Source organism: Copadichromis virginalis, linkage group LG7 (assembly GCF_057382275.1).
Source record: "Copadichromis virginalis isolate Kocher_CV1m ecotype Utaka linkage group LG7, C_Virginalis_male_GT1.1, whole genome shotgun sequence".
Taxonomy (NCBI): Eukaryota; Metazoa; Chordata; class Actinopteri; order Cichliformes; family Cichlidae; genus Copadichromis; species Copadichromis virginalis.
Window position 1 is genome coordinate 60,068,362 of NC_140624.1, and position 144,179 is coordinate 60,212,540.

The 144,179-nt window shown below is 39.8% G+C and overlaps 6 protein-coding genes and 1 pseudogene across 16 annotated transcripts; 3 read left to right on the forward strand and 4 right to left on the reverse strand.

Moving 5' to 3' along the window:
- Window positions 1-8,276: 8,276 nt before the first annotated feature.
- Window positions 8,277-9,196, forward strand: pnx (posterior neuron-specific homeobox). The gene is given in 3 exon segments (XM_085465256.1): window positions 8,277-8,329; window positions 8,331-8,506; window positions 8,598-9,196. Coding segments are annotated over 3 exon segments (684 nt in total). The 3' UTR covers window positions 9,053-9,196.
- Window positions 9,197-21,404: 12,208 nt separating this feature from the next.
- On the forward strand, window positions 21,405-45,430 carry aebp1a (AE binding protein 1a). 2 transcript variants are annotated; one of them, XM_085464533.1, is made up of 21 exons: window positions 21,405-22,059; window positions 29,604-29,852; window positions 31,531-31,590; window positions 31,996-32,070; window positions 33,748-33,822; window positions 33,945-34,004; window positions 34,114-34,173; window positions 35,028-35,105; window positions 35,331-35,440; window positions 36,741-36,880; window positions 36,979-37,063; window positions 37,160-37,304; window positions 39,446-39,525; window positions 39,668-39,791; window positions 40,101-40,297; window positions 41,007-41,180; window positions 41,302-41,427; window positions 41,518-41,764; window positions 42,263-42,402; window positions 43,964-44,063; window positions 44,160-45,430. In XM_085464533.1, the coding sequence occupies exons 1-21, from the start codon at window positions 21,813-21,815 to the stop codon at window positions 44,726-44,728; spliced, it is 3,141 nt and encodes a 1,046-aa protein (XP_085320659.1). In that variant the 5' UTR covers window positions 21,405-21,812; the 3' UTR covers window positions 44,729-45,430. The 2 variants fall into 2 exon arrangements, with proteins under 2 accessions (XP_085320659.1, XP_085320660.1); XM_085464534.1 differs by having other exon boundaries at window positions 33,751-33,822.
- Window positions 45,431-46,650: 1,220 nt separating this feature from the next.
- On the reverse strand, window positions 46,651-64,036 carry ddx56 (DEAD (Asp-Glu-Ala-Asp) box helicase 56). 3 transcript variants are annotated; one of them, XM_085464537.1, is made up of 15 exons: window positions 63,965-64,036; window positions 62,328-62,449; window positions 60,321-60,482; window positions 59,902-60,056; window positions 58,962-59,132; window positions 58,317-58,407; window positions 57,263-57,504; window positions 56,075-56,215; window positions 55,077-55,190; window positions 54,901-54,995; window positions 54,182-54,255; window positions 52,879-52,968; window positions 52,684-52,789; window positions 48,406-48,506; window positions 46,651-46,911 (listed from the first exon to the last, which is right to left on the reverse strand). In XM_085464537.1, the coding sequence occupies exons 2-15, from the start codon at window positions 62,382-62,384 to the stop codon at window positions 46,828-46,830; spliced, it is 1,683 nt and encodes a 560-aa protein (XP_085320663.1). In that variant the 5' UTR covers window positions 62,385-62,449; window positions 63,965-64,036; the 3' UTR covers window positions 46,651-46,827. The 3 variants fall into 3 exon arrangements, with proteins under 3 accessions (XP_085320663.1, XP_085320662.1, XP_085320661.1); XM_085464536.1 differs by lacking the exon at window positions 63,965-64,036 and adding an exon at window positions 63,494-63,684; XM_085464535.1 differs by lacking the exon at window positions 63,965-64,036 and adding an exon at window positions 62,732-63,684.
- Window positions 63,415-76,680, forward strand: LOC146706387 (dual specificity protein phosphatase 26-like). Of its 2 annotated transcripts, none has more exons than XM_085464539.1 (4): window positions 63,415-63,466; window positions 64,423-64,606; window positions 65,007-65,218; window positions 68,252-76,680. In XM_085464539.1, the coding sequence occupies exons 1-4, from the start codon at window positions 63,436-63,438 to the stop codon at window positions 68,455-68,457; spliced, it is 633 nt and encodes a 210-aa protein (XP_085320665.1). In that variant the 5' UTR covers window positions 63,415-63,435; the 3' UTR covers window positions 68,458-76,680. The 2 variants fall into 2 exon arrangements, with proteins under 2 accessions (XP_085320665.1, XP_085320666.1); XM_085464540.1 differs by lacking the exon at window positions 63,415-63,466 and adding an exon at window positions 64,059-64,122.
- Window positions 76,681-80,614: 3,934 nt separating this feature from the next.
- Window positions 80,615-83,113, reverse strand: LOC146706388 (peptidyl-prolyl cis-trans isomerase-like). The gene is made up of 5 exons (XM_085464541.1): window positions 82,923-83,113; window positions 82,113-82,143; window positions 81,401-81,489; window positions 81,136-81,308; window positions 80,615-81,041 (listed from the first exon to the last, which is right to left on the reverse strand). Exons 1-5 carry the CDS (start codon window positions 82,989-82,991, stop codon window positions 80,906-80,908), a joined length of 498 nt encoding a protein of 165 aa, XP_085320667.1. The 5' UTR covers window positions 82,992-83,113; the 3' UTR covers window positions 80,615-80,905.
- Window positions 83,114-87,407: 4,294 nt separating this feature from the next.
- Window positions 87,408-119,482, reverse strand: LOC146706389 (zinc finger MIZ domain-containing protein 2-like). 7 transcript variants are annotated; one of them, XM_085464542.1, is made up of 20 exons: window positions 119,243-119,482; window positions 112,541-112,616; window positions 110,581-110,698; window positions 109,393-109,595; window positions 106,733-106,901; window positions 105,048-105,266; window positions 104,264-104,476; window positions 99,329-99,412; window positions 97,882-98,059; window positions 97,231-97,372; window positions 96,806-96,884; window positions 96,196-96,327; window positions 95,956-96,061; window positions 94,661-94,818; window positions 94,503-94,570; window positions 94,343-94,411; window positions 92,831-93,072; window positions 90,341-90,462; window positions 88,165-88,374; window positions 87,408-87,862 (listed from the first exon to the last, which is right to left on the reverse strand). In XM_085464542.1, the coding sequence occupies exons 2-20, from the start codon at window positions 112,582-112,584 to the stop codon at window positions 87,755-87,757; spliced, it is 2,664 nt and encodes an 887-aa protein (XP_085320668.1). In that variant the 5' UTR covers window positions 112,585-112,616; window positions 119,243-119,482; the 3' UTR covers window positions 87,408-87,754. The 7 variants fall into 7 exon arrangements, with proteins under 7 accessions (XP_085320668.1, XP_085320670.1, XP_085320669.1 ...); XM_085464544.1 differs by lacking the exon at window positions 119,243-119,482 and adding an exon at window positions 119,194-119,214; XM_085464543.1 differs by lacking the exon at window positions 119,243-119,482 and adding an exon at window positions 118,843-119,151.
- A 13,042-nt stretch (window positions 119,483-132,524) lies between these two features.
- The window catches only part of LOC146706390 (E3 ISG15--protein ligase HERC5-like), a 17,243-nt pseudogene continuing 5,588 nt past the window's right edge, over window positions 132,525-144,179 (reverse strand).

A 144,179-nucleotide genomic window follows, 5' to 3' on the forward strand; every position in this document is an offset into this window, starting at 1 on the left:
CACACACAGACACAAACATCCATTCCCACCCTCATGCTCTCATATGCACTCACTCCACACTCAACCAACGTGGAGACAGACATAAAGAGACGCTGTACACACAATCACACTCCCCAAGCGTACTCTACATTGCAGATTCTCACTGAAGGCATCAACACTATGAATGAATGCATATGGAATTATATAGTAAAGAAAAACGTTTGAAATAACTCAAAGCATGTTTTATATTTTAGATTCTTCAAAATAGATTGCTTGATTACTGCCCACACCTGGCATTCTCTCAATGAGCTGCATGAGGTAGATACTTGAAGGAGTTCCCAGAGATGCTCAGCCCTTGTTGGCCCTTTTGCCTTTACTCTGTGGTCCATCTCATCCCAAACCATCTTAATTGGGTTTAGATCAGTTGATTGTGGAGGCCAGGCCATCTAGCACAGCATTACTCTCCTTCTTGGTCAAACTGGTTCAACTAAACACAAACTGGATGGGATGGCATGTCAATGCAGGATGCTGTGGTAGCTATACTGGTTCAGTGTCCCTTCACAATGTCACCAGCAAAGCATCCACACATATGTTTCTTTGGATTTTGAGTGTTCCTTGTGCTCACAGACTTGTTTTTCTCAGCAAAATTAACCAAAAATTCGGAATTGGCTTATTCCCAATCGACTGGCAACAAAGATGACATTACCTAGGGTGACCATATTTAGACTTCCAAAAAAGAGGCCACTCGGCCCAGTCTTGAAGAACTTTAATAATACTGTTTGTTTAAAGAAAATTTTAACATACTTAAACGATGTTCTCTGTGCGGTTAACTCATTCACTGCCATTGACGTCTATAGCCGTCAATGGCAGTGAATGAGTCAATGGGTTTAACTCATTCACTGCCAATGGCTGGCAGTGAATGAGTTAATGAATGGTGAAATAAAAAATATCATATAAGCTTTTACAAGTCAACAAGTGCAAAAAAAGAGGATGGTTGGTCACCCTACATTACCCTGTGGAAGAACGAATGGAGGAAGCAAAAGTGACGAGATAGGGAATGAGGTCAACAGGTGAGGTGGAGCCCAGCTGATGGTTGGGGATGAGGCCCGCAATGGCATTGAAGGAGGAAACTATCTGGAGCCTGCCACTGGAACTGAAGGTGGAGACCCTCTGGTGGCCTGGCTGGGGACCAGTGACAGTGACTAGAACCCACCAGTGGTTTAACAGGAGAGTGGGGCTGACTGAGAAGACTCACAGGATATTCTGGGAAGGCAAAAAAAAAAAAAAAAAAAAAAAAAAAAAAAACATAACCCCAAACCCACACAACACAGGGTGGTCTGGAGATGCCAGAGGCTGGGGCTGCTTGTAGAGCATACAGCCAACCCTTCTGGAGGCAAGGACTGCAGCTGTTCTGGCTCAGGATTCACCGGTCTTGGTCTCGAGACCACTTTTACGTGGTCTTGGTCTTGTCTTGGTCTCGACGGACTTTGATCTCGGTCTTGTCTTGGAATTGCTGTCTCAGATCGACATAGTGGTCGGGAGATTTGGAGTAAACAGTATCCATGACACACAACGTAACGTTCGATAATGTGTCATGCACAAAAGCATCAGCTCTAAGAGCCGTGCTTAGAGAGTGCTTTGTAGTGAATCCGAAGAGTCGACTCCCACTGAGCGAGAGCCAGCTCCTCACTTAATTTCCTTTCGCTGCTCAACTCTCACACAGTGGCTCAGCTATGCTCCAATCACTCCATATTTTGGCCAATCACATGCAAGGATATTGGATAATATCATTATGTGAAAAACGGAGAGGATGAGAGATGCGACAGTCAAGTGGAGCGTGCGTCTGTCTCCTCGGTAAGTGAGTGAAACAGTAGACAGCGGTGAGGAGGGCTGTGAGAGTGCATCGCAAAAACACATAAATATGCCTGACACCCGTAAACGAAGCAGCATCTGGCTGTAGTTTAAAGACTTTTTTATCTCAGTCTCGTCTCGACTTTGTCTTGGTCTTGACTCGGTCTGTCTTGCTCTTGGTCTCGATACCCTCTGGTCTTGGTATTGTCTTGGGCTTGGTTTAGGCGGTCTTGACTACAAGTCTAATATACACAGGAGGGTGGTAGGGCAAGTAAAGACCGCTTGGGAGAACAAGACACAGCAGGAACAAATTAGGCATAATGAGACATTGGAAGAAAAACTGAACATAATATATGCAAGAAAAGGAACCATCAAAATAAAACAGGAAGCATAAACACTTAAACAGATACTGACACCTAGACAAAAAGTAAATAAACAAGGATGAAACACAGAGAGAGAACAGGAGTGGAACAAATGTAAGGTAATTTATGACTAAACTAGAAACAAAATAATACAATGGGGAATTAATAGGGAGCAGAGTAGAGCAAATGTATAAGAAATTTATAAGCACAACTGACAAACACAAGGAACCCAAAGCATAATTAATGCTAAGCTCAAAACCATTGCTGTTAGGGCTCTGTGTGCGGAGGGATGGAGAGGAGGATCCAAATGTAGGACTCGAACACTGAATTGAAACTCAAAAACCTCAGCTTTATTGCTGGTGAGAAAGCAAAACACGAACTGACACTGAATCACTGGAAACTGAAACACACAAGCAAGTCTGAGGGTACAACGCAACACTGAGCAAAGGCAAACACAGGGCTTATATACACAGGGGAGTAATCAGAGAATGGAAAACAGGAGGGAGACACAACTGGGAGAGATTAGGGCTAACAAGACAGGGGGAGTGAAGTTAGACATACTGACATAAGATGTAAACCTTCAAAATAAAACAGGAAACAATACACAAAGATGCAGACTAAGAAACACGGACTTTACATGGGCAGAACTAAACCTAAACCAGAATAAGCTGGAACATACTAAACATCATCGTCATCATCATCATCATCATCATCATCATCATCATCATCATCATCATCGCCTGACAATAGATCAAGAAAATAAACAAAAATACAAAATCAAACCAAAACATGAAAACCCAAAATGCTGGGTCAGAACTGACCCAGAACCGTGACAATTGCATGCCAGGAGCTTGAACATAGCTCAGAACTAAAGGCATGAAAAAACACCAAAAGAAACCGGTTCAGGTATAATGAAATAAAGACCCATAAACCCAAAGAAATGGCACCACAAACATGCTATTTGCAAATTCCAACTGTTTTTCTAATTTTATTGTTAATGCATTTACAACAAGTGTCACAGAGGAGTCCACAATTAATCACTGGTTATAGAATGTTTTTGTATTTAATTTCAGAGATGCATTTTCAAGACAAATCTCAAAGGATCAAAAGGGGGGGGGGGGGGGGGGGGATTTTCCAACAAGAGGTAGAGGTCAGCATTTCCCTGATAACAAAAAATGTGTTAATAATAATGGATTGGATTTATATAGCGCTTTTCAAGGCACCCAAAGCGCTTTACAATGCCACTATTCATTCACTCTCACATTCACACACTGGTGGAGGCAAGCTACGGTGGTAGCCACAGCTGCCCTGGGGCAGACTGACAGAAGCGAGGCTGCCATATCGCGCCATTGGCCCCTCTGGCCAACACCAGTAGGAAGTAGGGTAAAGTGTCTTGTCCAAGGACACAACGACCAGGACAGAGAGCCCGGGGATCGAACCGGTGACAGATGCGCTTCCCAACCCCCTGAGCCACGGTCGCCCCCAACTGTTAATGAACTGTCGTCTGTGGAGACAATGAGGTTCCATTGAGACAAAAACTGATATTCTCTGGGGAATGTCAATTAACGTACATGCTGTGGGCACAGCTCCCTCTAAGACATTTGGGCCCTCATGCAGACCTTGTGGAGAAATCATGCACATGAATAGCCAGCTGGAGGTCATTTTTGTGGCAGTGTATGTTCTGTACCTCTAGACACAAAAGAACAGATACTAGTGCTGCAGCTTAGCTGATACCATTTACAGCTCTGTTGAGCTCTCCTTGTTAGCCTGTCACTAGCAAATTCTTGAGACTGTGCTGAGAGACACAGCAAGCCTTCTTCCTATGGCATTGCATGAATGCGTCATCCTGGACTACCTGTGCAACCTAAAATGGGCTGTATGTACTGTAATCAAAACTAGAGAAAAATCAGAAGGAATAAAGAGAGAGAAATGGTCTTTGGCCACTTTTCTTTTGGTGTAGGCAACTGTTTCCTTCTATTTCGCTGTGAATCTGAGCACTACCTGTTGTCAACTATATCTGGACTGAAACACAGTTTTTCTGTCTACAACTGGCCAACCTTCTTGAGGTGTCTGCAACAAAAAGTGGACCTGCCTTTCAGTGTGAGTTAAGGTTAAGGTACCAATTGGTTTAATTCATTCTGTTTTGTTTATAAAGATTCTTGGCACAGAACACTTTGATTTGTAAAACAAATTATTCAAAATTGCACATAATTTTTGTCATCAACATTTTTACAACAACTTTGTCACCAAGAATGTTGAAATAGGGGCAATTGTTCTCTTTTGTGGTCTAAATGTATTTTAATTGTTGAAAGTGGACATGAAACACCACATGTAAGGCTAATTTACAACACGAACACCTCCTCTAAAAAACTGCCATAGATTTAACACCATCCGTGAAGCTGGATTTAAGACATAACTGTTTACAGATTAAGTTTTTAGAACATGTTTGGCACCATTTTCTGTTTGTACAGAATGTGATATCACTGGGTTGGTTGGTTGGTTGGTTGCTGTAATCAACTTACATTAGTTAGTATTAGCTATAGTGACATATAACTTAGTGGGGGAAAAAGGAAAACTAGACTGTTTTCAACAGAATGTTAATATATACAGTAAGGAAAACAAATTGTGGGTAATCCTCAGAATAACAGAGGGCTTGTGCTGGTTGCCCATGACAATTAACCATTCTACTTTGTTGCTGTTTGTCATAAATGTAAATGCTGAAAAAAGGGGCTGTTGCTGCAAAACTGACCTGACCCCATCCATTCATCTAAAGAACCCGAGGAGACATTACAGAGGTCACATATGTTGCTTCTTTTTATATTTCCAGCAGAAAACATACTTTTCATTTCATTGTAACACACCATTTGTGGGTTCATGAGAGGATGAATGCGTGAGTTGAGGGCTGCTAGTGATCAAAATTTCATAGAAAGGAAACATTTTTGTATATAAAAATGTAGCAAAGAATATAAAAAAACAAACAAATCAATTTAATTAATACTCGCTGATGTCTTGTTAGCTGCAGTTTTTTTAAAGTAGCTTTTCTATCAGCAGATGGACTGTTTCATTCAAAAAGCACACACATGTTGATAACAATTTCTCTCTACTTTTGTTTTTCTCTTCTTCATTTTTTGTTTATAAAGACAACACTAGAGGTTCACACAATGTTTCCTCTTGAATAGGGATGCAACGATACCAATTTTTTCAAACCGATACGATACCGATACTTGGATCTGAGTACTTGCCGATACAGAGTACAGAAAAACGATACTTCTACCACACACACACACACTCACGCACATAAATACAATTAATTGGAAGACAGGTTTTATTATATTCCCTGCCGATAAAAAAATAAAATCTTAATAAAAATGACCACAAAAAAATTTCAAGTGAAAAATAAGCACTTCTGTTAAATGATTGCAGAGTCTCCACATTGTAATTTTACAAAATATCACTGAACTATTGGCACTGTCTTGAGCTTTCAGAATAATAAATAAACACTTTTGTTTGGAATAAAATAAATACAAATTAGGTTTGAGAATAGAATAAACTTTTAAATTATTGCAGTGTCCATATTGTAAACAAACAAACAAAATAACGAAAGTATTTGGCATTGACGAACAAACTCCTCATCAGTCTACTGTGCCGTTAAACCAAAGACTGACATACTGCTTGTCTTTACCTCTTCAGAAAGTTTTGGCACCATTATCTCCCTGATGTATGGGCAGTTGGGAATTTCATATCGCAGCTCGAGTATGCTGAGAAGACAATGCAATTCTATATTTTCCACGACCGGCATTGGCTGGTCATCCAGAGCGATAAAACCTGAGTTAAATTTGGCTGTTCCGGTCCACACTGCTGACATTTTGTTTAGTCTAGCTACAGCAGCCTCCAGTTTCTCTTTTTTATCTGGAGTCGCCAGTCTCACTCGCCTAACCCTGTGCCTGTTTAGCGCGGAATGTCCCCCTAGTGGCCAATCTAAAAAACTACAACAGAAATGACAAGCCACCCTCTGATTAATGAAATAAGTTGGTATCGGTTCATGGTATCGGTTAACTTTTACGAGTATGAGTACACACACATTTTACAGTATCGGCCCCGATACCCGATACCAGTATCGGTATCGGTGCATCCCTACTCTTGAACACTGGGACAGAGTAGCAGCTCATGCTTGACATGGATAGCAAAACCTTTGCACGTCGCTTGTGAGTCACCAAGCCACAGTTTGAATACCTCCTTACAAAGCTGCAGGAGAAGAGATTACAAAAAGAACCCAGTTAAGAGCTGTCGCAAGAGTTCCTGTGACAAAGAAGGTGTTGATGTTCCTGTGGTACATGGCCAACCAAAATAGCTTCTGGGAGATCTTAGACAAGTTTGATATGTCATAGTCATCAACACGCAGTAGCATATTAAAAGTACTGAGCACCATGTGTACACAGGGCCAGTACCTTTATCTCCTGGCCAAACAGCTGTGAGAAAGTCATATCCGCTGCTGCTGCTGTCCATCTCTTGGTGTCTCAGCTGTGTGACAGATGCAGTTGATGATTGCCAATAAGGGTGCAGAGGCCACACATATGTAGAAGAGACTACATAAACAGAAAGTCCATCTACTCCACTGTATATGAAAGAGGGTGGTTCATTGATTTCTTGTTTGGTCTTCCGCCAAGGAGACTCCTTGATGTATCCTTCAGTCGTGAGGTCCTCCAACTTCTATGCTATGTGACCAATCACACTCTCCTCTCTCCTTGTAGAAAATAAAAGCTTTGAAATGATAAACGCTGTCTGCCTTGGGTGTGCATATGAGTCTTAATCATGTATTGGCCTTAATGGCATGACATATCAGAAATAGTGTGAGTAACATTTGTTGGTTTTTTTTAAGGTAATTGTTTGCATTTGTTTGCATAAACAAGATTTCTGTTCAAGTAAACATAATTTAAGAAATTATATGTTGCAGGAACTTTCATTAGATGTTTAAAATAGTAAGTGATTAGTCTTTATTAAGTCAAGAGTACATCAAAGTTAATATTTTAAGTCTGATGGTACAGTTAAACATGAGTGCCTTGAGTATCTTAAACAACACCAAAAAAGTGCACTGGTAGTACAATATAAATTTTTTAAGGTGATCAATTACTGACATTTGCGTTTAAGGTTAACTTCTTTCTATTTGTACATACAATATATCTAGTTAATTTGAATAACTAAGTGTAGAAATATAGTTAGGAAAGGCACAAGAGCGTTTTGATAATGAAGATAAGCCATTTTTTACACTCAGCATCATGTGCATATATTGATATTTAGGGTTACCTGTTTAGTGAAGTCATCAACAGTTTAGTCAGTTCAGTTTAAAAAATGCTGAATTCTTTCTGTTTTGTGAGTAACTCACAAGATAGATAGATAGATAGATAGATAGATAGATAGATAGATAGATAGATAGATAGATAGATAGATAGATAGATAGATAGATAGATAGATAGATAGATAGATATAACATTAGATTTTTTTAAGATTTAATAAGCATTTTAACACCAAATACCGGTACATAAAATAATTAACAGAAAGAGTGATGGAAAACTTATCTATCTTCACATCTTAACAGTCTTTCTAACGAGAGGGGCTGCACACGATCAGTCTGCGATGATCCGATGGCTGTCATAAAGTTGTCTGTGCCTTCTAATTAAACCCACAAGCTAATAAAACATAAGCTCTAAAAGACAAATGGCACCCTGAAAAGTGGAATACAAGGAAGGAAAAGGCTGAAACTTTCCCTGTGATGACTCAATAAATTAGCATAACAACCACCATGTACGTGTCCTAACAGCGGAAAATCCCCTATTTGCAAACAATAACTTGCCAAGCAACGATAAGGAACACGAGCTGAAAGAAAGAAGGCACATTTTAACCGGATCCGGAGCAATAAATAACTGCCCCACCACACCACACCACACCACACCACACCCCCCCAACCCTGGGGCCTCACATTTACATTTTGAAGTACCCGAGGGTCCCACAGATCGTCCTCACATGGAGGGCGCTGGGTGCAATTGTTTCTGGAAGACGCATTGCTTCATTTGGGTATCTTTTTGAATGACATGTAAATTTCAAAGCGCCCCGGTGGTGTTCGAAGAGGTAGTACATATAAGCACAGACACCAACACTGATTACTTGTGCCCTTAGCGGACCACTGCAAGCTGAAATGCAGCCAGCTGAAGCCAAATTGCCGCTCATCCACAAAACATCGTTTTCCGTGGAAGATATTTTGGACCCAACGAAGTTTACAGGGGAAAAAATACGTAATGGGGACACAGGAGCTCCGGGTGAGAATAAAACTCTCTGAGGCCTGAGAATTTAACTTTAAATGTAAAAATGTATTCACAAGTGAAATAATAATTTATCATTCTCTTTCAGGAAGTCATACTTCCAGAAATAAATCCAGAAAGCTACACAATCGCACCTCAAGTGAAAACAACAGCCCTATGGCCAGAGCGCTGTGTGCTACGCAGCTTCAGAGCTCGGAAGAAAAAAGCTGTCGGGTCCGTACCGCATTCACCCTGGAGCAACTGCAGGTTCTGGAGCAAAGCTTTCAGAAGTGCCACTACCTGTCGGTGCTGGAGCGACACACCATCGCCTCAGCCATGCGCTTGTCCGAGACTCAGGTAAAGATCTGGTTTCAAAACAGGCGCACAAAGTGGAAGAAAGAGCGTCTGCAGGCGAAGGAGGGCGAAGATGAAAAATACGGTCTGTCCTCCCATCCTGCGCTCTGCTCTTCTCTGTACTACAGTTCTCTTTTCCGCCAGCAGCACCCTCCGCTCCAGCTGTTTGCATCACTGCCCCTGGTGCACATCTGTCATTATTACACATAAGGCGTAAAATACGCACGGAGTGACTGAATATTGGACCAGAATGTCGCCCACCGGCATCTTCAGAAAAAAATTACATTGCAAAAATATTGCAGTGTTATCAAATTGTTGTAAAAGTTATACAAATGGAATGTATTTAGAAATGAAAATGGGTTAAATGTTTAAAGTTCTCTAATGTAATTATAATTTATTCCGATAGACAAATTTGTAAAAGCTTATTTTTTTCAAATTACTTTTCATTTGTTACCCAGATAGTTTCGTTTTCTTCATTACACAGTGCTAGTAAAGGCGGTAGGTTTATATTTAGATTTGAATCAAAACAAACTATCAAAAAAATTAATCCTGAATTGTTGAATTTTGTTTGAATTCAGACTGTTGGATTCAAAACTGGTTAGCAGTTGCTTTTTAAAACAATTCTGTGCTACAATTTGGATGCATTGGGGGATTTTGAAGTTCTAAGATTTATCATGTTCAGGGTGCAACTGTGCAGGGACATTTATGGAACGTTGAAAATCAGTTGGCACAAGACCCAGTAAGAACTATACTGTAACTTTAACAAGTGACAGCACTCTTCTCAGAAGAAAGAGATGGGCCCATGTTTTCCAGCCATGTTATAGGTATGTTAACATGTTTTCTGGCTGGCTATCCAGCATTAAGCCACTGATTAATACAAGTAAAAGAGACCTATTAGTTTACCCCTGAGCCTTCACTCTGAACTGCTGGACGGTCACTTGCTTCTATCTAATTTCACTTTCACTCTGTGCCAGCTATATAAGGTATACAAATAAATAAGCACTATTTTTACTGTGCTCTACTGTTTATTGTGTCTTTTTTGCATTCTTATTTGTTCTTTGGTATTAATGTCTCATGTTACTCAATTATTTCAAACTAACAGTAAATTTACTATGCTACACATGGCAGATACTTCCAAAACATTTTTATTTCTCATGGACAGTTTAAAGAAACACTTTTTTACAGCTTAAACCACATTTCATAGAAAAACTTTATTTGCAAGTGTTTGCTATAGACTTACTAAGCGCTAATGTGCATGTAGATTTATTGTTTTTCGTCTTATCACACTCACTTCAAAATGACCTCAAATAGCTAAAACTTAAGAATACAATAAATCTCTGACTTTATTGTCCTCATGATTTGTATATTCCAACTTTTTGTTGCTCCTTGTCTACATTGTAAAACCACTTACAAAAACATACACCTGTGTCTCCTCTGTCTCAGAAGCATTTTAGGAAATGAGAAATGTCCATGAAATTAAATGTCCAATAAGATGGAAGATATTTTTGGGGTCTCAAGAAAGAGAAAGGAGGCACAAAACTGAAAAATGAGAGAAGCCCAGCCTCTGACATTAGATAAATGGACAAACAACTTGTCTTGGAATCAATATGCTTTTACAGTAGTTTTCTATTTCCTGAGATTATGGGAGATCTGATATCTCTTATTACAATTGTAATAAGAACAATCACACCATATTGGCCAGTCTGTAGGCAAACTATTACGTTATTAAAGATTCATACCAACACTGTATAACAAATCCCTGAACTCCATAGATAAAGAATAAAAACTAGCAGACATTAATTAGTCATTAGAAGTCAACATACTTTTATTTTTAAAATGTAAACCTTGAATGCTATATTGTATTATTTGTCTTAATGAAAGTAGACAAGTGATGTATGTCTAACAGTGATTTTATTTTGTTCAGTTACAGGACATTAGTGCAGAAACCAACATGGTGTCATCGGAGTCTGAGAACTTGAAAAAAGAATGTGGAGGGAGTGGAAACTGTAAATCTCCCATACAGTATATCCATTTATATTAGGGCAACAAGTGGACCCAAATAAAGCAAAAGTGATGCAGAAAATCTAGTTCATGCATTTATTACTATTTATTACTACTTGATGTTCGTGAGTGGGAGGGACAGAGGGACAAGTTCAAAGATGAACCAATGGACCTCCTTTACTACCAACAATGGGGAAAAAACTGAGTGAGAAGACATTAGGGTTGCCAACTATCCTGTTTTAGCCGGGGTATCTCGTATAATGAGCAAAATTGGTTCGTCCCTTATTCTACATTAAACCTCCCGTATATTGATATTACCGCCAATGCCACTTTCTGACCAACAGATGACACTCTTCGAAATACCAAATCTGATTTGACAGGAATTGTATCAGATTAGTTTTTGTGTACAGGCACACAGATATGAAGAGTAATGCGTAATTCATCAAAATAAGGTGCCATTTGATCTGCGTAGCATATTAAACTGGGTAACTGAAGCCTGTATTTACAATATTTCATGTTTAAAAAAACAATATCTTTTGTTTTTTGGTTATTTTTCAAAGGAAAACCCCATGTAATTTATGTTATATTTATCTTTCTTTATTGTTTTAGATGAGGTATTGACATTTTTGTTATAAGAATATGAACTTACAGTGCATACACTATGCTCAGTTGACTGTGCATTGTGCTTCTGGCCCTTCAGAGTGTCCCTTAATTTATAGTTAAAAAGTTGGCAACCCTAGAAGACACTGCTGGAACCTGAACTGTCTGTCAAATATCTGAGCTAAAGCTAATGTCACAGCAGCACGCTAATCAATGTATTTATGCTGGATAGCTAGTTAGCTAACACCATTACTGATAGCCATAATGCTCATTCATTCTTTTTTATTTTTGCTGCTGCACAGGGGTGTAATTTCCAGGGGGTTTAGGGGGGTTATTACCCCCCAAATAATCAGACCCAACCAAAATAACCCCCCCAACAAAATTATGAATTATCTTGCATAAATAGGCTGTTGATTTTCTTTACTCATTTCAAGTATTACCAGCAAAATAGTTGCATGTTTAATCATCTGGGAATTTACCCAGATTTATTTATTTATTTAGACAGAGATCTTGACCTCCCCAGTGTTCAGCACAAAGTTACGCCAGTGCTGCTGCACCTACTGAGGAAGGAGCGATTTGTGGTGTCTTTCTGATCAAGTTATCAATCAAGGTGATCAAGTTAAACCCAGTTCCTAACTATGAACATATCCAACCAGGCCCAAATATGAATGAGAAGAATCCATCTGCTTTAATCTTTTTTCATTTTGCTTACACACACACACACACACACACACACACACACACACACACACACACACACACACACACACACTTCAACACATCTGTATGCAATTTAACACATGCTCTTATACTCAATCGTCACGGACTCCTGAATTTGCCAATAAGTTAAACCATTATGGGAAAAGAAACCGTATTTAGTTTAAATAAATCGTATGGTTGACTTAGAAAAACTAAAATACATAAAGGGAGTAACTCAGTGAGAAAAAACGAATTTTGTTTGAAGCTACATATGCAACTTATACATAATTCTGACAGTTTTTAACAATATAACAACAGATTTTCCAATTTCAGAATATTAAATCAATACCTCTTAGTGCAACCTTTCAGGGAAAGACATTTGGAATCCAATTCATCAATGAGGCACTGGAATAATGGAAGCAAATAAAAGAGACAAAAGGAGAAAGAGGAAACATTTGTTCCACATGCATGCATGCACATGGTTCTGATTAGGGCAACGATTATGCAGTTTGTAGAAATCTAATCCATGTGGTGTGCATGATATAACACAACTTGACTGTCTGAAAGGTTTTGAAATAATAAAATGTAACCATGAGAATTGTCTCATTTTGCCTTCACACTAAAGGTATGTTTTGTAAATTAATGCATTTAAAAACTGTTTCTAGCCTTTCAAAATTAACTAACGCTATCAAAATAATATAACGAAACAACCGCTTTGACTTTAGTCAAAAACATCAGTTTGGTGTTAAAGAGATATCAAACAAAGTTGAACTAGGGCTGTACTTTAGTGTAATATACCAATTCATACCACAAAATGGTGTCGTGATGGTGTAATGTAATGGTGTAAATTTGTTTCAACCACACAATGCATTTAGAATAAATTCTTATTTAGACATGTGTGCTGCCAAGAGCCAAAGCTTGTTTAGGAAATTAAAATAAGGCTAAAAAGAAGTTGAAAAGGTTAAAAATAGCAGTAGTCTTCACTGCTCTATAAATGTTTTTGATTTCCTTGAGAGCTGGAGGTGTGCAGGAGATTCTCCGCCACTCTGGGATGGAGCTGAAGCGTTTCGATTTCCTGATCGAACCACCTGTTATTCAGCAACCTAATCAGCCACAGTACAAAGGGACTAGCCATCCAGACCTTGCCAGATTATCAGCATACTCAGTGTCTTAAACAGACTAGCTTTTATACTCTTCTCTTGCAAACTTGTCCTGTGCATACTAACGAAATATTGCCTTGTCTTCAGTTTGTGCCCTGTCAGTCTCCAGAGCCGTTTCTTCACATGAACTCACCAATATACAAAGGAACATTTATGGTCTGGAAATTCTAAAGTACACAATTAGTTTTCTGTCAAAAGTGGTGCACGAGAAAAAACATAATTTGAGCAAATCATTTAATTTCAGAGGCGTTCACCGGTGCAGCAGGAATTACCTCCAAGCACAGATAGTTACCCATGAGAGTATGAAACTGCAGAAAAATCAGGAGCACAAGAATCCAAATCAAAGCACACGAGTCCAACACCTGCCACTCCACCTGTTTAGGGGGCCTGTTAGACAACAAGGCATGACTTAGGGGCTTAGGCAGCAGGGACAACGCTGATCGGGAGGTTGGCAGTAAAGCAAAGACAGAGCAGTTTGGAGGTCAACCGGGAGGCTGACGATGAAGACTGAGCAGTTCTGGAGGTCAACCAGGAGGTCAACAGTGAAAAGCAGATCTGAAGGCCGGCGACGGAGATCCTCAGGTGGCGTGGCAGGTGGCCAACGTCAGTGGCAACTGAGAGGGAGACCTTCATTAGGCTTGGAAGGAGGCAGGAGAAGGAGGCTCTCTGGCTCAAGCAGAGTAGGACCAGATAGAGGAGCGCAGATCTCTGGCTCAGGTGGTACAGGAAGAGACGGTAGAGCAGAGACCTCTAGCTCTGCCTAGCAGGACTAGGTTCAAGACCAGGGGGTGCATATGATGGTTGGACACCAACTATCTGAGGAACTGGTATGGATGCATGGACCGGAGGTGCCCTAGATGCTCCAGGAACTGTTGCAAGCTGTTGCATGAAATGACTTTAAATGTTTTAAAAAGAACAGTCATGGTTAATGAACACCACAAAGCATGCTTTGTGCATCTGTGTATCTGCCTTGAAAACTGTGATTTTTTTGTATTATTTATCTATTTATTTTTGGCTACATAAACACATATTTATCTGCAAATTGCTCTACTTGTTAGATTTGGATCTCTGAATTTTCTTCTAGTGAATAAAGTTCAAATTGAAGCACTGGAGGACATTCTGTGCATTTTACACACATGTACAAATACTGCAAATAGAGAACAGGACTTCCCAGCCTGTTCTCATCCCCAGAGTGTCAGTAAGTTCCATTTTGTCGAAACTGCTGCTGGCTTCAAGCATCACTCTGTGGTTTTTCCCAGTCATTCATGTCTCCATGATGCTTATCTTTTTGTCGGTATCAGGTTAGTGTGTCTTAGTCGCGACCTCAATATTAGTTATGTTTCCTGTTCTATTGTTATAGTCTCTTGTCTCATGTGCATTAGGTTCAATTTTACTTTCCTTGTCTCATTATTCCTGATTTGTTCCCAATTGTTTCCTCTCCCATCATTACCCACTGTGTATTTATTTTCCAAGTCTCTGTATGTTCTTTGTTATGTCCTCCCTCTTCCTGTGTGCTCCATATTTTTCATGTTACCTTAGTGGTTTCCTAATAAATAAGTTCCTGGTTCCTGTCTAGTCCAAGTTTGCTTATATTTTGTATTTTTTTTTTCATGTGAGTTCACCAATAAAGCTGCTGTTTAGTTTGAATCCTGCTATCCATGTCTTGCTTTTGAGTCCAAAACCTGTCTGCCTGCACAAAGCACTTTATGACAGATTCGGAGACTAGCTAACTGAGTAAAGTATGGTATCATCTGTAAAGGTGCACTTTAGCTGTAAATATATTCTTTCCTATAGTAGTAATGAAAATGGAAAATAAACCAGAGGCTAAAATCAAGCCTTGGGGGATCACTCTTAAAATCTTCAGGAAACTTGCCTTAACCCTCTCATGCATGAATTATGACAACCTCAGTCAATATTTCTTAAGTATTTTTATTCATCTCTGAAAAGATGAATAAAAAAATCCTGACATAAAAAATAATAATGTATATTTTATTGATCCCTGTGGGGAAATTACTCTCTCTGCATTTGACCCATTCACTCAGTGAAGCAATGGGCAGCCATTAAGCAGGCGCACCGGGAAGCAGTGTTTACGGACCGTACCTTGCTCAGGGGTACCTCAGGGTAACCTTTCAGTGGATTCGAACCCCCGATCTTCCGATCATGGGGCGACCACTCCACCTAAACGACCAGTGGGTGGCAGAGTATGGAGTGACATATGGATATGGAGTATGGTATGGAGTGTGGTTTATGTGCAAGTACACCATCAACACTGACACAAATACAAAAAAAACAGCCTTTGAATAGCTATCCACTGTAGTGACCACTATGCGTGAAAGAGTTAAATCCATCTGTACTGTGCAGAATCAAATGTCTTGGATAGATCAACAAACACGTTACAATGCTGCGTCCTGCCCAAGGCATTAATAATAGAATCTGTTACAGGCATAGCTGCTGTTATGGTATTATGACCTGACATGAAGCCAAACTGAGTTTAACTTAAGATATTGTTATCAACAAAGTGTTAATGCAGTTGTAAGTTCATTCTTTGGAAATTTTGCTATATACACAGTGGCTTGCAAAAGTATTCGGCCCCCTTGAACTTTTCCACATTTTGTCACATTACAGCCACAAACATGAATCAATTTTATTGGAATTCCACGTGAAAGACCAACACAAAGTGGTGTACACGTGAGAAGTGGAACGAAAATCATACATGATTCCAAACATTTTTTACAAATAAATAACTGAAAAGTGGGGTGTGCGTAACTACTCAGCCCCCTGAGTAAATACTTTGTAGAACCACCTTTTGCTGCAATTACAGCTGCCAGTCTTTTAGGGTCTGTCTCTACCAGCTTTGCACATCTAGAGACTGAAATATTTGCCCATTCTTCTTTGCAAAACAGCTCCAGCTCAGTCAGATTAGATGGACAGCGTTTGTGAACAGCAGCTTTCAGATCTTGCCACAGATTCGATTGGATTTAGATCTGGACTTTGACTGGGCCATTCTAACACATGGATATGTTTTGTTTTAAACCATTCCATTGTTGCCCTGGCTTTATGTTCAGGGTCGTTGTCCTGCTGGAAGGTGAACCTCCACCCCAGTCTCAAGTCTTTTGCAGACTCCAAGAGGTTTTCTTCCAAGATTGCCCTGTATTTGGCTCCATCCATCTTCCCATCAACTTTGACCAGCTTCCCTGTCCCTGCTGAAGAGAAGCACCCCCAGAGCATGATGCTGCCACACCATATTTGACAGTGGTGTGTTCAGAGTGATGTGCAGTGTTAGTTTTCCGCCACACATAGTGTTTTGCATTTTGGTCTCATCTGACCAGAGCACTTTCTTCCACATGTTTGCTGTGTCCCCCACATGGCTTGTGGCAAACTGCAAATGGGACTTCTTATGGTTTTCTGTTAACAATGGCCGTCTTCTTGCCACTCTTCCATAAAGGCCAACTTTGTGCAGTGCACGACTAATAGTTGTCCTATGGACAGATTCCTCCACCTGAGCTGTAGATCTCTGCAGCTCGTCCAGAGTCACCATGGGCCTCTTGGCTGCATTTCTGATCAGCGCTCTCCTTGTTCGGCCTGTGAGTTTAGGTGGACGGCCTTGTCTTGGTAGGTTTACAGTTGTGCCATACTCCTTCCATTTCTGAATGATCGCTTGAACAGTGCTCCGTGGGATGTTCAAGGCTTGGGAAATCTTTTTGTAGCCTAAGCCTGCTTTAAATTTCTCAATAACTTTATCCCTGACCTGTCTGGTGTGTTCTTTGGACTTCATGGTGTTGTTGCTCCCAATTTTCTCTTAGACAACCTCTGAGGCCGTCACAGAGCAGCTGTATTTGTACTGACATTAGATTACACACAGGTGCACTCTATTTAGTCATTAGCACTCATCAGGCAATGTCTATGGGCAACTGACTGCACTCTGACCAAAGGGGTCTGAATAATTACTCACACCCCACTTTGCAGTTATTTATTTGTAAAAGATGTTTGGAATCATGTATGATTTTTGTTCCACTTCTCACGTGTACACCACTTTGTGTTGGTCTTTCACGTGGAATTCCAATAAAATTGATTCATGTTTGTGGCTGTAATGTGACAAAATGTGGGAAAGTTCAAGGGGGCCGAATACTTTTGCAAGTCACTGTATGTTCAGTTTTTGAGAGGCTTATGTTTCTAGTTCTTGGTTCATTTTTTGCTTTCATGTCTGTTCCCTTTCTCATGTCCAGTTTGCTTTGTCCTTTTATCTCCCCAGTTCCCTGTGTCTGTCACGGACCCGGGTCCAGGGACTCGGGGTCCGTGAGCAGTGTGGACTATTATTATTATTATTTGAGGGTTGTGTCTTCTGCACTGCTGCTGTCCTGTGTTCCTTGTTTGTGTACTGGCAGGTGTGTATGGGTGTGTGCGTGTGTGTGAGAGTGCGGTCGTGACAGACACTTTCAGGCCTGGTGGGTGTGGCCCTGCCAGCTGACCGGTCACACCCAAGAATCTCCACACACACCTGGTGCCGATCAAGCCTCGGCCACAAAACAGTGTGGCTGAGAGCTCCTCGACGCTGGATTGTTGAGTGACTTCCTGTCAGTCTCAGTAATATGTGCAAGGTTAGTGCCAGTTTGCCGGTATGCTAAGTACTCACGGCTGCCTTTGTATGCGTGTTTTCCCAGGAGGAATTGTGGGAAAGGAAGCAGCACACGTGTTATTCTGATAGGCTCCCATCTTGTGTGTATTATTTCAGTTTTGCTTCCCTTTCCTCATTAGTCAGGTTCTGTTCACCTGTGTTCTCCAGGTGTGTCCACTTTGCCCATATCTCCTCTCGTGTGTATATTGTCTTTTTTCCTCCTGTTCTTTGTTATGTTGTCCCCTCTTGCTGTGTGTTCCCGTGTCTCCCATGTTTCCCTTCTAGCTTCCAAATTTTCTAGTTCCCTATTTTTCAGTACCTAATTTCTAGTTCCTAGTTTTTCCCTTGTGTAAGTTTTGGTGTTTTGTATATCTTTGAGAGTATCTAAGTAACAGCAATAAAGCTGCCTCTCTTAGTTATTCTGAGTCCTACCATTGGGTCCTACACTGCCTATCACAGCCGTACACTACCCTTACACTACTCAGATTCCTTTTCTTCTTCTTTTTTAAACACGAGTAATAGACTTAGTAATAAAATTAGCTGCAAGCTTTAAAAGATAGAGGTTTAGATTATCAGGCCCAGCTGAGTTCTTTGGATCAATGACTTTCCAAGTTTTGCTGTAATAGAACTAGGCATGGTGATAAATGGGCTAGTTAAAGGAGCTGTACAAGATGTAAAACAAGATGTTTCCAAAATTCTGGAAAAGAATTGTTGTGGTTTTCTGAAATAGCTCTTAAGTACTATTATCACAGCCGCAGAGGCTGATCTGGGAAAGTGTGCCCAAAGCAGATGCAAGTGAGGAGACAACAGGTAGATTTTTAATGAAGCTTTATTTACTAAGCCAGCAGGTAGCAGTGTGAATTTGGGAAACAAGTTATGAATTGAAATGTGATGTGGGGAAAGCCGTGGCTCGCAAAATGAGAGTGGAGGTCACTGAAACAGAGGGAGAGAGACGTCAGAGGAATACTGTGAGAGGTGCCAGGGAACTAATACATTTTAACTTTCCAGGCTTACTTGCTCGCAGGTGGAGTGTGATGTGAGGGAGAGGCAGAGAGGTCCGGGTGAGTTTCCAGAAGGGCAGTGCCGAGTTACACAAGTCCACCCTGATTGATCCAGTGGTTCTAGGTAGTTGTGGCAGGAGGACAAAGAGATGGAGCAAAACAAATGTTTAAGCAGTGTGAACAGCATCCAGCCAGGTGAGTGAGTTTACTAATGACACAAGGAGATATGTGATAAGCATAAGCAAGAATTGGCTTTGAAATGCAACAACTTGGTGAAGCACTAATGTGGTTAGCAGACAATTTGGCAAAGACCGATTGTGAGTGCTGGGCTTAAATAGTGTCGGTGGATCATCATCAGATGTGAACTGCAAGTGCACTTGATAAGAACTCCACCTGGAGGTGGAGTCGTTGACACTGGAAAAACTGCACAACCACTTACCCAGACCATGGCAACAATTGTAATTTGTTTTTTTTTTGTAAGTTAACATTGTATATTTATTTCTTAGAAGACTTTCTATAAGAAGTCTAATCAGCAGGGGAATTTGCAGACTGTAGAGAACATTATTTTGCCTGTAATATCAGTCAGCTTGAACAGGTAGGTGGTGGGCCAGTGATGGTCTGGGGAGGTACATCCATGGAGGGATGCACAGATATCTACAGACTAGCCAATAACATCCTGACTCCCATTAGGTATCAGAAGAAAATCCTTGGACCCATGATAATGCTTGGCCTCATGTGAGTATGCAGGCAGGTCCTGGTTGACAAAGGAATCATACCACTGGCTGGCTCCCATGCTCACCTGACCTAAATCCTGTAGAACATCTCTGGGACATTATGTTCTAGTCCAGCGGTCACCAACCTTTTTTGCGCCACAGACCAGTTTATGCCTGACAATATTTTCACGGACTGGGCTTTAAGGTGTCGCGGATAAATACAACAAAATAAAACTAGTACCGGTACCAAAAAAAAAGAAGATTTATTCATAACACACGTAAAGACCCAGTTAACGATAAAAACGATAACAAAATAACGCTGAAAATCGATAAAAACCCTGAAAACCATTTCACACCTGAGCCTCAACTCTCGCGGCCCGACACCAAGCGACTCACGGACCAGTACCGGTCCGAAGCCCGGGGGTTGGGGACCGCTGTTCTAGTCCATTTGACACTACTAGGTTGCATCATACACTGGCCAAAAGCTCAGTGATGATCTGGGGGGGAGATCTCCCAGGACAGTGTAAGGAGGCTGGAAAGAAAGCGACTGGACTCCTTTCAAAGCTCCTTAGACTACCGTGACCAGGATGACTAAAAACCTACAGACATTTCAGAGGACACCATGCGTTGTCTCATTTTTGACCTTGGGGTCGAGCAATTCTTTCAGAAACCAAATCCGGTTAGCAGTAATTGGCACCGCATCCTATGCTTAAATTGGAAGAACTATATTAGCAAATATGTACATTAATATCAGGAGAAGTATATTTTGTCATTTATTGACAAATTTTGATTTTATATATTTACTAAAATAGTGTTTTTTGATATGTTGCCTCAGTAAAACATTGTGCAGTTAGTCTACTTTTCTTACTGTTAAAGCAGTGTTTCTAAACTTTGGTCCTTGTGGCTGTTTGTTTTAGCTTTTCATTGTGTTTCCCTGCTCCAAAACATTTGATTCAAATTAAGACCTTGTTATCAGATGGCTGTAACATTTGATACCCTTTTGATTATTCAAATAAGGTGTGTTGAAACAGAGATTAGGAGATTAGGGTTGCATCTTGATATAAGTAGGCAAAAAATAATAATTACACTAACTTTCAGGAAATGTGCAAAAGATCGTTTTATGGGAGGAAAGAATGTTATAGTCAGTTATAGTCATTCCTTCAGTAAGGACTGTGGACTCGATAAGAGTGACCCCAGAATCATGTTTGAACCAGGAGATCAGGGGTCACTTAAGGGTCACACATATGAGATGTATGTGGGCAAGCAAATTTGTGTGTATTGAAATGATGACATGTGTGCATTTCTTTGTGGGTGTGTCAGAGGAAAGAGCTTTATGAAGGAACATGTATGGTACCATGATGCAATTGTATTCCTAGTCAAAGTCAAATTTTGGAAATGTGATTTTCACCTCTGTTTCATAAAGTAAAACACATAATAGTAGCTTTCAGGCATCTTGTTGTTCATAGAGGTGACAGATGAAAATGAATTAGACTGAACTTAATTGCAAACTTGAAAAAATACTTTTTTCTAGAATTTTGAGCTGCAGTTTGTTTTGAATCACTTTGAGTTTATAAACTCCTGATATTTAATATCACTGGGTTTAGTATATTTTTATTCCCCTTGTCACTCTGAAAACAAATGCAAAGCACTTCTTTCTGACAATCCTCCTGCCTCCCCATAGGAATGTCACATGTGGCAGATGCTCCTCCCCTCTGCTCAGAAGTTGAGGGGAAAAAGGGGGTGAAGGGCCATGAAGGAGAAATGTGATTGAGTATGTGGGAGAGGAGTTAGAGGAGGAGAAAGCTGGGAGGTGTGTTGCTCTGCTGCTGCTGGTTAAATCTACTCCAAATAGATGCAGTTTCCTCAGTCCCGCACGGTCAGGAGACTGCTTTGAAACTTTCAGTATTCAAGTTTTCTTCCTGTGTCCATGCTGACTCTCCACCAGGGAGGAGGAGACGCTCTTGTCCTCCCTCAGCTCATCCATTTGTTCTCTGCAGAACCGTACCCTTTCATGTTTCCTTAAAGACCTCAAATTCTGGTGACCCAAGATAGACGACTCCCTGCATCTGCAAGTCAGATGTTTCTCACTGTGAGTTATTTCTACAGCTAAAAATTTGGGGCTGTTCCTGGAATACGTCTGGTGTGTTTCATCCGAGTTAGTACTGTGCCGTCATTGAAAAAATGAAGGCTGAGGTGCTGATATTGTGGGTCGGCTTGACTTTGTGCTGCACCCTGATCTGCGGTCGAGAAGATGTAAAGGAGAACAAATTCGCTGGAGTTCAGGTGAGAGAACCTCAAACACTGACCAAGAATAGGAGACAAGCAGAAGAAGTGGATGCTGAAATGTTAGACAAGCTGACTGAAGTGGTGGAAGACGAAAAGACAAAATCAAAGAAGAAAAAGAAAACACCTGAGGAGATTGAAGCAGGTATGTAAAAGCCCCTAAATACAGGCACTCAAAGAACAACATTCACTTTAAACTATGACTGAATGGATACAATATACAAGATTATTCTTGACCTTTCCTTGCCTCTATGTTTGAGTTTCCAATCAAAGCTTGCAGCCAAAACACTCAGGATAAACAGACAGGAAAGGCTGCAATCAGCCTTTGAGGAAGGAACATTTAGTTTGGTTTACCTATACTTTCTTTATAAGCTAGGGAATTTGGATGAAAATATCTCTGTGACTAAGGAATGATGGGGCAGAAACTTGCAGTGATTCAGTTGGTGGTCTGACATTTTCTTGGCAGTGTGACCGCAATGTTGCTTACATGACCTAATTTTTCTGCCAGGATTACATAGTTAAACATCAGTGTGTTTTGTTCAGCATAATTATCAGAAAATCAACCTTTAATGTGAGAATGGCATGTCTGTTTAAATTATATCTATAAGAAAGACACATCTGCGAAAAACACAAAGCATGACAAACTGCAGAAAAATTTCCACTATGATTTTCCACAAGTGAGCAGGCAGGATTTATGAGAGGACCCATTTTCAGTAGCATAGATACATGTTAACTTTCTGCTGCATGAAGCAAAACCACAAGCACAGCAGCAGAGTTGTTTTTTCATGTGTGGCTGATTTAGGTTAGATAAAAGGCCAACTAACCCAGAAATCCAAAGTGATTTTTCATTTCTCGAATTTTGTTTGACTTGAGACAGCTGTGCCGAGCATGCACATCTGTATCAGCTGTGATTGACAGTAAAACCTCAACATTCACTCCCAGTTTTTAAGTGAATTGCTCAAGAGAATTTCAGATGCAACTAAGAATGGAGACACTGCTACCATTTTTTTATTTGAGGTGGTGGGGGAGGGCTGACTTTATTTCACAGTTTAGCAGTGAAGAGTAGACAGGAAGGAGGAGGCGAGAGCAAAGGAAGAGACACAGCAAAAGCCTGCAGGTTGGACTCAAACCTGGGCTAACGCATTTCGGCATTAAGAACAAAAACCAAACGAAACACCCAAGCACAGGAATTAGGAAGACTAAAGAATTTAAATAGGCTTCACCAGGGTACAGAAACTATACACTACTAGGACATGAAGCTAAAACACATTGGGGGCTAGGAGACACTATGGCAAGGAGACCAGATGTTCTGACAAAGACAAAGGGGAAGACGGCAACTATAAGTACTCTAAGGGGTGATTGGGGCAGAGAGGATATGCTTGGGAACTGAACTTAATTAGAAAAACAAGACATGTGGGAAGTAAAGGTAAACACTAAGTGCAAGAGACTAATGACTAACAAGGTAAAACACAAAGTAAAGACATAGACAGCAGATTCTAACATGCAAACTTGAAAACAGGATAAAAGAAAAGTATGAGAGGTATCAAAACTGAAAACCCAATGATTTAAATCTCAGCTGTAACAAAAGAATTCAAAAGCTATACTAAAAGTAAGCAGACCTAAGAATAGACTGAATTGTGTAAAGTATTTGCTCACCTATTCAAATCCCTGAATTCAGGTGTTCAGATCACTTCTATAACCTCGGGTGTATATAATCAAGCACCTAGACAGGCAAGGCTGCTTTTACAAACATTTCTAAAAGAATCTCTCACAAGTTCTGAGGAGCTCAGTGAATTCCACAGTCAACTTTTAGTGGTATTATAACAAAAGTGAAGTGATTGGGAAAGACAGCAACTCAGCCACGAAATGGTTGGCCACATAAAATCACAGAACAGAGTCAAGAGATGCTGAGGCTTGTAGTACATGGAGAACACCAACTTTCTGTAATGTCAGTCACTACAAACCTCCAAATTCCATGTAGCCCTCAGATGTGCTCAGGAACAGTGCAAATAGAGCTTCATGGGATGGATTTTTATGGCTAAGTAGCTGTATCTGAGCTTTGCATTACCAAGCACAATACAAAGCATCAGATGTTTGGCCATCTGGCAATCTGACAGGGATGTTTGGGTATGATGGTTGGCACGAGAACTATACCTGTCTGACTGTATTATCCCACAGCACAGTGCACAGAGGTCACCAACTTTCTGTAGTGTCAATCACTATAGATCCCCAAACGCCATTTGGCCTTCAGATGAGCTCAAAAACAGTGTGTAGAGAGCTTCATGGAATAGCTTACCATAGCTGAGCAGCTGCATCCAACCCTTACATCACCAAGCCCAAAGAAAAGCATTGGATGTAGTAGTATAAAGCACACCACCACTGGAAACTAGAGTAGTGGACATGTGTTTTCCATCTGGCAAGCCGATGAATGAGTCTGGATTTGGTAGTTTCTGGGAGACAGTACTTGTCTGTCTGAAGTGTGCTAAATGTAAAGTTGGGTGAAGGGGGCATTCTGGTGTGGTGTTGTAATTGTGGTGTTGTATTATGTAATTGTGCAGTAATGATGTATAGTAATTATGTTTGGCCTCTTAGTTCCAGTGAAACAAACTCTTAATGTTTCACCATACACTCAAGTCCATATGTGTGTGCAGACAGATGAGCAAATATGCTATATAGCATGTAAAGATAATTAAACAACTAAGGCCTAAAAGTGAAATAGTACAAAACTCAAAATACTACAACAAACGAATCCAAAATTCAAACAGTGAAATTAACAGCTGGTGCCCTAGAATGAGACAACTCCCAAAACACAAATGCTTTTACAAAAGGCCCCCCCCCCCCCCCCTTTTTTTTTTTTTTTTTCACTGTTTCATTAGTTTTGCGTTTGCCTAGGATCAGAGTCACTACTGGTTGTATAAAACAACACCTTAGCCCTACAGAGGGGGCAGAGGAGCCCCATTTCTTCCAGGAGGTCCCATTAATAAATCCCATTGCTAGAACTGCCTCTGAGTACAGTCAACAAGAACATGGAAGGTTATTGCAGGAGACAGGCATTTACTCTAGGAGAGCTGGACAGTGCAATATACGATCCTTAAGCCATTAGGAGGACCAGTAACTGGTCCTTTGTGCAAGGAGGAACAGAATGTGCACTGCCAAAGTGTGAGCTTCAGGCTGTAATAGACTCATCAATGGTGTGATGTTGTGCACAGTCATTCATGACCAAAGTTATTGTGGCTACCTTCACAGTATCAAACCCAAACCAGCCACCCTACAAGGAACAGTGGTACCTAATCACTACATAAAACCAAAAGACAAAAAAATACATGCTAAACATAACTCCCGAACTAAGCTCAAACAAAACAAAAGTATATAAAACAAATAAGTAGTTCATCCTTTATGCTTAGGAGATACATAGACAGTGAGGGAATTAGATTATTTACAAAATACACCAATAGGGGACGAGATAAGATAAGATAAAGATTTATCTGTTGTCGCTACATTACAATTTTTTTAAATTGCGTAAAACTGCAGACAAAAACAGGAAATTTTCTGTCTTCTAATTCTGTAAATATTACTTGGAAGAGGTCTTTATTTTGATTAAAGGCTGGTAATACTTTAAAATACAGTTAAAATTCTAAAATGCATGTTCTCCTTCATGTTTTCCAAAGCTGTCCAGTGGGCCAGACAGGAGTTTTTGCCATATGGATTCTGGCCTCCTTGTTCAATCAACCAGGGCTGTAAGAAATGTGTCTGGGAAAAATTTGGGACTGAATCTGAACTGCCTTTGGAATTAAGGTTGTACCAGGTGACACTTTCAGAGAGACTGTAAACACAAAAAAAGATTTAAACTACAAGAGAGAGGAGAGAGTTTGGACACAAGTTCATAACATGCAATAGTGGCATGCACATGTAGAAATCACTGTAGATGTAAAACAAAGGACAAACAGACAGCAACAACAGAAACTGTCTGACTCTCAATATAGTGGAGGCACTGATGGTGGGAAAATGTTTTTACAGGGATCAAAAATTGGTGGCCATGTTGTCTGAGGGTGAGTAATGGGTTGGCTGTTTGTAAGTACTAATGGAACTTCAGGAAACATGTCTAGCCGCAGAAAAAAGCCACCCTGTGTGTCGGTGTTGGAGTCTGATGATGCTTATGTAATGAGAGAAAATTAGACACTCAGCCTTGATGTCGCTTTAAAATCCTCTCATCAAAAGACTTTATGTACCTCAACTTCAAAACATCCATTTTATACCTTCAAGTTTATAAGCAGTTTGTCATCAGAAACTTTAGAGGGTGGAACTCAACACTTCTGCATGATAGAGGTGCAGTAAAGATCAACATAGTTTGAGTCTGGTGGTTCCGACATCATCCTAGCCATCAAGTTACACAACATGTTGTGCTTAGAAGTGAACATAATTTTTTGTTTCGAATTAATGCACCCATCTTCCCTAAAAAAATTCATGAAATTAAAAAAAATATTTATCAGAAAATATGTTGCCAGTTTGGCTTAACATAAGGACTCAGCATGAAGCTCTACACAAGTTATATTCAAATAGACATCTACTAACACCTCAAACACTCACTGATTAACATGCTACTTCTAATTATAACTATTACTACTATAACTATTTGTTCTCACCAATTTAATTTAAAATACTTCAAATTCGAATAAGTTATCACTTTAGGTTAAGTTGATAAAAAATAACAACACTTTTAATAAACATTCAGAATTCATATTTAGCAAACAGGTATTTTATTGTTAGCACTGAAAATATTGTTTACTAATTATTTGTAATGTAATTTATTTTACTTTGTCTTCATTTTGTGTTGTACAAAATGATAACTTTAGAAACCTCACCCACAAGGGGCTGCTTGAGTGTTTTTCATTGTGCAAGGTAAACATTGTGTATGGCTGTGTTTTAAACCACGCCGTGTTCTCTTCCCGGCCAAGTAGTTCTGGTGTTTAAACCACTGAAACTACTACTTCATTTTTGTTCTAATGAAATAGTTCAAACAACAATAGACAATAAGTCAAACAGGAAATGAATTGGATCTATATATTGCAAAAAGATTTTCTAATATTAGTTCCTTTGTCATTTGATTCGCATACACACCTCTTCTCGTAACCTGAGGTCATCGAATAAAAACCTTTTAGTGGTCCCACATACTCGTTTCAGAACTCGAGGGGACCGATCTTTCCAAGCTGTTGCATCCAGACTGTGGAATGCACTTCCTCTATTTCTACAGTGTCTAGACTCGGTTGAGACATTCAAAAAGCAGCTAAAGACATTTTTATTTCAAAAAGCTTGTAATTAGACTAGGGTTTTTAATGATGTATTTATGACTGTATTGTGTTCTTGTTACCTCTCTTGTGAAGCACTTTGTGACCTCTGTCTGTGAGAAGTGCTATATAAATAGACTTTTATTTACTAACTTTACATTTACTCTTTCTACTGTCTCTCGATTCCTCTGCAGAGTGCATTTATGTATCTGTTCTGTTGTGCACACTGAACAGTGGTAACTTTCAGAGGAACATGTAACAGACAATGTTTTTAGCCCCCAGCCAAGGCCTCAGGTCTGAGTGCTTTTTTTTTTAAATCTTATCTCCAGCCCTAAGAAACTAATGAGCTCAACAGATTCTGTTTCCGAACTAGCCCAGGATTATGTAACAACCTACCCCTGTCCACAGATATGTAAAAGCTCTCATGTTGTGTTTGTTTGAGTTTTAGCTTGAACATGTTTTACTGTTTTACTAGGAGACAGTTAAAATAAAATGATCTTTGCTGTCAACTAATATGAGCAGACTATAAAGTCAAACTAAAGAGAATCATTAGCAAATAAAAATTCACTAAACACTATAAACAATAAAATTGTGCAGAAGAAGTAGCATCACTGCTTTATGTCTCTTTGCTGCATGCAAAGTAGCCTACATGTAAGGATATATATATATATATATATATGTGTGTGTGTATATATGTGTGTGTATATATGTGTGTGTGTATATATATGTATGTATGTATATGTATGTATGTATGTATGTGTATATATATGTATATATATGTATGTATGTATGTATGTATGTATGTATGTATGTATGTATGTATATATATATATATATATATGTATATATGTATGTATGTGTGTATGTGTATGTATATATATGTGTGTATGTGTGTGTATGTATATATGTATATGTATATGTATATATGTATATGTATATGTATATATGTATATGTATATATATATATGTATATATGTATATGTGTATATGTGTATGTGTGTTGTTATGGTTCAAAAATATTGGAGATGGACACCAGAGGAAAAACCCACAATAACAACACTGGTCCATATGAGGTATCGGCTCGGACGGCGACAGCGGTCCAACTGAAGGGGGAGAGGAGCTTGCGATTGGCGATTTTCGCGCCATTTCTGCGCGGTGTATGCTCGGTGGTGGGCTAGCAGATGTAGAGGCTATAGCTCGCACAACTCGCCATGCAAATGATTTGCCTTACCATGAAGTGCAATGTGCTTTGTCTGACGCAGTCCGTGAAAAGTACCCAACCCCTAATACAGGAGCCATACCTAAAATTATTATAGGACGGCAGCCCAGAAGTCTGCTAAGAAGCACATAGCCCGGGGGTTACGCCCCCTCCTGGCCGTGGACGCGCGGTCTTGACCTGTCGGCGAACAGGGGTAGTTCAGTTTTGGTTTAACTGTGGGGTACAGGGCATCCCGGACGAGCCCCCAAAATGTTATGGTTCAAAAATATTGGAGATGGACACCAGAGGAAAAACCCACAATAACAACACTGGTCCGGTCGGGTTGAGTCAAACGATGATTTAATGATCACACACGTGGGAGATGGACACTGTATGCAGACAGTCTCAGATCTCATCTCAAAAAACACATTTCCATAGTTTTATGAAATCAGGGTATTAGAACGCCCCCTCATGCGTAGTGACAGGTGTAATACAATCAATGTTGACAATTTTATTTAACACAAAGAATAACATTGTCTCCTTCCCGAGGGCAGACGCTAACTGCCCCCCTTCTCCTGGAACCGTCTGTACCCTGCTGAGACACAACATGGCAACTACAAGGACTCTTTCATTTATTAAGACCATCAGTGTGTATTGCTCTAAATCAAGTATATAATATTAAATGGATATTGCTGGATCAGCTACTTCTACTTAAAACATATTAAAACATGACTAAGCACAAAATCACCAAGAATGACATCTTATAAGTGCTGTGTAAGCGCGTGCGGCCTTCCAAGCTCAAAGCCTTTGCCCTCCATAGATCAGCCAGACTCGCGCTGGCTGTAGCTTTTAACCTTTAATTACCTTGAGCACAACTCTAGAATGAGCAACAAACTGCAATGTGTATGGAATAATCATGGTTACATCTGCAATGGAAAATCATGTTATTATTCTGATACCTGTAAGAAAGATCAAATTAAAGTTATCACCATCACTGTAATGCAAAGAATAATATAAGATCAAAAACTTCAATTTATGCTTAATGCAAAGCTGGTTATATACTTCTAAGGAACTAATAATGACATATTAAAATATTAAATGATAATGAGAAAAACATCCCCTCCTTATTCTACAGTGTATATATATATATATATATATATATATATATATATGTTTGAAAAATAATGTTAACTCATCTCTCTGAAGCCAGGGCAAAGAAGGCAGCAGAGAGGGAGGCCAAAGCAAAGAAGCAGAAAGCCCCCAAACCCACCAAAAAACCCAAACCCCCCAAACCCACGAAGAAGCCCAAACCACCGAAACCCACGAAGAAGCCAAAGGTGCCCAAACCCACTAAGAAACCAAAGACGACGACCACAGTGCAGCCAGACATCAAGCAGCCTTATCCAGACAAGGAAGAGGAGAAGAAACTGCTGATTAAGCTGGGCTTGGACACATGTATGTACATTTCAAAAGTAAAAAAAGGAAATTAAAAATGTAACATCACATGTAATGGTGTTTCTTTTTTTTTTTTTTTCCCCCAGTTACTGTTAAATATTATACAATTTAGCCATCCATCTATCCATCTTCTTTGGCTTTATCCGGGGCCGGGTCGCGGGGGCAGCAGCCTAAGCAGAGAAGCCCAGACCTCCCTCTCCCCAGCCACCTCCTCCAGCTTATCTGGGGGAACACGAAGGCATTCCCAGGCCAGCCGAGAGATATAATCTCTCCAGCATGTCCTGGGTCTGCCCCGGGGCCTCCTCCTGGTGGGACATGCCCGGAACATCTCACCCAGGAGGCGCCCAGGGGGCATCCTTGTCAGATGCCCGAACCACCTCAGCTGGCTCCTTTCGATGTGGAGGAGCAGGGGCTCTACTCTGAGCCCCTCCCGGATGGCTGAACTTCTCACCCTGTCTCTAAGGGAGAGGCCAGCCACCCTTCGGAGGAAGCTCATTTCCGCCGCTTGTATCCGCGATCTCGTTCTTTCGGTCACTACACACAGCTCGTGGCCATAGGTGAGGGTAGGGACGTCGATCTCCGGCTCCCTTCTCCCATCACTTGCGAACAAGAACTCCTCCACTTGGGGCAGGAACTCATCCCCAACCCTGAGTGGGCACTCCTCCCTTTTCCGGCTGAGAACCACGACCTCAGATTTGGAGGTGCTGATCCTCATTCCTGCTGCTTCACCCTCGGCTGCGAACCGTTCCAGTGTGAGCAGGAGGCCATCAGCCGATGAAGCCAACAGAACCATATCATCCGTGAAAAGCAGAGATGAGATTCTGAGGCCACCGAAGTGAAAGCCCTCCGCCACTTGGCTGCGCCTAGAAATCCTGTCCATAAAAATTATGAACAGAATCGGTATACAATTTATATTTTACAATATTTATATTTAATATAATACTGAGGCGTTTCAAAGGCCTGCAGAGACATAATCTCTCTATTCAATTCAATTCAATTTTATTTATATAGCGCCAAATCACATCAAATGTCACCTCAACTCTAGTGTACATTAGGCCAACCTCATTCCAGAGGCACTCAGGAGGCATCAGATGTCCAAACCACTTTACCTAGATCTTTTCAGTGTAGAGGAGTGGTAGGTCTGCTGAGTCCATCCCAAATGAATGAACTTCTCATCCTATTCCTAAATGATCCCAGCCACCTTTTGAGGAAAACTCATTTCCATTGTAATCTCATTCTTTCAGTCATTACCCAAACGTAGTTATCATAGGTGGCCATACATGGAACGTATATCAACTGGTAAATTGTCAGCTTCGCATTTGTCCTGATCTCTATTTAACACAATAGACCAGTGGTGGCTCATCAATAGGGATGCTAGGGCACCCCACAGTGAAAAAACAAAATATATATATATGTATAGATAATTGTGTTTTTAAAGGTCTGCAAATAATTAATTAAATTCTTCTTTAAGAATATGGCAGTGAATGATGTTGCAGATCATCTATAATAACTGTACATAACAAATTACTTATTATGTGCATTTTAAGTACCTGTTATGAATATCAGTGGTTTTAGGTCCATAAAAGTTTATAGTGGAGCAAGTTCTTTACTTGGGACTTCCACTGGAGATTATTTGTTAAGATTGCAGCTTTTTAACCCTTTATTTTTGTGTTTGTAGCGATTCAACCTGTGACCCCAAAGGAGCGTAGGGGGGAAGAGCCTGTTGAGCCAGACCTGGGTAAGACTTTCACAGGTTATGAACTGGTCCTACGATTTTAAAACCTTCACCTGTTTAAGTACTTGAAGTAAAAGCCTGATTAAAACGTTTACACTAATACATATATTGAGTTTTAAAATTTCTTATACAGTAAATTGATCTCTAATTGTGGTCAGAAGTTAACATACAATCTTTTTTTTGTATGGATGACTTGCCAAAGACCTGTATTATTTGTAACACAAGTCAATTATATTAGTTAGACACACAGTTCTAATATAGTGGACATCTTGGCACTAGTTTTCAACTGCCTGATCAGAAGCAACTGGCGCTGGATAACTTATGTAAGAAACTCTTACATAAGCTGCCCTATTACTTGAAGTTAGAATTATATTACTAATAGTCTTCCTCTTTGTCTTTTCTATACAGATGACATGTTCAAGAAGCCAACATTTCCAACAAAAACCCACAGTGAGCTTGATGTTGACTACTGGCATCCCAGACGTATGTTCCATTAATATTATCTCACTGAGAGTCAGAACTTTCAACCAACCCTTGTATGACAAAGCTTACAAGGTCCAGTGAGAATACAATGACTGTCAAGATGAAAGATTTTAAAAAATGGCAGCAAAGGTTTTTGTCACAAATGAATTATTCAATCAAAAATGAACCCTTATCATAGATTATAAAAAAAATGGCTACAGAAGTGTTAAGTTGTTTTGTTTATTTGAGCTTCTGGATAGGGACCAACTGCAGACTATATACAAATAGACAAAGGATGGCTGTGGTTGTAACCTTTCTGACATCACACATTCATTGACATCTCAGTATTTATATTTTGGCCTGAGCCGTGTTGTTTTGCAGAACTAGAAGTGACCATATTTGGACATGAGGTAGAAGGTGCATCCATAAACAGCACTACTTCAATGCACAGACAGGTACCTGCTTATTAACCTGATAATTAGCAAAGTAGCATAAATAGTGCATAAAATACAGGTACAGCAAGCCATATTATTTGATACTTAATGCCATTAAAATATTCTGAAAAGTTCAATGAATCAAATTACCAGAGGAAAGGCCTAACAGACAACTGTCAGCTACAGCTACCTGTATTAGCACACTTAACAAAGCCCCATAATTCTAACTTTGAGTTTAAAAAAACCAAATGGGTGAGTTTTTTTTTTTTTTAATTACCCGTACTACAATTGTTGTGAAGGAGGAAACTATCATAGATAGTTTTGTTTGTTTTGGGTTATTTTACAATGTGACTATAGATAGCCATCAATAAAAAAATTTTTATATCAGTATATAATGATATATTATAATTAAAAAGAGCACTACCCCCCGTAGAGCAAGGTCTATGCTAAAATGTTGATGCTTTATGATGTTTTTATTACAATATGACTGCATCAGCCAATTATGGCATCATTGTGATGTTGCAGGGCATTGTATTGTATTGTGTTGTACAGCTCTATCAGGGCTGAACAAGGACAACAAAACTGGGCGCCTGGGATTTTTGGTCCAGGCAGCCCACAATGATCAGTCAAAACAGCCTAGACGGTTCATTAAATTACTTTAGTTCATTAAAGTAATGACAATGGTGAGAGGTACTATCATCCCACCGAAAACAGATTATGGGTTCAAAGGTTAGGTTAATTTGTAATTCTAAATTGGCTATAGATGTGAATATGTCAACAAATGGTTGTGGTCTATGTTTAGCTCTGCAACAGACTTGTGACATGTCCTCTTGCTCTATGAGAGCTGGGATAGGCACCAGCTATCCAAATGAGCAAGAGAATGGATGGATGGAATATAAAACACAGTTTATTTTTAGGTCCAGGTGATAATGGATGAATTCATGCGATTGCCTCTCTTGACTGAACCACATTTAAGATATATTTCAAGTTCAGATATAATAAAGAATGGGCGTTTGAGAATTTAAAAGAAGGGAACTAACCCACAAAAGTTGATTCTGAATGATGCTCAATCAGTCCTTTGCATGACTGAGCATGCATCAAGACAACTTAGAGTTAAGTTCAAATCCATTCTGGTGGGAGTTTTTCTCCATTAATATTTCCACAGTAACATGGAACTTTTGTTCTGATTAAGATGTTTTCATTCGTTTTAAAGTTTTTATCATCCTCCAGCTAAAACAATAATGTCTGATTGCTATGTTCATAGCAGATGAGGTGCCTGGCAGATATCCTGATACGAAGAAAGATGTCACAACTCCTGAGGTCATCATGTACATACCAGGTATACAATGTCATACAGTGTAGGGCTGTGTTAATGGCAATGTGTCATTTTTAAAAAAAATTTATTTGGTGATGCAGAAACAAAAAACTCCAACTGAAATCAGATCTTTGCATCTCTTTCAGAGGAATCCACCACCGTTCCATATATTGGAGCCTGGTATGAAGAATATGACTACACTGATTGTACGTCTGCTTGCCACAAATAACTAATGAAGTGTAATATATAACATACACTGCAGCTCTTCATCATGACATTAAGATAATTTTTTACTTTTTGATTCCCTGACAACAGTGGCAGCTAAAAAACAAGAAGAAGAGGAGGAGAGAGCTCTAAAAGAAAAGGCCGAAAAAGGTTTATATTTATTGTTTGTTTTTTTACATTGATAAACATCAAAACTTTAACATCATCATGTTGTAAACCTTTACCACAAACCCCAGAAGAATATTAAAATTATACATTTCTCTTTCACTCTGTTTACATGTTCAATAGTAACAATACTTCATCACGGCCTTCTGTTTTTGTTTTTTAATTAAGAAACGAAAAAATAAAAAGTATAAAACCTGCCTCATGATAAAATATGGAAATAGTATTAGAACAACTCCATCAAAACTGATACAAGTAACCGTCCACTTCATTGTACAACAGAGCAAATTAAAACATTTACTCTAAACTGTTTAAAGATTAAGCTAGAGGATATGCTCCGTTTTTGAAGTGTTTTTAAATGACTTACATCTTGCTGGTTTTGCTCTTTTTATTTGAAATCTTGGCAGAAAAAAATGTAGCGTGACACTATTATTCTTACGCCATCAGTGGTCTGTTTTTAATGAGAAAATAAATAATGAACTAGAATTCCAACAGCTGCCACAGTATCCTGTTGTGCATAGTTATGTAAAGCTCTGGGACTATTTAGGAGATATTATGGTGATATCAAAACATGCAGAAGAGGGTGACTGAAAGGATCAGTTTGATAACAGAGTTTTTCAGAACAATTTCCTGTAAAATCCAATGAAATGTGGAGGAAATTTACTCCTGATTACAAACTTAAATGCCCTGTATTTTAAAGTAAAAACAAATAATGGAACACAAGTGGAAATCAAGGTGCATATTATGAGCACATGTGGAAATAGTTTGTGTGGTGGCAGTGGTGGGCTTGAGAGCAAGTCCCTTTTTCTGACATTTACTATTTTTTTATTAATCTCTGAAAGCCGAAAGACTGAGGAAAAAGTGGGAGGAGGAGGAAGAGGAGAGACGTAAGCAGATCTCAATGCCAGCTGAACCAAAAAGTAAGAGAGTCTCTCTGTTTTGTTCACTTGTTTTTTAGTTTTAAACATTCACAGTAAAGACAGAGATTAATATAATATTAATAATAATGATAAGATCTGTAAAAAAACAAAACAATCAGCCTTATATTGAACTACATTTCTTTTACACTGTGTGTCTTTTTTAGTGTCTCTCAGCAACATTTGTTACACAGATTTTGTTGGTGTGTGCTCTGATTTCCCTCCCAGAATGTCCTCCTCTGGGCTTGGAGTCTCACCGGGTAGAAGATGACCAGCTGTTAGCTTCCTCTCAGTCTCATCATGGGTTCTCAGCTCAGAGGGGGCGCCTTAACATGCAGGTATACTCTAAATTCAGAACTTCCTTATCCGTATTAACCCACAACTGATATTCAGAAAAATCAACACAAAGTGCACTGGCCTTCACACAAAGGACCAAGAACCTTTCAGATGAAAATTGGTAGAAAATTACAAGTTACAGTGATTTTAGTTACTGTCCTACCGTCATAAATAGACATGATATGTAGCTACTGTGTTTATGGCAGCTGTATTGAAGCACAAGAGTCAACCACTGACTAAAGCACTGTGGGGAATTTTTCATTACTTGGGATTGGGGAATGACATGCTTTTGGAGTTAGCTTTAAGCTGTCTTTAGAGGAACCCAATTTTCCAGCCCTGGAGATTTCCGCTTGTTATCCCGATGCCGCAACAGAGTGCAACACAAAGGATAATTTCATTTTGGTGTAATTACCTTTAGGCAGCATGGTGGTGCAGTGGTAAAGATGGTTGCCTTACAGCAAAAAGGTTAGGAGTTTGACTCCACCATCTGACTGGGGTTTTTCTGTGTGGAGTGTGCATGTTCTCCTGTGGTTGCATGTGTTCTCTCCAGGTACTCCAGCTTCCTCCCACATTTTTAAAACACACAGTTAGTTGGGTTAGGTTAACTGAGGATTCTAAAATGCCCATAGATGTGAGTGGTTGTCTGTCACTCTGTGTTAGCTCTCCGAAAGACTGGCGACCTCTCCAGGGTGTACCCTGCTTCTTGCTCTGTGGTGGCTATGATAATCTCCAGCACCCCCCATGACCTTGATAAGGACAATGGATGGATGTTAATTTCATTTAATGAAACTATCTGTGTCATCCTAACTCTCCACTAATGCTGCACAGATTCGGAGAAACAAAGAGTGCACAAAACTGCATGATGCTTTCAGTTAAAACAAAACAACAACAAAAACATTCTTTTGTGAATCATCATGTTTTTATTCTCAGGACTAACAGAAAAAGCGTGCAAAATAATACATAAAAGGTGCACACTGGGACTAATTTAACTCCCCCATAAAGATGGTATTTGATGACCTCACCCTTAATTAAGAATTTTTGCACCTCAGTATAAGTCAATAAAGACAACCATTAGAATAGTTTCCAGGTTTTTCCAAAGGTAGCTGCATGGACAGAGACAACCCTCAAAAACTTCCAATGTGCACTGAACCATTTTGTCCTATGAGAGGCCCTGAAATATGACAGAAGCCTCTCAGTTGAGAAAAGAGCTTCAATGATTACTCCTCGTAGGCTTTCAAGAGTTATTCCATCATTTTATCAGGAAAACAATGTATTTTCAGCTCTCTGTGTGGTTGTGTACAGGGCTCTGACAATGATGAAGACCTGTATGGTGGTGCATGGTGTGCAGAGTCAGAGGAGCGAGAACACTGGTTTCAAGTTGATGCCCGCCGAGAGGTGGAGTTTACTGGGGTCATCACCCAGGGAAGAAACTCTGAGCTACAGTGAGTCCTACTCCATCTCCACATAATAAAACCTTGCACAAGTGCTGCTGTGTTTCATTAAAGTCAGTACTCAGTAATTTCTTTTGTTTTGATCCTAGTGAGGATTTTGTGTCGTCCTACTTTGTGGCCTTCAGCAACGACAGCAGAGACTGGACTTTACTACACGATGGCTACGCTGAATGGGTGATTGAGCCACAACTAATTATGAAAATGTTTTCGTAACAGTGAATTACACCTTTACACCTTCTCATTTCCTTCTCCTGTGATTCTCTCCTGCAGTTGTTCTATGGCAATGTGGATAAGGAAACACCAGTGATGAGTCAGTTTGCTACACCAGTGGTGGCACGTTACATCCGTATTCTGCCTCAGAGCTGGAATGGCAGCCTATGTCTCAGAGCCGAGATCCTAGCTTGTCAGCTACCCAGTTAGTATTTTTTTAAATAGTAATATTTTAAATTAAAATGTCAGACAAAACAAAGATTTAGTATGCATTAACTTGGATTCTATTACTGTCAAGTCAAATTTGCTGTGTGGCAGGCAGGAGGAAAGACCCAAATGAAGGACTCACAGACTGAATGATAAACTTAAAGCTCAGCTTTATTTGCTAGAAAATTTTTTCTAGAAAGTAAAACTAGGAAACATGAACTAGGAAAACTAAACCAGAAACAAGCAACGAGAACATGAGGTAGAAACACAACACGAAGGGATTGTGTACGACCCAACAGAAAGAGGGGAAGACTGAGGATTAAAATACTCATCGGAGTAATCAGGGAACGGGAGATAGGAGAAACGCACAGCTGGAACTAATTAGGTAGGACTAAACTAAACATACTAACAAAGCACACAAGACTATCAAAGTAAAACAGAAAATAAGACAAGCATGCACAGACATGGAGTCAGAGACACGAGCTTAACACTACGACAGAGGGAACATAGAGATGAGGGACCAGGACAGGCACAGAGGCATGGACTAGACACTGAACAGAGGGAGCACGAAATCTAGACCTAAGAACTAAACTATTAACAACAATTCCACTGAAACATATGATAATAATAATCAAAATAGCACAACTAGTGAATCAGAACATAAACCATAATAAAGAATAATACCAAAACACAAAAAACTTGAAATGCTGGGTCAAAATGACCAAGAACCGTGACAATTATGGCTTGTTTTTACTGCTAATCCTCAAGGGTCAAATACTTTTCCCCCTGTCACAGGATGTAATATCTCAATAAATAAATAACTAAATCTTTGATTCTTTAAAGAGCTTTTTAACTTTTTATCTACTTTTAGTAGCTGTGTGAAAATTAATGTTTGAGGGTATATTTATGCAGAAATACATCAGTCTTAACATGTTCACAGACTTTTCACTTCATTTGTAGAAACTTGAAGTTTTCCAACCTTATGAGTCATGTTTTCTTCATTCCATAATACAGTATGTCACCTCATACTGGAAGGGGGGAAACAAGAAAAAAATTGTTCTTTTGCCAAAGTAAGAGTGGAAATACACAAAAGTCTGTTTCAGAATCATAGCATGAACCTCCTAACCGTGGTCCTTAAGTGTGCTACATAAGTGCAAGATAACTGCTTGTATTGCCACTAGCTTTAGGAAAGACACAACAATAACATCTACTCAGCAGCAGCTGAACGTTTTGACTGCAAAATATTGGTACTTACTCATAAGCTTGTATTTTAAATAGAAATATTAGGGTTTTTACTGTGTTATCTATCTGACAACTGAGGTTTAGGTTACTTTGAAGATCAAAATTTAAACATGTAGGTAAGTCAAAATAAGAGGGTTTGCTGTGGATTACTTCATGGGGTATGAATTTAAAACCATCAAAAGCTTCAGAATGCAACAAAATACCTCAGCCATTACGGGTGTTTTTATCAAGATGCGCTGTACAGCAGGCAGGTTTTGGACCTAGTATCCAGGATTCGAGAGGCAAAATGGGTAAAACTAAAACCCTAAAAAACATATATATGAACATACCGAAAGTAACCAAAACTCAAAACCCTGGGTTCTAAAACCAGGGGTCCTAACTGTGATGGAATTTTCTGTTAATAAAGCAACACAATCAGCTGTGGCCAAGCTTTTTTAATTACTGCATGCAGCAGAGCTAACACACATCAAACATCACAGCTCCACAGTCATGAGAGCTCTGTCACTGGGACGTCTCAGCCTCTCTTTTATACATTCACACACAACTCCTGCATTGCTACAGTTATAACAGCTTCCTGTCTCAACCCCCGCTGTTGCTGGGCAGGGATTTTCTAACTAATTCTACAGTGAATTTCTAACCACATAAAACGTAATGTGAGAATAAACTAGAAATGATCTAAAACAGTGTTTTAATTCCCAATGATTACTTGTGCCAACACTAGACCTGTTAAACATTTTTGTTTATAAGCATATTAGGTACCCTTAAATAAATTAAATAAATTATAAATGCATAACAAATACTTAAAGTGGAGTAGTGTACTTGAAACTGAAATTAAAAACTTCTGCTTAGTAAAATATCTCCTTCCCACTCTGCTAATCTCTTTGCCAACTTTTTCAGGAAGCCACCACAGTGAGAATGAGGTCAACCCATCCGATGACCTGGACTTCAGACACCACAACTACAAGGAGATGAGACAGGTCTGTTTCTCACTTGGGACACTATCAGTCTACTCCACAATGCAACATTTCAACCTTGCCTCTCTAGCAGTATGCCAAAACCTACAAAAGCAATAATGTTGCAGCAACCATCCATAAATGTGTTTTTCCTTCACTCTTCTAGATGATGAAGGTAATAAATGAGGAATGTCCCAACATCACCAGGATCTACAACATTGGAAAAAGCTCCCAGGGCCTGAAAATGTATGCCATGGAAATCTCCGATAACCCCGGGGAGCATGAGCCTGGTAGAGAGATCTATAATATTTTTACTTAAGTGTAATTCTCTCAGCTGAAGCTCATCTTAGAATTGCATAATTTACACAGATTATGGTTCACCGTGAGACACAGATCTGAGTGTCATTACACTTGTTGCTGGCAAAGTAATATTTTGTTTTTTTGACTTGTAGACATTGCATGATGTCTGTCATTTAATGTACATGTATAACGCTTTGCATCTTTACAGAGCAATGTAAATAGGTTTTACCACATTCAAGTGGCTCTTAGTCCAGAAAATAAATTTGTTAGTTGCGTTAATATGTTGTCTTTTTGTTTAGGTGAACCAGAATTTCGTTACACAGCTGGCCTCCATGGTAACGAGGCACTTGGACGAGAGCTCCTCCTGCTGCTTATGCAGTTTCTATGTAAAGAATACAATGATGACAACCCAAGAGTCCGTCGCCTGGTGGATGGTGTTAGAATACACTTGGTGCCCTCACTGAACCCGGATGCTTACGAGCTGGCCTACGAGATGGTACAATCAAAGGCTTCAAACTTTGTTTAGTGGCACATACCGCAAACAATATGGAGAAAAGTGAAGCAATTGTGGAAGTGCCTTAAACCTACAAACTTTAATGTTCAACAAGGTTGTAAAAAAGGTCGAGCAGTCTGTGGAGAACAACCCTCGGTTCCATCAACTCATAGCTTATAGATACCATTTTTAGTGCAGAAGGACAATAAAATAGGTAACATTGTAAGTCAGGCCTTACTTCTTACTGACAAGTCACTACCATATGAATATCTAATATCTGCCAGTTTCATTGCTAAAAACATGCTAAAGGCTTAAAAATCCTAAGCTCAAGGTTTCATCAACAAGATTTCCCAAACCAGTATGATACATGATGATGCCTGTGTCCGCCTTTCAAAGTAACAGTGGCTGTAAACATCTTTTTGTTTACAGAGCCATAATCAGTATGAAATTTTTGATCCAAATTTAGTATCTCATACCAGAATTTCTAATTTCTTAAATTAGTTACATTAGTTTAGAATACAGTTTTTAATGTTTTTTTTAATTAAGTTGTTTTCTACAAATCTTGCATTTATAAAAGGAATTTTGTTGCTTCGTCTCATGTCTGAGCCTACTTGTCTTCACCACAACTGACAGATTTTTCAAAACACTGTAGAAAAATTATTCAGAGATCCCAGAGAGCATGAATGACCTAACACCATCCTCACTCCTGCAGGGATCAGAGATGGGAAACTGGGCCCTGGGCCACTGGACTGAAGAAGGTTATGACATCTTCCAGAATTTCCCAGATCTAAACAGCATCTTGTGGGGAGCTGAAGACAGAGGCTGGGTGCCTCGTATAGTGCCTAATCATCACATCCCCCTTCCAGAAAACTTTTTGAATGGCTCTGTGAGTTTGTTTACCGTCCTTTGGGATTTTGTGTGTGTGTGTGTGTGTGTGTGTGTGTGTGTGTGTGTGTGTGTGTGTTTTAATTTACTACAAATTTATTAGCAATCTTTATCTCTTTTAGCTTGCAGTTGAGACAAAAGCTGTAATTACCTGGATGGAGCGCAACCCTTTTGTTCTGGGAGCTAATTTGCAAGGAGGCGAAAAACTGGTCACATATCCTTTTGACATGCAGCGCCCACCAATTTCTGTATGGCTCTTTTACTAAGAACACCTAACAAAAGCACTCTTTGGCAGCTGTACACTTGTATAATAACTCTATGCTGTCTTAATGTTTAAGCTAACTGACAACCGTCGTTGGAGAAATAATGCAGAAATGAACGAGGACACCTGGGCTCGCATTCAGCGCCAGAATGAGGGTGCTCTGAGGGAGACTCCAGACGACGCCATGTTTCGGTGGTTGGCAATGTCATATGCCCACAGCCATCTAACCATGACAGAGACCTACCGAGGTTCCTGCCATGGAGATGATATCACTGGAGGACAGGGGATCACTAACAGAGCCACCTGGAAGCCAGTGGTGGGAAGTAAGTGTTAACATGACACAGCAAAAAGGTCGTAAATGAAAAATATTTCAGTCAAGACCATTAAGGGGTCTTTCTGTCTCAAATCATCACCTTAGAGCATCTCCTGATCGACCATCTCCTGTTTGCATGAAAAGTTTATGGTCCAAAGTTTGACCATTTATAATTTTACAATATTGCTGGAAAATGTACATTTTTTATGTGTCTTTCCTAATTTCTTACCATCATTGTGATGGTAAGAAAAACCAGTGAAAATGCCATGTCAAATGTCTTTATTAATATGACAATCATTATAAATGTTTAGGGTTGTTTATTAAAATTTTTATGCAAATCAGAAACAGTCAACCAGAATTCTATCACAAGATTTATCCTTAAATATCAAGGTTATCAAAAGGCTATTTTTCTGTTTCTCCAAAAATGGACAAATAAAATCATCTAAATAGCCAGATGATATTACAACTGAAGGAGAATATTTCCTCTAAAACACAATCTCCTCCACAGGTATGAATGACTTCAGCTACCTGCACACAAACTGCTTCGAGCTCTCCATCTTCTTGGGCTGTGATAAGTTTCCCCATGAGAGTGAATTGCCTCTTGAGTGGGAGAACAACCGTGAGGCTTTGTTGTCCTTTATTGAACAAGTGAGAATTTTATTTCATTATATTTACACTCAACAAAAATATAAACGCAACACCTTTGTTTTTGATCCCATTCCCCATGGGATGGACGTAGAGACCTAAAATTCATTCCAGATACACAATATAACCATCCCTCCCAAACAGTGGTCACAAATCAGTCCAAATGTGTGGTAGTGGGCACATCTGCTATATTGAGATAATCCATCCCACCTCACAGGTGTGCCACATCAGGATGCTGATCTGACATCATGAGTAGTGCACAGGTGTACCTCAGACTGCCCACAACAAAAGGCCACCCTGGAATGTGCAGTTTTTTGCGCTATTGGGGGTCTGGGGACCCAGAACCGGTCAGTATCTGGTGTGACCACCATTTGCCTCATGCAGTGCAACACATTGTCGCATGGAGTCTATCAGATTGTCAATTGTGGCCTGTGGAATGTTGGTCCACTCCACTTCAATGGCTGTGCGAGGTTGTTGGATATTCGTGGGAACTGGTACACGCTGTCGTATACGCCGGTCAAGCACATCCCGAACATGCTCAATGGGTGACATGTCCGGTGAGTATGCTGGCCATGCAAGAACTGGGACATTCTCAGCTGCCCTCTGCCCTGAACAATGTGAACCATGATTCATCCGTCAAGCGCACACCTCTCCAACGTGCCAGATGCCATCGGATGTGAGCATTTGCCCACACAAGTCTGTTACGGCGACGAGCTGGAGTCAGGTCAAGACCCCGATGAGGACAACGGGCATGCAGTTGAGCGTCCCTGAGACGGTTTCTGACAGTTTGTGCAGAAATTGTTTGGTTGTGCAAACCAATTGTTCCAGCAGCTGTCTGGGTGGCTGGTCGCAGACGATCTTGGAGGTGAACCTGCTGGATGTGGAGGTCCTGGGCTGGTGTGGTTACACGAGGTCTGCGGTTGTGAGGCCGGTTGGATGTGCTGCCATATTCTCTGAAACGCCAGTGGAGACGGCTTATGGTTGAGAAATGAACATTCAAAGCACGGGCGACAGATCTGGTTGACATTCCTGCTGTCAGCATGCCAATTGCACGCTCCCTCATTGCTTGTGGCATCTGTGGCATTTTGCTGTGAGACAAAACTGCACATTCCAGGGTGGCCTTTTGTTGTGGGCAGTCTGAGGTACACCTGTGCACTACTCATGATGTCAGATCAGCATCCTGATGTGGCACACCTGTGAGGTGGGATGGATTATCTCAATATAGCAGATGTGCCCACTACCACACATTTGGACTGATTTGTGACCACTGTTTGGGAGGGATGGTTATATTGTGTATCTGGAATGAATTTTAGGTCTCTACGTCCATCCCATGGGGAATGGGAGCAAAAACAAAGGTGTTGCATTTATATTTTTGTTGAGTGTAGTTAAAAATTATATTTTCATGTCAGTTGCTTATCTGCTTTAGTGGTAGCTGAACGCAAGCTTTTGTCACGAAAAGTCTTGTACATAGCAGCTTTGATATGTCATTGACAAACGTGGAAATTAATGTTTTCTACATGTGAAATTTCCTTAAGATTCACTGGGATGTACTTTTCTTGTGCAGGTACATCGCGGGATAAAGGGTATTGTGAGGGATATAGATGGAAATCCACTTCCCAACGCGACAATATCTGTTGAGGGGATACGGCATGATGTTAAAACTGGTAAACTATTTTATATAGTGTTTCAGATCATGAAGATCCAGTCATTCGTTTACAGCATTTTTTAACATGACCTTTTTTAATGTAACCATTGTATAGCTGTGGGCGGGGATTACTGGCGACTGCTAAATCCTGGGGAGTACAAGGTAACAGCCAAAGCTGATGGCTACACCCCTCAGACACGGCTCTGCATGGTGGGCTATGACTCCGGAGCAACACCCTGCAGTTTCACCTTAACCAAATCCAACTGGGATCGCATCAAGAAAATCATGGCACTCCACGGCAAAAGACCCATTCGACTCATCACCAAAGCGAATGTAGTGAAAACAACTGCAGCCAGCACTGTGGCAGCCCCCAGCATTGATACAGAGCTTGAAAATCCCGCCAACACTCACGACATTGCGCGACGTAGACGGCTGCGGCTGATGCGTATACGGAGGCTGCGTTTGCAGAGGTTACAAGCCAGCCTTAGAACCACCCCTGCGACTACAATGACAACAACCACCACCACAGCATCCACCACTCTACCACCTGAAACCAAGAGAACAACCTCATGGTATGACTCTTGGTTTCCTGTGGATGAATGGTCCACTGAAAACCCATTCGACAGTGTTGTCTTTGACTCAGTGCCCACACAGGACTATCCTTTTGAATACACTATAGACTGATTACTGCACATACAAACCCAGATCTATCTTATAGAAAGTCCTTACTAACCAAATCTGCTGCAAGATCACAGCTTTAAAACAAAACAAAAAAAACCCACAAAAAACATCTTTAATGATTTAGCTTGGACAAAATAAGACTTGTTGGCAGCATTGTGTATTGAGGGTTACATTCTTGGGAACAAATATTTCTTGGAGAGAGATAAAGAAGAAATGGAAGTCTCTGCTGAGCAAAGACTACACAGCACATGTTTAATTAGCTCTATGTTAAATTAAACATACAGTATGTTCAATAAGACAGGATTAGGTCTGTCTTCATTTTTTTAATGGCTTCATAGAATCATTTCTGGCTTCAATTAAACTGATTTATTGTACTGCTGAATGCATTGCATTAAAATGACGTTATTTTCTAAATTACTATAGTCTATGTATTTATTTATAGTTCAAAGAAGGTCCGTAACAGTTCACTCATGGGGAAATGTGCCACAGATGTAGATTATAGATGTAGTTATTTATGTAATAATAATGGATTGCATTTTATATAGTGCTTTTCTAGACACTCAAAGCACTTTACAATTATTCATTCACTCTTCTTCTATTATCTTTCTATTATCTTCCTTTTATTCTCTATGTTACTTGTTAAGCACCTTGGCATACCCTTGGTTTTTAAGTGTGCTTTATAAATAAAGTTTATTATTATTATTATTTATCACTCTCACATTCACACACTGGCAAACCATAGTTGTAGCAGACTTTTTGCTTGTTTTTTGTTTGTTTTTTAATAAATAAACCTGTCTTTGATGGGAGACCAGAGTGCCAGACAAGCTACCCCTGACTTGGCTTTTACTGCTCCAAGATCAGTTACCATTACTACATACATATGCAAAAATAGATAGGAAATAGAGCTAAAATTAGCAAAATACTCTATGATATGAACAGGTTTTCTCTTATTAATTACCTTGAGCAACAGTTATGATGTAGAGGAGTAGAAAACATAGAAACCTTACTCTTACTGAAGTCACCTGCAAGCTTCATTTGTAAGCTGCATTGTAAAAGGAATTGGTGAGAGAGATTTTGAGAGAAATTTGCCTCAAAAGTGTTACAAATGTGTATAACATGATTGATGACAAGCCTAGAGTAAGATTTGCAAATGTGTGTGGTGATTTGTGTGTAACTTGAGGTCTCACAATGCTCCAATCCACACAAATACTAAACAAACTAATCATAAAACAGTTGCACAAACACATACAGCCAAACCTGAATAAACAGTGATCATTTATACCCAAATTTCTTCCAAAAAGCTTCCTGTGCATATAGATGTCTCCCTAATGCAAATATTCAATTGCGTATCCTTTTGTTTGGCAAATCGCTGAAACTCCTTCAGATTTAATAGTCGTCTGGCATGGACCTTGGTCTTCAGTTTTACAGAATATTAATAGGATTCAATTCAGGGCTTTGTGCAGGCCAGTCATTTAATTTGGCTCATCTGGATGTAGTTCTACACCAAGGGTGATCGTTTTGGCAGGTGAAGCGACCACCCAGAAAATAACTGGTTTACAAGTTACTTATAATCCTATGGAGTATTAGATTGACCCACTCAAGATCCTTACCCTCCATGAACTTTAGAGTTTAAATAAACCATACTTTTAACCTAAAAGCATTTTCAGATCAAAATTAACAACTACTAAGGACTTAGATTCTAGGTCTAAAAGGTTAGAAACCTCAGTTTTAGCCTCTGGGCTTCTGAGTCAAATACACAGAGAAAAGAGAGAAGTCACGAGACAGACCAAATTATTGCCAAGTAACAAAGTACTAGAATTTCACTCAGGGAAAGTTTTCTAAACTTTACCAACGTTCCTTTGTTTTAGGTGTCATTTTGCAAACATCAGCATGCTAATGCTCATCGAATTACAGCACAACAGAGACACTGTTTGACAAAAAATGTATTCCAACATGTGTAATTATACAGAGCAAATGCACTGTGTATACAGTTAATTATTCAATGGATCAAATAAAACAGATATTGCTAATGAGATATAATAGACTGGTGTATGAGTGTAATAACATTTGCAACTCAAACGCATTCAGGTGTGTTCCAACGGCTATGACTGGCTCGCTTTGCCTTTTCTGTTTTTCCCTCCAGTGTACTGGAAACTCTTCAGTGGGTTCTTCCCCCGGATGTTCTTCTACCAAAACCAAAAGGGAACACATTAGCTCAGAACAAGGGGATGATTTCATCAAACTAACTGGACATTTTTGTTTTAATATACATTTTATATTGTGAGCTTTGTAAAAGACATAAAATGGCATCTCACTAATATCAATTAGGGCTGCACGATTAATCGTTAGAAAATCGCGATCTCAATTCATACTTATGTGCGATCTCATTTCCAAATGACAACAATTTAAAAAAAAAAAAAAAAAAAAAAAAAAAAAGACGACGACGATTGTACCGCATTTTGATCCGGGACGTACTCTGCATGAAAACAAGCGCTCACTCTTCCTGCTCAACAAATGACAAGGGCGGAGCCTTATACCACGTGATACAGAAGCTGTGCCGTGTGATGCTAAAATTAGCAGGGAAAAAACAACGGAGAGCACGTCAGGGATGACGAGAAAGTGACAGGAGAAAATCCGTCTTCGTCAACCACCCAAACACCAATAACAGGAACCTTATACAGCGCTTCCCTATACACGTCGAACTCCCGCAGGCACAAAGAAATTACGGAGGCTATCACTTATCACCTGACCAAAGATTATGGCTCCCATCAACACTGTGCAAAACGAGGGATTTAGGAAAATGATCAACACCCTAGACAAACGCTACACAGTGCCGTCCCGCAACTATTTTTCTATTGTTGCACTACCTGCTCTATACACGCAGCGCCGAGCAACGGTGGAGACGGAATTTCAAGCAGTACAACAACAAAACGTGAGACATTTGTTGTTTTTATGTTTATTTATTGTTTTTATGTTCAGTCTCAACTGTTACGAAGTTGATGTGCAGTTAATAAGTGCAATAAATATTTATACTGGAAAAGAAAATCGTGAGAGAATCGTGATCTCAATTCTAAGCCAAAAAATCGTGATTCTCATTTTATGCAAAATCGTGCAGCCCTAATATCAATATAAATAAAATTGATAAAACGTGTCATCTAAGAGTGATGCTCAAAACTAGTTCATGCATTTATTACATCTAGGCTAGACTATTATAATTCATTATTATCAGATTGTGTCTTTTATCCTGCCAGCTGCAGTAGATGTCTGCCCCTCCCTGTTTCTGTTAGAGGTTTCTTCCTATTAAAAGGAAGCTCCTTCTTCCCAATGTCACCAAGTGTTTGCACACAGGGGGTCGTTCAACTGTTGGGGTTTTCTTCTGTACTATCATAGGGTGTTTGCCTTACAATATAAAATGCCTTGAAGCAACTGTTCTCATTTGGTACATTATAAGTAAAAGTGAACTGAAATTTATAAGTAAGAAAATAGTACAAACGCTCACAACTCAAATTGCCTGATTTTGTTTAACTAAAATCTAATAGATATACAGTTTGTTTTCACAGTGAAACAGAAAATACATGACAAAAAATATGCCAAAAAGGTGAAACCTGGAACAGAATTCAAACTATTACACAGATCTGTGGCGTATCAAAGATCTGGTGTCCCTTCCAACCAAATCTCACCTTAAAACTGCTCTTGATGACTCCTCCTGGTCTCTGTATCTCTTTTCTCCGCCTTCTTCTGCTTGTCAGTGGATGTACCACGCCCTTCAGTGCCTCAGGAACTGCAGGAAAGTGAAATGAAAATGAAAAAAAATTGCATACTCAAATATACATCGATACATTGTAATTAGATCTTCCAGCACACTGATGCATCCTTATAAAATAAATTAATCCATGAAACATACTTAGGAGTAGAAAGCCACCATGCTTGCCCTTAGGGCTGCTCGATTATGGCAAAAATGATAATCACGATTATTTTCACTGAAATTGAGATCTCGATTATTTGACGATATTTATTTAACCCTTTAAGACCTACTACAGAACCAAGTCCGCCAGAGCTTATATTATTTTTTTACATGTTGTAGTGCCATTTGTGGGAGCATTTCAAGTTGCTATACAACTGTTATAGCCCATATTTTAATAATATGTATGCATTAAGTCCATAGTAACTACATTAATTGCAAAAAAGTGCAATAAACTACAAAAAAATTGAAAATCGTTTTTGGGGTTTTTTTTACATATATTTCTACTTGGAGAAATTTAAGAGGTTTATCCCTCAAAACTTTAAATACAAAAAAGTTGCAAAAAATAGTTTACAACAACAGGAAATTTATTTTGAGTGTCTTCATAGTTTTATTTTGGAGATACAGCAATTTTTATATACTGCAGGAAAAATGAAAAAACAATCCTATGATGCAAATTTGCAAAGAAAACAGCAGGTGCATCAAAATAAACTATTTCCAGCAGTGCAATTCGAGTTCTAAGCATCCCAGAAACTATTCAGAAAAGTCTAACATGACCAGTATAAGCCTATACTGGTCTTAAGGCCTTAAGGCCTACAAGTAAAAAACTACATTTTCCGCGAAAATGACGTCACTTCCGGTTTCGGCCAGGAAATGGCGGACATGCGACAGTTCGCGCTGACGTCTGTTTCACTGTGGGAAATGTTACGAACAGCTGATCGGATCGGCAAAGCGTGTTTCTGGAATATTATGTTTTTGTTCCTGCAAGCGCTTTTTATGCAATTTTTGCAAAGCTTTATGTGGAAGGAAACCGTGACCGAGGACAAGCTGATGGCATAAGATGTAAGTACAACTCCTCCGGTTTCATATGCAAAACAAATTTTGCGCTAGCTTACACGGTTCAGGTTCTACAGGGATTTAAAAATAGTTACGCAAAACGGAGCGTGCTGCTCTGACCGGCTTTAAAGGGTTAACAATGACTTTAAAAAATAATATAAAATAGTGTGCAACACCACTGAAGTTTTTTTTAACCTCTCTTTTCAACCAAAGGCAGTCACTCTCTCCTCTCCAAATAACTTCTGCTTAGCTTTCCGAGCTTCCCTCGGGTCCTCTTAATCAGCGGTCTCCAACCTTTTTTGCACCACGGACCGGTTTATGCCCGACAATATTTTCACGGACCGGTGTTCCAGATCTACTGGCGTTTAGATCAACTGGCGTTGGTCGAACAGATGTGTGGCAAACTTGCGTTTCAGGAGCTGCTACTGACAAACCAGCAAAAAAAAAAAAAAACGCCAAATGTGTCATCTGTGACACTTGTGAGGTTGTCTCAAACACACTCCGTCAGTCTTGATGCTGTTGAACAACAAAATGTATAAAAATGTGGCGAGTTTACCTGGTGATATCCTCATGCGCGACGCGATCGCGAAAACAGCAAACAAGTAATACCACGGCGATGTTGTTCACAGGACAGCAAGAGTAAACGATCGGGAGACTCTTGTCGTCGTTATCGTTCCCCTCGCACGGTTTATTTCTCCGAATTCAGCGTTTTTGCTTCACAACTAAAGCGAGCAGTTTACTTTGTGCACTAACATGGACTCGAGTCAACCAGCGCCACCTCTGGCCAAGTGCCACAGCCTACAGCCAGATCAACTTGTGACACACATCTGCACCACGTTTGAATTCGTTTCATGCACAACACATTTGTACCTTTCAATTGTGTCTGTTTGTGCGTCATGCAAATAAACCTTTGAAAAGAATGAAATGACACTAATATTTCACTAGTTTTGTAACATCACGTGTCGTTAGCGTAGTCTGTCTGTGTCTTTTCTCTGCGAACAAACATGTTAGAGTTGGTTGTTATATACAGTCTGTATAAGTGTGGTTAATCTAATAAACATGTGTAAGGAGATGGCAGTTACGCTGAATGTACAGCAGTTACACAGTGATTAGTAATAAACAGTCAGACAATGACTCTGACAATCTCATTCAATCTTGCAGACTGAATGCACCTTCTGTGGAAAGTGGTACCACACAGTGTGTGTGGACTTCCCCTGTGCAGAAGGTGCAATTGAAAGGTACAAATGTGTTGTGCATGAAACGAATTCAAATGTGGTGCAGATGTGTGTCACAAGTTGATCTGGCTGTAGGCTGTGGCACTTGGCCAGAGGTGGCGCTGGTTGACCCGACTCCATGTTAGTGCACAAAGTAAACTGCACGCTGTAGTTGTGAAGCAAAAACGCTGAATTCGGAGAAATAAACCGTGCGAGGGGAACGATAACGACGACAAGAGTCTCCCGATCGTTTACTCTTGCTGTCCTGTGAACAACATCGCCGTGGTGTTACTTGTTTGCTGTTTTCGCGATCGCGTCGCGCATGAGGATATCACCAGGTAAACTCGCCACATTTTTATACATTTTGTTGTTCAACAGCATCAAGACTGACGGAGTGTGTTTGAGACAACCTCACAAGTGTCACAGATGACACATTTGGCGGGTTTTTTTTGCTGGTTTGTCGGTAGCAGCTCCTGAAACGCAAGTCTGCCACACATCTGTTCGACCAACGCCAGTTGATCTAAACGCCAGTAGATCTGGAACACCGGCCTTTAAGGTGTCGCGGATAAATGAGGGAGGGGCTAATAATCGGCTCAGTCATTGAATGATCGTTGAAAGCCCAGATCGTAATCGTGATTAAAATTCGATTAATTGAGCAGCCCTACTTGCCCTGCCATCTTGAACACAGTGGCTGATTTGCCATTTTGCGTTAACTGCGTTTTATGTATGTGGACAGAGAAGGATCCACATGTGCAGTACACCAAAGGCAGAAGAGAAGAAACATGTAGGCATTTGCGTGCCACTGAGACAAATTTTAATTTGTCTGTCGACTTTCACACTCAACATATGAAGGATCATTCTTATATTTTTTTCATTTGAGAAACTGTCTCCACAAAAGAAGCAAAAATGCAAAGGGAAGAGACAACACAACAGGCATCATTATAAGACGCCATCTTTTCACCTCATTCCTCATCTGAAGTCTTTAGTCAGGCCTCTAACATACAAAAACATATGTAAACATTCTTATTTATTCCTGATATTGTTGCAAATGCTTATGGTCAACCAAATTAGACATGTGACCATCCCACCTCCGGACAGCTAACAACAAGCCAGTTAACAATAGCTGATTATATGCTAGCAATATACCAGCTAATGTTAGGTTCGAGTTTCCTAAAAAATGTACTTTCTGCTCTGATGAATAGTTTGCTCAGTCACATTATATGACAGTTTTACAAACAATGACTAACAGCAGGACAAACAGAAGCACTTACTGACAGAAAAGTTTAGATCTCTTCAGTAACTCAGTATCACTGTCATCAGACTGACTCGTGGATTTGTATCGAATTCTTTCGGCGTAAATAGATTTGACCACATATTGACAGCTGATTGACAATTTTTTTTGTCCTACAGCAACCATTATGGCTAGGATTATTGAACTGAATTGGGAGGCGTAAGAAAACAAAACTCAACTTGACTGAAATTTGCAATCTAGTGGTGAAATTTTACACAGTGTAACTTAAGCTCTGTAAGTTCTGAAAATATGCTACTGTAACTTAACTCCAACTTTCAGTTATCTCGCCCAATTACATTTTTCACAATAAAAAAAAAATGACGTTCTGTTAATGTTAATTTCCTTCAATAAAAAATGAACTAACAGAATTTTAGAAGAAATTATCCAAATTTGAGCTAACACTATGTAAACCTAATTGTTAATGTGATGTGCTCATGGGTAATAGTTTCTTTCAGTATTGCATTTAGAGTCAAACTTTCAACAAAAAAAATGAATTATTTCACACAAATCACTCCTTACTAGCCAAGACCTACATGGCATCATGGAAGTAGAAGATCAATATTTTTTAGCATAAACAATATACATTATAAACAGGAAAAATATCTTAATGGAAAATTTTGGTTAGGGTGATATTCATATATAATCAGACACTTACTGAGATACTCAGGTACATTCTTAAGGTGAGGTTTGACAACAGCAGGATGGAGGTCTTTGTCATGCCGGAGTAGCTGCAGATCTCTGGGGTTGTCCTCAAAGTATGTCTGAGTGAGAGCACAAGCATGCAATCAAAACGTGTTCAAACACTTCTGCCTTCCTCTGTCTTTAGAAAAAAAAAAAAATCATCTCTCACCTTAAGTTTTTCTGAATTGAGCAGCTCCTGTTTGATCTCTTTTAGTCTGGCCTCCTTCACTGCCTGCTTTGTCACTGAGCGCATTGCGTCCTAAAGAAAAACTAAAAATAATCAATTCCCCTTACATTACACTTAAAAAAGAAAAAAAAGGGGCTAGGACTTGGCGATAAAACGATAAAAATGGTTATCTTTCCTCGTCTTTCCATCAAAAGAAATATGAGAAATGGTCAACATAAAGTAGAACTTGAAATTTGACAGACATCACAAAAGGCACAATGAGAATAGCACTGGACCAAATCAATCATGTGCTCGAAAACTCAGCTGATGGCATTACTACACAAGACAACTGAACAGACACAGTCCAAAGGTCAAACGATGAACAACCAAGGAACTCATCACCATCTTTATTTCTAGCATTTTTCTACCCGGCTGCCTCCCATTCACGCACCTGCCTTCTGTCATGCTTCTACTGACTTTTGTTCTTCTTCTCTGTATACTTCACTCACTTAACATCACAATGTCATCTGCAAACATAGGGATTCCTGCCAACCTCATCTGTTAACCGAGATTCACAAATACACAGTGCAACTGCTTCTGGCTTCTCTGACCTACTCCATCAACACATTGTATCTGTAGTGCTCTTTCTCAGCATGAAGCAATACTGCTGCTCACTAACTGTCACCTCCCTTCTTAGCCTAACTTCAACAACGGGTTCCCATACCTTCGTGATATGTCTCATCCCTACCAGTACACTTTTTCTCCATTCTTTAGCCTCACTGTCTCACTCTCCAAGACTGTTTTAAAACAGTTTGGTCAGAAGGTCCACCGCTGTCTTTCCCACACATCTCCCTCCTTCAACTGAGCCAAAAATCTTTCCGCTCTTCATCTTCTGCCTCCTTCTCCTGCCTTTCCTTCTCTCTTGTTGCCTCCTAACATGTCTTCCCCCTTTCCCATTTCTTTTTTCAGCCAACACTAACACCCTGTTGGCCCAGAGAGGTGGTCATTGTTGAGTCAAAACTTGACCAATCGGTAGGGAAATCTTTTTTGATCAGTATGTTTGATTTGTCCAAGATTTTACACCAAATGCCCTTCCTGAAGGAACGCTCCCCATTTACAAGGGCGAAGGGACTGGCACAGAGTATACTGGCTTGTGCTGATATGAAAAACTGATTATAAGTTTGTTTGTTTTTTCCATTTGTTGTTCAGCCATAGACTTAACTAATGCCAACAATCAGCAAATGTTGAGGAATTTGCCATTTTTGGAATTAAATTGAGCTTCCAAAAGGAGGAGGAGGATACTCACCCGGCATCTGTACCTGAAGCCTTCAATCTGCTCCATTTTAAATTCATAAGGTTTGAGGGGAGAATTGGTCTCATCTAAACACAAACAGAATAAAAACAACTTACAAAAAATTATCTCACTCCATTTAAATATCATGCTACACTCTAAAAGTATTTGCACCCATCCTGATTTCATAGTTATTTTGTACATTTGTCTTCCCTTCACTTGTTGGTAGACAGCAGAATCCATACTTCCACCAGGTTTCCAACAAAACAAAACATTAAAAACTGCAGTTTGTGTTTAGTCTGGTTATCAATTTCTTCGATAATGTGAAACATGCAAATGTGACAAATATGCAAAAAGATATAGGGTGCAAGTACTTGTTCACAGCACTGTATACTACTCCCTGAGGTTCAATATTTTAGCACTGAGACACATCAAACTCTGATGCAGCTGTAGAAGGTGAAGCTGACTAACTAGAGAAACGGTCTACCATTTCACTTATTCAGCGAAAAACTAGATGTGGGCCTTTTTCGCATGTGAAGTGAACATAGCCTAACTGTGTTTAAAGTAAAATGAAAAACAACATGCTACAGTCATCAACACAGAAACAGTCATAATGATAATGATGATATTAATGCAAGTGGATCTCTCTGCAACTCCATTTTTACTTAATTTTCACATTAAAAAGTCAGTAAAAGGTGTAGGCCTAAAATTAGATCAAAACACATCTTCATTACCCCCAGTGAGAGCTTCCTCCACCTCTGACAGCAAACCAAGCTCGGTATGAGATACAAATGACAGAGCGGTGCCCGGGTTGTCTGCTCTTGCCGTTCTGCAAGAATAAAAGTGGCCATCAGAGTTTGATTTTTAGTAAAGATTATCATGTCATTTTTTTAAAAGAAACTGTACATACCTTCCAACTCGATGAATATACGATTCCGCAGTTTTTGGGAAATCAAAGTTAATTACATTGGCAACATTTTGGAAGTCCACACCTCTTGACACTCCATACTCTTTATCTTTAGCTCTAAAGAGACAACAAAACAGTCAATACAGTGTCCAAATGCAATTTTTAATAGGCTGGTTCTATCATCCAATATCTGACGACATGGGTTACGCCACATAATGTGGGTTTTTCAATGTGGCTGCAAACACAGCTTGTTTAGAAGGTTTAAATGTATTTATTGAAATGGTAAAATCTCAACTTCAGCAATCCAACTGACCATCAAACTCTTTTTCCACTGATAAAGACCAACAACCTGAAAGCTTCCATTTATCCATCCATCCTCTCCTGCTAACCCTGATAAGGGTCGTGGAGAGACTGGAGCCTTTTGTTTGACTATATTACTGTCTGTAATATTGTTAAAGTCCTAAATTATCCCCTTAAAGTGTTTGCACTCACAACATCATGTACAGTAAGACAGGCATGGAGAACAGTGGCAAGGCAGCCCAGGCGGAGAAATTTTGCTTTTAGACTTTGTGACTCATTTAATTTCTATATGTGAAGGAGAAAAAAAGAACTATCCAATCAGATAGGTATTTGTGGTGAATGAAAGACAGTTATAGTTTCAAGCAGTTTTAAGCACCACATCCAAAATTCAAGCACTTTTCAAACCACGAAAGGGCAATGTTAAAATTTAAGCAATTTCTAGCATTTCAAGCACCCGTACGAACCCTGGGCACCATTTCTGGTAACCAGCACCAAAAAACTTCACTGTTGTCTATACTTAAGAATATAAACTGTAGTTTTACACTGTTGAGAAAGTCCAACTGGTTACTGAAACATCACATAAAATGTATTCTACTAACATTAGTTTTCCCCCTTATGGCATTTTTCCCCATCTTGTGCTGCTTCAGAATATTATCTCTCTAATATTTTTTATTTGAGTGTTAATCAATAGTCTGACTTACTTTCCTCCCTTCTTTTGGGCCTTTTTCTTCTCTTTCCCTGCAGTCGTCTGTGGTGCAGCGGCTGTATCAGTCAGACTCTGCTCATCTGAGGCGATGATGTAGTCATAAAACCCCTGATTAAACTGGGCAATGATGTGACACCTGCAACAGAGTGATACAAAACACAAACACAGAGAGAAGAGAAAGGAGTCAATAATGCACCATACATACTGGATGACTGCCTGCTACAGTATACTTTTACTATTGTGGGTGTCATGTGCCGTGTCGGGTCCAAATTAACAAGACGCTTAAAAAGAAAACAAGCAAATAAACAAAAATCTTAAAACAGATGCATTAATAGTTCAAAACTATGATACTTATATTTGTGGACAGACTATTCTGTGTAACACTACACAAGCCTCTCCAATAGTGCCTTGAAACGTGATCCTTTGTTGTTACTTTGCTGTCTAGACTGATTATTGATTACGGTAGTTTTTGTTCTTTAAGTCATCCAGCTATTTATCAACAGAGGTTCCAACCCTAACCCACAGGTAAATTTACCTTAATTTCACCAACTTAGACTGCAGTACTAACTTTTCTTCAAAACATGCAGGGCATTTTACAATGTGGCGAGTTCAAAACTGGATTTGTGCTGCTACACAGAGCTCCCCATGGCTACGGTGCAGAACAAAGACCATCAGCTGCAGTCTAAGCTAGTGGAGCTGGAGCAGCTATTGGCTGCAAAGTGCAATATTTGAAGGACTCCTTTTACTGTGCTCACAGATACTCGCATGCTTATTGAGCCCAATTCTTTTAATTTTTTTTTACACAATCTTGGGATCTAAAGTCTGATCTTCAAAGCGCATGTTTCATGCAGGTTCTGATGTTAATCATTTAAGGAAATATTACAGAATCATCTGCACTGTCACATTGCGTATAAAATCAATGAAATTGACTGTCCCTCTTCACGGGAGTCATTGACCAATAAAGTTTACTGCAACAGTCTAGATGGTCACAAAGGAACTCTGGCCTTTTTAACATCATGTTCATCAGTCCAACATCAGGAGAAAACTCAATAATTACACTGTATATAGCCCAATGTTGTGCTCTGAATAAGGTGACTGTACACCTTCATATTTCCACACAGAACCAAGTTGAAAAAAAAACCTGAAAATGTATATAACACTGTCCTGTGAATTCTCCTCTCACCTGGACTGGACCGGCAGTTCAGAATTGAGGACGCAGGCAGGAATGCCAAACTGTTCGAGAAACAGTTTGAGTCTATAGCATCTGTCCACAGTTCCCACAAACAATAACGTCTTCCCCTTAACCAGGCACAGCTTGAGCAGTGTGTACACAAGTAGAAACTTGTCCTCCTCCTCACATTTGATGCTGTACTGCTGCAGCTGGCTGCTGTCTGGGAGCTGGGATCCTTGAAGCTTCAGTATCACCTAACAAAACACCATATCCAAAATGGATGTGTGGGTCAAGACAAAACCAGAAACATCAACACATCCTGCATATCACCTCTGACTGCAGCTTAAACTTCACTCTTATTCTTCACTAAGGTTTTCGCAAGAGAATAAAGCTATGTTTTTTTGTACTCATTTACTTTGCGCAAGTCTTTAACTGCACAATGCAGAAGAGAACACTGATAATGATAATACAACAATGATCAATTCACACTGTGTGAAATTAACTCTTGGTCTCAGTCTGTACAGTATTAATTAGAAACATAGCAGGCTAAGAGTGTTTTCACAACTATAGTTCTTTTACTCTGGTCCGAATCAGGTGGCTAGTTGCTAACTTGTACTGACCTTCGCTTCTATGATGCCCCGCCACATCTCAGGTGGGAAGGTGTGTATCTCAAACTTACTAGTATTTGGGTTGAATCACGTTCATACCATAAATTTGTTAGAAACAAATTTATGGTATGAACGGTATGATTGTTTTCTTTTGTTCTCAACCCAAGTGCAATTACTGTGTTCTGTTAAATTTATATAGCCATTTGCTGTTACTGGTTGGGGGTTAAGGGAAGAAAAAATATAATAATAGTAAATCTAATAATAAATACTGAATAAATATATTCAGTAAGTGGGAGTCTCTGGGAGAAATCTGTGTTGATACCTGAGGCTGAAGGAGAAAGGCAGGGCTGATTTGACTTGACAGGAAGTAACTCAAATGTTATTAATAATGTATCTAAACATTCAATTGTATAGAAAACAATAAACCTTTGATCAAGTGAGTGTTAAGGGGACATTACAGGATTGTGCAGCAACAGCTCCTTGAGGCTCTGGACATCCTCATTAAATGTAGCAGACATCAGGAAAGACTGGTAGATATTTGGTAAATGGCTGTTTTAAAAAAAAGAAAAGAAAGAAAGATAAAAAAAAACAGTTAAATTTGACATTAAGGCTACAATAACTAACCTAAACCCAACTGAAGCCAAACTAAATGTAAACACAGGCAACTTGTGGCTGCAGGGAAGAAAAGTATGTTTGGTGGTCTTTGAAAAAGACTGATGCTCCAATCTAAAACAGATTTTTGCTTCATTTCTTTTTTTACCAAGTTTGAGATTTTAAGAACAAGAACAGAAGAAAACTATGATGTGAAAAAAGAGACTTCTTTCTTCTTTGCCTCTTACATTTAAATTAGTTTGGAAAATGGATGAGTTGAAAACATTATTAGCTCGTGTCATATTCATAAGAAGGCTATAACCTATAACACTATTACACATGTAAGTTTCATGCAACTTTCACCTAAAACAGGCTGGGAAGCTCTCATTTAAATCCCGGACGTTAAAAACAAACAAAAACACCACCTTTCTAATGCAAATTTTAAAACAAACAGCAGCAGGAGACGCTTGCATGAAGCGAGTTCCCTCTGGTGAAAATCTGTACACTCTCACCACAACAAGTTCTTTAGGTCAGACTCAAAGCCAAAAGAGAAGATTAGGTCGGCTTCGTCTACCACCAGCATCTCAAGAGAAGAACGCAGGACCAGGTTCTGTGCGTTGAGATGGGCAAGCACACGGGATGGCGTCCCCACAACTACATCCGGCTTCTCCATTAAAATGGGCCTGTCCACACATAAAAGTGATCATTTAAAATACATCTCCTCATTTGACAACACGGACTTTTTTATTAATCTATGAAGTCCACAATTACACTTTGCGGATTTAAAAATATTATATAACTGCAATACTGTGGAAAAATGCAGGCACTTGAAGTCTTTAGATTCTTATCACACAATCAGGGACTTTTGAGCTTGCTAAATGCACAACAGAACAATAAACCCAAGCAAAGCATAAAACAGGAAGGGGTAAGAGCAATTAAAATCAAAAGAACAAGGACTGTTCACTAGCAAAATGATTGCAGATTTACAAAAAAAAAAGAAATTAATTAATAAATAAAATACTAAAAAAATGACCGTACCATGAAATCAAATACAGACGTTACAGTAGCATTGTACCATGATAGATCAAATTCTACTTTACTGTATTCATTATTCCATCAGTATTGACATGATCCCAAACACCACTGGCTGAAATGCAGCTCTAAAGCATGGCGAGGCCTCCACAATGTTTTAGAGATTACTGTAGCCACACACAGCTGCACCCATCTTCTGACGTGTTCCATACATGTTGGCACTAATCAGAACCAAAGTGAGAACAAAAGTAACCTGATGACAGCAATATTGAGGTCACTGTGTTTTTTTTCTGTGGAGTACTCTTTCCGTGAAGTTAAACGATAAATAAAAACTATTCAGACCACGTGGACCAGTGTCTCCCACACAGACTTTATTTGAACAGACCGCTTCAGCTTTCTGACTGAAAGAAATGTGCTGACCTCTGTGTTGACAGATCAACCTTGCTAGAGATGTCGGCCACTCGGACGTCCCTGGAGCAGTACGCTGTTAACTGTCTCATCATAATCTGAACTTGGTGACCCAGTTCTTTGGTTGGCACCACAATCAGAGCCCTCACATCTTGCTCACGCACAGTCTAACAGGAGAAACAACAAACAGTGAATAAACAACTCTGGAGTAAAACAAATTGTCTGGAGAACAGAAAACATCATCCTAAGCAATGGGAACACCATTTTGTTTTTTCAATTTTATACACTAAACAATAAAAAACAAAAAAACAAATCTGGATAGTCACATTCTCTAAGGTGCAGAGATCATCTAAGATGAAAGTAATATCAACCTACAGCGTGTAAACTCAGCATTTGAATCTGCTTCCAAAAACATTATTGCTGTTTCTCACCTGTTTGGAAGCCAGGATGCGCTGTATGACAGGTATACCATATGAGGCAGTCTTCCCAGACCCAGTCCGGGCTCGAGCCAGAAGGTCCTTTCCATCTAAAGCCAAAGGGATTACCTTTTCTTGGATCAGAGTGGGCTTTGACCATCCCAGATCTGCGACTGCCTGAGTCAAGAATAAAAAACAAAAAAACCCAGAGGTGAAACAAATTATTATAGTGACACAGACAAATGTCAGACAAATCTCAGTTTAATATTTGGTGCAGAGCATTCACCCATGTTGACTGCTGTGCTAAATGTAAATGGAGCAGTTTTCTCATCTACTTGAGCACTCAGAGTGCTTTATACAACATGTCTCATTTACTCAATCACACAACCACTTTTTCTACACTTAAGCGCTTAAAACACACACACACACACACACACACACACACACAAAAAACCAAACCCCAAAACAAAACAAAAAACCCACTGAAAACAGGGAGGTACAGGGCTGGACTGAAAATGAATGAAAAAGCAGCAAGCATGTCCACAAAAACAAACAAACTCTGCAAAAAAATTTCAACAAAAGGACTAGCAACACAGCAGCAGCAGTGTAACATGGAGCTGGAATTTGTTTACACACACACACACACATACAGCAAAGACTCTGAGCTGGCTCCCCCAAATGCAGCCCCCTTCGAGGCCCACCCTATCCCAAGATGCTTTGCATATTGGTGAAGAAATCTTTTGAACAAAAATGACGGACAGTCGAAGTGAAGTGGTCCAGGAATAAACTTGTTACACATAAAATTTGTACATCTGCCCAACCTTATTTATTTTATCTTGTGTGTATGCGTTTGTTTTTTTTGTTCTTCATTTTGTCATTGTTCTACTACCGGTATGTGTTTTACTCTATTGTTTAGTGTCCTTGAGTGTCTTGAAAGGTGCTTTTAAATAAAAGTTATTATTATTATTTCTGTAGGATTTTATGTCCCATTTCACCTTTCTTAGTTTTTCCTTTTGATTAAAATATATAAAATATGTCCATGGGATTCTAAGTCAAAATTGTGTTTTCATTTTGCAAGTTAACAAAAATAGCAACATTTTATAAAATATCTGTTAAATGCCATGGTTGAAGTGTCCAAAGTCAAGAGAGACTAAGAAACCCACACTGCAAAGTGAGAGGTGACAGGATAGACACTTTCCACCCTTGACGATAGGCCAAGACAAATTGTGTGTGGAAGATTAGAAGGAAGAGAAGCCAGAAGCAGCCAAGAGCTGGAGAGGAGAACAGGGAGAGAACAGACAGCTGTTCTCTGTAGCTGAGGGAGAACAGCTGTCTATTAACAACAACAACAACAACAAGAATAATAATAAACACATTTAATTTGTAGTGCACCTTACATTTGCAAAACAAAAATTGGAACTAGCCCTTTTTTGTTTTACATTCTAACCGTAAAATTTTATTGCATACAATGAAACACGGATCTATAATTTTTGTAGTAGTTTTGTAGTTTCGCTGCTAAAAAAGAAGGACAAATTCAATATGGCGGACGCGCTGACGGGTCGCAGCAACGGGTGAGCCCCCTCCCTCAATGTGGCGTCTGTGTATGCATGTTTATGTCGAAATCATCATTTATGGGTTAACTGAATGCCCATTTAAGTAAATATCGTTATAACCGGATTTTGTCATACATGATAAACGGGATACTAGGAAGGCAGTTACAACCAGGAGAAAGTCAAAAACAATGTAGGGTAATCAAACTGTTATTAGCTTTTGATAAAAGTGCGAAACGGCGTCTATACTAGAAAACAGCGGACATGATTTCTATTACTTCTGTAATCCAGCATTTTTCCATGTCTAGTAATTTCACCTACGCACAACTTCATGTTTGCATAAAAACTTAACTCTGCCACCGAGCGAGCAGTTCCGACTCCCGAAGTAACTGTCGGATTTTCAAACTTCTCGGAGGATTTTATTCTCCACCTGAAAATTCACAGTTCCCCCGACAGCCTCGAAGTTTGTTACCTTTAGCAGGCGGTCGTCTAAGCCCATTTCATGGAATTGTAGCCTCTCATGAGCCATCGCTCGTCTCTCACCAAGCTCACACGTGCGTCGCAAGTTTATGACGTCATGTCGCTTTTAAGCACCTCCGAAATAAAAGAAAGAACATTTTGTAGTCAATCTCTACTTTATAACTAAAAAGTGTACTTTTTAAATATTAAACAGAGTTTTCTTGCTCTTAAAAAAGAAACTGAAGCATATTTCAAATACATAACCAAGGTTATTTATTTATATATATATATATATATATATATATATATATATATATATATATATATATATATATATATATATATATATATATAAATATTTAAATATATATTTAAATATATATTTAAATATATATTTACTGGTAATATATAGCTTACTGGACAAAAGATGCTGTGGATGGAGCTGTCAGGCAGGAGGAAAAGAGGAAAACCATCATGGATGTCATGAAGGACCTTTAGTATGTTAGTGTTGCAGAAGACGGTGCTTCAGATTGGATGAGATAGGCATATGATCTGGATATATTCATCTTTACGTTAAATTTCAACTCAATATTGTTTATGACCAGTAATACTATTTTCAGGTTTATATACTTTTCTATATACTCTACCGCAAGTTACCATTGTGATGTACCCTGGCAAGCAACCACCTCAATAATGAAAACTAACCTCACCAAGACCATAATATTGCTTCATAATACAGGCCTCTGATAATGTTATTTATGTTGTTATTGTCTGATGCTGGAAAGAAATCGTACTATTTCACACAATCATTCCAAATAAATTTTCATTTTCCCTATATTTTTTTTTCCGTAGAAAGCCCAAATTTAGATTTTTTTTATGGTTAGATTTTTTTAAGTGGGTCTAACGTTTCTTCATTATATTTTTAAATGATTTATTAAACCAGTTATTATTAAATCAGATTTAAAACTAATTTTATTAATTGTAATTTGTAATTCATAACATATATTATTTTCTGCACATGGGTCTTCCTAAAGAAAAACTAAAACGTAATCAGTTTTATGACAGAATTTTCCATCACTCTTTATACAAGGAGAACAACACCGCACTACTCCAGCGGTGTGATGGAAAGTTCCAGAGCAGATGGACCTTGTGGTAAGACTGCTATTCATTTTTTCCTACCTTGACATTTTTAATGCTTTACCCCAATTTGACCAGCAGATGGTAGCAAACACCACAATGACTAAAATCCATTAATGTTAAATAATACCATTAAAGCCATCATTTCAGTTAGCAATAGCAACATTCGCATAAAAACTGAAAGATCCCTCTTCGATCCCAGGAGTGCTCACAAATCCTTTTGGGGTTGCGTCGGGAAATAAACGACCTTCAATTGCTTCCTTTAGTCACAATGGTGTCAAGAACTCGGTGTAAAAATCTTCCAAATCAAATATGCAGACTTACTCGCTGTGGCGACCCCTTGTGACCAATGTGACTAAAGGAGCAGCTGAAAGTCGTTTATTTCAACACAACCGACTATAAATTGCCACAGAGAAGAACTGGAGAAGCTCTTTGTACTGTGTAAGCTCACATTATTTTAAATTTCGTTAAATTTCGTTTTAAAACGGGAGCTATGTCCTCGGAGTCACGCACCTCAATGAAGACTTGTTGAGAAGACGGTGAAGATGCCCACTGAATGCAATAGCAGCTGTCTCGTCTACACAGTTATCCTCCCATAACAAATAAATTAGTCAACATGGCCGCAGAGCACCTAGCCCCACATAACTGAGACACGGAATAAAACAACACAGGTAAATACAAATATGGTATTCGCGTTTTTAAAAAACACGTAAAATTCATGATCTGCATGCTTTTGTTTGTATCCGCAACTGTAAACTAACATGCTACGAATTATTTACATAAAGCTATAGGTACATTTGTTATTAAAATGTCATATTCAATTAATAAACGTAAGGATTACAACACACAACCAGTTTATATTTTAATTTTATTCGTTTTATTCTGAACGCACGCGCGTGTGAATTTCTTTAATAATAATAATAATGATAATAATAATAAAAGACCCGTTCTTTTCATCTCTGTTTTCACAGATTTAATGGCGTTCATGTCTCGATTCTCTCGGTCCCGGAGCAGCTCCAGGTCTCCGAGCCGAAAAGACTCTGAACGTTCCTCCCCGATCCTGACCGTCTCCGAGCTAGAAAGGCTCCTTTACACGGGCAAAACGGCCTGCAACCATGCAGACGAAGTGTGGCCACGACTCTATATCGGAGACCAGTGAGTGTTTCTAACCTCTAAACGGTGGCAGAAGAAGTAAATACTCAGAGTGTCTTAATAACAGTGAATAAATACTTAAAGTATTAATTTCTTAGTAACGTATTACTTAGAAATAAAAATACCCATTACTACGAGTCAGTAATGAGCACCCAATGAGAACTAATTTTAATGAAGTAAATATTCTGGCATTCCACCATATAAGCTGAAAGTTGTTTAGTCTAAAGCAAGCGTATTTATCTAACATCTATATCTAGCTCCATCACCCAGCAGTATCTGTTTGTCTCATTCATCAGCTTAGGAGTCACATAAGAGTTACATGTCAGCATAAATCATACAAGTTATGTAGTCAAGTGAAAACAGTTTAACTGCTAGAGCTGGAAATACCTTCTCTCCTCTGCAGGGACATTGCATCAGATCGACGAGAATTGGCCAAACTTGGCATTACACATATCCTCAACTGCGCACAGACGAAGTGGCGCGGGGGAGCCGAATATTATGCTGGGATGAACATCACCTATCTTGGCATTGAGGCTCATGACTCACCAACTTTTGACATGAGTGTTAACTTCTATCCTGCTTCTGAGTTCATTCACAAAGCCCTCACCAGTGGAGGTTTGTCTGAGTCTGGGTGTGTGGGGGTCTGTGTGGGTAGATTCTCTGTTCTACTGTGTTTGATTTTAATTTTATGATCTATTAACTTTTAAATCTATGCACTCTTCCAATTGTTATTTTTTGCATGCTGTGTTTTTTGTTATTTAATTGCTTACAAGGTATCTTTGATTCTTTTGAAAGATGCCTATGAAAAATGTATTATTAATTGATAACATGAGGGAAAATTATCATTTCAAATAGCAGGTCATCTAGCAGTTAGAAGCTCTGTGTTCTGCATATCAAAAAAAGATCCCGGGGCAAGACTGAACCCCATATAACCCTGATGGCCTGATGGATAGATATTGACTAAAGTAATTTTAAGTAAAAATGAGTTATTATATTACTAGAGTAAACAAATACATTTGTTGTTTGACCTAAGACTTAAGACCTAAGACTGTTCTTTGACCTAAATGGTACATGGTAAATGGCCTGTATTTGTATAGCGCTTTTCTAGTCCCTAAGGACCCCAAAGCGCTTTACACAATCTGTCATCCACCCATTCACACACTGGTGATGGCAAGCTACATTGTAGCCACAGCCACCCTGGGGCGCACTGACAGAGGGGAGGCTGCCGGACACTGGCGCCACCGGGCCCTCTGACCACAACCAGTAGGCAACGGGTGAAGTGTCTTGCCCAAAGACCTAAGACCTAAAAAATTTTCAGACTGTAGTATCTTCTACATTTTAAATTAATCTCTTTTTGATCTAGGAAAGGTCTTATATAACTACTGGGAACGCTTAATGTAACCTTGCTTTAGCAGATTCATCCATTTGTATTTGAATGGCCCTGTTTTTAGTTTATAAATTTTCCCACTACATGCTGTTGCTTCTTCAAAAACACTTAAATGTTGTGTTATATAGTTAGACTTGTGTGGCTCAACAGGTCTAAATAATGATGCAAATGTCTAATGTAGTGAAGAAGAAGAAGAAAAGAGGAATTTGGGGCACAGCCCTTGTCTTAACTGGTCAAGTATGAACAAATATTTAGTATATTGCTTTACACTGATTACATGAAACTATTTTCATTTATATAAAATATGTATAAATATTTTTAGGGTAGCTAATAGTCTTTTGTAAATCATCAATTTATCCTAGTAATTTGCACTGGGATGAGGGGAGCAACCATTTGTGTTTAATAGCAGTGATCAGGGGCACAGCTATCCTAAAACCACGCTGAAGATTGTAATATAAACAAACATCCACAAGCTCACACTCTGGTTCTGTATGTCTCTTTTGCAGACTGTATAAAAATAATGGAAGTTTGTGACATCCTCCATTGATTTCTGGAATCTGGCGTAATGTTAGTTTTGTGGCCACTGGCATGTTGTTTTTGGAGCCAGAGATGGTGGGAATTCCAATTGCAGAACAAACTGACCATTTTAAGCAAAACATTTTGACCTAACATTTTGTAATCTTATGGAATTATTTATGTCAAAAATTCCACGCAGGAAAAAACGTAATCTAGAATTAAATTCCTCTGCATAAATTCAACAACCTGTGCATGCAGAACTTTGATTCACACTCTCACTCTTGCTCCTGCAAATGAACTGAATTTTGACTGTTTGGAGCAGAGCCCAAAGGAAGAGGGGTTCTAATGTGATTGGTCACTTTTAATGGACATTTCAGGTTACTGCATTAAAGCAAGGTGGCGCCATGATCAGCGTTGTTTTGAACCGTATTTGTGTACAATTTGGAAACTAAATTTGGAAGCCTCTCCAGTGCTTATGTTGCTGCCAAATGGTCACTCAGTGAAACACAGCTGTACACCTCTGGCTGCAGAGTTCCACTCACTGCGGGTTCAGGTTCCAGTATTATAGGTCATCTAGATAAAGTTACACGTCCGCTGAGCAGTGGACAGAGAGGAGTATGTGACAGACTGTCTTTTTACAATATATGACAACAATAAGTAGCTCATTTGTCTGATCTGAACAGTTCAGGTTGTTTCTATCATTTTACGTAAATCATCTTATGTAAATCTGGTGGTACTTAGATCTGTGTTTACTAGTAAAGTATTCTTCACTGTTTTGATAAACAGTGAACAAATGCTCTGATCAAATGCTGATTATCAGCATTTTACAGCTTTGGAAGAAGTGTCCTAAATCTGCTACTTATATAAAAGTAATACAATAGTGTATGTATATTCAGTAAAAATAACATTTTACTGAAATAAAAGTATAAATGTGCTGCAATAAAATCTACTTGAATCTCTATAAAAGTATTTACTCATTAAAGTCTCCACCCGAGCTGGAACAAATTCACTGTAGCTAAAACACACCATAACTTATTATTTATTTTGCCTGTTTATAGTTTGAATAAATTACAAAATCACTATGAAAGATTTGATATGTGTGCTGCACATCAATAATTTGTTGTCTTCGGGATTTGTTGACTTTTTGAAAGTTAAGTTTGCCATTTTAACTATAGCTGTAATTTCCACTGTACATGGGTGGATGTATTGATTTATCACTGGCTTCACTCTAATACAGAAAAAAATGCAAAACCTGAAACTCATCCAGTCATGATACGTGCAGTTACATGTGTTGCTGAAGGCTGAGCAACTTTTTATTGGCGAATGAAATGTCTGTATTTTGGCCAAAGTTATAATTGCTGGATCACAATGCACACTTACTTTCCTGAGCCTCGTTATGTTTGTTTGTTTGTTTGTACAAGATATTGATATTGTACAAGACTAATGGAACAGGAGTGCTGAGGCTTCAGAGCTCGCCTTAGAATCCTCCAGTTTTAAAGATTCATGTAATCCAGTGGCAGTTGTTGATATTTCCACTGCTACACAGCAAACAATAACTGTTGACAAACTTCATTTTTCAAATAGTAAAAAAATGCATTTTAAAACAACGCTGATGTTTCTGCCACAGTGGATACAAAGCAAACAGTTTTGTGTATGTGCTGGGTTCTTTGTGTGCATGGCTACTGAGTTCTATGCAGGTTGTTTAATTTGCGTGGACTTGTGATTATGTTTTTTGGTATGTGCAGGTAAGGTTCTGGTCCACTGTACTGTGGGAGTGAGCCGCTCAGCTACTCTGGTGCTAGCCTACTTGATGATCAGACAAAATCTGACGCTTGTGGAGGCCATCAAGACAGTAAAAGACCACAGAGGTGTCATCCCTAACCGAGGTTTCCTCCGCCAGCTGAATGGCCTGGACAGCATCCTGAGAGAGAGCCGAAAGACATCACCATAGAGCTGAAAATACTGTCAAGACACACTCCACCTGAGGTAGCAGCCCATTACACTGGGAGATATTCTGGGACCAAACTAGGAGCAACCTGTGAATTTCTGACTTTGCATCTCTGAATGGTAGCCAGTGATACCACAGATCAAGTGATGCCATTATTTTCATAGTCAATTTGCTCAGTTTGTTTAATCTTTGTAGTTCTGTAGACTCTGAAACAGCAGCACCAAATAATTTTATATTCCTTAAGATCAAAGTTTACTGGTACATTAAGATTCTAAAAAATTAGAAACTTTTATTAATAATTCCACTATTTCCTTCAAAGTGTTTTTTTCAATTTGTAACTGACCTCTGCCTTTCAGATTCATTCACGCACATAATGGTAGAAATTTTACAGCAACATCAGTTGACCTATGTAAGTTAAGTAGTAAAACCTTACCTTTGACATATAGGATTCAAAAGTTGACTGCGAGTCCAAAATTGAGGAAACTGCTGCACGGGGTTTGAGTCAGATGTGAAACAGGAGTTTGGTGTGTAACCTCTGAATTATGTTAATTTAGGCTATGTCCACACTAGCCCGGATAGATTTGAAAACGGCGTTTTCGTCTGAAAACGCTCCGCGTCCACGCTGTGCGTCCACATTGAAACGGCCAAAAACGCTTACGTTCCAGTCCTGCGCATGCGCAAAAGTGGGTGAGAATTAAAGAATTTGACGAAAAGCTATCTGGAGCATGTACAAACTGATATTAATCTTTTTTAGGGCTGTCAAAATTGAGAGCAATCAAAACAACTGCTGTATAATGCCCTCCACTATCTTTGTTTAATTGGTCACATGAATGCATCACAGGACAAAAATGCATCATCGTTTTAGAAAGTCTGCGTTTTCGAGTGTGCACACTGCATTTTCGAGAGCGTTTTCAAAACGCTGCGTTTTTCCTTGGGGAAAATGCCATCTCAGTGTGGACGGGAGGCCAAAACGGAGAGAAAACTATGCGTTTTCAAAAGAAAACACATTAGTGTGGACGTAGCCTTAACTTAGCTTCTATTTATTGATCTGAGATCTAGTTTCGATGCTCGGTAAACAATTTTTGCACAATTATGGCTGACAAGGGGAAAACACCTACGTTAAAAGTATAAAGGACTAGAAACAATCATTCTTATGGTTGACAAGTGCTAACATGTTTATTCATGGTACCATGTTTGCAGTTATCTTGCCAGCCACAGATGTCCACAAAATTTATGCCAAAAGCTTTTACAGGATTCATCTACACATGTTTTTGGACGCTTCTGCAGTTTCGAACTCATATCCATTGTTTTTCTTTTTAGTCAAGCTTGTAGAGAACACGTCTAACAGAGATTCCTGTCTGACTTTTTTAAATTTCAGAAGAAAATAGTCAACCTGAGGCAGGTTATCGCCAACCTGATTAACATATCTGGGGTCTGAACCCAGCAAAGAGTCACAAAATAACCCCAGCAGACACTGTGATATTGAATAGGATGTTAATCTTTTTTGTTATCTAGTCTTTGTAGAGAAATAGTTCCACATATGAGTTGTGCCAAGGTTGCAGATGTGAGTTTACTGTTGTCTTGACATACTTTCTGAGTGTTGTCTGACTTTCTAGCAAGAGAAAGTATGTGTTCAAGAATGGTTTTATATCAGTATTTTAATGATTACAACAAAATGAAATAAACAAAACTGCCTCAACCCAGAGAGAAGTAACAATATCAAAAAACTTCAGCTGCTTAGTTTGAGCTAACCAACCACACACTGAACTATACACTGAACTACTCAGATCACAAGGTTTATAATGCTGTTTATTGGTCCTGGTAGTCCAGAAACGTTAGGTTTATAACGTTTTGTGTGAATTCCCTCTCAGTTGTTAAAATGAGAGGGAATTTACACAAAGGTAACACAAAGGTACTTGGCTTTAAAGTTATGTGAAGATAAGAATTTTAAAACAGACTCCATGTTCTTGTCTGTCTATTTGGAATTAACATTATGTGGCTGTAACTGCATTACAAAATATATTTTTAAATAGATAAGAAAAGTGAAAGGTGCGAGTGATATTACAAAAATCAAATCATTAAGCCTAAAATTCAAACAGGCATTGTTGTTTAAAATAGTTGTATAGATTTGCAAGTCTTAAAGATTTGTGAATCCACTTCATGCCTGAAATTAAACTGGCAGATGTTTTAAAGTGGTTAATGAAGTTATGAGGTCCTTTGCAGAAAGGAAAGGTATTTTACTATGATCAAAAATTATAATATGTAAAAGTAGAATAGAATCGTATATTAAAATAAACCTCAGCCTGTTAAAAAAACATGATGAAAATTGGCAGAAGAAAATTGTTTGTGCTAGGAAATTTAAATGTTTGTGTGACAGCAACATTAGGCCCTGTGTGATACTCCATATCAATTTAATGTATTCCCTCATCATGTTGAAAGTAATTTCTTTAAATGTTCCACAACTTTAGCCCGAATCTTATGGATAAAATACACGGGTCACTGTTATGATTCAGGAGTGTCAGTAATTAAAAACTGATCACAACTGACCCTAAGCAGACACGTTCCTTGTTGTATTTTCTAGTTAATATAGAGCGTAAATAAGTTATATCAACCCCCAAAAATGTTCTTTGTGATTTTTTCCCCCGTGGTTCCAGTCACTTTTACATTTGTGAAGTGCCCTATAACCCGGGTCTAATCCAGCAAAGTTATGTAGCTTATAGAATTCCAGCGTAATTACAGCATATATAATGTAATTATTTGTTTGTGAACACAAAAGCAAATGCACCAATTGCAATTTGGTTGTTTGCTTCCAAGTTCCTTTTTTTGCTGATTCAGATTTTTTTTTCTAAAAACTATAACTTACAGCATATACAAACAAACTTTTCAACTTTTCTCAAAGTAAAATATTATTTTCATACTAAAAGAAATAATTAAACTTCCTAAATCCCCCAAATTGCATTAAATAACAGGATCTTCTCTTTTTTAAACAGTGAAAAGAGGTACAAATAATTAACAGAAATGAGTTGGTATATACCCACTGTTATCTGACATATCTTAACTTACCAAAAGTAAGCAGGTGGATTTATATAACAAAACAAATATCAGGTAGTTGCATTATTTCCAGTATGTTTATAAATTTACCAGATAAAATTATGTTGACCTCTCTTTCTTTAACATTTTTTTTAATTTTCATAATTTTTCTTGTAACTGTTTTTTTTTTTCAGAGCAGCTTCTGGTTGGCTCTGAGCTCTGAATAGCGTAAGGCTGTTCCAAGTAGATGGTCCCTGGCCAAGCCATTGTTGCATCTTTAATTAATTAGTTGCTTACAATTTGGTGTTGTGTAAGTAAACCTTTTTATGGGGTAATTTATCAAAATAAATTCGTGCTCTCTAAGTATCTCCCAGTCCAGTGTATCACCTTAACTTTACAGTGACTGTTAGCTGTCCAGAGTACTACTCGAAGTGAAGATGTAGTATGCTAGCTCAAGAAGCATTTTGAGTAGACATGCAGTGAGAGACAATACCACAGATGTGCCGTTGCAAAAGCTACCAACTGCCTGGATAACATACACAGTAATCATGCTGCGTGCACAAGTCGGGTAAAGTCTGCTGTTTTGTCTTGATGTTAAAAGTGAGGCTTGTAAAAAAAAACTTTAGAAGAGCCAATTCTGTGCTTTTAACCAGCATTTCAAATACTTTCCAGTGTGTTACTAACGATTACCTCAAGAATGATGTTTGAAACACATATTTTGTGGCTTGTAGAATTTGTGCTGTGTAACATCACCATGTTGAGGTACAAGGGGGAATGAATTGAGCATTGTTACTCTCAGCAAATGGAGATAAAAATAACCCCCCAAAATGAGGATCTGTACAGTCTGTGGATATTAAAGAGGGTGTACTATGCTCATTATATATATATGCATATGTAGACGCATTAGTGTTAAAATATTGGATTTTCATATTAAACATGTTTAAAGTGTTTAAAGTAAATACACTGATGCCAGTGTATTTACAAGTAATTTTTATTTACAAGTAAAACCTCTGGCTTCACATTGTACAGTTTCACACAGCTTTTTTCTACTCTTAGCTCTTTATTATCTCAGTGAGTACAGATATCTCCAATAAGGTCATCTCAGGCACACAGCTCTAGTCTCCCAACCCATATGGTGTTCAAACCTGTTTGCAAGGAGCAGCAAATCTAAAGAAAGTTGGCTGTTCTTCAGACAGAGGATAAACTTAGTGCCTGCACCTACACCCAGCATAAAAGAAATAGTATAATCTATTATGATTGAAGAATAAAAATGAGAATCTGGAAATGAGCAGACTGTGCTATTACTATTGCTCTCAGCAGCTTGGTTGCTGGCAAATATGAAGTGTTGTCAGAATCTCCAAGTAAGAAATACATTCCTTCCCACGCACTGCTGACTCTGTTGTGCTTGTTCCAGGTCCATTGTGTAACTGACGCCACCAACATTAACAGGACGCTTACATTAGAGACTTGTATTTTGCGTTTTGTTTGGGTTTCCAGGTTTGGGTTTGCGGGGAATTGCCAAAATTAGAGACGGGACAGCCTGTGAAACAGGAAATGACTGCAGTGTAATCCATTTATTTCAACACAGTAACTGTATTCTTATTATCACTTTTTTAAACAGTAACTGTAATGGAATACAGTTACTCATATTTTGTATTTTAAATACATAACGCCGGTACATGTATTCCATTACTCTGCAACACTGCTCTTGGCAAGAAAGGGTGTATTTCACAAAATACATACCTGTATTTTGAACCATAGTATTGGAACGCAAAAAAGAACAACAAGCAATCTGAACTCAACTGTCATGACTTTTCAGTGACAATTTGTGTGCATTTTATAGGGAATTAATTGCATCTTAACTGGGTGCTTAGGGCTCAATAGATAATCAAATGGCCACATCAGACTATAACTTTCTGTTATAGAAAGCATATAAAGATGGATGGAATACCCATTATCACTTCCTGCCTTTTTAGCCCATGTCTTTGAGTGTAACTAGCATGACATTACCATAGTATTGTAGCCACAACTTGTGCCTGACCCAAATGGTAGCTCACTTGATAACAGTAGTTTATTGTTGTATATCTAAAATGCTGTGTCAGCCATAAGAGAAACTATTAAAAAATGTTAAAAAGTCCTCCAATGTTTTTATGTACAATATCTAAACAGATGCTAAAACATGTCTACATTACTTATTTGTTCAAAGGAGCTACCTGTCACTTTCAGTCATCAGATACCTTTTTTTAGAATCAAGCAACTAAACAGTGACAAAATATCACAGTGATGCGTAAAAGTCAATTTGACTACATATTTGCTACAATTGATAAAATATGTTTTAGTCAGGCTCATATCCTCTATGCTAACAAGAATAGGGAGCTGTGATGTTGTCCATCTTAATGTCTATGCCTTGCAGTATTAAAAATTACTTCTACTGGCAAAAACCCACTTTATGTGTGTTTTTTTGCAAGGACTGTGGTGCTTTTTCAGTTCCGTCATTCCAATTCCATCGCAGGTACAATTTTTAGTGACCATTAACTTAAGGGCAATATACATAAAAAGTGATAAGTGAAAGAAATGCAAACGGAAGATGTAACATTGCATTCGAAGGGGGATAATGAAATGAACGTCCTGTTTAGAAATATCAAAATAATTTACATTTAGAATAAATAAATGCTAAAATAATTGCTCTTTGTGACATTTTTCATTCAGATTGGCCCATCCTTTAAGGAGGAGATAGGGTGCATATATACATACATATAGTGGAGGAAGTCATTGTTTGAGCCCCTGCTAAATGTGTAAGTTTACTAACTTAAAAAACAAATGAACTGTAGTAGTAGTAATTTCATTTTAATGGACAGAGAAAAATATCAACCAAAATCCAAAAAACATGAAAATTATGGTTTGAGTGAAATAAGTATTTGATCCTCAGGCAAAACATGACTTAGTACTTGGTAAAGAAGCCCTTATTGGTAGATGTAGTTGTGAGATGTTTTTTGTAGTTGTCACCAGGTTTGTGCATTGTAGCAAGTGTGACCCACGCTTGGCAGTGTAATTACAGAGTCTTCATTTACAATGTGCATTGTAATCTTGTGCTTGCGTGAGCAGCTTTCCAGCTTCTGGTCACTTGGCAGTGCTTCTTGCCCTCGCTCTTCTTGCTACTGCTCTCCTCAGCTACTGCAGAAAAAGTGGATGCATGATTATGATGATAGGTCCTTGCTGTGTCTGCCAGCCTCCCCTGACTCTACACCCTTACCCCGCTGCACCATCCCTCCTCTACGGTAGAGCCAAAGACAACACCCCGCCACACAAACATCTCAGGAGTGATTATGGCCCAGAAATTTTCTAAATCCTTTAGGTTTTTGGAAACTTGAAGCTTTAGCTGCCTTCACTGATTTTCTATAGGACTGACATCTGAAAACTGGCTAGGCCACTTCCTGACCTTAATATGCTTCTTTTTTTAGCCACTTCTTTGTTGTCTTGGCTATATGTTTGGGGTATTTGTCATGCTGGAAGACCCATCCACGATCCTTCAGTGTTCTGGCTTGGGAAAGGATGTTCTTGTTCAACATTTTACAGTACATGGCCTGCCAATTGGTTCCTTAATGCAGTGAAGTCATGCTGTAACCTTAGCAAAAAAAAAACAGCCTTAAAGCATAATGTTTCCAGCTGCGTGCTTGACTGTGGGGATGGTATTCTTTGGGTCAACATCTTTCTTCCCTGAAACGCTCAATTTTAGTTCTATATGACCACTGGACTTGGACTGATTCTTATATAGCACTTTTCTACTTTCCTAGAGCACTCAAAGTGCATAATACAACAAGCCACATTCACACAAGCACTGTCTTCTATGCTTTAAGTGCTTTCTATCTAAGCATTCACACACATTAATATGAGCTTGGGGTTAGGGTTAGGATACTTAGCATGCAGACTGGGGCAGCAAGGGATGAAACCACCAGCCTTCCAATTAGTAGCTGACCTGCTCTACCTCCTGAGCTACAGCCACCCCACTTTCACCTGACTGTTCCCAGAATCATTTAGAAGTGTGCAAACTGCACATGTGCTTTCTTGACCAGGGGGGTCGTGTGGGCTCAGCAATATTTTAATCCATTACAGTTTAGAGTGTTATCAATGGTGTTCTTGGCGACTGTGGTCCCAACTGCCTTCAGATCGTAGTCTTGGGTCATGATCATCCTTACCTATTAAGGCAAGATCTTACATGGAGACCGAGAATGACTGATAGTCGTTTTATATTTTTATTCCATCACACCAGCAGCTTTCTCACAAAGCTTTTCCTGAAGGCTTTGAGATCAGAAATTGTAATGTTTGATAGACTGAATATAGTCTTTGTGCTACATGGGCACATAACCAATCTGTGGAGGCCAGAATTCTGGCTGTAGGTTATAGGGGATCATTTACCTATTCCACTAAATGATATGCTATTCAATTTATAACTTTTAAGTAATGGAGTTGTCTGGATTTTTGATTGATATTCTGTTTCTCCATTAAAATGCAACTACAATAAAAATTAGAGACTGTTCATTTCTTTGTAAGTGAGCAAACCAAATTCAACAGAGGATCAGATCATTATTACCCTGAATATACTGTATGAACATTATTGTAAGAATATGGGATTCTGATTGATATGATTGATATGATGATGTTGCTTTAATGCGTCAATTAGTATTTGGAAAAAAGGGAGCATGGTTTGCAAAATTTGGCAAAGCATCCTTAGTTTTACTGAGTTAAAGCACAGGAGAGGCATATATATATATATATATATATATATATATATATATTTATAGATATATAGATATATATAGATATATATATGATAATTTCTAGATGGGACCTGTATTACCATTGTATTACCTATGCTGTATTGCATTTGCATGTTTTGTATCCGTGAATTTTTTGTGCTGTGATTGATGTTGTTCTCAATTCCTGTTTCTATCTCTATTGTTTTGTTATAGAGCCCTTTCTATAGAAAAACTTGAATTGTTTTAAATTTATTTTTGTATCACTTTCTGTGCGGTTCATTAAAGGAGACACTAGCAAATGAGATGTTAATGCCTTAATCTGTGTACTTCAAGTTGGTTTTTAATCTTGTGTGTCTGTTTTTATTGTAAATAACACTGAACATTGCTAATTTTGTTTTGATAAATTCTCTACTAAATGTAATAAAAATATTCTAACTGAGATATTTTACTGTTTTCATTTTTTACGAACTGTGTTGTGTCAGATCAAATATTTTATATTTTTAATTTTAATGTTCATGCAAGGAAAGAGGACATTCAACTTGAAGAACACACAGACTCACTTCAGAGACATAAAAACAGCTGATGATAATACCATAAGGTGATAATATACATCTTGTGTCAAACCTGTGATTTATGATCCCCATATCCCCCTGAAAATCAGAATCAAAGTCAGACTTACTCTCCACAGAAACGTGAGACTGTCGTACTGGAGCAAAGATCCCAGAGAAAAGCCAGTGTGGGTAAAATGACTCATGCGGGCCGCAAGTAGAGGTGACATGGGCCGTGAGATTGAGACCAAGGCATTAGAGCCTCTTAATGCGTGTTTTGTTTGGGTTTTCCACCAGCATGCAGTTACCAAAAATAGAGAGGGGACAGCTTAACATATGAAACAGGAAAAGACCGCCGTGTAATCCCTTTATTTCAACAAAGTAACTGTATTCTGAATACCATCTTTTTAAACAGTAACTGTAACAGAATACAGTTACTCATATTTTGTATTTTAAATACGTAACGCTGGTACATGTATTCCGTTACTCCCGAACACTGAGTACAAGCATCATTTAACTTTTCCTTGCTTTTCAGCATAAATGCAGGAACTTGCAGGTTTTATTAAAACTGTCATAATTGCCAAAAACAGGATTGACCCATGTTTAAATGAGGATTGCTTCATATATCAACAGTTCTGAAAATCCCTTTTTAAAAAAAGGAACCTAGAACATGCTCTCTCTGTCTCTAAACCTTTTCATCACGTGCCCCCCCTGTAATGGCTCAGCACTGCCTGGTCTTGCAGTGTGTCCACCTGTTGTTGACACACCACCGCCTGCTCCGAATACATAATTTGCCAATGTCAGAGTTTCTGCAGAGATGGTAAAAATCAGTGGGCGACATGTTGTGCCACTGTCACCACAGCTGGGCAGCACAGAAACAGCGGCTCAGGGCAGAAGATTGCAGATATATCGGCGGATATATCAGCCCATCGATAACTCAGTTGGGTTCTACCATATTGGAGTTGTTATTGTTTTGGTTAATTGGTATTCGAAATTGGTTGTAGGTGTGAATATGAGTTTGCACTGTTGTCTGTCACTATGCATTATCCCTGCAACTGACTGACAAGCTCCATCTCTGCTATGACCATCAATTGGATAAGCAAAACAAAATGGATGGATGTCAACCATCACCCCCAATCACGACAGATGGAGGCCCCTTCCTGTACCTGGTTCTGTTATGACAGGAGTGGGCAACTCCAGGCCTTGAGGGCCAGTGTCCTGCAGGTTTTAGATGTGTCCTTGAGCCAACACAGCTGACTCAAATGGCTAAATTACCTCCTCAACAAGCCTCTGGAGAACTCCAGAGGCTTGGTAACGAACTAATCATGTGATTCAGGTGTGTTGACCCAGGGTGATATCTAAAACCTGCAAGACACCAGCCCTCGAGGCCTGGAGTAGCCCACCCCTGCGCTATGACCTGTTAAAAGAGTTTTTTTTCCTTTCCACTGTTTGTCAAGTACTTGCTCATAGGTGGTCATCTGATTTTTGGGGTTTCCTATTATTGTAGCACCTTTACCTTACAATATAAAGTATAATACAATATAAGTGTGATTTGGAGCCATAAAAAAAATGGAAGTGAAAGTGGATAGAGGGAAGGTTTAGCTTCAGAATTAGGGGGCTTGGATAGTAATTTCACATACTGATCAGTAAAGTTTACATTTATTTCTTTTGGCAATCTCTTGTTTTAACAGATGGGATGTAATGCTCCAAGAAATGTGCCCCGCTTGTCTGCTCTGTGTTCTTATCAATCCCAGTGAGTATATGCAACAAAGAACACATGCTGTAAATACACCTGAAGGACAATGACTTGCAAACAAGCAGGCTTCTTCACGTTGCTGTGGAAATTTCAAGCAACAAGATAATCCAAACCACTGGAAACAGAATTCTGAAACCAAAGTATTATGTGATTTCAGCAAAAGTGGCAGAGCTGGCTAGATGACTTTAGAATTTAAGTTAATCTCAAGGGTTTGCATGCTCCCTAGTGCATGTGTGTATGTTACACCACTCTAAAAGATGCCTCTGTGCCCCGGGCAGCTTTGGGACATTCTGATCACTGCGTGGTCCATCTTATTCCAGTTTATAGGTAAAAACTCAAACGTGCCAAGCCTGTAGTCAAAACTGTGAAGAAGTGGACTAACGCAGCAAAGCAGGAACTGCAGGACTGTTTTGACTCCACTGATTGGACTGTTTTTGAAGCTGCATCTGAGAACCTAGATGAGCTCACGGACACTGTGACATCATACATCAGTTTTTGTGAAGACGTGTGTGTGCCAACAAAGACCTTTTGCACATACAACAACAATAACCCATGGTTCACTCCTAAACTCCAACATCTTCGTAAGGCCAAGGAGGACGCCTACAGAAGTGGTGACAGGGCCCTGTACAAGCAAGCCAGGAACACACTGACCAAGGAGATCAAAGCAGCTAAAAGGATCTACTCCCAGAAGCTGGAAGAACGGCTCTCAGCCAACAACCCAGCGTCAGTGTGGAAGGGCCTGCAGGAAATCACCAGCTACAGACCCCCCCACCCACTGTTGAAGCAAACAAAGACCTGGCCAAGGAGTTAAACACATTCTACTGCAGGTTTGAGACGGACAGACTTCCACACCTCACCCTCCCCTCCCCAGAGACATTGCTTCAGACATTGACCCCCAACACACCTTCCACCTCTCCCCCCTTCATCCTCCCCCTCCCCAATCCAGTCAACGACCACCACCACCCTCCCCAATCAAGACTCAACGACCACCCCCACCCTCCCCAATCCAGACTCAACGACCTCCACCACACCTCTCACCCCCCTTTCCTCCTCCCTGAAACTCAGAATACACACTGAGGATGTGAGCCGACTATTCCAGAAACAGAAGCCCAGGACAGCCCCCGGACCAGACGGCGTCTCACCCTCCTGCCTCAAAACCTGTGCTGAACAGCTGGCTCCCATCTTTACTCGCATCTTCAACAGATCCCTGGAGCTGTGTGAAGTTCCCTCCTGCTTCAAACGCTCCACCATCATCCCTGTTCCCAAGAAACCCACCATCACAGGACTGAATGACTACAGACCTGTCGCCTTGACGTCTGTGGTCATGAAATCCTTCGAACGACTGGTGCTAGCCCATCTGAAAGACATTACAGGCCACCAGCTGGACCCTCTGCAGTTTGCCTACTGGGCAAACAGGTCGGTGGATGATGCAGTGAACATGGGGCTGCATTACATCCTGCAACACCTCGACCGCCCGGGAACTTATGCCAGGGTCCTGTTTGTGGGCAGGAGAAAGGATCATCGGCACCCCCCTGCCCTCCATCCAGGATCTGTACCCGCCAAGAACCAGGAAACAGGCAGGGAAAATCATCACAGACCCCTCACACCCTGGACACAGACTTTTTGATCTGCTGTCCTCTGGCAGACGGCACAGAAGCCTGCAGACCAGGACCACCCGACACAGGAACAGTTTCTTTCCCCTCGCCATCTCCCTTCTAAACAGTTGACCTGTCACACTGCTCCCACTGCCAGACTGCAACTGCACCTTATGTACATTCTGTAGTATTCATTCCACCTCATTTCATTTCTGTATTTTATGTATATAAGTTTAGATTAGTTATTTATAGTTGGTTTACACAGCTTTGTGTATGTATGCGTATGCATATGTAATGTATATATAGACACGTGTGTGTGTGTGTGTGTGTGTGTGTGTGTGTGTGATTTACATTGCTGTGCTTGAGAGCCACCATCTACCGGAACCAAATTCCTTGTATGTGTCTGCACATATACTTGGCACATAAACACGATTCTGATTATGTATAAATAAAAGAGGGCATACACAAAAAACATGCTTTCAATTAGTTTATTTATAACACCACCACCATTTTATCTAGATTTTGTTAACAAATGTGATCATGAAAAGGATAATGTTATAGGTAAAAAGAAATAAAACAAAATAAATTATTTAAACAAACAAACAAAAAGTAACACGACAAATGACAACACAGCAGAGAAACATTTTAGAAGGAGAAAGTTGGTCAACTTGGTGTTTTTCCCCATTCTGACTGTTGATATGCTGAACCATAAAAACTGACTGGCGTGGATAATAAAGGCTATATCTGATAAGGGAATGAGTTACACTATTTTAGTTCGCCACAGTCAGCAATGACAATCTTGGCTTTAGTTGTGCCACTCTTTGTGCCTTGCTTCTCCATTGCCTTGACAACATCGATACCCTCCACAATGTTGCCAAACACCACATGCTTCCCATTCAGCCTGGAGAGCAGAGGAAAGTATTAGTATGCGAGAAAGACACCTGAAATAAGCTGAATAGAACCTGAATGCAGCAGCATTACTAAGTAGAGCTTACCAGTCAGTTGAGGCTGTGCAGATGAAGAACTGGGAACCATTTGTGTTGGGCCCTGCATTGGCCATGGACAGTGTCCCCATGCCTGTGTGCTTCAACTGAAAGTTCTCATCAGGAAATTTCTCTCCATAGATGGACTTGCCCCCTGTTCCATTGTGGTTGGTAAAGTCTCCACCCTGAAGAGAAAAAATGAAGCACATGTGGTAAACATACATAAATACATACAGGTGAAAGTGAGGACACTACATATTCCAAGCCTCGACTGTACCTGGCACATGAATTTAGGGATCACACGGTGAAATGTGGAGCCTTTGTAGCCAAAACCTCTCTCTCCAGTGCACAAAGCACGGAAGTTTTCTGTAAAATTAGCATATTGTTGCTTACTTAAAAATATATAAAGCAACTAAAGTCAATAAAAATAATAAGCAAACTATTTTTCTGCTTTTGGTAAAAAAACAAACAAACAACAACAACAAACAAACAAACCCTGAATACTCAATTTCCTGGAGGAACCTACCTGAGGGATTAATAAAGTTCTATCATCTTTACAGTAAATTTGAAACTTCATGGATAACAATGATAATTATATTTTAAAATTTTTAGAAATACCATTTTGATTAAGTAAGTTATGGTGAATTATTCATCTCAGAAACATAATAAATAATGTCATAATAATATAACTTTTAGGCAGCTGTGGCATAAACCTTAGTGGCTGGTGATCTAGTAAATTTGTAAAGCATTACACAGATCCTTCTCTTTCTAGTATTAAGCTATAGGTGTTAGTATCTCCACGTGTCAGTTGATTCATGTATTATTTTCACAATCTCTATCACCCATAGCCCTGACAGATATTTAGAATAAATCCCGCTGTGGTTGAATGGGAACGAAAACTTTTCAGCAGTGAAACATAAATTGATTGTTGGGTGTGAGGAAGCTGAGGACGCACAGTGACACGGAAAATGTTTTTCTACCTCACCTACCTGCAGTCTTTGGGACCACATCAGCCCGGAGCTACAGAACACAGAGATTTCAATTAGTGGAAAGGAAACAGGGGATTCTGTTTTAAGGTTGAGAATTTATTGATGTCATAAATTGATGATTGATTATTGATTGATTGATGTAGCTTGCCATCACCAGTGTGTGAATGTGTGTGTGAATGGGTGGATGACTGGATATGTAAAGCGCTTTGGGGTCCTTAGGGACTAGTAAGGCGCTATATAAATACAGGCCATTTACCATAAAAACACGCAAGTTTGAGACCTGCTAAAGGATACTTGCTTTTATTTATTTGCTTAAATTTTAATATATTTTTAAGCAGCATATTTATCGACACTCAACCCTATACTAGAGACAGCAACCCCACCCTTCCCCAAGCACTACTCGTAGGAATTGACGATTCTGCGAATGCAACATCTGGAACATACAAATATAAGTAGTTCATGTAAAAAAAACCGTTAACCTGGAACACTGGAGTACCCGGAGAGAACCCACGGAGACACTGGAAGAAGCCATAGGCCGCACACAGAAAGGCTAGATTGGAAACCACAGTGCTAACCACAGTAGCACTAGGTTGCCCTCGGTTTATATTGTCACCTGACGATAACACTGACACCTACATGCAATTGCTTTAGCTAAAGTTAAAAAATAAATAAATAAATAAATAAAGCAGCGAGGTTTTAAATCTCATCAGACTATTGGGAATGAAATTGAGACTACTCCTTAGAAGATGACGAAGGCTGTAGCTCTGGAACGCAGAGTGACAAAATAAATGATAATAGGAAATCTCTTACCTCCATTACAATTCTGCCGGCGTTAGCGCCATCAATTGTTATGTCAAAGAAAACTCTGGGGTTTCCCATGTTCACAAATGTGCTCGCGATTCGTTCGTGATAGAGAATAACGTACTGAACCTGACAGCGACACTCGGGTCTATTTTTGGATGGGTCTTGCGGCAGCGATGTAAATGGCCTACAGCCAATCACAGCCGTTCCCTTTCAAAGACTCCAATGCTGACCAATTGGATTTAAGATAATCGAGGTTACGTGTGACATTTCCACGGCAACCCTCAAGGGCTGGGCAGGAAGCAAAACAGTTAGGTGCCTGACCTAAATTATTCCCTTTTGATAGACTTGTAGTCAAGACCACCTAAACCAAGACCAAGACAATACCAAGACCAGAGGGTATCGAGACCAAGACAAGACCGAGACAAAAAAAGTCTTTAAACTGCAGCCAGATGCTGCTTCGTTTACGGGTGTCAGGCAAATTTATGTGTTTTTGCGATGCACTCGCACAGCCCTCTTCCCCGCTGTCTACTGTCTCACTCACTTACAGAGAGGACAGACGCACGCTCCACTTGACTGTCGCGTCTCTCACCCTGTTTTTCACATAATGATATTATCCTATATGCTCGCATGTGATTGGCCACAATATGGAGGGATTGAAGCATAGCTGAGCCACTGTGTGAGAGCTGAGCAGCGAAAGGAAATTAAGTGAAGCTCTTAGAGAACTTACGTTGTGTGTCATGGATACTGTTGACTCCAAATCTCCCCCGACCACTATGTCGATCTGAGACAGCAACACCGAGAAAGCGAGACCAAGACAAGACCAAAGTCCATCGAGACCATTACATCAGTTACATTTGGGGTCAGATGATGATTCATCTGAGCCCAAAACAGCTTTCCACTTTGCCTTGGTCCATTTTTGAATGAGCTTTGGTGCACATACAATGGTGACACTACTGGATCATTTTAACATATGGCTTCTTTTTTGCATATGCTTCAGCCAACATTTGTGGATGGCACGATGAACTGTCTGAACAGAAAATTTAGGAATTTTTATACATAGTCCCCCATTTTCAGGTTCAGCATTAATTGTACAGTTGACTAACAAGCAGTTTCATGGTCAGGAGAGGTCTATGACAAATTAAGTAGATCAAAGATTTGAAGCTGATTCCAAATGTTGGATTTCCATTTGGTAGCTGCTCAATGGAACTCTCAATATGAGGTCCACAGAAATGTCAAGGTGGCCATCATTACACTGAAAAAACAGATAAATCAAAGATTAACTTGGGACAGCATGCTAGTAAGGGAAAAGTATGGAGAAAGAGAGAAATGGTGGAGGCAATGTTATGGCATAGGCATGGTTGCCAGTAGAACCAGACCACTACTGTTTATTGATGATGTGCCTGCTAATAGAAGTAGGATTAATTCTAAAGGCTATGCTCTGAGCCCAAAAATGCTGTAACATACAAACTATTTCAAAAAATTATTTATGCTATTAGTTTTATCCATTTATAACACAGAGTTTAAATATCCAGCTAAAAGCAGACTAATAGTTAACTATTAGTGAAAACAAAATTAATAAAGATGACTAACCCAAACAGCAGTTGGCATTCTGATGGAAAAAGCTTTACATACTATAAATACATTCAAAAAGCTAAAACTAAAATAAATGTTAAAGTTAAATAGAAAAACGCCATTGGTCAAATAGCAATGTTTAATTCTGATTCAGTTTCAGGAAGGGGACAAAGCAACTGTGAATACAATGATAATTATAATTAAAAAATAAATAGAAAATAATGGCAATTACAATGTGTTACAAAATAGGAAGAACATTTTTAAAAATCTTTTTTGTTTTTTGTTTAGTTTTTTTGTAGTAAATTTGTTTGTTCATACTTTTCAAATATAATTTTGCGTAGCTCAACGTGGAAAAGAATTTCTGTTGCTTTGTCAACACAATGTTGGACCACAACGAGTAAACAGTTCATACAAAAAAATGTCAACTTTAAAAAAACCACATTAAGAATAATTTCAACTTTATCTTGATGACTGCTGACTGTCCATTTTTTTGTCACACATGCATCTTTTATGTATGACCTTGATTTTTACAATTGGTTTAACACTTTTAAACATACAGTATACAGTGCCAACAATGATCCTTTATCCAACTAATAACATTAAAATGATCATGTTTAACAATTTGTCTGATACACACACACGTTCTCTAATGAAAACAGTTGATTATACAATACGTAAACCCGTGCCATGATGGGTTATAAATGTAAAACAATATAAAAACATACTAACTTTCAAATGGCAGAAAAATGCCATGACACACAGCTCATATAAAGTATTTTTGAAAGCCCTCAAAAGAGGGTAAACCAACAGAGGGAAAATGAGGCTTTGTACATTTCACAGTGCTGAAGGATGTCAGAGAGACAATGAATGTCAGTGCTCTCCCAGCTTTATGTTGTGGAAAAGGCCTACTGGCAATGCCTTCATACTTTGGGCTTTTTCTCATTTACTCTATGACGACATGTGTCTTTTAGCTCTACACCTTAACCACTCTCATTTTACATTGTAATCATGTGTGTATTTAAGAAAATGTTTGTCAGTTTTCTTTATCTTGCATTATCATCAATTCCCAGAAGATGACCACAACTAAGAAATGCATCATGCTACCAATTAGTGGGTCTCAAGCAAGAAATACTTGTATGAATAAATATAGTTACTTATAGTATTTAATTTAAATAAAATTGCACAAAATCATCAATCTTTACCTGAATAAATGTAAACAAACTAAATTATGTAAGATTAATATTTAGTTATTTAATTAATAATATTATCAATTACCAAAAATGTCCAATGTAATCATCTTCAGTTTCCCAAGGTTGGCTCAAACTCATCAAACCACTGCTGCTTGAAAATAACTATAAATACTTTTAAATGACCCCAAGTTTACTGGGTTTGGATCATACCACATTCCTTTGCAATCTTGTAAATTTGAATTTTCTCATAAATTGACCACAGCGTTATAAGGTTAGATCAACCTCACCTCACCATTGACACCACTCATGGCTTCCCCCATTATAATCTCAGAAGATCTGGCTGTTCTTATAAATAGATCACACAATGCTTGTTTGGATTAACATCAACTTCCAACAGATATCACTTACAAATTTATGATTTATAATATGAGAATGTCAGAGCTATTCTTGTGTTGTGTGTGTGTGTGTGTGTGTGTGTGTGTGTGTGTGTGTGTGTATATATATATATATATATATATATATATATATATATATATATCAGCTCTTTCAATGATGGTCCCATGTAATATTTTCATACAAATAAAAGGGAAACTGCTCCAGCACCTCTTTACACCCTATATGTGATTTGACCTCAGTAACTTATTTCTGAGTTTAGTTTACAAAATACTGTTTTGTAAATCTTATTCACACTATGCTTCAAAATGAAAGTTTATATGACTTGTGATCAACATGTCATTAGCCAATACACAACTAGTTTCGCAGTCAGACCCGCCCCTCCTTGTCACATTCAAATGTTTGTTAACCAAAAGCTGAAAACAGTAAATTCAAACCTTCAAACGGGGCTCCAACTTGTATACCGTCTATCGAAAACACACTTATCCCAAGCCCCAGTTTGATTTAACTGGTCATTCTTGGGCAATGTGTTTATGTAAATAACCAGTGCTAAATGTTTTCTATTGCTTTCCATTGTATTACTAACAAAAATCTTAGAAAAACAATTGCTTTCAACTTTTTCAACTCAGAAAGTGAGCTCATAGTTGGATTTGACTTTCCCCTCAAAAATTAAATGCAACAATGAACCTGCACAGCCATGATACAACCCTGGCCGTTGGTCACATATTCTGTAGCATAAAATTGTCTTTCTTTTGGCTAATATTACCAGACAATGCAGATGCAGACAAATTTCTCGTCACTGGCAATATGCTATCTGAAGCCATATCAGTATTTGAGTCGTGAAGTTTATGTTGGAGTCTGTTGGTAATTAGTGGGATATTATTGGCTAGAGCCAAACAAGTTTATAAATAATCATTATACCATTTAGGAGCAGTGTATCCTATGGGGGAGTGACCCTGTTTAGCTTGAACCTTTACTTTTAGAACTGTGTAAACTTAACACACACAAAGAAAGCTACAGAATGAGAAAAATCCCAAAAGCATAATAGGGGTGCTTTAAACTAAAGGTGCTATGTAATGGAAGGAAATTCAAATTAATTGTATATATATAAATAAATATATATGTTTTTTAAGCTGAGTTGGCATTAAAAATAAGCCAATAATAACCTTACAGAAAACCCTAATTTTAAGGCAAGAATACAAAAATATTCTTGCATGAAACTTTTTGTTTCCATTATCATACTTAACATGTGGACAAGTTACAATACAATGATCTGCAGACAATTTGCAGCACTCACGATGTGCAGAAGTGTATGTTAATGTATGAAAATCCCCAGTCAAATTTTGGGAACTCCTTTATGAATGTACACCAATAAAAAAAACCAAACAAAAAACAATTTAATCATTAAATACAAAATACTCCAGCCAGTGATTTGTGCTATAGTTTCAAATGCTGGTCTGTAGAGTCAATGCCTGTGTACTGTTGCATTCTTCAAACTCATAATAGTGTTCACATTTCGAGAGTGTTCCTACGTACACCTTAACACTGTACTCAAAGAATTTCAGCAGCAGGACACTTCAGAGCAACTGATACACAAAAAACAACATAACACACACAAAGAAGTTGGTGAAAACTGAGCCGAGCTACAGCAAAGAGAGAAAGAGGTTGGAATGGAAGTTTGACTCAGTTGTTCTCGAACAGAGAAAGCAGATCATCACTGCTGTTGTTGGGAAGGTCCGGAGGGCCCAGATAGGACAGCAGCTCATCTGGGTTGGTCAGCTCAGGAAGAAGCTTGATGACAGATAATTAAGGAAAAAAAATAGACACTTAAAATGTTTTTAAAATTAAATAAACACTGAAAGTTTGAGATACAGCAATCTTATTAAAACTGTATTCAAATCTTTATATACACAAACAAGAACTAAACTTCTTGTTTACCCCACTCTTTCTGTGGATCATGTTCATATTTCTGTTCCTTTATGGGAAATGTTTTGCTACACTATGTTTATACGTTTTTATGATTTCTTTACTATTCTTTTTTTTTTTTTTTTTAAACTGAAAATTTAGTACGACATCAACAGGCCTCTACTCACATCTAGCGTATGATCTGTCCCCTCTCCTACAGGCAGTCCCGGGCCGCTCAGACCAAAGGTGCCTTCGCTCTGTCCGAGGGTATTCTGGGTATTGGTGCTCCGCTGTGGCAGAGGGCTGCTAGTGTCACACAGACTCGGGTTACTGTGCACACCTGAGCCATGCTGCTGGAGGATGTTATGAGAGTGGTCAATTTGTCCAGAATGAGCCGTCTGACAGGAAAAATAAAATAAAAAAGGAAACAAGAAGGGAATGCTTATTTTACAGTATCACATGGACAACATTATTCACCACAAATAATACAATAACGAAGCAGCTGCATGTGACAGGATTTGTTTTAGTGGCCGATGACTGTAAGTGTGAGCAAACATGTTGTTGATGACAGCCAAGCGCAGAGAAGCATGATTATAAGCTGGATGCCAAATGATTCAAACCAAAACAAATAACTAACCAATCAAAAGGCAAACACTCTTAAAGCTAATTGATAACTTTTAAAATATTAGGGGGAAACTTTACATTTTGTCTATTTTGCCAAGCACTTTCATGACCATGAAAGGTGTGCATTATTTTGAAGTCTAAAATCAGAAAACTGCTCTCCAAAAATAAAGAACATTAAACTTTTACAAAACACTCTTTTTTTTCTCACTTTTAATGAGGCAGTGAGAGAACAGTGTGTTACCCAGGAGCTCTAAGAGACCATAAAAGACTTTATATACTTAAATTTACCATAACAGTTCTGCTTACTTAACAGTTAATAATAATCCTCATCTATCTTATATTGGGGCTTGGTGCAGACCTCAGTTCATCCTCTATGTGAAAAAAAGCCATTTTAGCCCATTAAGGCCATGCTCCCACATAAGCCCACATTATTTCTGATGGGCTGCCCTTTGCAAAACAAGACCATCTCTGAATTGAGGATGGGGCCTAAGGGTACATCTTTCGCCATTTTACAATGCTGTGATTGCAGCCATTCCCCGACTCTCTGTGAATGGTACTCGTGGCCATTGATCAGTGGTTGTTGATAAATGGTCATGAGAATTTGCATAATTATGATAAAGGAACTGACCTCCCAGCCCATTGTTCCTTCAGTTGGCTGGTTTCAGTCATTATGCAAATGTACTGTTTATAAGATTGGGGAAACCTGCAGTCAGCTGAGACTGAAGAAGTCACTTGGATGTGTGATGAAACGTTTCTCCCACAAAACGCTACGTCCAGATGAACAGAATCAACTTTTGGAGAAGTGGGGTCACTGCCAAACGGTGTGGGTGAGAAAAAACAGTGCACAATATCCACTCAGTAACATCCTATTACAGCACTCATTGGTTAGGTTAGCCGTTTACTCCGTTCATAATCTAAATCAGGAGCGTCAAACATAAGGCCCAGGGTCAGAACTGGCCTGACAAAGACTCAAATCTCCCCCACTGAACAGCTTTAGAAAATCTAAAGGAGGGTATCAAGCTTGGACTTTTAACTGTATTTTTATATCTTATATAGCTTTTCCTGTTGATAAAGCTCTCCCCCATGGACATTAAGGTTGGGCGACGTAAAATTTTTCCAATCGTCAATCCAGTAAATGACGACAGGCGATAGATTTGTGCAAGTGACTTTTTAACAGGCAGAGCAATGTAATCATGCACGGACTGATTTGCACATTTAGAATTTATACGTTTTGTTTGGAGGGAATATTTTAACCTTGTTTCAGCATTAATATAGCTACTTTTTGGATTATTCATTTATTTATTTATTTGAGATGCGCCAAATCACACATAAGACTTAACATTACGTTGAAGATTTAAATGTTTTTTAAAAAGTTTGGATTTAAGAGCAGGAATCTCTGAGATAGAGGTTTTCAGTTGAGAAAACATAACAGACAAAATAATTTGAAACAAGAAGTCAGACTTCCAGTAGCTTCTAGTAGCTAGCCCTAAGATAAACTACTATGTGTGCTTCTTCAAGTAATGGACTGCATCAATTAGGGTTACATAAACAACAGTACAGTATATAAGAAGCCTTTGACTGTGGTGCATTTATTCTTGTTTATCGCTGAAGTCTACTTAGCATCAAAGGAAAATACCTGAGGAAACTGACCCTAATTCTCATTGCTGTGGCCATAAGGTCCCTCTTTTTTCCTGCCCGTTTATTTACATATATATTAATTGGGTATTAAAGATATCCAACCTGCTCAGACTGATAAGGGAGTGGAGGTGGTGGTCCAGAAGGTGCATACTCTCCTAGTATTGGGGTCCCAGGAGTGTTGGGGAAATCTGTAAATCCTGGCTGGTTGGAGAATCCCTGATTCCCTACAACAAAAATAATAGCAAACATTATTTCCATTGAGCAAATAAAAATGGGCCAGTAGATACTTTTTTTCCCTGTTGCATAATAGTACTCAAGGCAACAGTGGAGAGAGAAAACTTCCTGCTGAAGAGTCAAAGAGCATATCTTTATTGCAGTGCTTGTAATATTACTTAGGTCACCTCACATCTATCTTCTATGCTTGTCTATAGTTTCTGCAATGATGCACAATATATATCATGAGTTACAAGTGGGGATAGCATGGAAACCATGGAAACTTCATTTTCTGGGCATTTCTGACCAAGCAAACAGTCCTCTTTAAAATGGTATCAATTAAAGAAAAAAAAAAGCTGTCAAAGAAAGTTGCACCGAAAAAAGTAGATCCAGCAATACATTTGTCAGGCTTTTAAATCCATCTGATTAGAATCAGTGGTTCCACATCAGATCAGGGCTCTTAAACCATTTTAGAAATCAAAATTACGTTTTTCTTAAGACCTATTTAAAATCTCAACCAAAAAAAAATCTTGACATGAAATGGCTATTTAAGACAGCTTTTTTGGTATACAGCTCTTTAGCAGTGTAATCCCTATAATAATCCCTTAAACCACAGGGTATGGATTACTGGTATGATAATGGACCGGTGTGGTAAAGTGAATTTGGGAAAGTGTTTCACATCAAGTAATTTTGTGTTTTTACATCAGTAAAAATAAATGAAGACACATAAGCTGCTACCTTAACTCATTTGACTTAACAGAGTACTAAACAGACCTTATTTGATTGAGGGAGCATATTAGTTATTGTTATTTATCATTTTATAATTTTTTTTTTTTAATACAGTTACAGTCATGGTATGTACAGTATGTAGGGCTTTTGTACTGAGCACTCAAAGCACTTTTTTAAACATGTATCTGGGCAACATGGGTTCAGTATCTTATTCAAGTATAGGTTGACATGTAGGTGGGAGTATCCAGGGATCAATCCACACTTTCTAACAGTGTTGCATCGGTTAATTGAAGTTTGTGGGCATGTCTTTATGCACAGTTTTTTTAAGGTCTCAACTTTGGTCTTGTTGTCCACAGGACATTGTTCCAGAAGTCTCATGGTTTGTTCAAATGCAAATTTGGAAAGTGAAGTAGTGTTGCCATGCTCTTTTTAGTGAGATGAGGCTTTCTGTACTTGTGCAGTGTTTTTCTAATCTGATTGTCATAAACGTTAACATGCTAACTCTGCTCTGTAGTATCTCAGATGTAGCTCTTGGGCATGGTGCCATTTCTCTGAGCATTGTATGACCTTGGCTTTTTGGGGGAAATTTGTTGGAACGATCACTCCTGGAAAGATGGCAAACTGTCTGTTTTCTACTGGGGAAAAGCTTCAAATTGTCTGGAAAAGGCCTTTTAACCCTTCTGAGAAAGAAAGAGAGAGAGAGACAGACGGACGGACGGACAGACAGATAGCAACAATTGCTACCTTAAAATCATTGCTGGCTGATATCTTTCCTCCTTGGTATCGTGATAATAGATAACTGTCACAATTTGTAAATGATACAGACTAATGAGTGAGGACCAAGAATGCTATATCATAAGTAGGCAGAAAACGAGCCAATTATTAAGGCTGGAAAAATGTAAAAAAGCATAACACAAATCTAATGAGGAAACCGTGACACTAAAATCAAACATGCAGGCAGCCGCCAGTGCTACTCAGCCTCCTAGTAATCTGAGAAGGTAATTTCATTTCATGGTGCAGGTATTCATTGCCACTCGCGCAATTAAATTCCTTGTGTGCAAATTCAACATCCTGTGTGAATAGAACTTAGCAGCTACACGCACAAAGAAGCCTTTGCACACGTGAGTCTGCTTTGTGTGTATGGGTGCAGCTTCACACTCTTGTGGGTAGCTTTTGCGCTAAAAGCTGCTCGCTCAAATCAGACTTTTCACTGTCTGGATGCGGAGCCCAAAGGAAGAGGGGTCCTAAAGTGACTGGTCACTTTAATGGAGGTTATTGCATTAAACAGAGTTACACCATGGCAGCAACTTAAGTGTTGTTTTAAAATGTATCTGTTTATAATTTCGAAAATAAAGTTTGCTCTTAACAACAGTTGCTGTTTGCTGTGCAGCAGTGGAAATACTGACAACCAGTGTTGGTCAAGCTACTTGAAAATCGTAATTAGATACTAATTACGGAATACTTCTCCAAGAAGTATTCCGTAATTATTTTTTACATTTTGATCTTGGAGGTTAGGTGGGTTAGGGAATGTGAATAAAATGGAATCAGACTTAAACTGTAACAAAAAAATCTCATTATATTTTATGTATGTTAATTATAACCGCCTCTCTTCAAATTATAACAACAACAAAAAAAAGTCCTCTTTCATACCTGGCCGACTGTACTCTGGGGTGTTCCTGCCTCCTGCATTCAGACTTTGGTAGGGGGATGATGCTGGGCCCAGAGCAGCAATCATTTCCATCACATTTGGTAAGACCATGTGACTTGGACTGACTGTGCGACAGCGTTTGAGGACTGGTCCATCAGGCTCCTCTTTTATGTGAAGGTCAGGTTTAACAGGCACCGGCCTCCAACCACATACTGGGTCAATAGTGATCTCCTCATAGTCTGAACTGAGGAAGGGAGGGAAGGGTGAGACATGAAAATTGAGGACATTAAATAACAAAAATAAATAAAATGTGGAGCTTTTATCAAATTCTGTCCATTTCTAATATCATGTGTCCATAATTCATTAAATGCAGTTTTACTTATATAGCACCAGTTCCCAGCAACAGTCATTTTAAGGCATTTTATACTATGATGAGCTTCCAATATTAAAGAGAGAACCCAAACCATCTGATGATTCCCAATTAACAACACTGGAGTGATGAATGGAAACTAATGCTCCTGTTTAGATCCATCACTTGTTGTCCTCCACTTGTTCTGTTTCCTCATGTTTTTTAAGGACACACCACACAGCATGTTAAGAAATGCCAATAATAGCTATTTTTGCTAATAGCGCTTTTGGAATCCTATTGTTGGTGAAAAAAAAAACTATTTTATGTCTTTCAAACTATGTTATCTTTGTCATTTCTCATAAATTCAACTAAAATGTGAACTAATTAAGTGTGTTTGCAATGGTCTGCTATTAAAGTACCTAAAAATACTATTTAAAACTGGTTCTTGGCTTAGTTTTCTGTTATGTGTAGCGACAAGACTAGTTCATTTCATGAGTTGGGTGCCTTTTTTACGCTTGAATGATTCAAAAGGTCAGAGCTAAGTTGTTCACCGAACAAAAAATAGTCCTCTGAAAATGGTCAAGTAAAGACTGGGCAAAAAGTATGTGAAAAAGCAAAACTTTAAAAGATTTTAAAAGAATTGGAAGCAAAATATAAAGAAATAAAAGGTGACTCAACATTTTTGTTGTGTGTGTGTGTGTGTGTGTGTGTGTGTGTGTGTATAGCATTATTGTGAACCTTGTTCTTTGTAGTGAACTGAAAATTGGCAAGCTCTTTAGATAGCAGTTTATCATTTTTCAGGATTATGGCAAATAAAGAATTACTTTATTTTTTGTTAAAAATGACAGCAGTACAGAAGTGAGTATATCAATTAAATTCAATGTCATTTTACTTGTATATATCAACGGTAGTCGTCTCAGGTACTTTATATTGTAAAGACTGTAGAGACATAAAGAGAAAGCACCAACAATCAAACTACCACCTTGGAGCAAGCACTTGGTGACAGTGGGAAGGAAAAACTCCCTTTTAACAGGAAGAAAGCTCTGGCAGAACCAGGCTGGGGGAGTAGCAAGCATCTGCCATGACTGCTTGGGGGGTGAGTATCATGACCCAGTGGTATGGAAATACCACTGGTTAAGTAACTATTTACAGTAACAACACTTACTTTTGGATATAGACAAGAATCCCAAGCATATATTGGTCAACCTCCAGTCCTTCTAGCAAAGCTGTTTTACTGTGAACAAGAGGAGCAAACAGCTGGTGAAAACTTTATGCTGATTACTGATTATGAAAAAAGGGCAACAAGTCATTGTTAATGCACTTACTTGCAAACAGGGCATCGCCAGGTCCCTCTTTCACAGTTTAGCTGCAAATAGGACTCCAGATCGAAACACTATAAAAAAAAGATCAAAGATTTCCACATTGAAAGAACTCCACCGAATTTATCTGGAGGTGTAAGTAATAAGTGCACACATGACCTTACCTGTATGTGCCTGCAGTCATGGCCTCTGGCTGGCAGCTGGATTCGTTTGAATGTGATGGGGCATTTGAGAGAAACTTTAATAGCCGTCTGCTCCACTCCATCCTCCCCATTCAGACCAGGGGTTCCAGGAATGGTGCCACTGCTGAAGTTTCTTTTTACTGAAACAAAATGACCATAAAAAAGAAAAAGATGACTACCCGAGTGCTCCTAGTACTCCTTTGAGGAGAAAACTCTACAGCCGAAATAGACAAAGATTTTTCTGTATCAATGCTGGTGTGAAGACTGTTTGTCCTGTACTGATCCCCTTGCAAAGTTTCTTTCAATAAATCCCCAAATCAGTTTTCTTTCAATGGTGAATTTTATTTTTCACAACTGGAAGTCTACAAAGTTAGCTCCTTCATTCTTCATTTTGTATTCTCTGTAACTTAGAAGGTAGAATGGGTCATTTACTAATCAAACGCTTTGTGGTTTGATCCCTGACTATGATAGTTTGCATGCCAGATATCCTTGGGGAAGCTGCTAATCCCAAAGCTGCTATTTGATGCATCCACCAGAGTATGAATGTTCGATAGAAAGCACTTAGACAGAAAAAAGTGCTTGTATGAATGTTGAATGAGACATGTTGTACAAAGTGCTTTGAGTACTCAGTAGTGCTATGCAAGTACCAGTCCATTTGCCAGTTGCTACTTTTCACCAATACTGAATACAATAAGGAATTCGGTTCATAAACTATCGTGTCCAATGATTAGCATTATCATATCTCTAGACTATAAGTGTTAATTGTCTCTCTGCTTTTCAAATCTATTTCTTCACATATCCTGCATACTTTTAAAAAACCAAGGTGGCTATGGTAAAACTGGGGTGGCTGTAGCTCAGGCGGTAGAGCAGGTCATCTACTGATTGGAAGGTTGGTGGTTCGATTATCCTTACTAACCCCATGTTGCTCTCTAATGCATCCATCGTAGTGTGAATGTGTATGAATATTAGATAGGCACTAACAGCTTAGAAAAAGTGCTTGTGTGATTGGGTGAATGAATTACTTGTATAAAGTGCTTTGAGTGCTCAGATAGGGTAGAAAAGCGCTATATAAGAACCAGTCCATTTACCAAAACTGTTCAACTCGAGGCTTAGTCACAGAACCTTGGTAATCAATATGCGACCTCACAGCTAGTGTTGCATAAAATACAAATACATATACACACTATACCAAGTTGTACAGGGCTTCACTGAATGAATGCACAGTGTTAAGTGGAAACCAGTGGGCCCTGCTATAACTGATGAGGTTGATAACTCACTCTTTGTAATGCAGTGCTCGGCCGGCAGCAGTCTCTTCTTCATCAGACCCTGCAGAACAGACCTGACAGATGGCCGGTGCACCAACTGTAGAACAAACAGGTGGGACTGGGGACAAAGAGACATGAGGGGCAAACAGGAGTACAAAATGAGGTTAATTCATTAGTTCAATGTAACATACTGTACTAAATTTTCTGCATTTCTGTGACTGAGTCAGGAAACAGTCACATCGAGGAACTTACACAGCAGCATGCTGTCACTGTGATCTGTACAGTGTTGCGCCCTGGCTGACACACTTGCTTTAGATACAAGGGCTTGTGGGAGGTTTTGTTGTCACCTCTTTCAATGGACAGAGGAGTTGCATTAACACTGACCTGATGAAAATGAAGAAGAGAGAAGAAGAGAAAACGTCAACAAAATCCTGGCAAATTAATTACCACCTTTAGAAGATCCCTTCTAAAGGTGGTAATTAAAGTTGAAATGTGGGGACAGTTACCTCTTCAAAATGTTATCTCAAGAACTGTTTATAATTAGTCACAGGAAACCAAACCAATAAATACAAAACATATCCAGCTATCTCTATTATAGACCACTGAGTTTTAGACCATCAGTGTGATGACACAAAGTTTCCCCTTTCATATCCATTCAAATGCCTCTTTAAGGGTTCAGACTTGGCTTCAGGTTTAAAGTAACAATTCGATTTAGGGTCAGAGTTTAGTGCTTAGTCTAATCGTTAAACCTATGAATAACAGACATATGAATGCACTGATAATAAATGTCCATACAAAAAGCCAAACGTACATACGTGTGTATATTGACGTCCACAAATATATAACAGATATGGATGCTTACTTGCACAGAGGCAGGCCAGTTAGTGTTCATTTGTCTGTCTTCGTGGTGGTAACACTTAAACTGCAGCTCTAAATCTGGCCTGTGGAGGGAGACACAAAACAGCTGTCAGGGGAAAAGACTGGGTGGGGCTGTCAGACATTCTTCATTTGTTTTCTTTCTGCTGTTTTAAATTGCTCAGGAAGAGAGCAATTTATTTACATATCACACCACAGTCAAGCACAGTGTCCCTCAAATATTTTCAAAAAGAACCTATAACATTTTTTTCTTTTCTGTCATATCCTGGTCCAATGGTGGATGATATTAAACATGGTCAGTGTATGCACAAGTAATCTATGTAAGCCAAAGCTCAGGCTTCAAACTGTTCCAAACACTGTTTCTCACTTTGTTCTGCTCTCGTCATGTGACTGCAGTGTCAGTCTTTATACCTCATCATTAGTGTTTTGTAGACAGAGTCTCGCAGATGGAAGGCGTGGTTGCTGACAGCCAGGTTGTGCTCCAGTCTGAAAGGCTCCAATACTACACCATCTCGTACAGGGAAAGTCAGACGCAGGTCGTCACTGGGGTTACCTTGAATGAAAAGTTGCAGTTTCTGATGCATCAGTGAATTCAAGGTCTATCTGGTGCCTTGACAGACAACTGAGGCACGAGGTTGTGATCCCATTTTTTCAAATAAAACAGACACTTTTGTTTATGCCTAATTTTATCCTGAGAGGAGTCTGAAAGGAAACAAAAGTAACTGTACCTTTTTAGATGAATACTAAAAACCTCTGACCTGCACGTGTTCTCATTTACATTTTTTTTGTGATCAGTTGTTCTTTTGTGGATACAATGTTTATGACTCAATCAATTTTTAATTAAACATTTTGATGTTTGTTTGTTTTCTCAATTGTTAATTATTCTTCTACTCTGTTATTAACACTGTGAGAGCTGAGGTAGAGGCAAGTTTTCAGTGCCATTCATCACAAGATTAAGGAAATGCTACAGAGCCTAAATTCAAGTAATTTGTTATTTCCAGTCAAACTTCATCTGTATATCATCTTTAGCAGTGTACTTACTCTGTGGCAGCTGAGTCTCACCTGTAACGGGCTGCTGGGTGTTGATGTTGGCTTTGGTTTCTGTTGTAAGGTAGGGGGGTTTGGTTTCCTGGCCTGGAGAAAGGTAGGGAGGTATGGAGGTCCCCGGTGTCATTGGAGGGGTAGGATTCCCTCCCATTGGTGAGGTGGGATACCCAGGAAGCACCCCACCCCGAACTGGCTGAGAGACGAGGATGAGGAATATTTAGAGCATCAAACCTAACTAAAAAGTATTTTCGGTACTTCACTTGTTCCACATTTTGTCATGTTACAACCTTATTACTAAATGGATTAAATCGATTTTTCACCTCTCTACATGCACAACCCTATCTAATTTAAGCACATGTTGTTCTTTAATTTAAGTACTTTAACTTAAGTGCATTAGAAAAGTTCAAAAAGCATCTAGGACAGAAATAACTGCATTACACTTCAGAACAGAACTTCGGCTCTTTGTAAATACCTGTACAGACAGCATGCTAATGCTAAGCTAGTCAAGAACCCTGAGTAATATTAAAGCTGACTGAATTCTAACCTCAGCAGCCAGACGCTGAATTTCAACAGGCAACAAAAGCATGAGCATTCAGGTTGCAGCCTGAATACCTTTCTCCCTGTTCATGTTTCTACAGTAGAATCACTGCGGTGATTGCTTTGAAGCGTCTTTGTACTGGTTTTCTTCTTTACTTTATACTGTTAGCTTGTGTAAATACTGAGAGACAAATCATGTGTCCTCATTAGGAAAGGGATTTATGTTAGTGTGTGGGACTGTAGCCTATAGATTCATATTGTTAAATGCTAATTATGAGACAGTGATTTTCAGATAATTTTACAGAGACCCATGAAAGTAATGTAATGAGTAGTGACACAAAATACTTTCTTCAGTGTGTAATTAACTAACTACTGCATAACTTAAAAAAAATTTCTCTTTGTAATATGTGTAATAAATTTTTGGAGTAACGACCCCAACATCGATCATAACAAACAGGGGCAACATCTCCATCACGCACAAAAATTTGACAGCATGCAAATAATTGCACGACTGTAATGACTTTCATATGTTGTTCTTAAATCAGAGTTGGTGAGAACCTAATGCGAACTGACAAGGAATCAAATCTAAAAGTGATATCGATAATGGAATTAAAACTACTAAATTCTTATCAAATTATATGATGCCCCATGATGAACATTAGATACTGTAAGCAGTAGAAAACTAGCTTCTGCTTTACAATCCTCACACAGTCCTGCAACCAAACATCACGACTTCTAAGTAGAATGAATCAAAAACAGCATGAATTAAATTCAAACATTAAAAAATACTTAAACTTCTAACTTTTAGATATTAAAATCTTCATAAAATATAGGAAGCCATAGAATTTTAGTATAACAAAACTAAGAGAAACTGAGCTTAGGTGTTCAGTGTTGACAGCATGGGGTGAGTGCATGGAGGACTTACCCCGTTCACTGCAGCCTGTGTGAAGGCATTGTATCCTCCTGGTCCTCCAGTTGCCATGCTGCCCTGACCATTGAAAGGCTCTGACTGAAGACCACAGAAACCAAACATGACATTGAGTACCCAGGTATGTCGACACAAAGATGTGGAGAAAACACATCTGCAATTAATGCAATTCTTTTGTTAAACCCTTTGGATGAAAGGTGAGAGTCTGCACTTCACTCACATTGTATTAATTATTAGGGTCCAAGCACAAAATTGTGAAGGCCCTACTCTATCTACTCTGTGAAGCGAATAGAATATTTAAAACCCTAAACATACTCAAAAACGAATTCAATTTTGCACATGCATCAAAACTGGTGAAAATGTCTGTATTTTACTGGTTTTGGGACATGGACAGAGCAAAATAACTCTGTAGTGACCCCTAAAAAATTGCAAAGAAATGAGCCCACATGCTGTATTTCATGTACATGTATGAAATTTGGCAGACATGTAGCATCTGTAGACACACATAAAATCCTCTAGGAGTGATACCCTAAACCCAACAGGAAGTCTACCATTTTGAATCGAAGATAATAAATTTTGGCACCACTTTTATCATTTCAACTTGGCAAATTTAAATGTTTTGCCATGAAGCACGAAACTGCTGTAACTCAAAGACACATTGTCCAACATAACACTGTCTCTCCTAAGCTTCTCGGGGGTCATGAGAGTCCAGAAATGAACACATTGATATGTCAAATCTCAGCAAAAGTTGGTGTGCCACCTAGTGGGAACAGGAAAAGTCATGTAATATACTTTGAAATACTGGTTCACCAGATTCACGTCAAATCCAAATAAACATCAGACCTTGATGACACTTCAGTGTGAACACTTTTATTTAATGGCACACCCTGGGGTGGCTGTAGCTCAGGTAGCAGAGCAGATCAGCCACTAACCAGAAGGTTGGTGGTTTAATCACAGGCTGCTCCAGTCTGCATGCCAAATATCCTTGGGCAAGATACTAACCCCATGTTGCTCTCCGATGCATCCATCGGAGTGTGAATGTGTATGAATGTTAGATACTTAGCACTTAAGCTTAGACATGCTTGCGTGAATGGGTGTGATTGGGTGAATGAATTAGTTGTACAAAGTGCTTTGAGTGCTCAGACAGAGTAGAAAACCGCTATATAAGAACCAGTCCATTTACCATTACCATTTACCCTGATGTAATGTCTCAAGCTGTAGAAAAAAGTCTCATGGAACTATAGCCCAAACCCAACAGGAAGCCAGCCTTTTTAATTTAAAGGGAAATTTTGGCTGCAAATTTTGTATATTTGTTACCAATTTCAGGCAAATGGAGGCAAGTCCCTCCTTCAAGGGATTTCATCTGCTCAACATGATATTTAGTTAGTGCAGTTAAAGACTATGATGATATTAAAGGGCAACACAAGTGGCAACAGGAAAAACGCATAATCGCGTGAATCTGCTTACTCACAGCGCGCAGGAGCTGTAGCTCGGCTTGACCAGGACCCTCCTGGACATGCGCCAGGGTGTCAGGCTTGGATGCTTGTACCTTCAATTTTGTTTAAAATCCACTTTGGTGTTATATAGAGGCAAAACTAGACTCTAAATAGTTCATCTTTATAACTCAATAAACTTCAGTTAGTTATTTTAACAAAAACAGCCAAGTGGTTTCAATTGTCCTCTCATTTCTGTTTTGTAAAAAATAAATAAATTGGTTCAAGTAGACAAAGCACTCGCCCTAGACTGCAAGACCAGACTGACCAACCTGTGACTACAAGACCTATGACTTGATGCCCCACACCTGGACTGAAGGACAATGGAATGTCTTTAGGACTGGAGAAGTGTAGACACATGGTAACAAAGAGAGGGAAGGTAGTCAGAACTGAGGGGATCGTACTACCAGAAGGCAAAATTGCAAACACTAAAGACAGCTACAAATATCTGGAAATCCCACAGGTAAATGGACACCAAACAGGCTGCTAGGAAAGCTGCAACCACCAACTACACAGATGGTCAGAGAAATCCTGAGGAGATAGCTGAACGGTATGAACAAGATCTGGGCTATCAACATCTACCTGCTGCCCGTGATCAGTTACCCTGTTGGGATAATAAGCTGGCCAAAAGAGGAGATAGAAGCCACTGACATGAAGACGAGAAAGCTCCTGACCATGCATGGAGGGTTTCACCCCAGTCCAGCACCCTGAGACTGTACACTAAGCGGAAGGAAGGAGACCAGGGCATAGTGAGTGTCAGTACCACAGTCCAGGATAAGACAACAGACATCCACGAGTACATCAGGAAGATGGCTATAACCGACCACGTGCTCAGTGAGCAGAAACCCAAGAAAGAGGAGCAAGAGAAACCATACCATGCATTGTATGTACTAGGGCAGTCACAAACAATTATTTTGATAGTGGACTAGTAACAGGACACTGGAGTAAATTCTCTACCATTTCACACTTCTGTTTGACATTTATTCAGCTGTGTAAAAACTATATCTTTAATCTCAGCCAAACCAATTTACTCAGGAACAAATAAAACACGCCAAACAATAACATTTTTAAATTATCTGAGTGACTTATATATCATGTTCAACCTGAGTAGAGTAAAACGGCGGGGGGTTTGAACATGATGTGCCGGGAGTTCGCGTTTCTCGCCGGCTCTAGTGAGCCTTCAACCCTCTAGCTATCGATGGGTCTCCGAAAACGTCGGCGCACTTTTGCAAATATGTGATGTCTTGATAAATCGAGCAGATATTTGACGTTTACACAGCTACATTCTCGCCTGAAAATATGTTAAAAGTTTATTTTGTGACCCAGAAAGAGTAATAAGAGCAATATTAAAACTAAGTAGCTGCCGCCATTGTTGCAAACTGGAATTGGCTGGGCTGCGCTATGAATTCTGAGATAGGTTGGGCCACGAAGGATACACCCGACCCATCCTTCAAATCTGGGGAAATGAAGGACGCATTTTTCGGCCGGATTTGGGGGAGTCTTCGAATTTGGACAGGCTTCACCGCATCGCTGTAACATAATTGGCCTACAAATGCGGGCACAGGAGGATGCAGCCGCTAAATTTGGACAGCTATGAAACCGGACACTGCTTCTAGGTCTGGGTATCGTCACTGATTACTAGAATCGATTCGATTCCGATTCACAACGTCCCGAATCGATTCAATCCACGATTCGATTCAATTCGATTCGGGGAAATCTTGCTCAGACACTCAGAAATATTATAATTCAGATCATGCACCAGTACATTTCCATGCTTTTATATCTATAAAAAGAAAGCTGACACTTGCAAGACTTTATCAAAGGTGTAAGCATCACAGATGCCTTTGTGTCAAAGTAGCTGAGGATAAAACACAGAAAAACGATTTTATAAAAACATTCAGCAGTAGATCAAAAACGAAAGAAAACCATTAATCAACATCTGAACATTACCCGATGCTGCTGAGGTGAAGCAGGGCAAAGTTATAGAGGTTTTAAAGACACAGCTAAGCGTTTTGCAATTTTGCATAATTTTAAAAAGTTTACATTTGTTCAGAAGCCTATTGAACAACAGAAATGAGGCTTTTTTTTCCGGAAGTAAGTAAAAGGAGACTTGTGCGTAATAAGCAAGCGAATAATGCACAAAAAAGATTTTTAGACGGAAATTGTTCTTGAAGTGTACTATGAGAGAGAGAGAGAGAGAGAGAAAGCTGTGCATGAAGTGTGATTTTATCTCGGTGGAAGCAAAACAGCAAAAGTAAGAGGAAATTCATGACGATGTTTATGTGAAGGGTAGTTTGGATCTTTTTTTGCTGCTGGTTCAATCAATATTGTTTGGAGAGAGATAAAACCTACAGCTTCAGAATCTAGCGCAAAAAGGACGTAAACACAAAGCATGGACCCGCCAAAACATTTGAATCAGCGAGCTGTCGGCTTTCAGCCCGACTGTGTCCGTGCCGTCGGGTGAGAAAGGCGACATCTCGCTGATTCTGATGCGTCAGCGGGTCCTTGCTTTGTGTTTACGTCTTTGTGCAGAATCCGTGTACCTGCTCTCATTTATTGTTTTAGCTTTTTTGGTGGTTGTTGAAATTTTGTGAGGTTTAACCTGAGATTCTGGCGTTTTGGGCAAAATAAATTTATATTGAAAAAATCGATTCAGGATTTTAATGAATCGATATCACGTTATCCAAGCTAGAATCGATTTTAATTGATAAACTGATAATCAAAACCCACCCCTAACTGCTTCTGCTTCTTCTTCTTCGGGGTTTAACGGCAGCTGGCATCCCTGGACATGCAGTGCTGCCATCTTCTGTTTCGGTCCGTTATTACACTCTTAAATCCTACTACTTATTCCTGCGTCTTTCGGGATCTTACAAAGCTTCAAACGACGCCTCGACTATTAAATTAGTCGTCTGCGATTTTAATAGTCGACGTAATCGTGACTAGTCGACTAATCGTGGCAGCCCTAGTATGTATCACCGGCTAGCTAGCGGATCTAAGAGCAGACCACAGCAACCTCCCCGAGCAGGTTTCAGTAACCATTACAATGGCAGACATCCAAGAAAGGGTCTCCAGTATGAAGCACTGGACAACACCAGGCCCCAACATGATTCAGCCTACTGGCTGAAGAAGCTGACTGCGATCCATGAGCATCTGGCAGTACAAATGAACCACCTGCTAGTTGATGAGAGAGACCCAGGCTAACTGAAAACCAGATAGTTCTGATTCCCAAGGACCCCCCCCAGAAGGTACTGGCACCATCTAACTACCAGCCAATAACCAACATTCTAGATATAGTTGTGCCAGGTGAAATAGTTTCAGCATCTGCTTTTATTCTGTACATTACAAGTTTTATTTAGGAATTTATAAGATAGTCAAACATCCTTAAAAATTATGTTAATCTCAAACATCCCAAAGCTGCTTGGCTCTGTTTTGTGGTCACCTTATAATACTGAGGAGGATTGGGCTGTCCAGCTCCAGGGGAAAACTGTGCTGGATTGTGTGATCCAGCAGAGTAGTGTCCCACGTGAGGCATCCGGCTGGAGAGGTAAGAGGGTGAGGTGGCGCATCTCTGCTGCGAACCAGAGGGGTATTGCAGAGGCTGGTTAGTGTACCCCGACATCCCACCAGAGCCATACTGTGGTCCAGAAAAACCCTGGAAAAAGACAGAGACGGTAAAGTGGAATTAGAGCTGTTTAATCCATAATTTAATGGGAAAGTATGATATTGCATGAGTTATCAAGTAAGTATCTAATTCTTTCTGCCTTTTGAATAAACCAAAATAGGACAGATGAGAGGTAGTTAGCACTGTTGCCTAACAGAAGGTCCTGATTTTGACTCCACCATCTGACCAGGGCCTTTCTTTGTGGAGTTTGCATGTTCTCCTAATGATTTCGTGGGTTCTCTCCGGGTACTTTGGCTTCCTCCCACGGTCCAAAGACAATTAGTGGGGATAGGAAGTGAAATGATGTTTTTAAACTGGTGACTATAAATTGCCCACAGGTGTTAATGTGAGTGCAAATGGTTGTCTCTTTGTTAGCCCTGTGATGGATTGGCGATCAATCCAGGGTGTACCCTGACCCTTGCCCTATGGTAGCGAGAATATGGTAGCTACCCCACCCCACCCCAAGTCCCTGATAAACATATACAGAAAAAAATAGATGGATGGAGGACAATATACTATAATATAGTTTGAGTTTGAGCAAACATTTGGTGGGATCACAGACCTCGGAATGGAAAGGCCGTTTGAGTCCTTGTTGTCCGCCTGGATAGCCTCCTTGATGTGGAATCCTCTGAATATGCGCAGGGTGAGAAGGATACAAGCCTCCGGTGGAAGGTGGAAGTCCAGACCTTGAAGAGATCATCCCGCCAGGGTTCATCCCTGGAGGGCCACGGGGGCCCGCATGAGATAGGAATTGGGTGCTGTAAGAGGATGTTCCGCCCAACTGAAAAGGAAAGGAGAAAAAAACAAAAATGTTATAAAGTTAACTGGATCTTTTCCACAGCATTGACGGTTCACAGAGTTCAGTCACAGCGAGTCAGGGTCTGCATTTATTAAGCAACTCAGAGCTGTGAAAGTTACTTTTGCCCAGTCGCAGTTTTGGTAGTTGAAATAAATACAACCTGTAACTTAAAATGGGAATCCCATTTAACTTAAGTCTAATCAATATCAATATAGTGCTGTGGATCAAAAGACCCCTACCTGATGTTTTGTTTTGGGTTTTATTCCCATATTTGTCACACTTTCAGATACAGTACATTTTTCAGATTATCAAACAGTGTTTAATATTAGACAAAGATAACCCAAGTAAATAAAAATAGCATTTTTTTTTTATTTAAAGTGTATTTTTTAAGGAAAATAAGCTCAGTATTGCTCAGCCTATCAAAATTACTCCAAGTGTAATTAAGAAGTCACACAAGTCTCATAAGAACCCAGAACAACATCTAAAAAACTGCAGGCCTCAGTTAGGTATGATGATTCAACAATGACAAAATATTAACAGATTGCAATTTTTGCTCAGAGTTTCAATGTAAAAATCACTGCTGACTAAAAAGAACTGTCAGGTTCATCTCACATTGCCAAAAAAAAAGTACCTTCGTTGTTCCCTGAAATTTGGGGAAAATATTCTGTGGATTGCCAAGACAAAAGCAGAACTTTTCTGAAGACTTACAACCCATTACATTCAGCATGAAACAGTATTTCAGAAAAAGTACATCATACCAACAGTCAAACATGATGGTGGTAGTGTGATTCTCTGTGACTGCTTTACTGCTTCAGGATCTGCACGACTTGCCATAGCTGATGTAATCATGAATTCTGCTCTCTACCAGAAAATCCTGAAGCTCAAACACACTTGAGTCATGCACCAGACGTATCTTAAATACACAAGTCAACATCTGAATGTTTCAAAAACACACCACAGTAGGTGAATTAAAACAATTCTGTAAGGAAGAGTGAGCCAAAATTCCTCCACAGTGATGTTAAAGACTTATTGCCATTTATTGCAAATACTTGATTGACATGTCTGTTTAAGCTAAAAGAGGATGCACATGATCACTGCCTGCTGCTCTCTTTGTGCTTTTGTGTCTTCATTAATAACTTCAGAGGAGATTATAGGCAGAGAGTGGGACATGTAACAGGTCCAACCTTGGATGCTAAAGTCAAAAATTTGGCAATCAGGATCAACACAAACAAGTTGAAACTAGAGCTGCAACTACCAGAAACATCTGGTAACATCCAACGCAGAGTTCAGATGTTCAACTCACTATCATTTATGGAAAATAAAATCAGCTAATTACATCAAATGATTGCACCTGAACCATGAAAGCTATGTGCAGCTTCTCCCTTTTCTCTTCTTGCATGCCTCCCCTAACACAAAGAGATGCACATATTTTTCTCAGAGACCTTTACCTGGCCATAGCTCAGCTCCTGGTTCTGTTTTTCCTGTATTGCTGCAACAGTCGCTGTAGCAGTGGCAGTTGCTGTGGCAGCGGCGGCAGCAACAGCAGCAGCAGCAGCCTGAGTGAAATCTGAGGGTGGACGAACGCCTAGACCGGCACCTCCACTGTTTCCAGAGTAACTGTGGGGAGAGAAAGGAAAACTGGGAGATGAGTGGGATTAGTAAACTACACATAACTATGTGACGTTTTGTCACTAGCATGAGTCAGAGTCGTGGGTGAGAGCAACCATATTACATTACATGCATGTAATTAAAAAAAGCATTTCAGTCCTAACCACTAGAGTCAAAACAAGATATTTATATTTGATATGGCTCTGATTTGGGAGATCACCCTCTTCCATCCGATATATGAAGAGCCTGAGGCAGAAAAAACTATAGCAGGGAATCAAAACAAAACAGAAATGGAAAGAAAGAAATGTGGTGGGCTGCATAGCTGTTTGCAGTTGTTTAGCAACTGTGGGCAAGAAATATTTACTGAGGTTATGTAAAAGGTTACTAAATGCAGGACCTATCTCTCATGATGACCTTCTGTACCACAGTTAGATCAACTATCATCATTCCAGTGTTAACTGATGTTGGCTTCCAGCCTACTTCTTCAAGTGTTTCTACAGGGAGTGCAGAATTATTAGGCAAATGAGTATTTTGTCCACATCATCCTCTTCATGCATGTTGTCTTACTCCAAGCTGTATAGGCTCGAAAGCCTACTACCAATTAAGCATATTAGGTGATGTGCATCTCTGTAATGAGAAGGGGTGTGGTCTAATGACATCAACACCCTATATCAGGTGTGCATAATTATTAGGCAACGTCCTTTTCTTTGGCAAAATGGGTCAAAAGAAGGACTTGACAGGCTCAGAAAAGTCAAAAATAGTGAGATATCTTGCAGAGGGATGCAGCAGTCTCAAAATTGCAAAGCTTCTGAAGCGTGATCATCAAACAATCAAGCGTTTCATTCAAAATAGTCAACAGGGTCGCAAGAAGCGTGTGGAAAAACCAAGGTGCAAAATAACTGCCCATGAACTGAGAAAAGTCAAGCGTGCAGCTGCCAAGATGCCACTTGCCACCAGTTTGGCCATATTTCAGAGCTGCAACATCACTGGAGTGCCCAAAAGCACAAGGTGTGCAATACTCAGAGACATGGCCAAGGTAAGAAAGGCTGAAAGACGACCACCACTGAACAAGACACACAAGCTGAAACGTCAAGACTGGGCCAAGAAATATCTCAAGACTGGTTTTTCTAAGGTTTTATGGACTGATGAAATGAGAGTGAGTCTTGATGGGCCAGATGGATGGGCCCGTGGCTGGATTGGTAAAGGGCAGAGAGCTCCAGTCCGACTCAGACGCCAGCAAGGTGGAGGTGGAGTACTGGTTTGGGCTGGTATCATCAAAGATGAGCTTGTGGGGCCTTTTCGGGTTGAGGATGGAGTCAAGCTCAACTCCCAGTCCTACTGCCAGTTTCTGGAAGACACCTTCTTCAAGCAGTGGTACAGGAAGAAGTCTGCATCCTTTAAGAAAAACATGATTTTCATGCAGGACAATGCTCCATCACACGCGTCCAAGTACTCCACAGCGTGGCTGGCAAGAAAGGGTATAAAAGAAGAAAAACTAATGACATGGCCACCTTGTTCACCTGATCTGAACCCCATTGAGAACCTGTGGTCCATCATCAAATGTGAGATTTACAAGGAGGGAAAACAGTACACCTCTCTGAACAGTGTCTGGGAGGCTGTGGTTGCTGCTGCACGCAATGTTGATGGTGAACAGATCAAAACACTGACAGAATCCATGGATGGCAGGCTTTTGAGTGTCCTTGCAAAGAAAGGTGGCTATATTGGTCGCTGATTTGTTTTTGTTTTGTTTTTGAATGTCAGAAATGTATATTTTTGAATGTGGAGGTGTTATATTGGTTTCACTGGTAAAAATAAATAATTGAAATGGGTATATATTTGTTTTTTGTTAAGTTGCCTAATAATTATGCACAGTAATAGTCACCTGCACACACAGATATCCCCCTAAAATAGCTAAAACTAAAAACAAACTAAAAACTACTTCCAAAAACATTCAGCTTTGATATTAATGAGTTTTTTGGGTTCATTGAGAACATGGTTGTTGTTCAATAATAAAATTATTCCTCAAAATTACAACTTGCCTAATAATTCTGCACTCCCTGTAAGGTTACTTTGGCAATGATAAAGATGAGTTCAGTTGCTTACGGTGATATTGGTAGTCGAACAGTATAAAACCATCTCTATGGGATGTAGTCAGCAAGCTAGGGGAGTTGTGCCTGTGTAAATAGTCAGTACTAAAATACACATGATTTCTTTGAATGTTCATTTTCCAGGGTGGAATGACTGTACAGCATATATCTTTTAATGACGTTCAAGGTAAAATGTATGCATACATACATTCACTTACATCTTTTTAATAATTGGTGTTGAAGGATCTACAATGTCTTTTAACTTGACATGAAAAAGCATATTAACCTATTAACTGGTGATCATAATTTACTACAACTAGTAGTTTCTCTTTGCCTTTTCTCTGAGCATAAAAAAATGTGGTTTCACAGCACCAACTAGACTGGCCAATAATCAGAACAATAGGATGGCATACCTTCCACTGTAGGCGGAGGCTGGGTTGTAAGCAGTGCTGGGACGTCCATACATGACTGGCTGGCCATAACCTTTCGAGACAGGATCTCCATATGACTGCTGACCTATGAACTGGGAGCCCATCCCAGGACCCATACCAGGGCTACCACCGGGCATCATGTGACTGCCAGAGCTATCGCCAGGGCCCATGGGTGCACCAAACACCTACATAGGAATAGGAGGAATAATTTCACCCCAAACAGTCATATAAACCATAAAGTGACGGGAAGATATGAAGGCAGACAAGGTGGTGGGAGACATTCATTAGACCAAAGTGTGGGCTTCCTAGGTTAACTCTTAACACTCAAACTGAAAGTTAAAGAGAGACAGTTTATTTTAAAATAATTAAGTAATTTTTTTACACATGTACTTCTAAGTAGACTCAAACATGTTTTGGTCTTTGGGACGAAACAGTATTTGTGAAAGTTATAACAGCACTGTAGGTTAGGAATAGGACATTTAACAATGAAATGTGGATGTAACCGTTGAGAGCAGCTCAACTTCAGCCATATCAGTGTCCTGAAAGTAAAAGTCTTTCAGAGAAAAGCAGCTAGCCCATTGATGACTTTATTGTTTTCTAATCTTTACTTTTCTAATAGTAGATTACGGGACATTTATGAAAAAACAAAACAAAAAAACAATCATGATGAAAAATACCGAGCAACACACTGAAACACTGGTGCTCGAGCAGCTCTCATATCGTGCAAGGCAAAATTACTGTTTTCGTCAAGTGATTCTGGTGGCTTTAAGGAGAGTAATACAATTATTTTAGTCCCCTGTTGAACAGGGCTGAAAATCTCATACACAGTGTGCACTTACACCAGATTTTTCCTCTTTTTGGAGGGGCCGACATCCGTTTCGCTGCTGACCCCATCCACTACAATAAGCTTCCAAACAGGGGATTGCCTGACTACCATCTATTTTAGTTAACAAACTGAATATGCACAAGTACCTCTTACAAAATCTAGCCCTTTTAGTAAAGGGAAATATTTCACTTCTAGATTCTCAGTCAGAATAGCAGCCCTTGATTTTATACTCTGAATTAAACCCAGGCTTTGTATATACTTCTGAAATTAGTCTTTTGTATAGTTACAGCCAACAGGAGGAGAACAATGTCCCAGGATACCCAGGATACCAAGTCATGTGTTACCTGATTGTGTGTGTGATTGGTCACACCCCACACAGTGGTTACTACAGAGAGAGATCCTGCGTGCTGATTGGTGCCTGGTTGCCAGGAGACTGGCTCATTTATGAAGGAGCCGCCAATGCTGCAGGAGGATATGAATACAAGTCACTGGGATAGTTGTGGAGGTTCAGCAGAGGCAGAGAGAGCTTTCATCTAGATATCAATAACATTAAATGTCAGAATATCAGACATAACTTTATTATTTCCTAACGAAAATAGATGATGAAAACAGACCTTATTACAGCTCGTTTTACTGCTGTAGCACAAGGACGTGAGTAAAAGGTAATCATTGCACCTTTTACTTTGGCGAGCTAATGATGAACCATAACATGGTTTATTTATCTCACAGTTAAGGTTTCTGCTTCCTCCTTGAAAACCATTTACTGGAAAGGACAGCACCGGTCTCAGAGCACAATATTTAAAGGCTTACTGACACTGAAACCTTCAACACCATTATGGATGTTTTAGTTTTAATATTTTTAAATTACTCTTCCATATTTTGGTAAAGACATAGAAGTTTAATCTGGCATTTGTTCACTTAATAATCAGATTCAATATGTTTCTGTAACTTTTTTCCCCATTTTCCCCCTTTTTAACCATTACTGCTTGTTGTTGAGCTGCCTACACATTTCTTCCACTTCTTTCTGTAGTGAAACAGCAGTCATCAAGCTGTATGGCTGCACTCAATTAAGACTGTTTCGGCTTAAGCGAATCCAGATGCATCCAAAAAGACTTAACAGAAAACACTCTGGATTCCCTTTAATAGTTCAAACTGGAGGGAATTCAGTTATCTGCTTCTTTTTTTTTCCTTTATTATTTACAGATCCATGCATCCAAGTTTTCTTCCTGGTCGGAGGTGCAGCACATACACTTACTGAGCATGTCTATAGTCAAAAGATTCTCCATCCATTCTCTATCCATCTGCATTGATTTATATTTGCCAGCATGGTTCTGCAATTGGACTTCTCTTCCTTTGATTTTCCATGACTGCATGAGGAAAGGCCTGCAGGGGAACATCAGCTATAGCCAGCACAAAACAGACTGCTTACGAATGACTGCTTAACATGTAATGTTTAGGAACTTTGTTAAATTAATAGTTCATAATAAAAATGATCATAATTTCATATGTGTTATGAATTTGTCTCCATAAAAACAGCAAAATGTGACCATGGAGTGCAGGAGGAGACAGAATGAAGAAGGGTTGATACTGGTCAGAATAGCTAACACACGCAGTGCACACTCCTATCGCTTGACACTACAAGTCGTGCAGCGCTGACTTCACTCTCCCTCTGAACCTGTGTCTCAAAAAAAACATCTTCCCCATCAAGTGAGACGGCACTGATGAAACTGGAGATGACAATGTCCCTTTAAGGCATAAAGCCATAAAAGAAAGATTTTATATTGGGAATTTCACAATAAACCATACTTTCAAAATTCTGAAAAACATAACTATTTCTTTTATTGTACCAGGCGTAGTGTAGGTATCACAGACAACCAATCAGTTATAGACAAATCTGGTGTAAGACCTTTAAAAAGCTTACTGCAGGATTGCTCTCCAAAATCCAAAGAAAACTGATTTAGTCTATTTGAGCCTTGAAATGCTTGGGACGTTTGCTTGAAAATGAAAGTTATTTAAGTTATTCATATTTTAATTTTAGAAGATATGATGTGGAAAGAGTAGTTTTAAGAACACTTCAAACATACATAAAAATAATTTGAAAATTTTAATGAAATAACCAATTTGTATATTTAAATCATATTAAATAAGTGAACAACTAATGGGAAAAATTTCATTCCATTATAACTTGTAGTGGCTTGCCTAGTAATGCAAGACTCATTCTTGCTTGGCTTAGCAGGTGAAGGGTCACATGATTCACCTGAGGACACTGAGCTTATGGTCACACTTGTGTGAGTGTGTGGATACCTTTGTGGAGGCAAGGAGGGTTTCATGCACTTGAGGAGGTTCATCGGAGTACCCCCACCATCCTCCAGTGGCAGCCCTGAGACGCACAGAAAAAGACGAATACTCAAATCTCATTTGGTGCCGCAAACAGCAGCAATTTATCATCACTGTAGCCCGTACTCTGTGCACAAAGACAGTGCCGTCCCACTCTGAGCAACTCACTTTAATGTGTGTGTGTGTGTCACTGTGCACATCAAAATGTTAGCCTATCACTGACTGCTCTCTTGGCTCTGATACCTCGTCAAGGAGGGGGAGGGGTGCTGCGAGCTATATTTAGCCTGCTGATATCAAAAGAAATTTAAGAGAACAGAGAGGCACCGTCTTCTCTCAGAACACCAATGTACAATAGTCACTTACCGACACAAACGTTTAAAGCTTAAGCAGAATTTTTTCCTGTTTTATTTTTATTTGAAGACAGAGATCACTATCAATTTGATTATTTCTGAATCCAAAACACAAGTGAAGCTAGTTGATCATTTAGAAAAAATCATAAGGATGAAAAGATGAAATATTTGCCGTTTAAAATATTTCAATTAGACAATTTGATGCTTTTCATTATTAAAAAATAAAAAGCATTATTCAAAACAAAACAAAACATCAAATTTATTATCGCCTGGGTAAATAATTTGCTGTCACCCAAACATCTGAGTATGGTAACACATCTGAACACACCTTATGTGTGAACATAATTTTACAAATAATAAATACATAAATAAATTTACAGTCATTTTAAAGATTAATCTAAAAGAAATTTTAATGAAAAAAAAACACGAGTTAACCATTAACTCCATCAGCCAATAGGGCCCATAGTTATAAAAGGGCACCAATACAAAAGGTACTTCTTTTGCTTCCTGTGTTCAAAGGAGTCCAAACCCTTACAAAATGAACTCAAGCCATTAAAAGAATGTGAAGAAACAACCACTTTAACTTTATGTCCAGAACATCTCTGTGTTGTGTTTAAGTGACATCAATTTAAGCCACCCGGACTCTAAGCTCATGTAACTGGGGGACAATAGGGAACAATGTATATTACTCTCCCAGTTGGTTGCTGGAGGTTTATGGTAGTGTGAAGTTGATTAAAAAGGCATATATAGCGCTGTTCTGAGTTCTGATTTCTTTGATCACTAGCAGGTTGCCGTGTCCTTCCTACTATTCGGTGCCATTTCAAAGTTGTAACATTGTAGAAAAATGCTAGTGTTTTGAATATACAGTCAATTGATATTTCAGTTCTCTAAAAGATTTTGTCACTGTCTTTACTTGTGCAAATTTATTTTAAGAGGGCCTTAATAAACAAGTATTATATATAAAAAAAAAAAAAAAAAAAAAAAAAAAAAAAAAAAACACGATCCATTTTGAAGCATAGTGTATTTTCAATCCATGTCTTTTAGATTTAAAAGGAGCAGTTCACAGCTGAGTGTGAAGCAATGGGTATAACAATTAGCCCTTCCAAGTCTGAAGCCATGGTCTACTGGTTCAAGGACGAGGTGCTGCCCCAAGTGAAGGAGTTTAAGCATCTCATGGTCTTGCTGACAGACAGGTTGGGACTGTGGCTATAGTGATGCAGTACTGGTCTGCTATGGTAGAAAGAGAGTTCAGCGTAAAAGCAAAGCTACTGATTTACCGGTCAAACTATGGCCCAACCCTCACCTCTTGTCATGAGCTATGGGTAGTGACCCAAAGAGCAAGACTGCGTATCCAAGTGACAGAAATTAGGTTTTTATCAAGGGTGGCTTGCCTCTCCCTTAGCAATAGAGTGAAGAATGTATGACTTTCATCTCCTATAGACATGTCTGTCTGTAAAAGTAAAACTTTGAACTACCGTCTCAAGACCGCTTCAGAAAAACTGCAAGAAAGTGTGGCTCCTTAGAAGAACAATATAAAGAAATAAGACTTCGTGTGATGAAAAGCTAAAAGCCTAAAACAACTCAATTACTTTTATTATGTAGCTAAAGCAAAATTGACATAACAGCTAATTATCATCCATGCAAATATAAATGCAATTTATATTTGCCAATATATTATTATACAAGAAAAAGGTTAAAATTACCTGATATTGGTACATCTGTAAAAGACACCCTGTCATATGTGACAAAAAAAGCATCAAACCTCCATAAATTGAAATGTCACATTTCTGCAGCTCTACTGTGCAGACAAATGTGACGCTTGGACCATTTTAATCTACACACACAGCATGTCTTAATTACAGTGTTCAAAAAAGGTTACACCACATGAGAACATGCAAGAACAGATTAAACTTGTTCTTTGACTTGGTCAATATATTAACACCGCTGCTTTTTTATTTGTGCCTTTTCCTCCTTTAATGACAGATGCTTTTTTCCCAGCACATTCTTCCTCACTGCTCTGCCACTGCTCTCCTCCTGGGTTCTCCCACTCAAGATTTTCTTTATCTGACAGTTACCAACTGACATGCTAATTTTCCAACATCAGAGCCTTGAACATCCCCTCCCACTGTATCTTTTCTCTGGCTTTCTATTTGCACTTTGTAGATTTAGGTCAGACACTTCATATTTTGTATAAAAAGAAAGAAAGAGAGAGTTGAATCTTGGATCATGTAACCACCATACTTGAATTCTCATTCATCAAAAAGCACTTCCAGCACTTTACAACTTATTGTTGTCTCATTACAGCTGGATGGCAAAAACCACACAAAAATAAATATGAAACATCTATGATGTCTAACTTTATCACAGGTTTAATGTGAACACAACCAGCACAGACTACCTGTACAGAAATGACAAAATGATGTCTAGCAGCATTTCATTTCTCACCATATGTTCTTTGCTTCTCTGTTACTGTCAACACACTGCCAGCCAAAACACCAAAGCCACTCAATCAACTCACAACTGACCCTCTGCTCCTATACCTGCATTCCTGCTTTCCAGCTCCTGCTTTTAAGAACGTTTTAAGAAAATTTCAGATAGTTTTTTTTTTTTAATTTTTAAGCATAAATGCCTAAAATTAATAAATTTAAGCTTGTCAAATGCAAATAATTGCTGCTTTTCTGAAAATGTGCAAGTTGGACTATTCAACAAAACACTATTAATCCATCACAAAAAATTAGAAACTGCAGCCCTATTTAACACTTCACTTCTCTCTCTCTCCCACACACACAACTGAAAAGAAAGTAAACCTCTGATGCAAATTCCAAAAAAAGCCACTTAACAATTTGACACACATTTGACTCCTAATTCACAGTATCTGAAAATCCAACTGTCTAGATCTTTTAGACAACTTGACCTCTGATCTTAACTTTGAGGTCAAGGTCTCTGGGACTTTGACCTTCAGATCAAGAACTGGAGACTTATGATACCTTTCAAAGCCAAAATTTTAAAAATGCAAAAAGCGCCACCCCTATACACTGATAAGAAAAAAATATATGTTCTGTTTTTGTTTTTTAAATCTCAGTGAGCGGTATCATAAAGCTTCTTGTCTGTCAATTAGTATGTGCAGCCATCCTTTACATTACAGCCATTCTGTGGCCGCAGTCCAATATTGTCAATGAAAACTGTGCTTATTTCAGTTTCGCTAGAAAACTTATGCTCTCCATGTTTGGTGGACATAGCTTCAGTGATTTAGCATTGTCACAGATAAGTTTCCTCTACCTTGGATAACATGTGTGATTCAAAGATGGAAAATGAAAAAGTTGTTCTTTAGCACATCAGCAAGAAAGGTTCTGACAAGAGGGAGATGGGATGGAAGCTCTGACTGTGTCTTGTTCTAACAAAACAGGTAAGTTGAGCAAGTGCAGACTCAGCCAGCACTTTTAGATTACCATCCATCCACTTTCGCTTATCCGTTTCAGGGTCGCGGGGGGCACTGGAGCCTACCCCAGCTGTCATAAGGCGAGAAGCGGGCTAGACCCTGGACAGGTCGCCAGTCTGTCGCAGGGCTAACACAGAGACAGGCAACCATTCGCACTCACATTCACTGCTCACAGTATCTGCCAATACAGAGCAGCAACCAAATACCAATGTTAAACTAATATGCTGCAATCCTCACTGTGGTGAAGAGTAGGAATGGGAATCGAGAACCGGTGGTTGTGGAAAACCAGTTTACAGTTCCTTGCCTATTGACCCCACTTATCAGTTCTTGCACTCTCACTACAATCAGCTGATTTTACTTTGTGTGTCAGTGGAGGAAAATAAAGAGACATATGGATATTTATTTTTATTGCACAAAAGGACGAGATAAATGGTAAAGTGGAAAACGGCATCCAGGACAAAAACAACCGCATTATGCTGCTAACACAACTTTGGTTCTTTGCAAGCATCTGTGAAGACAGCATGCTAACGCTAACAAAAAATAAAAGTGATTATATTTAGACTGTATGAGGTAAGCGCGCTTCTAGTAACTTCAGCTTCACATTTTCATTGCTGATCAAATAAAGCTGGTAAGATAAGATACCAGTTTTCGCTCTAGTTGCTAAGCTTTCCTCTTGAAATAACTTTCAGACACAAATAGTTGTGTTATCCTGTCAAATTAACACCATAAATTATAATGTTACAGACGGACACGACTGATGTTTGCTGGGTAGCTCCAAAATTAAAATTAGCTTTTTATTATTAGCCATAGCCACTACTCACTAGCTTAAGTTAACCTTCAGCTGCAACCCTCAGAATTATCAGAGTGTAGGCCCAGAACTTGGAGTACACTAGCTTTTGAGCCCCTGAAACTACGCTTGTGGCGATCTAGTAACTACTAATAGTTAAGCAGCTAACATCAGTGTGTACACTGGCCAGGTTAACCTTTATGAAAATGTTTAATGTGACAATATTGTTTAGAAGGAAACTTTACTGACCTTTCCAAATTCCTCCTACTGTTGTTTATTGTTAACTACTTTAACTGCTAGTAAAGCGGGCTGTGTGTGTGTGTCTGCCTGTCTGCAGCAATCCTAGATGAAGTTGTGGGCCAACTTTAACAAGAAATAATGCCTCTTGTCTGTTTGTGTCTTTAGTATTAAAACAAATGCAGTTCCAAAACAAGCTAAAAGCTCATTATTCCCCTCATATATACCAACTGATGAAACAATTGATAAATTTAACTAACAAGCAACTTTGAAAACAAACAGTTGTCACTTCCAAGGGGAAAAAAAGGTCGAATCTTTGGTGTCAGCTTCCCAAATATCACCTACATCACATGTGACAACAACCTGAAAACATTTTGGACAGAAGTGTAGAGAAAAGCTCAAAGCTTTTTTTTCTTAAACCTTAAGCCTGTTGACTGGTATCAGAATAACAGAAAATAATATGGCATTTACCAGTGTGAGTGGTCTATAGTAATTTGAAAAAAAAATCTAAAAGAAAAAAAATTATTTCCACTGAATAATAAGGAAAACAAAAGCTGTTTTTAAACATTAATACTAGAGAAAAATTTCACAATCAGTGCACCCCTAATGAAAACAATAAGTTGCAGTCATAGTCCAGAGTACAAAGTGCAACTCAATCCTAAACAAACTTCACTCATGTTTTCTGTTTGTTTGGTTTTTTCTATCCTATATTATACTGTACTAGACTAGTTATTCCACTAGCCCCTTTTCCGTTAGCACACATACCTTAGGCATAAATACAATCCTAGACACAAGTAAAAAAAAAAAGTGTTGAATTACATTCACTAAGTCACCAACTAGAATGTATGCCCAACTTCATCTTAAAAACTAAATAAATCAGGAAAAAGCAGCTAAAAGTCTTCACCATAAATATTCATTTGAGCCTTTTCTGAACGTATAACGGGGTTAACAAAGGTAAGAATCTGTCTTTTCATGTCAACGCTGACCCAAAATAACAGTCTGTCTTCATGCCAGAACAACATGTTATTGTACCCCTCACACAATCCAGGAAGTCATGGCCAAGGAAAAACAAAACAAAAAACAGGGCACTGGCTACCTCAGCTCAGAAATATATATCGCAACGCAACAACAACGACCACCTATGCCTATAAATGTCCCGAAACACCCAGTTAACGAAATGGACTGCAAATTAATGGTGACATACATTTAGACATGATAAGGTGAATAAAAGGTGATAATCAGAGCCGTGTACAACATGCAAATCAACACTAGCACTCAACTCAAGAGTATCGCAGTACAAACAAAACATGCGGCTGTAATGTACGTGCAGCAGAACGGGAGGAAAAATCAGCAGCATAGATTGTGTGGAGGAGTTCAACCTCTGCGCGAGTGTGTAAGCGTCACTTTAAAAAAAAAAAAAACAAGATGAGAATAGCAGATGTTTTGTTTCACCGACCTGCCTGGACTGATGATCAAACTCGGGTTGTTTTGATTCCGAATGGCGATTTAAAAGCAAGGAAACGGTGGGGGGAAACAATGCAATAGTCCCGTATTGGTTAGCTGCAACGTGCTGTTGTGACCCTAGCAGCAAGTCCGTGTATCGCTGTCTTGTGAATGCCAGCAGAGAAGTGGAAACAGAGCTGTGGAGGGATGTGAACACGCCGCCGGTTGGCACCGTTAGCTAAATGGAGGATGCTTAGCTCGCGTTGATAAGTTTGTGTAACACTCTATTTTCCTACCCTAAACTAATTAAGTAATTAGTTTAACTAACTAAGTAATTATTCACGCGATAATAAAAGCGCCTTACTAATTTCCTGGAACCGGTATTCCTGATAATAAGTGCCCGCAGAACTCACCCCGTATCTGCTCCAGCTGCCAGACAACGAAGCCGCTTGATTGTAGGTAGTTACGTTAGCTAAACAACGTTAGCTTAGCTACTAGTGTCGCAGTCGTGTCATTAAGACAAAGCTGCTTGATGGCCGTATTATCGAGCAGAGGCTAGTTGGGCGATTTATAATGCATTTTTGCAATTATCATTGCACACACACAAAGGTAAACTAATGTGTTTATATATTAACACAGCTATTCTCGTGTGTGTCAATACACACGATGACTCCAGCAATTACAATAGGTTTTTGCAGTGTGCTTTGGCAGGCAGAGAATGGCTGCTCTGTATACCTTGCTCATTGCTCAGTGACCCTCTAATATATTCATGAGATCACAGAGTCATTGTCTCCCACAGAGAAAGGCATTTTCACGTCCCTCCTCCTACAAGTCTGGCGGCTGAGTGACTGCAGACCAGAGCAGCAGGTCATTACACAAGAAAAGGAGCGATGTTGCCTGTGTGTGTTGTGGCGAGAGGGAGGGAGTTGGGAGTTGGGGGGGGGCATCATCGACCATGACGTCACCTGCTAATGATCATTTATGTTTGATTCATGCACCATGCAACATGTGTGCTTTTCACTCATTCCCATCATACATGCACCTGCAATGCACATGTTTGACAGTATTGGCTCCTAGGCAGCATGCACACACACACACACACACACACTAAGAAAAGGTGCGTATATCACTTGATGCCTGGCAGTATTTTAGCAGCAGGGCCAGTGAGTGTTTTGGAGTCATTAGAGGTGTCTGCAGTGTCTTGCCAGAGGGCTAGTGCAGTGTGGAGAATAAAAAGTCCAGCTTGCCTGTATTTTTCCAGACCTCTGTTGCCCTGGAAACAGGTTCCCCGGATTTCCCATTTCTTCATTTTTCTCTACACTATCCATATTACCCCCCCACCACCACCTCCACCTTTCATGCTGCAGCTGCCTTGCTGCTTCCTCCCCCCACAACCTGCCGCATAGTACAATCACATACAATTCCAGTGTACTGCAGTCACTTCACAATGTCAAAGAACACCTCCTTTTCCTACACACATTCCTTTGCCTACACAAACAAATCTGACAATGTATACGGCTGAAGGATTAAGCCCATTTTGAATGTGAGGCAGAAGAGCCATCCTTGCTGCAACAATCTGTGCTCGGGGAGGAATGAAAAAAGCTTGTTGATGGGGAGGATGAGGAGACAGAGGGTAAAGCAGTGCTATACTCTGCCTTTGGTAAAAACACGTACTTCTGCTTCTCTAAAACCATTCCTCTTATCAAATTAATTATCCTCATGGGAGCATTCTGTAGCGTTAACACAAATGGTTATCCATACTGTATACACCTATTTCATAACTGTAGGTATCATTTGGAACATTTATGCCTCTAAGTGCCAAATAGAGGAAGCATTCTGGATGTGTTGCCAGTGGTTGCAGTCACAGGAGAAATGCTCTATGTCCTCATATTCAGGCCTTTTTAAGTCATCCTTGTGTTTCTGTGCTGTTGTGTGTGCATTCCTTTGTAGTGACTTGTCATTGGCAGCAGGCAGAACATTCCAGGGAAATGGTTGACCCAGAATAACACACAGGCGCAGAATGGCTGAAGCAGCGAGGTCCTCCTCCCCTTTACTGGCCGAGCTTGCAGAAACTCCTATTTCCTAACAGACACATGATTTTTCTCACGTGGGCAAAACATATCCATGCATACTGTGTAGATACAGCTGGCAACAAAACACACATGATTGCTACAAGAACAAAAAAGTTACTACACAAAATTAAATTTTTTGCTATACATACAAGAGATTAAGTTCCACCCAGTGTCATCAAGATGATCCGTTCTGCCTCTAAATCAATAAAATGGATAAAGGTGGACCCAAAAAGTTTACTATACATTAGACTTTGCTGTCACTATCTGATTAATTATAGATACAAGTGAAGTTTGCAACACTTTGCAACATTGTCTATTACATGGACCTTAAAAGGAACCAATTATGTTTTTACTTATTCTCTATCATAGAAAAATTATACAATATGATAATCAAATAATGAGTTCATTATATGAACATGTAATATCTGTGAGCCAAAGCTTGGGCTCAGACTGTTCTTAATGTTCAGTTTCAAGCAGTGAGATCTGTGTGACATCACGGAGAGAAGATATCGCCAATATGGTCATCTCAAGCACCCAGCTCTTGCAGTTAGCACAGAAGCCCCGCCCACCCAGCCTACCTGGTGTTCAAGAGGCTCACGCTGTTTATGAGGGCCAGCCAGTCAGAAGAAAGTTGCCTTAAAAAGGAAAAGAAGGGAGATAAAATGTCTTGCTTTAGACAGCAGAAGATGTATGAGGATTATTTTAACTGAATAAAAGTGTCCAAGAATAAAAAATGTGGTACTCATGATTACCATAATCTTTATAGGTCTCCATTTACCGTTAATTTTGTACTTACTATGGAAGGGCGAGTGAGTAGACAGGCATTTATATAACGTTTTCTAGTCTTATGGACAACTCAAAGCGCATTAAAATACTACAGTCACATTTACCCATAAAATAATATTCTATTCTGTATATTCTACACAATTTAAATGCTTAATGTTTCCATTTAACATAACATACATGAATTTGGACTACAGGTGAAAGATTACCTGAAGGGAACCTACATACTTGTTGTAACCAAGAACTTTCCTGCTGTGAAGCGTCACCACTAATCACCACCCTAAACTGGTACCCTAGACTGGTACACTTGCTGTTCCAACCGAGCATTCAAAATGCTTTTACTAAAAGCCACATTCTCTACGCATTTACACACACACAAATCATGCAGAGCTATTTTCCAACAATCACACACTTACTCACTCTCCAACTAATAGGCAACCAACTTTACTTTCAGAGCCACAGTCAATTAAACTATGGAAAATTACGGTTTTTGGCATTCATAAGCTGGAAGGAAATCTTTGGAAAATGGCACTTGGTTCCCTTGATCTATGACCTCAGTAATCACTTTCCTGTGGAGTTTATGGTCTCAGTCACTAGGTTAAAGTCTTATTAGATAACAGGTCAGTGATGATTGATGTAAAGTGCAGATGACTGCCTATCCCTGAGTGTGATTCTGCCAGAGGCCTCTTCCACCAGTAGGGGAGTTCTTCTCCACCATCTTAATAATGCTAATACTACTACTACTAATAATAATAATAATTTGCAGCTAAACATCAGAAAAACAAAACAGCTATGATGGACTCCAACTGCTTTTACCTTTTAAAGAGACATTGCATTTCCACTGACTATTCGCTTTTTGGAATGGGCAGCACAGTGAGTAGAAAATGAGCAGCTGTGTTCATAATAGACAATGTTGATTTCTTTGCTCTGCAAAAGCTCCCGTGCACTCATTCCTCAATGAGTCAATGAATCATTCAGCATATCATATGTAAAACAACTGTTTCAAATACACAGCACAGTTTTTTAAGCATTATTAAAGCAACCCAAACATAATTAAGATTTTTTGCAGCTCAGGTTAAGAACTCTGAGTATGGAGTATTTCCATATCATATTACCTTATTTTTGTATTCCATTATAATGCAGAAGAACTTAAATAACACATTGCATTTAAAATGACTTCTACAGCTGATGAATTATTTTCCTAATCCAGGCCTCTTCATTAATGATTTACACCATTTGTGTATGAATAGAGAGTCACTCAGATATTATGGGTGATCAGATAGTGCAATGTAGTATTTTTACACCTCTTTCATGGCTTCAAAGTTGCTTTGCATGAACTCCAATCATCATTTTGTCCTCTAACCCCTATACTTCATGTTTTTACGTGACTATCTGGCACCAAACTTCAGATGACTTCAAATCTTGGTAGAATCTGCTGATGTTGTCCACCAAAAAGTTTCTTTCAGGTGCACTGATCTTAACATCTGGAGCAGCTGAACTCAAGTTGTACTATAACAGCCATAAATTTAAATACCTGGACAAGCTGCAGCATTCAGTGGGGGGAAAGCAAGTGCTGCATATTTCTATGTTTATATGTCTATTTGAGAATTTGCATTTTTTCCTTGCATCAGATCAGAAATCAGTTTTGCTGTGTTTATTCCATAGCTTTAGTTGATTAATCTAATTAATCACATTATTTTTTTGTTATTGTTGTTACATAACAGACAGAGACACTAAATCTCCAACACTCCTTCATCACCACATTGACAAAGCATTAAAAACATTATTCTGTAAAAAACTTTCTTGAATCCCCTCTTTTTTTTTTGAGAATCTATACTGCATATAAAGCTGGTTCAATTTCTCATCTAGGCATACATACAATAATTAGAGTCATGTGAAAGAACTTGCAAAAAACAACAACAACAGCAGCAGCAGCAGCAGCAACAACAACAACAACAACAACAACAACAACAACAACAACAACAACAATATAGTAGTTTTTTTTTTGTTATTATTAGTAGCAGTGGTAGTAGTAGAAATAGTCGCTATTATTAATCACTCAAGGTGGTGATTTTGTGGAAATCTGAACTTAAACTGTCATAACAGTCTCACTACTGCCATCTTGTGTCTCAGAATTGAACTTCATCAAATGTGGTGCATTGTTTTATTGTTTTTCCCCATTCTGGAGGTCCCTGTGTGGGGACCAGGCCGAAGAAATTGGTTCAACAACACACACACACACACACACATATATGTTGCACTGCTGCTCAACCCACAAATGCATTTTCTACACAAATGTGGCATCATTTCAAGGTAAACAAACAGGCTTTTCAACACTATAAGATTTGTTGCCAACAAAGATTTATACATGCAGAGGAGGAGATGAAGCAGACAAACCGATGACTTCATGATGTAAAGTCAGAAAGTCAACCTAACATCCTATCACATGGTCATATATAATATATGTTAATTGGACACTGTAATCTCCTAAACAAGTAACATATTTACATGCTTAATATCAGAATCAGAATCAGAATACTTTATTGATCCCTGGGGGAATGCTGTTATGATCAAAAATCAATGTCTGTTGTTTTTATGTTTGGCTTCTTACATCAGAGTGTGTTTTCTCTTTCTCGTCCCTCCAAGGTGTGTAAGTGTGTGTTGCTTTTAGACTGCTGAGTGGCTAGTTCAAATGGATTCTTGCATCTGGAATGCATGATTGTATCCACCATATATATATTTCTATTTTTTCTATTTTTCAAAGAAACCTGTAAGTGACTTAAAGTCAAGTTCACTCATAAAACCTGTCCATCATAATAACGTTACAGGCTATGCAAGGCAATACATGCCAACCCTCCCGTTTTTTCTCGGACAATCCCGAATTTCAGTGTCCCTCTTATTAGTCTTTCTAGGCGAGAACGTAGCTGTGCAAACTTCAAATACCTGAACCGGGGAGAACAGCAAACTCCCGGCAGGCTTTGGCCCACATCAGTCTAAAATTGTATGTAACCATGAATAACGTGTTGCCATGTCCACCAGGAGAGACTGGACAGTATAGATGTAAAACAAATATGCCAGCAGTTTATCTCAGTTAATGAGAGGAGAAGGCATGTGTTTGGCTCCTTCACATAGTGGACATTGAGTTGTTGTGTGGGACACCAGTAGTCCATGTCTGTTGCTGTAACAGTAGTTCATGTTTAGAGTAAAACATCCCAGATCACTGACTTGATAGGGGTAATAGTGTGCCTAAAAGGTTGCATAATTTTGCTAAGAGATCTGTTACTTTGTGGTAATCTTAGATGAGTAGTTTTATGGACAAAAACCACCAGGTCATTCAGTGTTCCCTTAGTGCTAATGTATAAGAGATGTTAGTGTAGTATAACTGAAGTAATGTTGTTAAGTCCTTAAGGTCATATTCTTTTATTTTCATGACTGTTGTCATGAAATCAATATCCTTGGTATCCTTATTTTCCTATTATATTGTTTTATGTGCTTTAATAATGAAGGCTTGTAGAGCAAGGCCACTTTTGACTCACAAAGTGATCACCCAGACTAAAAAACAGGAAGTTTTAGTGCACAGGCATATTAATAGATAAAGACACAGAAAGGAGGAACTTTTCATATAAGCAATGTTTGAAACTGTGTGTGACGTCTGAAGTACAGAAATAATACCACATAAGACACATGTTGAGCTAAAAATTTTAGAGCTCTTGCAACTGGCGTTTGAGTTGTGCAGGGGTCTCTCTCTTCCAGAAGATGATTGAATAAAAAGAAATATAAATGTTTTAACACACTATGAGTCGGTTTTCTCTGTTCTATCATGGGGACAAAAGAATCGGGAAACTTAACATTATATAATTCACATATAAAACTATGAATTGTCATGTAACTTATAAACACATGTTCATACTTTTATTCCACAATCAGAGAAAAAGAAACAGAGAGAGAGTGCAGGACAGACAGACAGGTGACAGTCTCAGGAGTACACACTGCTACAAAACAGCACAAGAGAAGGAGGATTTAGTGTTTGTGTTATTACAAGAGTTCCCAGATGGTACAGTGGACACATGTGTGACTCCTGTGATTAAAGCATCTTTCTTTCAGCTTAACGAGTGAACCGTCAGCTCGTTCAAACACACGTTAAAGTCAGTTTGGCTCGACACCACTGAACAGAGGCAGCAATATAACATAGCTAACATTAACAGTGCAGTGAATCCTGCTTGTGCAGTGATATTCAGGACTGCAAACCGAGCAGCATCACTGACTTTCAGCTTGTTGTGTTTGTGGATATATGACTGACTTTAATTATCCACAAAATCATCAGATTCTCTGTAAGATTAAGGTCAACTATCGAACGGCGTATAAAGTAAAGGCTTTAAAACAAAGTAAATGCTGAAAGTACAAACATCGCTAATGTCACATAACTTTGCCGGCATGTGGCCAACAGTAATGTTTTAATGTTCTTCATTATTAAACATTTGCACATAAATAAGTGACATAATATTCAGAACTTACTTTTGAAAGTTTACTCTTTGGCCGCCCCGCTTCCACTTCTTTGAAGTGTCTCCCAGTCCCAGTGCACTTGTTAGCATGTTTTGGTTCGTGCAACTGGTCCGTCCGGTTATTCTCGTCCTCATAGTACGCACCGTACATAGTAGTGCGCGTACTTCAAGCGTGCAGTCTCTTAATTGGGACACAGCCAGAGCCTGTTTCTCTGAAATGGGAAAATCAAGAGATATCAACCAAAACACCTGGGAAAGAATTGTGGAGCTCCATAAGTGTGGCTCAGTTTTGAATACAATTTGGTGCCATTTACAATTAAGAAATACAGACAATTTCTCTCTTTACTCTTAAAGTTAACAAATACGTTTTTTATATTTATCAATCTAAAAAAAATAAACATTTAGTCTGATTTGATGTTACAATTAAAAAAGTGTTTTTATTTGAAGAGTATGTAAATATCTGGTTTCAACTGTATATTTGATGATTGTCAGCACAAAAAGGGAGAGAGAGGAACAGAGAGTGAGAGAGAGGAGAATGAGGACAGAACAGAGATGGAACAAGAGCAGGTGAGACAGACCTCTTAGGCTACGTCCACACGTACCCGGGTATTTTTGAAAACGGAGATCTTTCGTTTTAAAAAATAATCCCGTCCACACATAAAGGCAGAAATGAAGGAAAACGCTGCTAGGAACATGCCAAAGCAGGAGATGGCGCTAGATTCCTAACCGTGTAGAAATGTTGGCCAATCAGAAAGTCTAGAAGCCTCGGTGGCAAAAAGTAAACAAAGCTGGGGCATAGAAGCAGAACCCAGTCGTATGTGTGGAGGGACAGTAACTGTGTGTGTATATGTAAGCATTTAAACACTGCAGAGGCTACAATTAACAGTAACAGTATTGTAGAAATTCATTTCACCGAAACAATAACGTGGCGCACACTGTGACGTCAAAAAAGGCGCACATCTTTGACGCTGCGTTTTCTGCGTTTTTCTCGTCCACACGTAAATGCAAAAACTGAGTTTTAGAAAATATCCACACTGGCCGGAGTTTTTAAAAATCTCCGTTTTCAGTGACCAAAAACACCGTTTACCTGTGGACGAAAGGTGCAAACGCATAGAAAAATCTGCGTTTTCAAAAATACCCGGGTACGTGTGGACATAGCCTTAGTCAAATGATTGTTTACCAAAAGTATCACCGTATCATAGGTACTCATGTATCTTGTACCTAGTGTTTCTTTTTAGGTTTGTTATTTTTCAAATTCTATATTTATTAAGTTATGCAGGCTTGTTTGCACAACAAGGCTAAATAATTATATAAACTTTTCTCAATCTAAATAGTGTACTTTGGTAGAATTAAAAAATAAGTGTAGTGCAGGTCTATGATGATTTTTAGTTCTATTATCATCTAGTTCTGATTCTTGTTCTGTCTTGGTTAAGTCCTCAGTAGTCCTGATTTTGAACTGTTGTAGTCCTATTTTAATTCCGGATCAGTCCTGGGTCTGGTTGAATTGGGGTTTAGTCCCTGTGTCTTGATACAGCCCTGATTTTGTTCTGCCTTGCTGCTTAATTAAAAAACTAGTTTAAGGTGTCCTGCATATGTGATATATTTTTTCCTATATGAAGTCATTCTTTTTTGAACAAAACTCAAAACACAGCCTATTAATCTTTCAGTCATTTCTACCCCCCCCCCCCCCCCAAAAAAAAAAAATCCCACATGCATACTACCCTTTAGGGCTAAGCCCTGGGTGTTTCAAATGTCTGGCTCCGCCTCTGTACTGAACACAAACTACATTTTTTGGACTGGCACAAATAATTTGTGTGCCTTCTTATTTGATGCAGCACACCTGATTGTTCTGTAAATAGATTTTGGTTATATAAAAAACGCCTGAGGCCTTGGCTGCATTTTTAGGTAAATAGTACCATATAACTTTGTTGTTTGCAAAACTTGTGCATAATTTTTTAGAAATGTACAATTTGTATTTGCATTTCAAGTTATGAAAATCATTTGTTAAACATGTTTGTGGGTTTTACAGTAAAAAATACAACTTTTTTGTACTCTGATTTTGAATTTTTTGTCTGAATTTAGATCAACTGTGCTAATATAGTATACCAAAATGAAAAAATAACTCAAATTTCAGATATTTGAGGTTGTGCTGAAAATAATGATACCAAACAAGGCAAGAAAAACATATTTTAAAGGTGAAATATAGAGGTAAAATCAAAAGTAGTCAAAAGCGGCCAATTATACCCTGGACCCCAGAGGGTTAATAATAAATAAATTAAATACAATTAAAAACGTCTTGTTCTATGACTACCATTATTTTTAGTTTAATGTTGAGTAACACATAATTAATCAGAGAATTAAAGAAATATGAACACTTAATAGTAACACTGACCATAAATCATGAATGAGGTTTAATGGAATATTAACACAGATGTACAAAAGCCCATTTACAGCAACAATGTCTCCTGTCTTCCAGTGGTACATTTTGTTATCTACTGTAAGTTTATCATGTTAAATCCCAACTTATCAGTCAAAAGTTTTTTCCAAAGATATCAGCACAGACCAAAACTACTTTGCTGATTAAGAAAATAATACATTGGACTCATTACTGTGTGGATCATCCCATTTTCTCTTTTCACACGGATTAAACCAAGTTGGCACTTTTCCATAAACAATGTGAACATTTGGGTGTGCCACTGCCTTCAACTTTTTATCAGCTTCATTTATGAAAGAATTTTCATGTCTAAACATAATTTTTTTTCCTGATATAAAATTTTAAAAATCCTTTACTTCCACCCATTTTAAGACGTTGTGACAACAAATTCAACAGATGCCAAATGAAATTATTATTTTTAAATTACAATTTCTTTTACGTTTGTTATTGTATTTCCTGTCGTTCAAAGGGCTAAGCAACATTGAACGACTTCAGAAGCTGTCTTTTTTTTATGTTTGTCTTCAGAGTTTAGGAGCTGTGTCTCCATTTCACTAAGGCCTACAATTCTTCAAATAAACTACATTAATTAAATGTACCATTACAATGGAAGACTGCTGAGAACTGACTAAACATTTAACACACTGAGCATAAGGCAACCCATTTCCAAGTTTTTTTAGTTGAGACCTAAACTGTCGTGCTGATTAAGGAAACAAGACATTTTTTTGCCACATTATCATGTCATGATCATCCTATTTTCTTTTTCTGCTGTGAATAAACCACCCAGATCTTTAAAGCCTTCTGCACTTTCACATATAATATTTCTCCAATTCTTTTTGGAACTAATTTCATCTTCATCTTCAAAACAACTAACCACACAGCTGGAGCTTCAGAGCCCAAACTAACCAAATGTAACTTTTCTTCAATCAGCGCAACAATTTTGAGCTCTTAGTTTGTTTTGTCTGCTCACAGTTTGCTGTCTGCTTCTTCTACTTGGTCCACGATTATCTCTGCACCATCTTTCTCCTGTTGTATTTCTTCTCATGCTGCACCTTCATGTGTCCTGTGCTGAGATGTATTTTTTCTCATTGAAATCATCTGGGTAACAAATTAAGCCTTCATACTTATCATGCTGCAGGAGTGGGCTCATTAATGTGTTAGCTATTATCTCCATTTCATCCAAAGCTTACATAACACGGGCATTTTCTTCTTTTTTTCTTGTTCATTTTAATTGACTTTCTTTACATGCACAAATCAAAAATGTTGTCAGGTCAATCAAATCTGGCTTGTTTAGAGCAATATGCTTAGTTACTCAACTGAGACTATATATGGACGTCTGCAACCTCGGTTTCTATCGCTCATTCTTACAGGTCATTTGGGATTATTTGAATTTTATTTACTTCACATATTACAGACATTGACTTTGTTTTTTAAATACATTCATTTTTTCAGTGAGGTGTCCATTTCTGTCTTTCCCCTTCAGCCAGGGGTGTGACATGAATGGTGGATGATGCATGTGATGACAGTCACACATAATTAAGGGTAAACGCTGAACTTAATCACCTGAAATCATCATAAAACTTAGACTGAGAGGCAACAAAGACATTTATTATTTGTATAGTAGTTTAAAAATATGTACAGCACCCTCATTTAATGTAATTAAAGGATGAAAGAGAGAGGGATTAGTTAATCCATAATGTTAACAGGACAGATCAACAATTGAATGACTCTATAAAATATATTGAGTCTTTGTATGCTCTAATGGAGCTCTGAGGTGTGCTGGATTTGATCACTGTCAATAGACACAATTAATCTGACTGACAGAGAGAAGGCCAAGACCTCAGGAGGACAGTTCATCATCAATCTTATTCAGCTTGTTTTAGAACTGAAGATGAAGATGAGAGGTGAGATGTCTGCATGCCCTCTGCTGGGAGTGAGTGAAAACACTTTTACTGACGGCTGGATCTAAATACTGAGTTTGGTGCCAAACGCACCATTAAACAGGGAACATGTCTATAGAAGAAGAAGATCTTGTCTTGTCTTGTTACAAACTTAAATTGTAAATTTCGAGTGTTGGAGCGGGAGTCAGGAGCACGTTCATGGAAACCACTTCTTTCCTTCTGTTTCACGATTGTTCACATTTCTCACTGTAAATAAACACACCGACTCTGATGGTCAAATCCTGCATTTGGTACCGGTTCTTGCCACGCATCTTGACATAAATAATCAACACTTTGATTTAGAAACTGCATTTTGTGTTCACTTGTGTTATCATTGTCTTATATTTAAATTTGTTTAATGATCTGAACCAGTTTTTCACATCACTGTACGTACGTAGAAATTCTGCTCAAACTCTATGAACAGAATCATTCTAACAATGTGAAACAAGCTGTCACTGCATCTGTACTAATGCTCAGTTTGTAAGAACAGACATGCTACAAAACAACCCCAAGACATGCGGGGTTCTTCAGAGGATAAAGTGCTGGTGCCGTGTTCCACCGCCAGACTTGCACACAATGTTGCAGAGATGTGCCAGCCAGGAAAGCACAGGAGCCTTAAAGCCATTTCCAGAACTTTTCTTTTAAGTTAATTGTAATCAATCAATCATTTTATTACATGGTGTTTTGGAAATGTAATTAATGATCAAATGATAACTACAACAGCAATAATGATAATAATAATAATGTTACTAAGAGTTTTTAAAACAACCAGACCTTCATCCTTTGTTCTAAATCTGTGTGTAGAACACAAACATATTCATGTAATGAAATACAGATGAATCACTGACTTGTGACACTATTGTTTCAGTTTCTTTAGTCATATCTCCTCCTGTTTTCCTGCTTTAGCGATGCAGGCGTCTCTCTTACACCATCATCACTTTCTCCACTTCACCTTGAGGTAAACTTGCTTATTTGCAAAGAGAAGTAGAAGCATGACAGTATGTGCATGATCCAGAGTCATTAACAAACACACAGTGGTAAGAACAAAGTTTGCACAGGTTTTCTGTAATTTTGTGTGTGCACGTGTTTTTTGTTTGCACAGAATAACAACGTTTCCATACACATACTGAATGAGGACCAATGTTTTTGAATGAAAACTGGATCTACTTAGTTCTGCCTGTATTTTCTTCACATGTCTACACTGATATGAATGCACAATTTTAATAGTTTAAGCAGCCATAGAGTGCCACTCCATCTTGGAAGATGAGGGCCGATTTAAACTTTTTATATTTTGTGTTTAATATAACTGACAATGACTAGGAAACCTAAAAAAGATGATACAACACATTAACACACAGAGTACATAATAACACAAATAATCGTACTGGCGATGATTGCTCGTATTGGGTGAATTAAAATCCACCAAGAATGCATTTAAGGTTTTGTTTCTTTCATTACACTTTCAGTTGACATGTGCTTTTCAAACGTTACATTTAAACTGTGTAATATAGTGGTCGTTCCATCCACTCACCTTTTATCTTTAATAGTTTTTTAGATGTTGGTGAAAAAAGTGTTCATGACAGTGTAGATTTCTGGTATTTTGTGTAAATTTAAACATGTAACAATTCAATTATTTCTAATAATAAAAAAGTGTGAAACTGACGTTGGACTTGTGTTTGGAAATGAACCACCCCATGTTGTGCAGCTTTGTGGATTTTATACTTACTGGATACATACTTATTTATTATATAATTATTATATATAATTTTTGTGCACAACATCTGAAATCAGTCTGTCAATTCAGGCATTAGTGCTCAACCATCTCAGCTGTTGGTCAAATGCTTTTTCCATCAAACTCAGGTCATAAAACCCCAATATTTTACTTTATTAACTTCCTGTGATTCGTTGCTTTGTTGTGACTCTTGGGACATACTGAAGAATAACATTCGCACTTATTGTTTTACACGTTAACATGAAATACAGTCCTTACAAAGGAAAGCTTTCTTCTTGTTCTTAGTCAGTTCATCAAAGACCTCCCAAAACATCTGTATGGTGAGATGGTCTGCGCTTTATTCACCTTCATAATGTGTGTTCTAATCATAGTGAAAGAGACTGTTAGTGTTGGGTAGATAGCTTGTACTGGAAGGACTGTAAGGTGCTTGTTCAGGTTTGCATCTACCACTCCCCGGAGTGTCGGCCAGAACACTGCTCAAGGCCCGGATGAATGTTCAGAAGGGAGACAATGAAGACACCGAGGATAGTGCAGACTCTTGTATTGACTTCACACAGTTGAAGGTAACAGGGATTGTCAGAGGAGCAGGTATTGCATACAGGTTTAGGTACGTGGGCATGGGTGTGTGTGTGTGTGTGTGTGTGTGTGTGTGTGTGTGTGTGTGTGTGTGTGTGTGTGTGTGTGTGGTCTGTTGCTCATTAATGCACACTTCTCACGGAATAACGAATTCTCTGCCGGTAATCTGGAGCAGAAAAGCTCAGGTGCTTTGCCCACGTTTCTCCCTGGACATAGTCTCTCATACAAAGCGGTGGGGTGACCTCTACTGGCCACTCTAAAAACTACAGGTGAACTAACAGCTGAACAGAATAAAACCATAACTACGGGGCCTTTTGTACAGCCGCCCCCAAATGTATGAAGTACATTTGCTCACAACAAAAGGCAATTTTACAAAGTCACGGTGATTGTCCTTTGTCTTCGTCCGGGAGGGCAGGCAGCACCACCAGCCTCGCCACAGGTCGGGTGAAGGTCCGGTCCTTCACCTTGATGTCAGCAGACCTGATGTGCCCGTCGGGACTGGGGTGGACTTTGGAGATGCAGCCCACGAGCCAGGAAGCACGAGGCAGCTGAGGATCTACGATCATCACCACTGAACCTTCTGTGACATCTGTGGGGGATGACCGCCATTTCTGCCGAAGCTGCAGGCTTGGAAGGTACAGCCGGATGAATCGAGACCAGAAGTGGTCAGCCAGCACCTGGGAGTGCTTCCACCTCCAGCGACTCAGGAGCTCTTCTCTGGGGTAAGCCACTTGAGGAAGTGCTCTGTCAGGCCGCCCCATCAGAAAGCAGTTGGGGGTCACTGGATCAGGATCACTGATGTCAGACGGGACATAACCTAGTGGTTTGGAGTTCAAGATGCCCTCCACCTCCACAAGGACCGTGCGGAGGACCTCTTCTTGAAGGGGTTGGGATCCTACTGTAGTGTAGAGTGCCGTCTTGACAGACCTAATCTCCCGCTCCCACACTCCCCCGAAATGAGGAGCCGCTGGTGGATTGAAGTGGAAGACGATCTTATGGGGAGCCAGGAGCTTCTGCAGGTCAGAGGTCATGGCTGCAAAAGCTGCTTGGAGTTCCCTTTCTCCCCCACGGAAGTTGGTCCCTTGGTCTGAGTACAGCTCAGCTGGAGTTCCTCTCCTGGCAATGAAACGGCGAAGTGCCATTACGAAGGCATCTGTATCGATGGAGGTTAGGACATCAAGGTGGACCGCTCTGATAGTTAGGCACTTAAAGATGATGCCCCACCTCTTCTCCACACGGCGCCCGATTTTGACCTCAAAGGGTCCAAAACAGTCCACGCCTGTCGAATAAAAGGCAGGTTTGTAAAGGCGGAGGCGCGCAACTGGCAGGTCCGCCATCTTGGGAACAGTTGGTCGGGCTCTCCATCTGCGGCACTCAAGACAGGTCCTTTGAAAACGCCTAACTGCTTCCCGGCCTCTCAGGATCCAATGAGTGCGCCGAATCTGGCCCTGGATGGCGCAGGCGACTGTCGACGTCCTGGATGAACAGGCGGGTGACTGGATGTGTCGGATCCAAAACTAAAGGATGGGAGCTGGTAAAGGCGAGATCTTCAGAGCGGCGAAGACGTCCACCTACACGGATGACCTCATTCTCGTGGTCGAACTCAGGGGATAGTGCGAGGAGACGACTGCTGCGACTGATGGATTTCCCCTGCTTAAGAAGTCGATACTCCTCAGGGAAGCTCTCCTGTTGAGCTTCTCTCAGGATGTTCATCTCTGCTCGAACATAGTCATAAGCCGATGAAGTTCCACCGCTTTTGGCCGCCCCATGCAACTGCGTAATAGCAGCTTCCAGCAGCTGTGTCCAGGTGTCATATTTGCTGAAGTTCGAGGTGGCGGGGTCGAAGGTGGTAGAAAATCCACAAAAGGTCTCTTTACGGAGCTCAGATGGGCCTGGAGGCTCAGCCAGGGTGCCACTTGGCTCTGGAGGCCACTGTTCTGGACCTAGGAGCAGGAAAGGAGGCCCTTGACTCCATCTATTGGGTCTGGTCAGCTCGAGAAGGGACTTCCCCCGGGTTATATCATCTGCGGGGTTCTGGGCTGAGTCCACATAGCGCCAGGTGTGCGAGTGAGTTAATTCCTGGATCTCAGCCACGCGGGTGCCGACGAAGACCTTGAAGTGGCATGACTGGGACCTCAACCAGGTGAGTACAGTTGTGGAGTCAGACCACAGCACTATTCTCTTTATGTCCAGAGTGAGCTCATTTCTCAGGAGACGGGAAAGATGAGCTCCGGAGAGGGCACCACACAGCTCAAGTCTAGGCATGGAGAGAATGCGTTTAGGGGCAACACGGGAGCGAGCCATCAGGAAGGCTAGATGTGAGCTGCCATCACCTGTCACTGTTCTCATGTAGGCCACTGCGCCATAAGCCTGCTCTGATGCATCACAGAATATGTGAATCTCTCTCTCACTAACTGCCTCCATGATGTGCTTTGGGAGATACGGGCGAGGAAGCAGGACTTGTGCAAGGAACAGCAATTCCTCTTCCCAGGTTTTCCACTGCTGGAGTAGTTCTGGTGGAAGCTGCGGGTCATCCCATCCCCTCTGTTGATCCCAAAGGCGCCTCACCAGCATCTTGGCTCGGGTGGTGTACGGTAGGATAAAGCCAAGTGGGTCGTATTGGCTTGCGAGAACTTTATAAATATTCCGCATGGTGGGGGCGCCATAACTGATTTTGCGGTGTCTGTAACCCAAGGTGTCCATGGGGAAGTGCCAGCTAAGGCCCAGAGTTGGCTCAGAGGTGTCTGATTTGTCTTGAGTGAGCCAAAGTTCTGCACTTGTGGATCTGAGGTCTTCAGGTAGGTGGCCAATGGTGCTGGGTTCATTACTGGCCCACTGGCGAAGGACAAATCCAGCAGAAGACAGAAGGGCTCTTAGCCTGTCCACTAGCTCCCGGGCTTCTTCAGGGGTTGGCACGCTCTGGAGAAGGTTATCAACATAGAAGCACTGTCCCACAGAGTGACGTAGCGGATCATCTCCTTCCGTGTGGTCCCTGGCGTGGCGCTGCAGAGCGAAGGTTGCACAGCATGGGCTGCAGGTTGTACCGAAGGGGAGGACCTGCCATTCATAAACGGCCACCGGTTCCTCGGGGTGCAGATCCCGCCACACAAACCGCAGGAGGGAACGATCCTCGGGAAGAAGGCAAATCTGGTGGAACATACCTTTAATGTCACCACTAATGGCTACGGCATGCTCTCGAAAGCGAAGGAGGACACCAAGGAGCGATGCGCTCAGGGTAGGCCCAGGTAGAAGATGTTCGTTGAGGGCTTGGCCTTGGAACTGGAACGAACAGTTAAACACAAGGCGATCTTTGCCATTGTGGCTAACAAGGTTGTGAGGGATGTACCATGACTCATCTGCTTGAGCAACCTCAGAGGGGGACACCTTAACCACCGAACCGGCCTGGACCAACTTCTCTATCTCCGCCCGGTAGATCTTAGCTCGTTCTGGATCTTTCTGGAGCCTTCTCTCCACACTTCTCAAACTGGGAACGACAGCGTTAGGGCTAGCTTTAAGGTGTGGCATGTTCCCGCGGCGAAGGAGGGGGGTGGCATAGCGTTGGATGCCCTCGACATCTACACGAACTGTCTTCTGCTCTAGCAGGCTAACTGCATAGTTATCTTCTCTTGAACGGGTAACCACCTTGCCTTCTGGCACCGGGACAACATCTACCTGCCATAACTTCTCTACATGTTTGAGTAGCTCACTCACCTGGGGAGGAAGGGCAGTCGTGAAGAGGCACTGTTGTGGCAGCGAAGAGGAACCTATAAGGCTGGAGGGACCCTGTAGTGTCCACCCTAACCTGGTGCGCATAGCAGCAGGACCACCCGGTGGACCAAGACGGACAGCTTCAGTTGGAGTGATGAGCTGTGGGTGGTCACTGCCAATAAGAAGGAGAGGTTTGACCTTCTTGAAGGACTGGAGAGGCAGGCCTCGGAGGTGTCTGTACTTCCGCTGCAAGGACTCCACTGGGTAGCTGTGCTCGGCTAGGTCGATACGGGTGGTGGTGAAGGCGTTGCGGACTTTGTACTTCAGCTTAGGTTTGCCACCAGGGGAGATCTCAAATGAGACACATGATCCATGCAGAGTTTGCACATCTTGCTTGATAGTGCGCAATGGAAGTGTCTCTGGGATGCCTTGAAGGTCAAGCTTCTGGGCAGCGGTGGGTAGCAGCATAGTCCTCTCTGACCCATCATCCAAAACTGCGTGAGTGCTCAAAGTCTTGCCATTATGGTGAAGGATGACTGGGACAACCTTTAACAGGACTTGGCCGCTCTCTGTAGGACGATCGAGGTACAGGACGCCCGTAGGATTCTCACCTTCTCGTGGGGGAGCAGACACTGGGCCATGTGGCTTCAAGGACTTCGAATTCACGTCGTGAAGGACCTGCAGATGACGACCCTGACACAGGCTGCAGGGTTTCTTGAGGGTACACTGTGCTGCCTGATGGGAGCGTGCGCAACGCCAGCACCTCTTGTTAGTCTTTATCCAGTCTGTGAGTTGTTCGCGACTCAGCTTGATGACCTCCTGACACTGACTCAGGTGATGGGCACGGTTATCACAAAAGGCGCAGTAGGGTGGCTGCCTAGCTTTGTTTGGAGTGGTACCTAGTGACCTGGGTGAGCTCTCTCCACTGTGAAGAACCGCAACAGAGCGTCTGCTTGGTCTGACATCAGGCTTCTCTCTGGTGATCGCTGGAGTGGGCAGGCCGTCATAGTCCTGACACCAGGATTCGTACTTTAACCAGGTAGCCAGGTCATCCAGGGTGTAAGCCTGACCAGAATGGTTATACATGCACCGACGTAAATCAGCTCTTTGCTCTGAAGGAAGCTTACTAAGGAGTCGAGCCACATGGGAGCCACACTGGAGTTCGACCTCCCCATCAGGGCCTAAAGTCTTCAGCATGCCCACGAGCGACTGGATGTGGAGAGAGAATCGCTCAAATGCGGCTGCATCCCCTCGGCGGATGTCAGGTGAGTCCATGACAGCAGCAATTCTTCTCAGGGCAAGCTGGTGGGGCTGCCCAAGCCTGTCGTTAAGAGCGTTCATAGTGTCACTGAAGGGCGTGGCAGAATGGAGGTAAGCGTCCGCTATCAACTTTGCTTCCTCCAGGTGTAGGTGATCTAACAAGACTTGGTACCTGAAGAGCTCTGAATTCTCCGGGGGCAATAAGTTCTCTAGCGCCATCTTTAGACGAGCAAATTCCCCAGGATCACGGCGTGAGAGCTTGGGAATGCTTGGACAAGGCCCCCTGTAGGTCAAGAAAGGAGTAGATGAGGACGGGGGTGGAGTTGGCAGTGGTTGCAATGGAGGGGTGTGTGCTCTCGGAGGCGGCGCTGGAGGGTAGGTGATCCTTGGCTGAGGAGAAGTGAACCCTGGCCTAGATTCATGTGGGGGGATGATCTGACTCTCCTGTGCAGCCATAGACTCCCTCTTCAGATCCTGGAGCTCTTTCAGCATCGTATCGATGCGGTCCGCAACTGGACCCTGGCTGGAGACAGACTCCTCCTTGAACACAACAGGAGGAGGTGGTGGAGGCCAGTCCTCTTCCTCTTCAGCAGGGGGTGGCTGGAGATGAACAGCAGGGACTCTGGGCGGTGGACTGAGCTGCAGACTCTCTGCACGGTCCAGCAACTGCAGCAAACTAGCATGAAGGGCCTGGAAATTAGCCAGCCCGGCTCTCATCTCGTCATGCGACTGCTGGAACAGGAACCTTTCACGCTGTATATCTTCTAACTCTGCTCTCAATGGTGTGACATGGCCGTGTGAGCCGTCATCAGAGGGATCAGACGGAGGATGGTGGGAAGAACGGTTGTCGCCTCCTGTCCCACTTTCCTCCTGGTAACCTGCACCAAGCCCGGGGAAGTCAGTCTCATAAGCTTCATAGCGGAGGGGACGACGTACATTACGCCGTGGGCGCGCACCAAGAGCTGAGAAGTTCTGAATATCATCCATCTTGTTAGGGTAGAAGCAGCTTATATCCGGCTCGAAGGACCATTATTGTTGGGTAGATAGCTTGTACTGGAAGGACTGTAAGGTGCTTGTTCAGGTTTGCAGCTACCACTCCCCGGAGTGTCGGCCAGAACACTGCTCAAGGCCCGGATGAATGTTCAGAAGGGAGACAATGAAGACACCGAGGATAGTGCAGACTCTTGTATTGACTTCACACAGTTGAAGGTAACAGGGATTGTCAGAGGAGCAGGTATTGCATATAGGTTTAGGTGCGTGGGCATGGGTGTGTGTGTGTGTGTGTGTGTGTGTGTGTGGTCTGTTGCTCATTAATGCACACTTCTCACGGAATAACCAATTCTCTGCCGGTAATCTGGAGCAGAAAAACTCAGGTGCTTTGCCCACGTTTCTCCCTGGACATAGTCTCTCATACAAAGCGGTGGGGTGACCTCTACTGGCCACTCTAAAAACTACAGGTGAACTAACAACTGAACAGAATAAAACCATAACTACGGGGCCTTTTGTACAGTTAGATATACCAAAGATAACTCATTCACAATAATGGGATGTGATAAAAGAATTGCAGACAAATTACATCTTTGTATCACTAACAGCTGTTTATCTGTTTCAGCTTTTCCCAGTCACTGAAGTCTTTGCCCACCATCACTTCTTGCAGCTCCTTTGGCCTGAAGAGTTTCACCAAATCCTGCTCACACACCAGGAAGAAGCCTCTCTTGAACTCCTGAAACACATTCTCCACTGATGTGTTGAAGGCATGATTCACGTAGGCATCCACAAACTCCTTCCTGTTTGGAAGATAAAAGTAGTGATTTACATCCACACTTTGGTCAAATCATGAACTGTTCTGTTCCATTTTGTTTAAAGAGTGGTCGCTTTATATCTCTGCCACTGATATTTTACTGTGGTTACTTGGCCCATGGTAATTCATTGTGTAGAAACCTGAAAATTAGTGGTGTGCTTCAAGGATATGCATTTGACCTCTTTCTGTTAGATGCTTCACATTGGCCACAAAAGAGTTTATGTAATAAAGCTTTGTTTCTTTGTAGATGATATGCAGTTATATATTTCTGTAAGCTGACTTTACAGATCAGCTGCCTTTGTAGGCTGATGTAGAGTTATTAGATTAGATCATAATAAGTTATGACTTGTTATTATCTATAGCATGAAATCTTTTTTTTCAAATATATGTCCCAGCTTTCATCACTTGTGACTCTATTGTACTACTGTACTCTTGCTTCTTCAAATCGTGTTAAGGAAACCTCAGACTGCAGTAATTAGGGATTTACTGACACCAGGTAAGCAATGTTTAGTGTAAAATACACATTTTTATTGTTCCAACAAATAACCAATGTTACATATGTTAAAGATTTGTTATTGGAAATAATTCAACCCCACCAGAATTAAACAAAACACAAAGAATAAAGTGATAAATAATACAGAAGTGCTCTATTGGATTGTATTACATAGTCAGATGTTTATAGCAATATAGTAGTTATAAAGCAATACATTCTCCTGTTCATGTTTGTCTGAGCATAAAAATTAGATTTGATTCATAAGAATTATAATGCAGCAGTAACTTAAATTATTGGATAAATTATGACATATTAAGAAAAGTCAGATAATTCTAAAGTGCCTTATGATGCTGATGCTGTTACACAGCTGTCTTATGTGGGGATGTTGAATTTTTTGCATTTGCTATAGTGTAATATTATTGTAATACAGTGTAAATTATCCTGAGGTACCACAGGAAAAAAAAAGATGAGTTCCAAGAGTAAAAATAAATCTCATCCCTCCTCCTCGGCTCAGACACAGTGCACGCTCCTTTAGAGCTGCATACGATCCACCATCACAGTGTGAATTCTGTATCTGCTAGCAGGGCCTCTGTCAGTCTGTCTCACATGATCTCCTTAGTTGAGTAAAAAGGCAGATACAGATTAGAGTGACATGTCTCTGACTCAGGGAAGTGCTGATCACAGGTGCCGCTCTGAATAGCAAAAACCTTCATCTTGACCTGGTCAATGACAAAAATAGGAGCTCTCCTGTAACCAGTCAGGAACCCTGAAGAACAACAATGGAAAGAAAATATAATTTTACTTATCTTATTTTTTTTGAAAACTTTTACATACATCTTATCATCATCACATCACAGGAAAAAGTATTTTTATTTGTCACATTTATGTGTAAAAAGTAAATACAAAACACAATTGTTAATTTATAATTTCATTCATTAGGGGAAAAAAATATTCAAGCCTAGCTGGCCCTATGTGAAAAAGCAATTGACCTCTAAATGTATTAACTGGTGGAAGCATCCTGGCAGCAAGAACTCAAGTGTTTGTAATAACTGGTAATGAATCTTTACATAGCTTTGGGAGGAATTTTGGCCCACTTTCCTTGGCATACGTTTTTGTACTTTGAACAAGCATAATAAAAACAGAATTAGGGCTTTTTTTAAAGGCTTAACGAGGCTATGAAGAATCTTTCATTTCCATCCATCCATCTTCATCCGCTTTATCCGAGGCCGGGTCGCGGGGGCAGCAGTCTAAGCAAAGAGGCCCAGACCTCCCTCTCCCCAGCCACCTCCTCCAGCTTATCCGGGGGAACTCCAAGGCGTTCCCAGGCCAGCCGAGAGATATAATCTCTCCAGCGTGTCCTGGGTCTGCCCCGGGGCTCTAGAATTCGCAATTTACAGTTTACAGGTGAAGATTTTTCCGCAATTTTTGTGAATCGCCTGTTTTTAACTTAAATGGGGCATGCCTGGAACACCTCACCCAGGAGGGCCCATCCTTGTCAGATGCCCGAACCACCTCAACTGGCTCCTTTCGATGTGGAGCAGCAGCTGCTCTACTCTGAGCTCCTCCTGGATGGCCGAACTTCTCACCCTATCTCTAAGGGAGAGGCCAGCCACCCTTCGGAGGAAGCTCATTTCTGCCGCTTGTATCCGCGATCTCGTTCTTTTGGTCACTACCCACAGCTCGTGGCCATAGGTGAGGGTAGGGACGTAGATCGACCGGTAAATTGAGAGCTTTGCTTTTACACTCAGCTCCCTCTTCACCACGACGGACCGGTGCAGCGTCTGCATTACTGCAGCTGCAGCCCCAATCCGTCTGTCGATCTCCGGCTCCCTTCTCCCATCACTCACAAACAAGACCCCGAGATACTTGAACTCCTCCACTTGGGGCAGGAACTCATCCCCGACCCGGAGTGGGCACTCCACCCTTTTCCGGCTGAGAACCATGGCCTCAGATTTGGAGGTGCTGATCCTCATTCCCGCTGCTTCACACTCGGCTGCGAACCGTTCCAGTGTGAGCTGGAGGCCCTCACCCGATGAAGCCAACAGAACCACATCATCCGCAAAAATCAGAGATGAGATTCTGAGGCCACCAAAGCGAAAGCCTTCCGCCACTTGGCTGCGCCTAGAAATCCTGTCCATAAAAATTATGAACAGAACCGGAGACAAAGGGCAGCCCTGGCGGAGCCCATCACCCACCGGGAAGAAGTCCGACTTATTGCCGGCAATGCGAACCAAGCTCTTGCAACGGTTGTATAGGGATCGAATGGTCCGTAGCAATGGGCCAGACACCCCATATTCCCGCAACACCTCCCTCAGGACACCCCTCAGGACACGGTCGAATGCCTTCTCCAAGTCCACAAAACACATGTAGACTGGTTGGGCAAACTCCCATGCACCCCACCCTCAAGTATCCTGGAGAGGATAAAGAGCTGGTCCAGTGTTCCGCGACTAGGACGAAAACCGCATTGTTCCTCCTGTATCCGAGGTTCGACTAACGGACGAACTCTCCTTTCCAGCACCCTGGCATAGACTTTCCCAGGGAGGCTGAGGAGTGTGATCCCCCTGTAGTTGGAACACACCCTCCGGTCCCCCTTCTTAAAGATGGGGACCACCACCCCGGTCTGCCAGTCCACAAGTACTGCCCCTGATCTCCACGCAACATTGCAGAGGCGTGTCAACCAGGACAGCCCTACAACGTCCAGAGCCTTCAGGAACTCAGGGCGGACCTCATCAACACCAGGGGCTCTGCCACCAAGGAGTTGTTTAACTGCCTCAGTGACCTCGCCCCCGGAGATTGGCGGGTCATTCCCCTCATCCCCAGACTCTGCTTCCTCCTCGGAAGACGCGTCAGTGGGATTAAGGAGGTCCTCGAAGTCCTCGAGGTCCTTCCACCGCCTGACAATTTTCTCAGTCGACGTCAGCAGCGCTCCGCCAGCACTATACACAGTGCAGGTAGAGCACCGCTTTCCCCTCCTGAGACGCCTGACGGTTTGCCAGAATTTCTTCGAGGCAGTCCGAAAGTCTTTTTCCATGGCCTCTCCGAACTCCTCCCACACCCGAGTTTTTGCTTCAGCCACTGCCCGAGCCGCATTCCGCTTGGCCTGTCGATACCTGTCGGCTGCCTCCGGAGTCCCACAGGCTAACCAAGCCCGATAGGACTCCTTCTTCAGCTTGGTGGCTCCCTTCACCTCTGGTGTCCACCATTTGGTTCGGGGATTACCATTCACATAGGCCTCCACAAACTCCTTCCTGTTTAGGAGGGAAATTTTTAAATCAGCAAATATTTCACCGAGACAAAGGTGCTGCAGATGAACCTCACAAGCACGTCATGTTTTATATGCTTACTTATTTTGACTTGTCAGTGGCTTTCCAGGAGTTTGAGGATCCAGGTCAACATCTATTCCATCCCAGTTTATCTGTAAATTAGTTATAAATCAGATGAGTTTAGCTGCAAAACCTGAGAATGAGACAGATTACTGATCATCTTCTATAGTAAAACACATACCCAAAAGTCCATGTAGAGATTAACCAGAACATCATCTTCATAGTTTAAGATGGTCTGCAGAGTCCTTTAAAGAAATTAAAACAAAAAGTTGTATTAAAAGAAGTTCAACTATGTACATTTTACAGCAGTCACAAGTTACTGTAACTTTTGACACACGACAACTTAAAATACATCCATCCATACATTTTCTTCTGCTTGTCCGGGGCCAGGCTGTGGGACCAGCAGCAGCATGTGTTACTGAAATGAAATGGATACTTACCGTCCTACAGTCGGGCTGAACTCCATCATATCCTCCAGTGTCGGCTCTAAACTGAGTAGCTTCTTGAACAGAACCAGTGGGAATGGTAAGTGTATGATACACTGGTTGTACAAGGCCAAGCCACACAGTAGTCCAAACAGGAAGAAGTTTCTCTTGCTCTCTTCTGTTGCCTGCATTAATAAAAGTTCACTTTGGTTCTATTATTGCTTATCGTTAAAATTTCAATCCTTTAACCAATTTTATACAGTTGGTGGGCTCAGTTTTAAAGTCTTACATTGGAGGGAAACCA

What these genes read in the sequence shown, in the direction of transcription:
- aebp1a (XM_085464533.1), top strand. Translation starts at nt 21,813, where the DNA reads ATGAAGGCTGAGGTGCTGATATTGTGGGTCGGCTTGACTTTGTGCTGC. An exon ending in AAAAGAAAAGGCCGAAAAAG is followed by an intron (nt 34,174 to 35,027) that starts GTTTATATTTAT and finishes AATCTCTGAAAG; the next exon opens with CCGAAAGACTGAGGAAAAAG. An exon ending in CTGGAAGCCAGTGGTGGGAA is followed by an intron (nt 41,765 to 42,262) that starts GTAAGTGTTAAC and finishes TCTCCTCCACAG; the next exon opens with GTATGAATGACTTCAGCTAC.
- ddx56 (XM_085464537.1), bottom strand. Translation starts at nt 62,384, where the DNA reads ATGGCTCATGAGAGGCTACAATTCCATGAAATGGGCTTAGACGACCGC. An exon ending in AGCTGTTGCTGCACAATCCT is followed by an intron (nt 57,505 to 58,316) that starts GTAATGTCCCCT and finishes GTGTTTTGTTAG; the next exon opens with GTGATACTGAAGCTTCAAGG. An exon ending in TCAATTCAGAAAAACTTAAG is followed by an intron (nt 52,790 to 52,878) that starts GTGAGAGATGAT and finishes GCTCTCACTCAG; the next exon opens with ACATACTTTGAGGACAACCC.
- LOC146706387 (XM_085464539.1), top strand. Translation starts at nt 63,436, where the DNA reads ATGGAAAGTTCCAGAGCAGATGGACCTTGTG. An exon ending in CGACTCTATATCGGAGACCA is followed by an intron (nt 64,607 to 65,006) that starts GTGAGTGTTTCT and finishes TCTCCTCTGCAG; the next exon opens with GGACATTGCATCAGATCGAC. An exon ending in CAAAGCCCTCACCAGTGGAG is followed by an intron (nt 65,219 to 68,251) that starts GTTTGTCTGAGT and finishes TGGTATGTGCAG; the next exon opens with GTAAGGTTCTGGTCCACTGT.
- LOC146706388 (XM_085464541.1), bottom strand. Translation starts at nt 82,991, where the DNA reads ATGGGAAACCCCAGAGTTTTCTTTGACATAACAATTGATGGCGCTAAC. An exon ending in TGTGGTCCCAAAGACTGCAG is followed by an intron (nt 81,490 to 82,112) that starts GTAGGTGAGGTA and finishes CTAATTTTACAG; the next exon opens with AAAACTTCCGTGCTTTGTGC. An exon ending in TGCACAGCCTCAACTGACTG is followed by an intron (nt 81,042 to 81,135) that starts GTAAGCTCTACT and finishes TCTGCTCTCCAG; the next exon opens with GCTGAATGGGAAGCATGTGG.
- LOC146706389 (XM_085464542.1), bottom strand. Translation starts at nt 112,584, where the DNA reads ATGAACCTCCTCAAGTGCATGAAACCCTCCTTGCCTCCACAAAG. An exon ending in GCCTCCGCCTACAGTGGAAG is followed by an intron (nt 106,902 to 109,392) that starts GTATGCCATCCT and finishes CTCTCCCCACAG; the next exon opens with TTACTCTGGAAACAGTGGAG. An exon ending in AGGAGCTGAGCTATGGCCAG is followed by an intron (nt 105,267 to 106,732) that starts GTAAAGGTCTCT and finishes TTTCCTTTTCAG; the next exon opens with TTGGGCGGAACATCCTCTTA.